At 33.1% G+C, this 110,195-nt stretch overlaps 9 protein-coding genes, 1 long non-coding RNA gene, 1 other non-coding gene and 1 pseudogene across 19 annotated transcripts; 7 read left to right on the forward strand and 5 right to left on the reverse strand.

The window, feature by feature from the left end:
• Positions 1-6,351: 6,351 nt before the first annotated feature.
• LOC129313578 (condensin complex subunit 2) lies at positions 6,352-11,598 on the forward strand. 2 transcript variants are annotated; one of them, XM_054956818.1, is made up of 14 exons: positions 6,352-6,877; positions 7,219-7,320; positions 7,700-7,817; positions 8,320-8,387; positions 8,474-8,534; positions 8,619-8,819; positions 8,919-9,202; positions 9,317-9,458; positions 9,543-9,799; positions 9,887-9,917; positions 10,034-10,179; positions 10,371-10,481; positions 10,763-10,981; positions 11,259-11,598. In XM_054956818.1, the coding sequence occupies exons 1-13, from the start codon at positions 6,599-6,601 to the stop codon at positions 10,973-10,975; spliced, it is 2,013 nt and encodes a 670-aa protein (XP_054812793.1). In that variant the 5' UTR covers positions 6,352-6,598; the 3' UTR covers positions 10,976-10,981; positions 11,259-11,598. The 2 variants fall into 2 exon arrangements, with proteins under 2 accessions (XP_054812793.1, XP_054812792.1); XM_054956817.1 differs by having other exon boundaries at positions 6,356-6,877; positions 10,757-10,981.
• A 937-nt stretch (positions 11,599-12,535) lies between these two features.
• Positions 12,536-19,154, reverse strand: LOC129313223 (perakine reductase-like; annotated as a pseudogene).
• Positions 19,155-23,137: 3,983 nt separating this feature from the next.
• LOC129314343 (fatty acid hydroperoxide lyase, chloroplastic) lies at positions 23,138-26,792 on the forward strand. 4 transcript variants are annotated; one of them, XR_008594078.1, is made up of 4 exons: positions 23,138-23,726; positions 24,813-25,194; positions 25,328-26,072; positions 26,451-26,792. XR_008594078.1 is itself a non-coding variant. In XM_054957764.1 (3 exons), exons 1-3 carry the CDS (start codon positions 23,283-23,285, stop codon positions 25,975-25,977), a joined length of 1,476 nt encoding a protein of 491 aa, XP_054813739.1. In that variant the 5' UTR covers positions 23,139-23,282; the 3' UTR covers positions 25,978-26,275. The 4 variants fall into 4 exon arrangements, 1 of the variants encoding a protein (XP_054813739.1); XR_008594079.1 differs by having other exon boundaries at positions 26,479-26,792; XR_008594080.1 differs by lacking the exon at positions 26,451-26,792 and adding an exon at positions 26,296-26,441.
• Positions 26,793-28,626: 1,834 nt separating this feature from the next.
• LOC129312329 (uncharacterized) lies at positions 28,627-31,326 on the reverse strand. Of its 2 annotated transcripts, XM_054954878.1 has the most exons (3): positions 30,850-31,320; positions 29,704-29,727; positions 28,627-29,239 (listed from the first exon to the last, which is right to left on the reverse strand). In XM_054954878.1, exons 1-3 carry the CDS (start codon positions 31,055-31,057, stop codon positions 28,893-28,895), a joined length of 579 nt encoding a protein of 192 aa, XP_054810853.1. In that variant the 5' UTR covers positions 31,058-31,320; the 3' UTR covers positions 28,627-28,892. The 2 variants fall into 2 exon arrangements, with proteins under 2 accessions (XP_054810853.1, XP_054810854.1); XM_054954879.1 differs by lacking the exon at positions 29,704-29,727 and having other exon boundaries at positions 30,850-31,326.
• A 6,332-nt stretch (positions 31,327-37,658) lies between these two features.
• Positions 37,659-39,990, forward strand: LOC129312577 (probable histone-arginine methyltransferase CARM1). The gene is made up of 5 exons (XM_054955237.1): positions 37,659-37,794; positions 37,866-38,032; positions 39,388-39,483; positions 39,598-39,698; positions 39,803-39,990. The coding sequence occupies exons 2-5, from the start codon at positions 37,904-37,906 to the stop codon at positions 39,927-39,929; spliced, it is 453 nt and encodes a 150-aa protein (XP_054811212.1). The 5' UTR covers positions 37,659-37,794; positions 37,866-37,903; the 3' UTR covers positions 39,930-39,990.
• Positions 39,991-46,964: 6,974 nt separating this feature from the next.
• Positions 46,965-50,988, reverse strand: LOC129313590 (cellulose synthase-like protein H1). Of its 3 annotated transcripts, none has more exons than XM_054956834.1 (9): positions 50,545-50,981; positions 50,138-50,459; positions 49,475-49,600; positions 49,141-49,257; positions 48,716-48,928; positions 48,478-48,595; positions 48,153-48,343; positions 47,679-48,029; positions 46,965-47,584 (listed from the first exon to the last, which is right to left on the reverse strand). In XM_054956834.1, the coding sequence occupies exons 1-9, from the start codon at positions 50,793-50,795 to the stop codon at positions 47,036-47,038; spliced, it is 2,238 nt and encodes a 745-aa protein (XP_054812809.1). In that variant the 5' UTR covers positions 50,796-50,981; the 3' UTR covers positions 46,965-47,035. The 3 variants fall into 3 exon arrangements, with proteins under 3 accessions (XP_054812809.1, XP_054812806.1, XP_054812808.1); XM_054956833.1 differs by having other exon boundaries at positions 47,325-47,523; positions 50,545-50,988; XM_054956831.1 differs by lacking the exon at positions 49,475-49,600 and having other exon boundaries at positions 50,545-50,982.
• Positions 50,989-57,492: 6,504 nt separating this feature from the next.
• On the reverse strand, positions 57,493-61,603 carry LOC129314624 (cellulose synthase-like protein H1). Its single transcript, XM_054958102.1, is given in 10 exon segments — positions 57,493-58,088; positions 58,182-58,420; positions 58,423-58,522; positions 59,550-59,737; positions 59,809-59,926; positions 60,074-60,286; positions 60,434-60,550; positions 60,638-60,763; positions 60,900-61,227; positions 61,312-61,603. Coding segments are annotated over 10 exon segments (2,190 nt in total). The 5' UTR covers positions 61,557-61,603; the 3' UTR covers positions 57,493-57,572.
• An 11,242-nt stretch (positions 61,604-72,845) lies between these two features.
• Positions 72,846-74,362, forward strand: LOC129312673 (uncharacterized). The gene is made up of 3 exons (XR_008593666.1): positions 72,846-72,960; positions 73,625-73,690; positions 74,237-74,362. It is a non-coding gene; the product is annotated as an uncharacterized LOC129312673 (long non-coding RNA).
• An 890-nt stretch (positions 74,363-75,252) lies between these two features.
• Positions 75,253-79,461, forward strand: LOC129312672 (uncharacterized). Its single transcript, XM_054955343.1, has 5 exons — positions 75,253-75,477; positions 76,416-76,558; positions 76,665-76,794; positions 77,584-77,775; positions 79,073-79,461. The coding sequence occupies exons 1-5, from the start codon at positions 75,298-75,300 to the stop codon at positions 79,280-79,282; spliced, it is 855 nt and encodes a 284-aa protein (XP_054811318.1). The 5' UTR covers positions 75,253-75,297; the 3' UTR covers positions 79,283-79,461.
• A 4,876-nt stretch (positions 79,462-84,337) lies between these two features.
• On the forward strand, positions 84,338-87,194 carry LOC129313060 (probable WRKY transcription factor 31). 2 transcript variants are annotated; one of them, XM_054955893.1, is made up of 5 exons: positions 84,338-84,689; positions 84,809-84,928; positions 85,029-85,547; positions 85,643-85,756; positions 86,284-87,194. In XM_054955893.1, the coding sequence occupies exons 1-5, from the start codon at positions 84,480-84,482 to the stop codon at positions 86,857-86,859; spliced, it is 1,539 nt and encodes a 512-aa protein (XP_054811868.1). In that variant the 5' UTR covers positions 84,338-84,479; the 3' UTR covers positions 86,860-87,194. The 2 variants fall into 2 exon arrangements, with proteins under 2 accessions (XP_054811868.1, XP_054811870.1); XM_054955895.1 differs by having other exon boundaries at positions 84,339-84,689; positions 84,809-84,922.
• A 1,789-nt stretch (positions 87,195-88,983) lies between these two features.
• LOC129313061 (aspartic proteinase A1-like) lies at positions 88,984-103,346 on the forward strand. Its single transcript, XM_054955896.1, has 14 exons — positions 88,984-89,176; positions 89,375-89,747; positions 89,852-89,912; positions 90,458-90,552; positions 90,632-90,744; positions 100,632-100,800; positions 100,898-100,937; positions 101,254-101,318; positions 101,573-101,686; positions 101,808-101,872; positions 102,227-102,383; positions 102,468-102,587; positions 102,667-102,755; positions 102,971-103,346. The coding sequence occupies exons 2-14, from the start codon at positions 89,385-89,387 to the stop codon at positions 103,053-103,055; spliced, it is 1,536 nt and encodes a 511-aa protein (XP_054811871.1). The 5' UTR covers positions 88,984-89,176; positions 89,375-89,384; the 3' UTR covers positions 103,056-103,346.
• On the reverse strand, positions 92,921-93,025 carry LOC129314736 (small nucleolar RNA R71). The gene has a single exon (XR_008594245.1). It is a non-coding gene; the product is annotated as a small nucleolar RNA R71 (small nucleolar RNA).
• Positions 103,347-110,195: the final 6,849 nt, after the last annotated feature.

Here is a 110,195-nt window from a genome sequence, read left to right on the forward strand (position 1 = left end):
CTAAATTGATTACCCAACCATAGTTGATAAAGTTGAAAGACTACAAAATAAAAAGGTAATTTCTTCAACATTTGGGATATCAAGCTCACATAAGTCAAAATCAGAGTAAAATCAAGCTCAAAAGCATGTGATACCATTTGTAAGTTAAAGCTTTCAAAAATCAGTTGACAACAAGAAAGACAAAAGTAACAAAGGATGTGCCATGGTGGATGCTGCACGTGCTACAACCTGTCTTCTATGTGCCTTGTGTCGTGGTGCACTGCACAGTTTTGACAGCAACTTATGCACCCTATTTCTCTGTCCGATGTTTAATCAAAGTGATCTAATTATCTACAAAAAACTCTTTACATAAACTAGCTAATAGTATGAGTTTCAACCTTAAATAATTTCACACGAGAAAATTGGACATTTAGACACTTTTAAACCACTTTTTCACACTTTTAACACAATGAGGATATCCAAAATCTCATCCATGTGCCAAAAGTCACAACCAACACCAAAACCGCAATCAATAAACTCAAAACTGCAACACATTACAGCCACAATACAATACTAATATCACATTTTCAATCCTTAACCCCTTTATATCAAAAATAAAAGGGGGAGGTCTACATTGCATATATGCAAAATGTTCAACATTTTGAAACATTATAATTATCCCTATACTTATATTAGTATTTTAGCCCTATAAAAAAATAATTCAATTACACACAATGACTCCAGGACCTAAAATACAAATTTTGTCATCCAGATTTCTGTAGTGCAAGTATAATACAAAATGCTTAACCTAGTTGGCAAATATCATTAAAATTACACATATTGCAAAACAAAGTAAGGAGGCTTTACAAAAGAAATAATAGATTCCTAAGCCTCTAGAATCTTTCCTTTATCCAAACCTGAGTTAGAGCCTGTAAAATATTAAGAGAGAGGAATGAGTATAACTAATCAGTAACTAAGGTACATCTATTATATGCAAATGCATGTCAATTGATATATCAACCATGTATGGGGTACAAAATTATACAAAGCACATCTTAGCCACATACAACTCATACCATAATAACACAAGTCATCAAAACTCCTAAAATCTTATTGCAGTGCTCATTGTCATAATAGAAACTACCACGTGACAATGGTAATAATAAACAATTAAAACTTTTTACAATCTTATCAACTATATGATAGTTATAATATGGTGCATGATCAATTCTATCCTTATATCCTTCTCTTACCTCTGACTAAAATCATGGCTACTAAATCAAACAGAGCCTCATCTGCATAAATGGACTATCCAAACTCATCAATTGTGAGGAGCAACTTGGTCAAGAGTCACTATACTCACTTTCAAACTATGGTTTCCCCCATTCTCGAATCCCTGAGTTGTCATGAACCCTATGCTAGTATCATCGACAAACAAGTGAAGACAAGTTAGATTTGAATCCCTCAAAAAATAGTAGGATAGTCTCTTGATAAATAGTAGTACAAGGGCTAGCCTTTAGTTATTGAAAGGCGACCATACCGTATGGATTTATCCAAAGGATGAGCCAAAAAAAATTATTAGGGGGCCAAGATAACAAAGCATATATGATAATTGAAAGAAAATTAGATCTATATACATAACTAATATAACATAAATATTTCAATGTATATATTTATATTCAACTTTACATATATATAACAAAACTAAATATATACATTCATTTTTTAAGTTTTGCTCATCAATTTTTCATAGTATAAGAACAACTAATTATCATGTATATGATAAATTTTTTAGCAATTTTCTTTTCACTATAAAATATCATTAAATTGGTGAAGATTTCATCTTTCCTATGAATATTGAATAATATAATAGAAATGCATCTTTGGAGTCTAAAGTTCTATTTAATCTAAAAAACCCTATTACTTATTGAACTTATTATTTAATTCTTTCAATTGATAATTGTAGTAAATAAATATATTAACATGACAATGGTGCTCAATTGTCACATATTTTTTATGTCAATGAGATCTAAGTATATTATAGTAAAAACTATTCATATAATAAAGTTCAATAGCTTGATTATTTCATAAAAAGTACTTTTTTTGGAAGAACATATATTAATTATAATATCTTAACTTATGAATAAGTGATTTTATAGTAGATATCATGTATATAGCATTCAATATATCTTATAATTTTTGTTGCATTACATGATAAAGTTTGTTAATAATAATTCTCATAATTTATTTTATCAAATATAAAATGAAAACAAAATTAAATGACATCAATACTTTAGGAGCAACCGTAACATTATTTTGTTGAAAATAAATAAATCTTATGACAGCTACATCTTCAAACTACTGAAACAGTTAAACTATACATGCTTAAAATACTATTATAAAATTGAAATGAAAATTTCTTTTAGTGTCTCAAAGCTTCTATCATATTCCAATTTAGAGGGTTAAAAATATATAACCCTTACATTTTACTAAAAAAACTAAGGGAGTCATAGCCCTGCTAGTCACCCTTGTCTTCGCCCTTGAGTTTTTCTATTCCTCTCCTTAAGGTAAATTCTCACCATTATGATCATGCAAATAATTCATGCTCATGCATTTTGCATGTTATGATTTTCTACCAAGCACTCAATTAGCATTTAGCATAACTCGTACCATAATAACAACCACATCGTATCATATACTTCAAATATCATCATCTCACCACATTTAGTCACATATCATTATTTCATACTCATTTTCACATATAACTCATTTTTCAAGAGGCAATCAATTATGCATATAGTTCTCACCAAGAATTAACATGTCATATAACTTCAAATCAGTAAAGCAATATTTGGAGACAAAAATCCCTATTATCATCACTTCATTAAATAATATTTTTATTTCCACTATCTCTATTACAACAATTGCTACAATCACTTTTGTTCTCTCTTGAATGTGTGACACATAATAACAATTAAGAAGTTCAACTACACATGTCAAAACATAGTTTTGCAAACTTAAATCAATTAGAAAACAATCACACAATTGCTTATCTTAAACCTTTAAGTAGTTAAAGATTTATCTCTCAACACAATTGCTTCCAAAGCTAGTTCCCAAGTCAAGTCAGTTCATTGAACAATTAATCTATAATTAATTATATCCATAACCATTAATATTCCCATTTGTACAATTTTAACTTTCTATTTCACTACTCCATATACTCAAAGCCTTGATCACTAGCATTTGAACTTATCTATTAGGTTTATTAACTTTATTTAACTCACGTTAACTCCAATAAATACTTAGCTCAACATTAATGGTCCTCAACAACCACCTACTCTCACATTTAATGCCAAATTTCAAATATAAATGCTCCTTAACCATAAAAAATGTGTGAACCCTTAATTCTTAGTTTAAATAACCTAAACAATTTTCATTAACTCTGTTTAAGTCAATGAATACAGACTTACCCCTATAGTCCAAAAATCACTCCTAACAACAAACCTTAACCTTCAAAACTTACCCCAAGTGATACTAAGTTTCAAAAAACTCCTAAACCTCCAACAATTCGAACCCTAACAAAGTTGTTGGCATGTTCCTTGTTCTCTCCCTTTTTCTCTTCTAATTTTTGAATTGATGCACGCTTAAATTTATCAAAAAAAATAGATCATACACTACGGCACATGCTACAACTGCTGCAATGTATGGCACAGAGAGCACCCTTCACACCTGTTTGGTCTATGTGCCGAGGTGGGAATGCACAGCATGTGGCACAAAGAGCTCTCCCTCTCTTATTTGGCACCTTATACTATGACGGCTACTTCCCATGCTGCGATGCGTGGCATAGAGTCACATTTATTTGTTTTTCTCCTTCTTTTAGGGGGTGAGTAGTCTAAACTATATTCAGATCAAAACCTAATGCCAAAGCCAAAGCCCAAAGGTTCATTAGCTTTCTCTCTCTCTCTCTCTAACTCTTTTCTAACCCAAATTCACTTAAATTTTACCTAATTACCCCTTGATTAGTTAGATTAATTATGGAGTTAAAATCCAGAATGTTACAAAGGCGAGAGGTTGAAAAGGCATTTTTGTCTTAAAAAAATAAATGCTAGGATTGAATTTACATTACTGAGAATGGTAGTATTTAGGTAATGCCATGTAAGGTAGGATTGGTATAAAAACTTAAATACTCATTATAGCATACTAAACAAAAAGTTGGGATTACTCCATCTAAATCCTAACCCTCTAATCCCGCATGCCCAATAGGGCATTAACCCTTAAACAACAGGAGAAGCTCCTTTTTTTAAAAAAAAATATTGGTATTATTATTATTATTTTGGTATAAGAGAAGCTTTTTATTTTGTTACCCCATGAATGTCAAAAATATACAGGATGATTTATTACCGTAAGATATTATCCTAATGAAAATTTATTACTCCATGCGCCATTGTATTAAGTGTTGTTTTTTGAAAAAAAGAATTGCTAACCTTTTCTATACAAAATTAAAAATATAAATACCTTATCTCATTTCAAGAATTTTTACCCTTGCAAAAATTTAAGAGTAATTATAAAAATATTTAACTAAAAGAAACATATTAATATAATTTTTTTAAAAATATAAATTATATTATTATTTCAAAAAAAGTTTGATCGCTTTGCACTCTGTGTGTGTGTGGTGTGTGTGGTGTGTGATGATATGATGATGTATGATCATCAATATATCATAATTATATAATGAGAAAAACTTACATATTTAGTTGTATATACTTATATACTTATTTTTAATTAAATTAAGATATATGAATCTTTTATAGATTTTTATTTTATATTAATTCTTGTTATTAATTTAATTAACATATTGATATCAATTAGTCATGATTTAATTGGACATAAGCATATTAAGTATATAAAGCTATATGTCTTATCCTTATACAATAACAACAAGCCATAAATTTACTCATCACCAAAAAAACCTTTAATGTCCTAAATTGTGTGTGTGACAATAAATAAAGTTTAATATATATTGATGTAATACTACTACTTTTGCAATTCAAAATGTAAGAACTTTTTAATAATAATTAGCATACCAATAAATTTTTTATTTTCATTAAAAATATATTATTTTTTATCCTTAATTTTAATTTATAATGAGTAAGAAGAAAGTTATAAAGTCATAAAGTCATAAATTGACAAGTACAAAAATCTAAGTTAATAAATAAAGCAAAATGATAATACTTTTTTATAAATACTAAAATGTTTATATTTTGGATCAATATTAATCAAGAAAAAATGCTTATATTTTAAATTGAAAAGAGTATATATTAAGGAGAATTGGTGAAAAGGATCAAGTTGAAAAAGAAATTGTGTCTAACGACCAAGTTGAACTCAAGAACCAAACTAAATATTTTATTTATTAAACAATCTAATCAAATGACTGAAATGCCCACATGTTTAAACTAACAAAATAGAAAAAAATGCACCCCAGGTTAAAAGCTTTGCACCTAAGCAAGATCCCTTATATCTCAAACCAGAAGACTTGCACCTTAAACCAAAATTTTTGTACTCTTTAATTGTTGAGTTTACATGTAATCCTTAATAATTACATATAATTAAGGGGTGTTGAATTTTTTTGGCGATACTTTTTGGTGACTCTTCACCTACTTACCTCAGCTCCTGCAAGTACGCCGCCAATTTTTGGAGAAGTGGACGAAGTTTCGATGACCAAATTTTGAACATTTTTCTTAACTTTTTTAGTTAACATAGAGGAGCATTTTGGTCATTTGACTTAACTTAGAGTATAAGGCTTCTAACTTAAGGTGTACATGTTGAACAGGAAGTCTTTTTATTTTTTCAATTTTGTTGGTTTAAATATAGGAGCATTTCGATCATTATTTACATTGTTTAATGCATAAAATATTTAGCTCAGTCTTTAAATTTAACTTGGTCTTTGGGCACAATTTCTTTTTCAACTTGATGCTTTTCACCAATTCTCCCCATATATTATTATTTGTTGATATGATGTAATGTATCTTTGTAATTTTAATAAACTTATGTTATTTTAAAATTGCAAGGATTAGGCTTTTATTTTTCAAATACAGGAAGTATATATTTTCAAGATGAATGTTGTGTTTCAAACGAAGTTTAATGTAAAATCAAACTAATTACTATTTAGGACTTAGGAATGATCCAATTTTCTGTAAATTTCATTATTATACATTTTTCTCGTCAACTCATTATTATTTGTTTTTTATAAAGTCAACTCATTATTATACGATGATGATAATGATGATGCTGTTACTCATACGGTACCAGCCACGGTCGTCATTATCTTCCACTCAGATATTGGGCTCCCTTCGGGGTTTATGCAGCCTGATACTCTTCCCCTCTTTCTGAATCTTTTTTTTTTTTTTACCCTGGGCTTTCGGCCAGAAGTCTTGATCCACCAATTCAAATTACGAATATGGGGGGAAAGAGTTTCCCTATGAACCTGAAATCGAACTTCCAGAACTAAACCGAACTTGAGAGCCTCAACCCAAAGTCCTGCTCAGAATTAAACTCCCCGAGATCCGCCACCGGAATCAATTTCCTCTCAACTGTTGCTGATTTGTTGTTTCCAACTTCCATGGCGGAAACCCTAAGCCCTAATCCTACGATTGGTCAGAAACAGCGGCTCCCCATGTCCGCTCGCATCCAATCTCCTACAAGTCCTTTTTTCTTGGGCTCCAACGACGACCAGCTGGAGCGCGCTCAGGCCCGCGCTGCCCGCGCTGCTGCCATCCGCCGCAAGGCCGTTGCTGCAAAATTTCAGTCACAATCTTTAGATGATTATTCTGATGCCTGTCTCAACAAGCAACAGATTCTCGATTTGCTCCAGAACTGCATTAAGCTTGCCAGTGAAAATGTAATTTTGTAGTAATTTATTTACAGTGATCTGAACTCTTCTCTTCTTACTGAGAACTTGCATTTTTGCTCTTCTTCGTATTCGCTAGACATGTAAAATAAAATTTTATTGTTTTATTCTTCTCGTGAAGCTTATAGTCGAGAACTCAACAGAGAAGTGGGAATTATTTTGATATATGATATCTAGTGCGTTCTTCAATCCATGCCCGTGGTAATCTATATGCACGCTGATGTTTTTCGGCCATTTTTGCCTTCGAAATAAAGCGTTTTGCCCCTTGAGCTTTTGATTCCACTCCAATCATGTTGAGATTTTTTTTTTAACGTTGGATTTTTTTGGTGCAGAAAATTAATCAGAAAAATACGTGGGAGCTGAATTTGATTGATCACCTTACTGATATCATTAAAGTTGAAGAAGAAAATGATGTGGAGACGAATTTCCAAAAGGTACGTTATGTTGATGAAGAATGTCACGCAGTGCGATTCTTTTTACTTGATTTGGGCATAATTTCCAGAAGTTCATCAAAATGTAAAATATTTAGTCCGATTCAGAGACTGATCGTTCTAATGACTCAGATCTTCATTGGAAAGTTATAATTATTTTTATGATTTTTGCAATTTGTTGTGAAGCATTTCTTCGGTGCTGAATGCTGATGTTACTAGGAATAGACAATAATTATACACATGCAACGGCGCACTCCACCTCCACTAGATTGTGCCGAATTGAATTCTTCATTTAAGATTGAATGGATGGGGACTCTCAAGCGTGAAAGGTTAGCAAAATTATGTATCAATGATGATATTGATTTAGTTTATTTTTCGGCAGGCAAGTTGCACCCTTGAAGCTGGAGTCAAGATTTATGCTTTAAGGGTAGATTCAGTGCATTCTGAAGCTTACAAAGTCCTTGGTGGAATGAATAGAGCTGGACAGGAAACTGAACAAGGTTACCATCGTTACCATGTCGAGCCTAATAATTTCTGTTCTGATAAATGCCCACCTTTAACATCTACATTCTACTTTTAGACAACTTTATCTCTTCAAAATTATTTTCCGCAAAAGAATTGATGCCCTATAGTATTACAGACAACTTGATAAGATAATGATGACCAATTATCATTGAATCTAAAACGCATTGATAAAACGCATTCGCACACTCCTATCATGGGATGTGCGTGTCAGGACTTTGATGATGGTTTATCACGTTTTTTTTTTCCCTCAAAATTTTCATGCAAACATCTGCTCAATGTCTTCTAGACAAAAATCCTATATAATGTCTTTTTTTTTTTTTGAGCAAACTATATGATGTCTTTAATAATATAACATTGGTCATATTGTAGATATGGTGTCTTGTGAATGTTTTGAATATCTGTTCTACATATACCTTTTGGTCATGCAATATTGTTGTTTGTTAACACAAAATTACAAATGCTTGTCGTAATTATCAGATACTGCTCTGGAGAACGATAATGTTGAAAAAGGACAGGAAGGTAGCAAGAAAGAGGTGGACACAAAGGTCAGTGGTCTTTGAATATCTGGACAGATCTGCTTGACTAAACTATATGCTTAGTTATAAGTCCTAACAGTAGTTTATTTATGCAGTTGTCACCTTTGTCAACACTGGAATCGTCTTTTGATGTTCTTAATGTGAAGAAGTTTGATGGTGATATCAAGTCTCGTTCTATCTCTTGTTACTAGTTTGCGTTTTGGAATTGATATTGTGCTGAAAATATAAATGTTTGTTCAGCTGCTTTTGCCGTGGATCCACTCTATCACCAGACATCAGCACAATTTGACGAAGGTGGAGCAAAGGGTCTTTTAATGAACAATCTTAGTGTATACGGTAAATGTAGGGTCCTCTTTGATTCACAGGAAGTGCCAGGAAAGTGCATGACTAGTAAGAATCAGGATGATATTTCTGATACAATTGATCTTTCTTTTGCCAAAGGTGGGTTGCTTTTGATTTGGCATATTGTTGTCATTTAATAAAGAATAGTAGCCATTCAATTCAAGTTGGACAATTGTGTTTGAGTTGTCTTTTTTATAGAATGTGTTGAACAGATGGTGTTGAACATGCGCATGAAGGATGAAATTTCCCCAACTCTCAGGACTATAGTAAATCAATTTGATGAAGATAATAGAAGGCCATCTGATTTTCAATTTTCTCATCAGAAGGCAGCAGAAGAGTTTGATGGAGCCAATGATTGTGAAATTGAGATTGAAAGAGAAGAATATGGAAATTGCATGCCCTGGATTGATGACCATGATGACCAAACAGTTGATGATCTAGGCTCAAATGATGTTAATGCAAGCTTCCCTAGTTATGCTCAGGTTTGGTTCTGTTAATTTTACAGAAAATTTATGGTTATCATGAATATGTTTAATAAAATAATGCTTTGTTAACATGATTGATGAGTTGTTTTAATAAAATGTTCATTTTTGTAGGAAAATGAATCATTTCCTCAAGATCCTGATATTGAGGACAAATTTGAAAATGTCGATGGCTATTTATTCTTAAGTCTGGGTTTCAGTTCAAAGCACAATGCATGGGCCGGCCCTGATCACTGGAAGTACCGGAAAGCCAAAGGTAGAATTTAGGGGGCAAGTTAGATATAATAATTATGTTTTTGGATGTTCAGAATGGTTGTAAGTCTATAATCTGTTTTTGTAGTTTCTGAAGTTAATCCTGCTTCAGAGGATAGGTCAACCCTAAAGCCTAAACAATCAAGAAGTAAGAGACAGGCAGAAATTGATTTAGATTTCACTAAGATTCTGGATCCAAAAGTGGAAGATATCTTTTCTCCTCCCAAGAATCCCAAATCATTATTGCTCCCTGAAAATAGACCACTTTGTAATACAAAACTTCCGGAGGACTGCCACTATCAGCCAGAGGATCTTGTCAAGTTATTTATTCTACCTAATGTGAAGGTATTTTTTCCAGTGCACGAATTTTTACCAAGTTCTCTCTGGAGTGATATTTGCTTGTTTCTCTAATGATATTTTTCTCTTCTTTAGTGCCTTGGAAGGAGAGTGAAAAAATCCTCAGGTAAATTATTGTGCCAATGCGATTCAAATATATATACCAGTATGATTTTTGTAATTCTTTTGGAAAATTAATATATAGAATACTTCATTGTGTTGTCGTCTGTATTTCAAACTTAGGTGTATGTGCTGAGGGAGCTGGTGAACAATGCAATGCATACGAGTCGTTCCCTTCATACGAAGATGGAAGTATTTGTGGCGGTGACTATGGGGATGTTCATAGCGACCCTGAGGACTCTACCACACTTGTCTCTCAGCCTCGTCAGGTTGGGTTGAGTTTTTAATTTTTATCCTATTATTCACGCACGCTGCTCTTGACATGCGACTTTTTTTGGCATTGATCAAGGGGAAGAAATAAACCATTTTTATCGATAATCTGTATCATTAAATTTCTATTCAGCTGACTATTGTGTTGGAAACTATCATGGTTTAAGCTTAAGTCTGCTCAAATATACAGGTCAATAAAATCGAAGTTGAGTATGACAAAACTTCGAAACAAGTTGATGTCCAGGCTCTGAAAAACACCCTTTGGGATCATATTCAAGGAAATGGTCAGCTGCCTCTTGAGGTATGCTAAAATTGCTTTTCCATTTTTTCGTAGCTTTGATCAACTATTCGTTTCTCTCTCTTTCCAGCATTCCCCCACTGCATGCTACCATAAGATGCTTGCTGCATTATGTTTCTTCATGAGCTACTGTGCTTATTTCAACATTCTTTTTCATTTTCTGTATAAATATCCTATGTAAATCTGTGACCTTGCTAGTTAATCAACATTTTTTCTGTTCGAGGATGAATCCTAATTCTGTGTTTGATTTGTTCATCGCCCCCTTCTTTATTCGAAAGGATCAGAAGGATGTGGTATCTTTCAGGGAAATACTGGCCAGCTTTCCTGACGATTGCAAAGCTGCATCGACTGTTAGCGATATCTCTCCTCATTTGTGTTTCATTTGTCTATTGCATTTAGCAAATGAGAATGGGCTAAGCATACAGAGCAGCCCGAACTTGGATGATCTTGGTATATGCCTTCCTCGTGTAGCTGTAGCTAGAAGTGGAACAGTTTAATATTTGGTGAGTAATCTCTGCTTCCTGCTTCCTGTATATTTGTGAAACTGAGACTTACGGCCGTGGATTTCATTTAAAATCGCTTGCCTCTTGAGTTTTAATTTCTCGTTATCTGAAAAGACAAGGTTCTTTTTCCTTTTTATTTCTATGGAGAACTTCGTGAGCCAATTGTATGATAACAGATCATAAGAGTCGTGACTATTCCACATTGTGGGCCATAGTTGAATGGTCATCTTGGTTGTATTTAGACAGAGACATCTTATACATATATTTCAATATTCAGGTGCCGATTATAATGATGAAACAAGGTCCTTGGAACCATCAAGTGTAGCTGGATGCATGAGTCGAGAGATTTTTTTTGGCCGAAAGTGTCAAGAGTTACTCGATGCATATTTTGCGCTTGAAGATGTATGAGATTATTTTGCCAAAGAAAAATAGATGTATGAGATTTAAACTAACCATCACTGATCGGTTTGCCCCAAAAAAGGACGTCATTGAGTGAAGGGAATATATTAACTCCCGATGTGTTCTATTGTATTAAATAAATGTACCATACTTGTGCTTTTTCTGTAGCATTTTGGCTGTAAATTATCTATGCCTCAATATTTGTCTCGCCTATGTTATACCCGATGTGAATCATGTTAAGGACCAATATCGTCTCATCTATTGTTTAGATTGCTCTGTGCATGCGCGATTCCTTGGACGTTCCTTTACATCGAACCATATAGTGTGAAGTTATTTTTTTTAATTTTGAAGGCGCATAACTGTAAATGTAAATGCTACTTCTGTAGTTATTTATAATTCATATTTAATTAATTTATATAAACTGATCAAGTCAACTAAAAATGGTAATTGTATTTAAAATTACCCAATCTTTCAAAAATTGCCTTTAATAAATAAATGAGCAAATTGTTTCTTCAATTTTAAGTTCAATAGCATCATAGGTTTTAAACTTATTTGTTATATAAATTATTTTTTTAATTTTTAAAAATAGTACAATTTAGTTTCTATTACTAATAAAAGTTAATTTTAATCTTTAGTTGATTAGAAAATAATAAAAAATGACTTCAAAAATTATAATAAAAGGACCAAATTTTGTCTTTTTTAGTAATTTTTTGTCATTTTATTATTTTTTGATTAATTAATGATCAGAATTAACTTTTATTAAAAGAATAATTTGCACAATAAATAAATTCAGGATTTATGGTCTTACTGGACCAAAAGTTTAAGAGATAATTTACTCATTTACCCTTAATTAAATGCAATAAATTATAATTAAATTTTTCTCATTTCTTCCAATTTCTTTCTAACCATAATCACTCAATGATATCCATACCAAGGGTACTATTGAAAAAATACTAATCCATAGACTTTACAAAATGATTTATGAATAAGAATGTAAAAAATTTTTATAATGTGATTTATAAATATGAGTGGAGTTAATATTACAATAAGCATATTACAGTATTGAAAATTTCAGTATGATTTTGGATAACAACCTAAGTTGTCTACAAAACATGGTTAAAAAAAAAAAACCAATGTCACATCACATGACTTCCATCATTTGAGAGGGAGAAGGGTATTGGCAAACTTCCAATAACAGCGGATAAAAGCATCGGTTGTCCAATCCCCTATAACCTCACTAATTGGAAATGTGTCTAAAATCTCCTTCAAATTATCCTTGCTCAACTTCACTTTAAACGAACCAAGAATTAGTGTCCAGATTTTTTGTTTTGGTCGTTCCTGCGCCAGATGAGAGATTTGGTACGAATGTCATTTTTTGGCATAAAAACGATTTTCTAGGCAGTATTGCATTTTACTTTGTCAGAAGAAACTTAGTGGGAAATACCCTTTATAGGGACAAATTTTAATAATATTTATTCATGATTAAGCCATAAAAATACAGTAAGTTATGCAGGTGCCAGAATGGCAAATCATCACTGACTAGGGATAGGTACCACGTCATCTCCTTGATGAAGAATCCATGCAAAAGCAAGTTGTAACGGTGTACATCCATGCTTTTGTGCCAACTTCTTTATCTTTAAATATATGATCTTCCTCTTCTCAAGGTTTTCCCCATTTAACCTTAGCTCCATTAACTGTCAGAAGGAAACATAAGCCAATATGAATCAGGCATGTCATAACAAAAAAACTGGAAAAACAATGAATTTGTAACAATCCTAGATATATGATGCTTTTTAGATGTTAGGTTTAATGAAAATAGAATAGAAAATGAAAGTTTTGGGCCACAATACCAGAATACTTTTAGCAGGTAAGCTTTTTATGATAGCCTTATCGCCAAAAAATCCACGCCCCAAGGAGTTGTATGGTACTATTCCTATCTCAAATTCCATGAACGAGATGTCATAAGAAAGATTCAAGAATGAAGAAAAATGATAAGTTAAAAAAAGAATAAACCAAATTTCACAAATATAATTCTCATGCTAAAATTGAAAGGGATCGAGTTCGAGAAAGTGACACATGAAAGGGGATGTGCTCGTTGGTAGTGGTAAACTATTTCAACCAAAAGTATATTTTGTGGGGTTGAAATTGTTAAAAGAGTGTAGTGGTTTGGGTATTTTAGATTTAAAATCAATGAATGAGGCTTGTTTGTTAAAACTTGCATGGGCTTTGAGATCTAGGCATGAGGGATTGTGGGTGGAAGTGCTTCAATACAAATATAATAGTGGAAGGGTGTTTGAGAATGACATAAGGATTAGAGATGTGGATTTTGCCTTTTGGAAGGATGTTGCATCCATTTGGCATCATCTTAGTGGTAATTGGTGTATTGACATTAGAAATGGTAGAAAAACAAGTTTTTGGAATGATACTTAGGTTTCTAGGAATTATGTTTTGCATAATGAAATCTTCTAGGACTTACCTCCTAAGTTGTTGAGCTAGAGAGTTTTTGATGCTATGGATGAGCAAGGGTATTGGAGATAGGATATTTTGAAACACTTTCTTTTTGAAGAGGCTTTATTGAGGATACAATTTGTAGTACCTCCTTTAGAGGATCAATCTAATGATGCTTTAAAATGGACTAAAGGAGGGAGTAGAGGCTATTCTGTAAGAGAAGGCTACCGTACGATAAAAGGTAAAAAAAGGTCCCAATAGGGAGAGTTCTAGAAATAGTTATGGAGGTGGCTTGGCATTGAATTAATCCACTTGTTTATATGGTTGGTAAGTCATGGAAAGTTGCTCATGAATAAAATTTATCATAAAGATGGGGTGCTTCTTCTCTTTGTGGTTTCTGTAGATAGGATGAGTTGTTGATGCATGTGTTGTGAGATTGTTCAGTTGTAGTTAAGATTTAGTAGAGGTTTGTGCCTCAAAATCTTTTTGCTCTTCCATTTTAATAAACAGGAGTGGGCGAGATTGAATTTGCTAGAGAAAGGTGCGAGGAGGGAGGTGATTCCTTAAAAGGTGATTCTTGGTATAGCATGTTGGCTGTAATGTGCTCCTTGAAGTTATCAAGACAACACTCTAACACATCATTGTGATAACCAGGATCAAATAAAATCTCAAATAAAAGTTATCACAACCCAAAAGTTTAAAAGTAAATAGTTCAAAATATTATGATCCTAGGAAAACCTTTTTTTAAAAATCGCTTGACCTCAAACTATAGCTTAAAAATTAGTTAAACAAGATAATGGAAACATGAAAACACAAATTAACACTCAACAGTAAACATGGAGTAAATCTGGAAAACTCAAAATTTGCACCATCTGCTACGACGCAGGCTACACCTACCATGATAAATGGCACAGGGGAATGAGTCCCTCAGCTATATTACATTGCAACACAACAAGCATGCGCCATAACTTGTGCCTACTGTCATGACAGCACTTTGAATATCTAAAGCGCGTTGTTTTGTCATCTAATGTCCAATTTGAATAGTTTAAGTATCCACAGGAAGCTCTTTAAGCCTTCTAACTAATGGCACTAGCATCACACTCAAATAATCTTCTATATAATAGATAGACATATGAATTCAAATGGTCTGTTTTATAACCATAACACATTAATGGTGTCCAAAACACACAACATAGTGCCATTAGCTCTGAAACCATCTTGATAAACTCAAATGAACCACACACATCATAGTAGACCAATCATATCACACAAACAACCACTTATACATAAAATGACTACCAAACCCTCAATTCTCAACAATGTAAAGGAATGGATAAAATTCAACATAAGCATCATTTTGGTCATTCCAATACATAGTTAATACAATAATATCACTTGCACTAGTATCCTAGCCATCCACACTCATTTAACCACAAGCACCATAATTTTAGGCTGAGATACACACATATTACATAGAGTTTTAAACAAGTGATAATAAAACAATAAAATGATCCTAAGTTGGCATAATATCATGATATATTTGTTACAAAAACCAAAATATGAAAGGAAAAGCTATACAAACAAGGCTCTTCATTCTTCGATCGTTCCTTCCTTTCCTTTGCCCCTATTGAAGCCCTTACCTGTAAAATATAACTACAGGATAAGAAACATTTTAATAACAAAATAATTCACTACTATCGATTAATATGCAAAACTATAAGGGAATAAAGTTAATATACACAAAAACAAGTATTAAGTATATTCCATAAAGTCATTTCAATCAGCATGATTCATTTTTATTTTAACATGATCATTCCACTATCCGAACCTTTATATCACCCTCACTAAAATCATAAGCTCTTAGACTAAGTACGCATTCACAATAATCTGAGCTTACCTTCAATGGTAAGATCACTCAGCCAAAGGTGTCCTATCTTACTGCCAGACTATGATTTCCCCTTATCATACATAAATTGGGGTGTTGTTACTCTAACATTGCATCACTAATACTAAAGAGAGTCAATTTCCAATACCGTATCCCACTTGAATACTAAAGAGATAATCTCTAACATCATACTTGACTAGGCATTAAGTAGATGCTTGCTATATGAACTTTCACTACTTCTTCTTATGAGTGTACTCCCACCCCCATAATGATCATGCTCACACTTATCATACATACCACATATTTATATCCAAACTACATTTAACTCATATAAAAGGTTTTCACAACTTTTATGATTCTAAAATCAATTGAAATGCATAAAAACATTATTTTGTAATATACAAGGCTTTCAAAACACATGTAAACAATTTACATATCTACTCTAGACTGTTAAGCACTTTAATTAAATAGTGTAAATTATTTCGTTACCTCAATCCTTTTATTACAAAAAGGGTTATTGTAGTTTAATATTTTCTCCACATGTTTTACATGCACGATAACACTCGAGCAACACTTAATCTACATAATTAAGTGATAATTATCAATTATCACTTCGATTAAACTCTGAATCACTAGATTTCTAGTACCCATTACGTATAAATTCCTTATTTAATAACACCAACTCTTCTAACATACTCTAACAATCCTATTTAACATCCAAACATATTAACACAACCTACAATCTATCCACATTGTCCTTAAAATTAACAATTTCCATATAGAATTCATCCAAATCTTAACAAAAAATTGTAAATTACTATAAAACCCATAAACCTAGAGTTAGAGGCTTGATTTAACTCTCTAAGACTTTAACTAAGTCAATGAGTTTGGTTTAAACATAAAAAATTGAAATCACAGCCTTTTTTACCCTAAAAGTTAGAAATTTATATAAAATGAAGAGGGAGAAGTGAAATAAGCTCACCCATGTACATCAAGCTTAATGTGCCTTCAAGAGGACGTTGGAAGCAAGCCCTAGCAACCCCAAGCCTTTTTTCATCACTGCTCTCATTTTCTTTCCTTCTTTTTCTCTAAAATCAAACACATTTCATGTCTAGTTTTTTTTTTAAAATTGGCTATGCATCGTGGCACATTGTGCGTGTATCACAGCTCTTTGTGTATACACCACAACACATGACATAAAAATTATCATATGCTATTTTGGCCATTTTCTCGAGCTCGGTCGATCTGTACACCATCTTGGCTTATTTTTAAAGCTATTTAAAGGTCATATAAATATATTCGTGTCTCAAAAACATTGTTAGATTGTAAATTACATGTTTTGACTAATTTTCCCTTTGAGAACACTTAAAGTCCCAATTTGAAAATTTAAAATGTTACATTAGCTGTTATGGAAGAGGAGAAACTACAAAGTGTTTAGGGGAAGTGATGGCTTATTACCTATTCAAAGTCTTTATAAGTATGTACTTTGTTGATAACATGATGATTATTAATCGTGAGTTTGTTTATCTCAACTCGAGATCTAGAATTTTTGGCTTGATTAATTAGAGACCTCATCGAGTTGGATGGGTCAAACTAAATTTTAATAGGGTTAATAAAGGTGTGCAGTGATTTGCTGGGTGTGCGGAAGTAATGTGTGATCGTCATGGGAGGTGGATCTTTAGTTATGGAAGGAAGATTTGGTTTGCTCATACTTTTGAAGCTAAAGTTTGGTGTGTTATAATAAGGTTGGAGTTATGTTGGAATGCTGGGTTTCACTTACTTGAGTTAGAATTGGACTCCTTAGCTTTAGTTAGGAGGCTTTCAAGACTCAAGGAAGGAGTTAGGGCTACTGATAGACTAATAAGTATTGTTTAGTATTATCTTTTCAAGTATTAGAGAGTCGATGTTATGCACATGCCTCACAAAAGGGAACTAGGTTGCTAATATGCTGGCAAATTATAGTCTGGAGCTAGATATGGATATTGTTATTTAGAATGATATGCTAAGTGGGGTCCAGTTAATGCGTTTGGTTAATGCGTGTGGGTTCCTATTTGAATAGGGTTAATTTTTGTTTGCTTGTTGCTATTAGGGCTTTGCCCTCCTTTTTTTTACGAAAAAAGTATATTTTGTAGGAATCAACATTCGTTCTTAAAAGGATCTTGGGAAACGTAAGTAAGCTTACTCAAGGATGAACAAGTGGACATATATTTAGTAGACATACATTTGATATAGGCATCAATTTTTAAAGCAGAAATGTAATCATTGACAAGTGTTATAATGAGCACAAAGTTTTACTTGCAAAGTGGAACAATTTCTTCTTCAATTTCACTAGTCTAGAGGGACCACTCTAATTGTACTGTTATGATGGGATGAACTATAGAGCCCTTCTAATGGTGTTAGGGCTAGCTTCAGACAATCCTATATACTTTATCTTTCCCTCTTCCACTAACTTCTTTAGTTCTCCCATCTAGTCATTCAAAATAAACCCAAACAACAAAATCCTTCATAAAGTACTAAGACATATCAAAGGACAACAAAGAAAGATTCAAATCTTATATGCTATTCATTGTGAGTTCAATAGGAATTGTTGTATCAACATGATGCTGATAATAAAGATCAATGTATTCCACATCAAGGCGCTAAAGGCTACCTTCACAATAGGATCGAACATATTCTGGGGTGCCTTTTACAATGGCATTTCTAGTTTTAATTTTGACAACCTCAACTTTTATGGCAATCTATACTTTTTCTCTAGGCAGTTCCTTCAACACATAAGATCAGTTTCATTAAAATAAAGTAATTATAATTTCATGACACAACAAGACATCAAAATCAACTAAGAAGTATTTTATTTATGCCATTATGTTATGAATGTAATTTGTTCCAAGTGCCACAGTTTCCTTCCCAAGTTCAAATTTGCTTATAGAGGAACTTTAGTAAGATATGAATAGTTTAATGTAAATGAAATGGTGGTGAATAGCCTTGTTTAACATTCATTCCTCATCGTGAAGATAGGTAACGTAGCAGGACAAAATATAAAGATAAGATAGAGCTTTATTACCTTTTCCACTAAACCTTCATTAGTATTGGGTCCGTAAATATCTAATGTATCAAAGAATATGATCCCTTGCCGGAAAGCATCCTTGATGATTGCTACTCTAACCTCTTCAAGGACAGGAGTGTTATATAGTCCACTAAGCCCCATACAGCCAAATCTTAGCTTGGAAACCTGAAACGAGAAGGGTCATGCTCATTCATTGTATATACACAAAGTCAAAATATTCACACAAGAACAAGATTGAACTATGGGAATGAAGGGATGGAAATACAAGAATTGAAGTGTAAGACCATGGATTAGGGTTTACACCTCAACTCCTAAAGGCCTTTGCCTTCAAGTTTGACTCGAGGAATTTCTATGCTATTTACTATGGGTGATTGCATATCTTAATTTGTGCCTATATAAAATGTAGTAATTCCTTGCAAGGTAATAGAGAAATGCAACAAGGTGATTTAGAGCTTTCTTCTTTAACTAGCAAGCAGTTTTCACTTCATAATTCATTCTATGTATTGCATCTAGATAGGCTTGGAGGGAATAACCAAGAAAGAGTCTTTGATGTAGGAGATCCAATCCAGTGTCCATGGTTACCCACACAATAATAAGTTCTGGCTTTTTCCTTAGCTAGTTTATATAATTCTAAACTTTATTTCTAGCGAAATAATTTAGGCATTATGTTTCAACTTTCAAGATTTATAAGTAGGTTAAACCAATCGACGTCTCAATGCTTGTAAAGATATGAGCAGTTGATAAAAGTCTCAATTAGTCTAGAAAAGTAACTTTTAAAAAAATTTTCTATCAATCAATTTAACACATTTTCAAGTGAAGCAATTGATTGTAGATTTAATTCCTAGCTCTTATTTATAGAGTAACTCTAGTTAGACATGATCTATTATTTACACTTTATACTTTGAAAAAGATTAGTTCATGCTATCAACGAAAAATATTCTTGATCATAAAAAATGATAATCATTGTTTTCCCATAAAATCTAGTTTTTTAGTGAAGATTTGACTTGTAATTTTTTTTGGTTGGTTTTGCAAATGAAATAAATTGAATTCATTGCCAATGCATTCATTCTTTAGTCAAAATAATTGACGTCAATTGATTTCTTCAACGATGTGTAATATAAATAGTAAATACTACATGTTAAAAGGTGCACGGGTTGAAATTTGTGTTATAAAGGCAATTGTCAAATGCAAAGACAAATTTTATGGTATTGCTTCACCTTTCTTTTCTTTTTTAATAGACTACTAGTACTTGTACGTATTACAAAAACAAAATAAGACTCCCCAAAAAGTTTTCTTTTGATTTATTTAAAAATTTCTTCATCCACAGAACAACAAATAAAAATGAAACAGAAGAGTCAAGTGATGTCATGTTATGAAATTTTTGGTAGGCCAAAAAATGTTTTTCAAAAAGTAAATGGCAAATGCACTTATCCCCCTTTTTTTTCTAGATACATTCTATATTTTTTTTTCTAGAAAACATTTTTTCATACAACAAACATGCACATAATTATTAAGGGAAGACACAGAAAAGGTAAGGAAATTAAGGCAAGTCCTGTGCACAATAACTAAGTGGTACATGTAGCTAATTTTGTGTCAAGGGTGGGGTATTAGCAAACTTCCATAAACAGCGAACAAAAGCATCGGTTGTTCTATCCTTTGATACCTCACTATTCGAAATCGCATCTGAAATCTCTTTCAAATCATTATGGCTCAACTTTACTTTTAACGAACTAATATTAATGTTTAGATTTTTGGTTTTGGTCGTTCCTATAATACATAAATATTCATTAAGAATGCTATTTCCTGGCACAAAACCATTTGTTCAAAACTTAAAAGCATATCATGCAGGAACAACATCTTGCACAAATACTAGTTTCCTGGCAAGTTTTAAGTTTTATTTTGCCATAAGAAAAGAGACTTAGACTAGGAAATGAAATACCCATATTCAGGACCATTTTATAAATGATATTCATAAATAAGCCATCAAAATATAGTAAGCCATGTAGGTGTCAGAATGGAAAATAATCACTAACTGGGGATTGGCACAACATTATCTCCTTGACGAAGAATCTATGCAAGAGCAACTTGTGATGGTGTTTATCCATGCTTTTGTGCCAACTTCTCTATTTGTGCCAATTCCTTTTAACTTGGGCTACATTGACTAACTCAAGAAAACACAGGCCATTAAAAAGGGCATGTCATGTCACAAAAAATTGAGAAAACAAAAATTCACAACAATTTTAGATAAATGAGCCTTTTTTTGTGCTTGGTTTGATGAAATCAGAAGAGAAAATGAAGCTTAAGACCATAATATTAAGTCTATACCAAAAAACTTTGTGCAAGTACACTTTCTATCACTGCCTTGCCATTAAAAAATCCACGACCAAGGGGACTATATGGTGCAATTCCAATTCCAGGTTCCTTGAAGGTGTTATCACCTTATAAGAAAGATTCATGAGTGATGTAGATAAATAGTGAATCATAAAAATAGTTAACCTTATTTCAAAATTACAAGTGATATAGAAGTAGCTAAGCAAATAATTTGTTGGTATTCGAGGGAACCACCATCATTCTTGGATAATAAATGGAAGAGTAAGATAATATTTTTAGCTGATAAGAAACTTTATATATATCATGTCTCTCTATTTCTCACAGAAGAGATAATTATCCCATTTTTTATAGTGAAATTACTCGCTTGCTATCTGTGTGTTTTTTGTCCCTCGCATTGGGAATTTTCACAAGTTAAATTTTCTGTGTCATCTTTTCTCACTTTTTCTAACTTTTTTATAATTTTCAGTTGCTTTATCTTGTTTACTTTTACCGATTATTTTGGCATTTCCTAACATTAACTATATTAATAAAATTTATTCTTATATTTATTTATTTAATAAATTTTATTTATATTGTATTTCTTGCTTTATTTTTAAAAAAGTAACTAACTTGGCATAGCTGGACTAAAAAAAGAAAAGAACAATAACTTAATGTTATGCCTAACTTATTTGTTGTTATTACTCTTATAATTTAGAGATTACTTGTAATTATTATCATAAAATGTTATATATTTATAGTTATAACTGATGTAATTTAATAATTAATTTTAAATTATTGTAATTTATATATTCGTATTGATTTGATTTTAAACTTAATAAATTATGTGATTTAAAAATTTAATAAATATTATTATCTAAATACTTTTTTTACATTGTCCGATTTATTAGGATGATCTGATGTCTTAATCTTGTCTTGATTCCATTCCAATATTTCTAATGTGATTAAATGATTTTTGAGATGGTATGGAATATAAGATAAAAATTCAATTTTAATTTTTTTTTTTTTTTTGAAATGGAATACAAGATGGGAGCGTTCCGATCGTGTCTTGCCGTGTGAACACCCCTAACCACAACAATGATTAATGAGTCACCGGTCTTGAGATGAATCACATGAGAATCGTCCAAGTCTAAGACCAGTTTAACAGCTGAGACTTGGGACCTCAGATATTCACGGGGTCACATATGGCCTTGCTTCCTCTTGCAGCCTGTACGGACGTGCCGACGGGGGTCCTGTAGACACGGCGCGGCCCCACTTAAATTTAACTCCATTTTCATTTATTTTCCTCTAACAAGTCTCACCCCTTGAAGCTTCGTTTCAAACAGCGTTGATTAGACCAGGATGAGCATCCATGTGCACTGGTCCCCGCTCGACTTGCTTAATTGACCCCTTTTTTTTCCTTCTAAATTTTTTTAATATTTTCTTAAAAGAATATAACATTAGAGTGGGGGATTAAATGTTAAAAAATATAAAATATGTTTAACATTTTAAAGTATAATTATTATATATTTTTTAAATGTTTTAATGAATGAATTATTTTATATTTATTTTAAGATAAAATATTTTATTAAATAGAGATAAATATAAAAAATAATATTAATTTGAAAATAAATAACTACTTATTAAAAGTATGATATAATATAATAGATAAGAGCAAACATATTTTTAAATTCTTATATTGCATTCGAATTTTGTTATAAATTTTTATATTTTTTAATATTTTAAATCTTATATTTTTATTTTTTAATATTTTAAATTTTTTTATAAAAAATAAAAATATAAAAATTTAATATGATAAAAAAATGTAGAGATATAAAATTATATTTTTTTCAATACATAATAAAAGACTGGCTGAATGGAGTTTTTCTGGTTGTTTGTTTCTTCACCGCTCTGCTTTCGGCGTTTTCCCATCGTATGGGCACGTAATATCTTGGATTTCCGTATGAAAAGCACTGTCACATTTACTTTTAGAATCACTTCAAATTTATAAAAGAGACAGCCCCACAAAAACTCATCCCATTTACGAACATCATTGAAATTTGGGATTGGAAAAATTCTAATTTTTTCTTTCTTTTGTTTTTTGTTTTTTTTGGGGATAGAACCCCCCGATTTCTCATATCGCATTCAATAGTCTCATTTTCCCCAACTCGACCTTGCAACACTACTACCAACGCAACATGCCTTCCTTCCTCATGGGCATGTCCCCGACCATGTCGTCACTCCCTTCATCTCCGTCGGTGGTCTCTCCGTCGCCGCCCTCTTCGATTGATTTGCCGGTGCGGCCCGTTCCCGGAACTTATGGCTTGCCGTTTCTCGGCCCATTCTCCGACCGTTTAGACTACTCCTGGTTCCAGAAGCCGGAGGCCTTCTTCAGGAAGCGGATCGACAAGTACAGGAGCACCGTGTTCCGTACCAATGTCCCTCCCTCCTTCCCTTTCTTCACCAACGTCAACCCAAACGTCGTCGCTTTGCTCGATTGCAAGTCCTTCGCTCACCTCTTTGACGTCGACCTCATCGACAAGAAGAACGTCCTCGTTGGAGATTTCATGCCCAGCGTCGCCTTCACCGGCAACATCAGGGTCGGCGTTTATCAGGACACTTCCGAGCCTCAACACTCCAAGGTTCGCCTCACCTCCCTCCCTCCCTCCCTCCCTCCTCTGTCCCCATTTTTCGTTGCAAACTACAATCTTTTCAGAGTTCAATCAACTAACTGCTTAGAAAAGGTTAATTTCCATCAACGTACAGAAATTTCCTAGTTTATTAGGCATGATTACTGACGGATCGATCACATTAAGAGTATGTGGTGCTGGTAAGGATCCGGGGAATATAGAGGAGTTGTGTGGAGTTTAGAATTTAGAAAGGGGCAAAATAGGTATTTTAGCTTGGAGTCTGATATCAGTACTCGTTGTCGTTAATCCAATGTAATTAATCGATTTTTAATGGAAGCAAGGAGCACTGGACCTGGGGTTCTAGTAAAGACAGAGCCGTGACAAGGGACCACAATTGAATGGAGAGGAGTCATATGTCAGATCAGGACCAACGTGTTTGGTTAGCGGGGGCCACGAAAACAATGATGCAAAACGGATTTCTCGTGTCAATTATACCCAGCCTAGCCTTGACTTTATTTTTACAACAAAAATGATTTTTGAATTGTAAAAAAAGTCGATATTGTTAATAAATCAACATAACTGAAGTGTGCAAGGAATCTGGCTCGAATAATGGATGGGTCGTCCGCTTTTGTTGGCGCTCGACATTTCCCATGAACAATGACATGCTTGTAACTTCTGGGAAACGGAAAATTTGAGAAATATTTGGGAGACCAAAATTGAAAGGGGAAAAAAGAAATCCGAGTGTCATTTGCTTGGACAGTGAGCTTTTTTTTTTTTTTTAATTGGGTTGTGGAAGATGAGCTATTAACCTCCTAATTTCTTTTCGTAGAGTCGCGCTAAAATAAATTTGATCGCAGACAAATTAAGGTAATTGTTTTAACAAATATCCTTTCCAAACCAAAAATATAAGATGTGGTTTAAAAGTATTGTTTAACCGAAAATATAAAATATTAAATAAGATATTTTGAACAAGTCAAAATCATTTTATTACTTCAAGGGCAATGCTAAAAAGATGTGAAGGTTTTTGGAAAATTCAGTTTTTCTCCCCAATCAGCCAATGATATGGTGCCACATATGATCTGAGATGTATTTGAACAGTTGAAAAAGTTCGCCATTGATATCCTGAGACGGAGCTCCGGCGTATGGGCAGCTGAACTCGTATCCAATCTTGACGTGATGTGGGACAACATTGAATCGACACTCTCCAAATCCAGTTCCGCCGGCTACATCTTCCCGCTGCAGAGATGCCTCTTCGCTTTCCTCTGCAAAGTGCTAGCCGGCGCCGATGTTTCCCGCAACCTCGATATAGCCAGTTCCGGTTACGCAATGCTCGACCGGTGGCTCGCCCTCCAGATACTTCCCACCACCCCTATCGGTGTTCTTCAACCTCTAGAGGAGATTTTCCTTCACTCTTTTGCCTATCCTTTCTTCCTGGTTAGCGGAGACTACAATAAACTTTACCAATTCGTTAAAAAAGAAGGTAAACTTCACATCAAATGTTCAAAACACTGCTTTCAACTTGACTTTTGTCAACTTTAATTCTGAACCAAACGAGAGTATGCGCTGATTGATTGTCCTATGCTGATAATGTGTTTATGGAACACGAGAGACAGGTAAGGAAGTCATAGAAAGGGGTGAAACCGAGTTTGGGCTGAGTCAAGAAGATGCGATTCACAACTTGCTGTTCGTGCTGGGTTTCAACGCGTTTGGCGGGTTTTCTGTTTTCCTACCCAGTTTGATAGACACCATAGCAACCGACGATACCGGATTACAAGAGAAGCTGAGGACAGAAGCGAGGGAAAAGGGCGGGCCTACCCTGAGCCTCGACTCCATCAAAGAGATGCATCTCATTCGATCTGTAGTGTACGAAACTCTCCGGTTAAACCCGCCGGTTCCGCTCCAATACGGCCGGGCCAGGAAGGATTTCCGGCTGTGCTCGCATGAGTCGGCGTTTGAGATCAAGAAGGGGGAGCTGCTCTGTGGGTACCAGAAGCTGGTGATGCGGGACCCGGTCGTGTTTGACGACCCGGAGAGTTTCAAACCGGATCGGTTCACGGAAGAGAAAGGCGGCGTACGGTTGTTAGGCTACTTGTATTGGTCCAACGGGCCTCAATCCGGGTCGCCGAGCGAGTTCAATAAACAGTGTCCTGGTAAGGATGTGGTCACCCTCACAGCGTCCTTGATTTTGGCCCACTTGTTTCGCAGATACGATTCCATCAAGGGAAATACAACTTCCATCACAGCCGTTGAAAAGGCCAAATAACGAAGGGCCAGGATTTGTTTGTTTGTGATGACGTACTGGATACTGATGGGGGAGACTGAGATGAGACGCTGCTTGTTCTCAATATCGCGGTTACTGTGAGTATTTATATATGTATGCATATTGTTCGTAATTTTTGTGTTAGCTATACTTGCAACTTCAAGTTATAAAAAATGAGACGATATTGTAAAAGGCCTTAGATCGAAGACATGCTTTAATGGAAGAGGAAGACTCGTCTGCTCAGCCTCATGCCTGTAAAATACCCACTGAATATGAATTAAAACTTTTGCTTGTTTATTAATTTTTCTTTTTTTTTTTAAGATGGAATGGATTACGTGTTCGATAAGGGATTGAGTGATTAGTATCATGAATATGAACTATGATTTGAGGCTTGGAAGCAAGCTCAACAGAGCCAGCTTCACTTATGAACGAAGACAAAACAACATCGCAATTTTAAAGCAATCCTCATATTTCAGTCGTAGATCTGAAGTGAGTCATTTTCAGCGTGTTGCCGCCTTGAAATGCATTGAGCATCCAGGACAGAGTTTTGGGCATTCAGATTTTGGATACGTAACCTTGAAAGTCGGATGCTTGAGTTGTGTAGTTGCATTTTCAACTCAAGAAGTCATACACCTTACTCATTCCCGTGTATAGAACTCAGTGTGAGGGCCGCATTTCTCCAACATAAGATCCAGTCTGGTTTAGAATGCAGGCGTTTCAGCCGCTCTACTTTCATTCTGTCCTATGTTTTCATTTGTTTGTTGTACGGAGAACAATTTCAGGAAGCTGGATAATGACATAAGATCTCTTTTGATAAATTTTTTTTTAAAGAAAAATTACATATAGGTCAAAGTAAATTTATTTATAAATAAATTTCATGAAATTGAAAAACCACAAGTAGGTCGTTTGGAACTTGAGTGTAATTTAAAATTGAGATATAAAACAATAATATTCCAATTAAACACATATATATACATTATATCAATCAATTAATTTATAACTAATTCATCAGTAATTTACAATTATAATTTTATTTTTACAATTATAATTTTATATATTCAATAATTAAATTAATCAATTTAATTATTGAATATGTGAAGTTACAATTGTACAAAATTAAAATTATAATTGTAAATTATTAATAAAGTAATTGTAAATAATTGATATTAAACTTTGTTAGTAATACATGTGAAGCTACAATTATAAAAAGTTAAAATTATAATTATAAATTACTAATCAAGAAGTTATAAATTAATTATTTGACTAATGAAATATATGTTTAACAGGAGTATTATTATCTTTGCAGCTTAATTTTAAATTACACTCAGATCTTAAGAAATCTAGTTGTGATTTCTGAATTTCACATGACTTATTGATAAATAAGTTTGTTTCATCAGACCTGTATGTAATTTTTCTTTTTTTTTTTAAAGAACTATTTTAAAACACTGAATAAAAGTCAAGTAAAAATATAACATAAACTGGAATAGAAGATTTGGCAACAACAAAAATAAGAACGTGTTCTATCCTATTAAATAAGGCCAATTAAATTGATCCTACAATAATTATTGAATATATAGAATTCTCTACTATATATTTAAAACAAATATTTAGATATTTATATGGAGCTTTCTAAAATCTATATTAAAATATTCATGTGGATTTCTCAATAATATCTTTGCACACTCTAGCTTTTTTAAGGGATTTTCAGAGGATTCTAGAACTTTCTAGATCAACTTAAACCCCTGAAAAATTATGATTTGTGACATTTTGCCTCCATTTATATAAACTGCTTTAATCGATAATGTCATGACAAAATTTTCTCATATATAATCATACAAATTGTCTTCATTTATATGCCACACGTCTATTAGAACATTTCCATATCTGCTATTTTTATATTTTTTTTCTTCTTATTGTCCATTTAACCCTTAATATTTTTTCTTTATAACTAATGTTCTCTTGTTAGAAGTAATCTTGTTTTGAAGTGTAATTGATTTCTTTTTCTAATGGCAATTTAAATATTAATTCACCATATTATGAGATACGAGCCTTTTCGGTTAGATCTAACTCTTGTTGATTTTAAATTTTTAACCGTCAATATTTACTACCATGTAACATTGCTAATCAATAACAATTTGATAAAATTTCCTTTTAAACTTAATATCTGTCATAAAATTCTGTCCATGGAGGTGGGATGAGATTCGAGTTCAAGTGCCAGTTCAAGTCAAAATCAACCCCAAGAAGTGATATATTGAAGAAGGAATCGTCGTTTAGATTTAGCAATCAAAGCAAATCTAATCAAAGCCCCTTGCTTTGATTGCAACAGCTTACCTCATAAAGCAACAAGATACATTTGCCCTAAAAGAAGCAATAGAAAAGGTATTGGAGTTGATTGAATACCTTCAGAAGAGCCAAGGGAGTATTCAGTATTGACGTTGAAATCTTAACTAATGATTCATGCTGCGCTTGCCGCATGGAACTGACACAATCACAGAACCGGGGAAAGCTTTCCGTGGAACACAACTGGAAAGTTAAAAATCACGAGAAATACACGTCATAATTTTCTATACTTTTTAATTTCCTATACTTGAATGAGTGAGTATTGAGTACACAGTAATTTGAACCAATATCCAGTAAGGTGGTCGCCAGAAATAAGAAATTTAACTTTTAGTGAACTTGAGACTTAACAAATTCCATCCCAACATTTTAACAAATGCCAGCTCACAACAATAAGAGGAGCAGAAGTAACCCAAAAATTGAAAGTAGAAAAACATCAGGACAAGCCTTTTACACTTGACATTCATAAGTACCTGGCTTGCATAGGGACCCTACTATGATTTGTAACTGTTAACGCTTGTAATCTATTAGCAAAAAAGCTAGCATGCAACAACCATTCCATTGAAGACCATGTTATGTTTCTAAGCAGTCTGTACTTTCCCCTGAGACTGGGTATTAGATTTGGAAACCCCTTCTTTCCATCCTTTCTGACGAGCCCTCAGTTCCCACAACACTGTCAACTTCTTTTGTGCCGCTAATGCTGCCTCAGCTTTCTCCCTGGCATCCTCGCATGTCTCCATCCCTGAATTACATTTGTCTGCTTCCTTTTGATACTGAGATGTAATTTTCTTAGCCTCAAGCAGAGCCATATCAGTACGTCGCTGATTTTCCAGAGCTTCAGTTTCTCGTAATTTTATCTCTTCTGACAACAACTCCGCGAAGTTCTTTTCAGTGTCTCCACTCACCTCTGGATCATGTTTTGCACAATCTGAACATTTCCAATCAAGGAAAAACAGGAAACAAGGTACTTGGTAAAGGGAGTTGGATCTAGAAAATACTAATAAAACCAAATTGGGGAATGCTTGATCTTTTGTGTCAAATTTCAGGAGAGAGTTTACTCAGTAAATTGCTAGTCTAAGATTTCCGTGTATAATGTTCATTAGTCGAAGCTCAACTGGGAGGCAATCTGTAATCTGAGCAAGTCTACTGCAAGTTCAAAATGATATAGAAATCTTTATGATGGGCTTGGGGATAGTTTTGAGCCTGAAATCCCAGCCCACGTTAATCAGTGATTTTGTCTCTGATATTCAGTTTAATCACAGCTGCGAATAATAAAGTAGCAAGGTTTCATCACTTTACTGGTCTGATCACTTCACTTTTTTCTTTCACATTAGATAATTTGCATCTTACAGAGAAACTTATTTGGACTTTATATAGGAAAAAGAAACCAACCTCCAAACGAACCATTGCTAAGCCCTGCACAATTAACATACAGTGAAAAAGAAATAAGTGCAAGTTTAATGGCACAAAAAAATGACTATAATTTAAGGAGTCTCATTGATTTGCAATTCTATTATTAAGAAGCAACGAATTGGTATTGAACAATGAGAGGTCGGGATTTTTAGGTTAATGAAAAATTGGGAAAGGAACTGATAATCATTCTGGACACTAAAATGTTTTTCAGCACTTCATCAAATATTCCTCTTTCAATATCATCATTCTAAATGGTGCCAACCAGTCTCCTCAAACTACTCGTGCAAAATATGAAACTTTGAACAGGTTAAATCCCACTGGAAAGGCCAGGCATATTTATGTGATCAATATAATATAGAGAAGAGAGTAATTAGCAGAGTCATCTGCATCTTTTTCAAATACCAAATAAGTATATTGCCCATAATGCGTAACCAAGCATTCAGAAGAAAAGGGTACATATAAGCAACAGATTTCCCCCAAAATTTATACATATTTTGTCAAGGATTATACGAGGGAACCTGTTGTGCAATGGGAATGAGCATTATGTTATCACTTAAAGAAGTGAGACAGACAGCAGAACTTTTTTCACCAAAAGAAAAGACAGTATAAGTTTAAGCTCCTAAAAGAGAGGCACGATGGTTCGGAAGACTCAAAACGATAATTGCAATTGTAGTCTCAAAGTGAAGAGTTTAAACTGCTTGAGCATCTAGATCTACCCAGGTCAAAGAAATTTCCATCAATTGAAGCACGACATCCGAATAAGGCGACTTTAAGTCCATAGTTTCAGAAGTCCCTTAACGCTAGATCTCAAAAAGTTTCTTCTTTAATACTTCTAAATTTGATCAAAACATTACAGAATTGAATTACCAAGGTGTGCGCTAATGTAAGACTATGAGATCTTCAATTCCGCCTCACATGGTTTACCAGCAGACGGGGAAGTTACAAGAGGAAATACGTAAGGAGGAAACCTATCCTCAAGTAAAATTCAACAGTCAAGGGATAGCAAACTAACAAGGCTAGGATTCAAAATTAACTACAAGGAGACACAGAATCCCATGTCCACAAGAGATCTGACCAGATCCAGAACCGAGAAAGCAAGGACAATAAATCATCGAATAAAATTACCTTGGGGTATAGAGAGGATGGGTTCAGAAGAGCAATCGCAGATGCAGGGTGCACAAGTAGAAGAGTGCTTGAGTGCAGCAACACCTTCCATGAAATGCCAGTACAGAGGAGGAGCCAGAATGTAGCCTGCGATGCACAGCGCCATCACACCCAAGCCCACCTTCAACAGAACTAGACTACAAGACACCCGTGATTGGTTCATAGCCATCTCGCTATTTCACACACTTCACTCTTTGAGATGGAAAAAAAGAAAGAAATGGTTTAGAGTGTGAAAATTGAAACGAAATGAATGCTATTACAGGAAGCTGCGTCAAGCTGTCAACACCCAGGAAGCTACTTGCCCCCCTCTTAGTTTTCTTCTTCCAGGATCTCGCTCAAGTTATTTCCATCTTCTCTACCCCACGAGTTAATTTATAATTTATAAGCAGAGAGACACGCAGTGGAGTTGACTCCGTCTCGGACTTGGGTCTCCGTCTAACCAAGCCTACATTTTCAATCTCCGGTACAAACGCAATTAAGAATACGGTGGCTTTTGCATTTATAATTTATCTCTTATACTTTTATTGGGAGTGGTAGGGAAAATTGACCTTCATGCTATTAAAAAAAATTATTTATCAACAATACCACACTTTTAATAACATTTACTTAGATGCTATAAATTTAAAATTTAGATTGATTAACACTGAGTTTTTAAAAAAAAATTGGTCAAAAGCATATCAAGCCAAATTTTATTTAATTTTAAAAAATAAATATCTGTCTTATTATCTCTTTCTTTAGCTAAAGTTTTTTTTTTCTTTTAGATATAGAACTTGATTTCTATCAAGTCAAGTTCTATTTAATTTTAAAAAAATTAAATATATATCTCATCCTCTCTCTCTTCAACCAAGTTCTAATTAATTATCTAGGTAAAATTTAAATAATACAATACTTATTCCAACATTATTAACTCTATTAAAGAATAAATAATCAATTAAAATCTCTAATCAATTGAAATTAAAATGTTAATGTCTGATATAACATTAGACATTTGGATTGACTAAATAAATCATCATGAATATCTAAAATCATCAAATAAAATGCTCTGAGTAGTCATTATAGATAAAATAATAAAATTGCTAGCATATTTTAGGTTATGCCATAAATTATACTAAATCACCGTGGATCCCTAAAATTATCAATCGGGATATTATGAATGACACTAATTCATTATAACATCTCTATTTTTACTCCTTAAATCTAAATAAAAAAAATTTATAATCCTGTAAATATTAAGGAATTGTGTTTAGCAAAATACACTATTAGAGTTTAATTTTTAAGATGTTAAGAAAGCACTATAAAGATTACATAATATGTGTGTGGGGGCGGTTTTATAGATTATTAATTATTGAAAAGAAAATAATGAAGAAGATTTAAAAAAAAGGAGGAAAGAGAAAATGGTTACCGAAATGTGTAGCCCACTGACTTATCTTATTATCTCCGATCCCATTTCTTCTTCTGCATGCATCATTGCCTCTTTCTTTCTTTCTATCTTTCTATGACGCGGTGCACAGTGAGAAACTGAGATAAAGAGTGAGCAAAATTTTAAAGATGGGGTGCCATAATAAAATATTTTGAGTATGATCTTAAGCTTTTTCAGACTATATAAGTGTTTTAAATATTTTTCTTAATCACATACTCTCTTTAATTTTTGATTTCTTGATAATAAAAAACTTAGGGTTTGATATAGTTTGAATTTTTAGGAATTTCAATTGATTATTTAGCCTTTAATGGAATTAATGATGTTGGAATAAAGATTGTTTGACTTAAATTTTACTCAAATAATTAATTAGAATTTGGCTAAAAAAAGAGAGGATGAGATATATATTTAATTTTTTTAAATTAAATATATCTGACCCAAAAAACTGATTGGAGAAAGAGATGATGGGACTGATATTTATTTATATTTAAATTATATAGCTATGCACATTTTTTACTAACAAATTTTGAAACTCAGTGTTAATCAGACCAAATTTTAAATTTGTAGTGTCTAGGTAAATATTATTGAAAGGATAATATTATGGTAAATAATTTTTTTTTATAACACGAAGGTCAATTTGCTGAGTGGTAGAGTGTACGGAACTTTTTTACCAATATATATACACACACAAACACCAAATAATGAATTGGTAACTACATTAATTATATTTAATTAGTTGATTGGTAGTTATTCATCAATTTTATTCTATAATAATTCCTTGAGATTTATCACACAATTAATTACAAAAAAATTGTGTAAATCATGAATGGAAAACAATATAAAATTTAAAAGGGAAAAATTAAATATTATAAATGAAACTAATGTGAGAAGGGAAAAAAATGTAAAGCTCTACTATCCATGACAACCAATGAGAGAGAAAAATAGCTAGGGTATATGTAAACCATTCCTTCAGGTATAAAATGAAAGTAATAAATGGTTAAAGATAAGGGAGAATGATAAAGAAGCTTAAAAAAATTAATTAATTTAAGATAGGTTACAATTGTCAAACTCCAAAAATTTATAACTCAATCTCTCAATTTTATAACTATATTGTGATGAATTTGTAACTTATTTTTTAAATTTTAATATAGTTAAAAAAATTATTTTTCCTGTTAAAATTTAAAATACAAATTGTAAATTCACCACAATAGAGTTGTAAAATTGAGAGATTATATTGTAAATTTTTAAAGTTTGGCACTTAAACCTAACTTAAATTAATTAATTTTTTTTAAGACCTCTATGTCGTTCTCCCCAAAGATAATGAGAGTGTGAAAAAGATCATACTCTTAAATAAGTCTTGTATATATATATATATATATATATATATATAACAGTTTATCTATCATATTCATTTGACCTGCATTAGTAATATGGGTTGATCCCGATATTAACCCATGAAAAAATACAGGTTGAGTTAAAAAAAATAAATTCATTTATATGCAAGTTAATTTGGAACCCAAGGCCACTTATTTTTTTTTTAAACAAGGACAAAAATTGCAAAATCACTTTCAATTCTCAAGTTTGCCAAAATTTTAAAATTGTACCATGTACAGCAATTCTAAATAGTTGATTCATAAAAATTCTAAAAACTTTTAATATTGAATTGGGCCATAAGATTAAATATATATTATCCTAATTGATAATAAAATAAATTTATTATTTTTTTATAATTTTTATTTTAATAGTTTTAAAATAAAAAATAAAATAAAATAAATTTTGTTAAGCTAGACCGTTCAAGACCAAAATTGGACTTGAGGTATTATGACATATCCTTAGCAACTAAATTAATTAACCTTCACTGAAGGGTAAGAAGCCTTCATTTAGACAACAAAGAAATGAAGAATAAATTTTCATTACTGAAATCAATATCAACATATAATATAAACAAAATTAATATACCAAGCTGCACTTTTTATTTTATATAAGAGAAAGCAATTTAGTTATGTCAATAAAAATAAAAGGAAAAACATTAAAATCTTTGTACCGTAATAGCTATATTTTCTCATTTACTTTCCAAACTTCTACATGTTGATTATATTTTTATGTTTAATTATGTTTAATTTTTTATTTTGTGGCAGATGAAATGTTGGAAAAATTTACTCAAATTAATGTTATTGTAGCTTTTAATAAAACTTCTAACATTATGATTGATTAGAAGAAATCTTCAAGCTTTGAATTGTAATTAAACATTTTATTATGTTTGTTTGTGATTGATACATACACACACATATATGTATGGATGTATGTATGTATGTATGTATTTATTTTGGATTGTATTAATATATTTTTAATTTGCATTTTTTTAATGATTTAGAAGGATTTTTATTATTATTTGGATATTAATTTTTAGGGAGAAAATATGATTTTTTTCACCACAAAAAAATGAAAGAAGGTGAATTTGTAATTTTCAGAATTTTAAAAAAATGCATATAAAAATATTTTTTTTATTGGTGAGTTAGTGAGTTGGTAAAATTATAACCCGCATAAGATGCGAGTTATGTCAACTCAATTCGCTAAGCTTGTAACCTACTGCGGGCTAGCTCATGAGTTGCGAGTTGACCCGTATAATTAACTCTACTTGTAGAATAGTGGATGAAGATAAAAGTTGAAATAGTTTATTTGAAAATGATAAACACATGAATCCCATATTGTGGTTTCACAAATAGCCCTCTCAGGAAGGGCAGGAAGGGCACCACCAAATACACACTGCATAACACGTCTCCAACCCCACTTTCATTCCCACTCTTCTCTGGTCTCTCCAACCTTGGGAATTTCATCACCATAGCAATGGGTTGAACCAGTAAAATAGTGGTCGCTGGCGTAAATATTGGATACTCGTGGAAGGTGAACTTTCTAGGACTTTCCTGCATATACATCAGAACAAGAAGTTGGTGGCTCCTTCTGTGTTACATCAAACATTGTGCTAGAATCCCCCAACATCTTCATGATGGCACTCAAAGAACCCACAAACCAGGCATTCATGGCCATTATTCTTCTCATTCTGTGATTGCTCCACCATGCTCGAATTGATAACCTGATTGCCAAATATTCTATTAGACTGTAGATATTGCATGTTACAAAAATTGAAACACGAATCCATAGCCAGGGTTCCTGAAAGTTTAATATTCACATGCACGACTTCATATAAATGTACATAATAGTGTATATATTAAACTTAAAATAGTAAAATGTTTGTTAGTCTGTGTTGTGTTGGAAAGCTGACCTTGGGTAAGAAGGTGGACTTGGTTGTGAGGCAATACGTAGGTAGAGCAGCATAGAATATTTCTGGAAAGGCGTGTGCAAGCCCCGATGGATGAGCCATAAATAGGCTAAGCATTGTCTGAGCTAGAGCTTACCAAATAGGAAGTACAAATAGGGACTTTGGGCCCCAACAGGACCATAAGTTGGCCGGAAGTCCATCTCTTTTGTTGGACCATTGTAGACGTGAAACTGTTAGGCGTGCAAACTCTGATCTCCAACCTTTTCTATGGATGCTCAATCCAAGTTGTTGATCCTCTGCTAGTGATCCATCCAACCTAAACTTCCAACCAAAAAAAAAAAAAAAAACCAACACCAACAAATTCAAGGTATAGGGTATGATTACTCTGAGATGGCAATGTTGTGCCAATTTTAGATGAAAATTTCAAATTTTTTCTTCATGTATGCTGAAAGATTTCTTGAATGACTTAATTGCATAATTTGATGCTGACCTGTTTGTCCCAAGCAGTGCCAGATTCATCATATCCACAGCTAGAAACCTGGATCGCAGTGTGGAAGAAAAAATCACATCACTGCTACAAAAATATGTGCTGTCTTGCCAGGCCTGAGCAGCTAGTTTGACAAATTCATTTGAAGTCCCAAATTTTTCCAGTTCCTTGTCGGACAATTTTTTTAAAAAGATGGAAAATGAGAGCATTTTAAAGTTTCTTGGTTTGACGCTCATACGGATTAAATAATTACAATGTGTGATATATATATATATATATATATATATAATGAACATGTAAATGATATGCATTAGAGTTCAAATCACGACCTTCACTTTCATGCCCAGTGTCATCAGGGTGATGCCCATAAATAACTTTGAAAGAATGGCATATAAGTCTTAGGGGATCAGTAATTCAAATTAAGTTTCAATCAATTTCAAAGTGTTAAATTTTAAAAATTTATAAATTTAATTTTTAATTTTACAACTTCATTACCCATAAATAACTTTGAAAGAATAACATATAGGTTTTAAGAAGATTAATTAATTCAAATTAAGTTTCAATCAATTTTGAAACGTTAGATTTGAAAAATTTACAGATTTGACTCTTAATTTTATAATTTTATTGTGATAAATTTATAATTTATATTTTAAATTTTATCAAAAAAATTCACTCATGCTAAAATTTATTTTAGAATTCAATCCGACAAAATTACAAAATTGAAAACTAAAACGTTTGATACTCTAAAATTTAATTTAAATTAATTAATTCTTTTAAAACTTATACATCATCCTCCCTATAACTTTTCTTCTATGGAAGCAACTGCTTCCGCAGAAAAACGGTCCTTGGAGCCCTGCATACCAACTAGCATGTACTGCACCTCACAAAACAAGAAACAATGAGCTTTTTATAAAACTCTTTAGTTCTTACACGTGCTCATTTCAATAGGAAACAATGGATGACTCTAAAAAGACACAAACTTCGGGTTTTTCTTTTTTGAAAAGACTGCTGTAGTTGCTGGTTTCAGAAAGGAACATCTTTCAAGCCACCAGTAAATTGCTGAAAACATTGAACAAATGCGACTTCTTTGTGGCTCTTGTGATCCAGGAATATGCACATGGCATGTTGAACAATCTTTGGACTGTTCACCATTATGTCAAATTCTACGTTCAGCATGTACGGAGCATCGCTCATCAACCCAGACACTCTCATCTGCACATTATAACAATACACATCATATTACACTTAGTCTTATATCAGGAGAAATGGGAATGGGGGTGTTTATGATTTTACATGACAAAACAAAAATGCCGAGGTATTAAAAGACCCAAAAAAGTGTTAAACCAAACATTTTTGGCACCAGCTTTGTGATGATGAGGATGTCGTGGTCTCTTCTCTCTTGATATTCCATATAACCTACCGATCGACTCATGAAAACCGAGTTCCGCTGATGATAATTTAATTAAATGGAAAGAGACGTAAAAATGATCCTCCTATGTATGCCACTCTCGAAAGTTCCTCTGAGGCTCATCACATTAGCATGCTAAGACAAGTAAATTAACCAAATCAAAAAAGGTCTTCGTTGTGCAGTTCCTCAATGTCGTCCTCTGTCATCACCATGGGTCTTCACTCTTTAGCTCATACCTCTCGCTGTGGGTTCTTCCGCAAACCTTTCAGAGTTGAATTTGAAAAATAACCTCGAGAGAAGCAGAGGCCAACAAGGTACATACTGGTCTGATCTCTTCTCTTGTTCTGCGAAATCGACCGACGATGATTTGTGTGGTGCTATATAGGAATTGAATGACAAGAAGAGGTTGGCGACGAGGGGGGCATGCTTTACATAGAACAGACTCTGATGAAACCTGCCTTACCGCTTTCGTGCTTCTTCCTCGTCCTCTCTGAGCTTCATTCTTCCACAGGCGTGAACCCTGTTGCCGGCATCGTCTTCTCAAGAACCCAGGTGCATTTTTCTGTTTTCCTCTGATCCTTCGTTCTCCTTGTAATTTGTTCGCTGGTTGCCTCTGGTTCAAAATCAATTCATATTTGATTTTGTTTCCGTCTGGTTCTTCTGTACGTATTTGTCTTCGGAATAGACACAATAGCGAAGCTTGTGTGGCACCAGCAGTAGCTTCGTACTTCCACAGTGACTTGACAAGCTAGAAGCCACCCAACCCACAAATTTGTTCCTGTGATTTTAGATGCACAATATTACGCTACACCATTTTCGAGAGTGAAGACCATTTGTTTTAACTTGGATTTTTTGGCTGTGCAATGTTCTTTTTTATGATTAATATCAAAAGAGGATTATATGCGTTGTGCACTTTTCAGTTGGTCTATTAAGAGCTGTTTATCCCTTTCTAATGCAAATTCTATTTTTATAATCCTTCCTTCTTCCAGCTAGCTGCGATATAGGGCTTTCTTTGTTTTCTTATAGATCTGTTCCTGTTGTGTGCTTTCTGTGTGCTTTCGTGTTTGTCAGTAATCTCTAATTGGCAAGTTATTTCATAAGATAGATGGAGATTTTCATTTTTGAAGTACGCATGTGCAGACTATATATTGAGTTTAGGCAGAGTCTTTCCTGTTTATAAACTTTTTATGGTGTGGTGATTTATCAAGGCAGACAAATCAGCACATGCTGATGCTAAATTTAGTTTTCCTTTGAATTAATTGTTTGGTTTAATAAGTTTTATGGAGATGCTCATCTGGAAATCAATTTGTAAACCCATTCCTGTTGACGCTCTTGGATCTAAAGTCCTTTACATGTGTTGTCATTGATGAGAGGGAAAAGGGCCTGTGGGAAGAAGAAAGTGAATTTATGACAGTTGTTGTACTCTACTAAGATATGGTACTTTTGCCTCCTATTGTATTTTTGAATTCTTCTAATTTTGTTGCATGTTCAACTTAAATGTCATCACTTGAAGGGTTCATAATGGGTTTAGAACTTACAAGCATGGGTGACACATGTTTCCTCTATTTCTCCAGGCAAAGTTTCTCATTGCAATGCCTATTGAGTATCTTAGCATTTTGGATATCTTTTGCTCTTTTTTTTCCCCAAAAATGCCCAAGGATATATTGTGAAATGTTGTCTGTTTGTTATTGGTGCCTTGTTTGGAGTATTGAAAGATTGATGAGCTTCAGAGAATGTGTGTCTTATATGACATTTGAAGATTAGTAACTGTCAATTTCCTCCGGCATCTAGATGCAACTTGTGGGTGCTTTTATCCCATTCTGATTATATATTTTATTATTTTGATTGCAGTAGAATTTGACATTGTTGCCAAAAATTGTTGTGTTTTCTCCATTTTTTCCATACAGCCTGTGGTGGATGCTTTTGATCCAAGATTGTTAATAGCTCCTCCTATGTTCCATGTGACAGACTTCACAAAAATAAAGATAATAGCTCCGCTTCAGGTTTATGAAGTATTTTCACGGTCAAAATTTTATTGTTTTTAATTGTAATGATACTTGAAATGAAGTTACCTTTGAAAAGCAGAGGATCACAACTTTCAAGCTGATTTTCTGTAGGAAGAGCTTTATGAAATAGATATACCTCTAAGATTCATGGCCGCTGTCGTTGCACGAGTGCATGGGTTGGCTTGCTGGTTTGATGTGCTGTTCAATGGAAGGTGAAGATTGCATTATAGACATTTTTATCATCCATGTTTATTCATCTATATTCATGTCTATTGATTTGCCAACATTTTTTCCAAATCCTTATTACTGGGCAAAGGTGGCTCACGACTGCTCCAGGGTCACGAACAACCTACCAGTGCCAATTGCACTGTGTTCTCTCCCAGCCAAATTATGTCAGGGCGGGACAAGAAATTACTGGCAGGTTGCACATGATTACTCTTTAATTTTTTCCCCCTATTTTCATTCATTCATTCATTTATTTTAACATTAGATGGAGACATTCAAGTTTTCCCCCTTGTATGCTTGATAATCTTTATAGTTATATATCTTAATATTTTCATGGTTAAATTTATGTTCTTGCTATGTTGTTTAAATGTATAGGTATTTTTTAGATGATAGATAATTTAAATATATTGTTGTGTAAATAGGGGTAAATCATCTCATATCCAAAAAAATGGCCCTGTTTTTTTTAAATATCATTTTTTAAACCGGTTAGTATATATGTGTATATTTATATCAGTTATGATGTCATAATCAATGTAGAAATTGGTTTTTTAAAAGAAAAAAACTTTTATTCTATTCCTAAACTCTTATCTAAACTGGTTACTCAACTGGTGTAGAATAATTAACTTTTACATCGGTTGTATAACCAATTTAAAAATTGATGAGTTTTCTACACCTGTTTTACCTACACCGGTTACAAAATTAGTTTTGATAATCAATTTTAAACGTTTTAAATAATTTTTTTTGTACTAATGAAAGAAAAATAAGGAGGGAGGAAGTTGGAAAGAAAATAATGTGTAGGTATCACCTATTTCTATCTTTCATATTTTTTTTCAAATATGAAGAGATTGTGAAGAGAAAATTTAATTTTCAAATTTATCTATAAATTCTTTCATTTCAACTTGTTGCCCCTTGTTTTATAAAATGTCTTCTGTATTTTATAAAAATAATAAAATAAAAAAATTGAAAAATTTCATAAAAATTTACAAATCTCAACTTTTAGAATATTTAAATTCAAGTTATAAACTATTTGCATTTTTGGGATTTCACACATCTATCCATATTCCCTTTAATCATGGTATAAAACATCAATAACTATTTCAAGGTTATTAAAAAAATATGAGATTGGCGACGGCGGCATTAGTGGAAAAGAGCAAGGCTAAATAGTTGCAAACTTAAAGCCATGGATCATGGGAATTCTCCTTTTCCAAATAGCCATGTTCATCAAAACAAAACGAGTCTTCATTTCGGGTTGTTAAGAAAGTCATGAAGTTTTGTGTTGCATTGGGCCATAAAATTAACAAGGATAAATCTAAAATGTTTTGCTTGAGAAACATTTACATTAATCGAAGGCTAGAGTTTAGTTAGGTTTTGGGTATTGGAGTTACAACTGATTTGGAAAAATATCTAGGAATCCTTTTTATACATTCACATGTCACAAACTTGACCTTTAGCTCGATTTCCTAGAAGACAAGACAGTGCCTCTCACCTTGGAAAAGCAAGTTCTTGAATGCAGTTGGTCGAACTATTCTTCTTAAGGTGGTCCTTTCAGCACTTCCTAGCTATCACATGCAATCAACTTTGCTCTCTAAGGGTATTATTTGTGCTCTCAAAAAGCTTAGTGGAAGTTTTTTATTGAGTCAAGATGACAAAATCAAGAATATGCACCATGTAGCTTGGGAACAAGTCACAAAGTCTAAAAAAGAGGGTCATCTTGGCATTAAAAATTTAAGACAATAGAATGTGGCTTTCATAATGAAACTCTATTGGGGTATGACAACAAAGCTTGAAACCCTATAGGTACAATGCTTAAAAGCAAAGTATAAGTGTAGGGAATCTCCTATCCCGATGGTTAGAAAATTTAGAAATGCTTTTCCTACGTGGTGGTCTATTTCTGAAGTATAGGATACTTTTGAGGATAGACTTGAGAAAAAGGTTTACAGCAGTCGATCATCAAAGTCTTGGTGGGATCGTTGGAGTCTTTTGGATAAGCCACTCATCAAGTATGCTACACAAACTAGTTTAATCAACCTTTAAAATAGTGTCTGAGATCATGTTTTATCTAGTGATCAACAGATTGTATAGGGATAGAGGAAGACCCTACCATACTGAGTGATTTTCCTCCTTTTAAAGACTTAATCACTTGCCTCTAATGAAGAAGATGCCATGTGCTGGTGTCACTTAGTGAATGGCTAGTTTATAATCAAGAGTGCTTATAATTCCCTCTTCAGACATGGAGATGGGAGGGAGTTCTCGATATGATGTAGGCTATAGAAGTGGCAAGTCCTTAGAAAAATTCAAATTCTTTATGTGGTAAGTTTCCCATAAAAGATTGACAATAAACTTACTCAGAGCTAAGAGAGAATTGTCAAACACTAGCCATTGCCCTTTTGAGTGTAACAGTGAGGAATCCATTTTGCATATCTTGAGAGATTGTGAGAGAGCTAAAGAGGTGTGTAATAATATTTTGAATACTAATGCCTTTTATAGTTTTTTTGCTAGCAATTTATAGGTATGGCTACAATGACTCACCACCTTAGCTAAGGATAATTTCAAAGCGTGGACGTAGACAAGAGTGTTCACAATTGTTTGTTGGAGTCTTTGGACGTCATACTATAAATTTGTGTTTGAAGAATCTACTTTCAATACGGCTGATATCATCTACTAGTGCAAATTTCTTTTCACGGAGTTGGTTGTTAACAATGAGCTCAAGCATCATATTTTCCATTCTACCCATCCTCTAAAACAATCTTAGATAGCACCTAAACCAATTGTATTCGTGTTGATGTTGATGGTTTAGCCTAACATAACTACCATGCAGCTTGTGGGGGCATTTTAGAAACCACAAGGGAGACAAATTATAAGCACTGGTAAAAGTACTGGTTCACGGTTTAAAGGTGAGACCGTTTGTAAGTAAATTAATGTATTTTAAATATTACATACTAAAAATTATAGTTAAATTAATAAACTTAAGGAAACTTGTTGCTAATAAAGTAATAATTCCCACGTACTTCAAGCTCTAAAGTTATACAAATACAACCATATTGACTTATAATTTCAAACTAATAGTCTAATGCAAAGTACAAACAACAATGAAGACATCCCCATTTAAAGTCATGCATGCATAACATAATATTAAAATACAATTTAGTAGTCCACTTCAACTTAAAAACAACAATTTTCAGTTGTCATATAGGTCTTTTAAATTAAATTCTTCAAAATCATGTTGAAGATTAGAAACATCTTATTCATCTCTTATACCATATAATGATTCCATAATAGGAGACATATCTTCAATAGCACCTAAACATATATTTGGGAAAAAAAATTTAGCAATGATATATAAATAATGTATGAATAAATTATAAATCAAACAACACTTTAATGTAAAAAGAAGAAGAGAAACCTTCATTTTGCCTTAATTTAAGTTCAGAACCAAATCCATATGGATATGTATTGTATTGCTACTGCAAAGAAAATCTTCATTTTGAATTTATTAGCGGTGAAGTCAAGAGTTGGAGTTAGAGTTGGAGCTTTTTCAACTATCAAATACTTAAGTTTAATTTATCAATTGATTCATAATCAATATAATCATAACTTACCTTCTTCAAATTTGACCTTATATAAAAAAGAATAAAATTACTATCAAATCAAGTTAAAGAGAATAATTGCATATTTGCATAATGCAATTGAATATTGAATAATGAATTAATGACCACTTGTTTAGCAAATGCGAATTGTAATTAACAAACACAAAATCATTTAATCTTTCATATTCTAGCCTTTTTCTTTTTTCTTTTTTTCTTTTTGTATAAATTCTTTCAAATAAACTCTAATTTCTTTGACATCCTAAAGAAGCAAAAGTTTGTCCTAAAATGAGAATTGCAAACTTTTGTAATATTAGATCTCTACACTCAAAACATTGTCACCAAACATCTACATCAAATTTGAATAAATTAGTAATAGTTAATATTGCAAATTATAGTAAAGTAATAAAGCAAGAAACTGACGAAGTTGTATTTCATGTACTACTTTATGAGCTTTTTCTTAGCCAAAAGAGCCTTGGCATATGCAGTACATATGCATATCAGAAATCATATCAAAACATTTATAGGTGGGCTTGTATATTGAAAAAAAACTCTAGCAGTAATTCTATAACTCTACCCTTCTCATAAAATCCTTGATCATACAAGAATGCAGGATTTAAAAAGTATGTTGTTGCATGAAGATCACACTTTAAGTGCTTATCTCATCAAGCTTGAATTATGTTTGTCTAAAGCTTTATTGTTCCTTCTTTATACTAAAGAAATTTTTGATTAAATTCTTTGCTTTCTTCTCCTAAGCTATGAGAAAAAAGTTATATGATTATACACAAAAATAGTAATTTTCAATGCCTTTGTTGCAAGGTTGGATACATAAGGCATGCTTGTAATGTCTTCAAAATAAGATTCAAATAATAAGCAACATATGGTGACCAACAAATGTGATTATATTTTTCATGAATCAACTTGTCAATAGTTACATAATTGGTTGCATTATCAATCACACCATGCATTATTTTTTCAAGACAACCCCACTCGATAACTTCACAAAACAAAAAAAAAATTCTTGGCATCCTTAACTATATGTGAAGTATAAATAGATTTTATAAAAACCAAACTAACAAGAAAATAAACAAGGAAATTTATAATCATTCATTGCCTTTTGTCTGTCTAACCATCATCTATTTGTGTGTAGCCACTTTCTTTTCAAGTGGCTCAAATTTTTTTTTTTTTGCAATCAATCAATAAACTAACCCTTAACTCTTAAAATGAAAGACCTTTGAAACTTAAGATAATAGCAAAAATTCATGCAAAGCTGGCTAAAAGTATGAACAATTAACATCATTAAATGAAATTTAATTCATATATAACCCCTCAGCAAGGGTCATTTTAGCTTTGTAATAGGATTCTTTAGATGACTATATACTCTTAAGGTCTGGTTGGGAACCAAGAGTTGTAATTAGGCAAAACAATTGTCATCTAATGGTTTTTTTTTCCTTTTCACAACAATAATGCTAGAACTTAACTTGTTCTTAGTTTACTTACTTAACTCTGGACTTAAAGCAATTACTTCAAAATTTGCTTATAGATCATCAACATACTTTTCAGGAGTGTCTGGATCATCAAGCTTCCTCTTATTTGCCAGTGACACTTCTTCTAAGGATTGTACTATCCTATGACAAACATCATGTAGAACCTTCTTGCAAGATGTTATATTTCTCAAAACAATTGCAAGATGTTGCTTCATCTTACTTATCCCACCTCCTATACATGATGACAAACAATAAAGGCAAGTATAGACACAAGTTATTCTATCTTTTTTGAATGCAAAATGCTCCTATGCATGATCACTCTTCTCCTTAAAGAGATGGTTTAAGTGATACTTGAAGGATAAATGCAACACTATTTTGGTTAAAACCAGTAATAGTTTATAAAGTTGAACTTGCAGTTGGAGTGTAAGCATAAGAATTATTTAGATTGGAAGGACCAGAATTACTGGGGTTGGGAGCAGGAGTAGGAGAAAGACCATCCAAATCTATCATTCAATACAAGATAAGACAACAAGTACAAAAAAAAAATCAAATCATTAACAACTAAGTTAATTCAAAATTCAAAATTTAATAAATAGAAGTCATCATTCAACAACATAACAATGCATTTAGCAAGACAATACTAAGTATGACTATGAAGGATTGAAGGTTGAAAGGAAAGGAGCTCTAGCTTGTTAATCGAAAGAAGCATATGAGACTGATGAAGATATACTTGTGACTAGCGACACTAATGAAGACAGAGATTGTCTTCCTTGTGATGAGTAACAAAGAGAGATTCAGCTGCAAGACAAAAAGGAAGATTGATGCAGAGAACAAGTCAGATGGTTGATGAGGAAGAATGAATTGAAGTAGACTCTATTATTAATGAAGAAGTTGCTCTAAGAAGATAAAGTTTGTGCTTGATTCTTGTGACTTAAGAGAGCTTCAGCCGCAAGAGATTTGGGTTTAGGCTTCGAGAGTTTGAGATTGAGACTAAGAGTTTGCTACTTTGCATTTTGCTTTTGCCTTTTTCCTTCTCCTATTATCTTAAAAAAAAGAAAAATTTAAAATAAGGTTCCAAAACAACATTGTACTTGTAAATTAAGGGAGAATGAAAAAAAAATTAGAGTGAACCGTCTAGTCCATCTAAACCATCAATTCTCTTGGTTCATGCTAGTTCATGGTAGGTTTAGGCAATTTGTAGGCAGTTCCTTTCTCTCTTAGTTATATAACAGTTCTAGACCAACTAACTGGCCGGTTTTTAGTTGAACTAGTTGAATTGGCTGGTCCAGTCTACCTCTAATAACCTTTAAAAAAATATGATAAATGTTTTTTGAAATTTATAATTTTGCTTATAAATACAAAGAGACATATGATAGTTTCTTTTACTTCTTTGGTCCTATTTATAAGGCAAAGAGAGAAAATTAATTTTGGTCCTCTTTACAGGGCACCTTACTAGTTTCTATGTTCATCTTTACATTTATGCCATTTGTGTTTTATCCAAAAAAATCTTAAAACTTATTAACTATAAGCCCATTTGTTTTAGATTATTTTTTGAGAAAATCACTTATTTTTTTAAAAAAATATATTTTGTGAGTTTTTATTATAGTTGTTTAAAATTTTAAAAATAATAAAAAAGTATATTTTTAATTATTTTAAGAATTATTTTAAGTAATTTTAAAAATAATTTAATACAGTAGATGAGAGAGAATGCTTTAAAGAGGCAGAATATGCAAAGCTATTATAAAATTTTAAAATAATATAGTAATAAATTATTTTTATAAAAAATAAAAATATTATAAAATTTAAAAAGAACTAATTAATAATCACTTTTTTATAATTGTAACGAAACAAAATAATGCTTACTTTTTGTAAAATCTCTATAAAATAAATATCTTTTTTATAAAATTTTTAAACTATCTGAAAATTACTTATTTTTTAATTTTAAACAAACGGACCCTATGTCTAAAATTGAATGAATTTTCAACTTTACTTTTATTAATTATGCTTATTTTAATAACATTTTTTCTTATTAATATTTAATAGAAGGTTAAAGGAGAAAGGTGTGATAAAAATGTAATGATGTAAGTTATAAATAAGATAAAAAGAAAAGAAAAGAAATCTTCTCTCATTGCTTATAAATAGAGAAGAGAGGGGAAAAGTATATATTCACGGCACAATTGAGTATGATAATTTCAACACACTTGTTATTCAAGAAAGAAGTTGAATAAAAGAGTCTTTCAATGGAGTAGGACATCAAACCATCGAAGCAGTAATACTGCTTCTAGAACAGTGGATAAAGAGAATGGCCAGAATAGCTGACTTGAAAATTGTAGACAGGGGAATCCCATGCGGTGCTTTCCCAAATAGCCCCTTTAAGAAGGGCAAGAAACACACCACCAAATACACACTACACAATACCTCCCCAGCCCCACTCCCGTTTCCACTCTTTTCTGCCGCCCCCAACCTTTGTAATTTCATCACCAAAGCCGTGACCTGGACAAATAACACGGTGGTTCCTGGCACGAACACTAGATTCTCATCAAACGTAAACCTTCCTTTATCTGTACCTGAACCAGAAGTTGGTGGCTCCTTCTGTGTCACCTCGAATGTCGCTTCAAAATTCCCTAACATGTTCAGTATGCCACTCAGAGAACCCACAAACCAGGCGTTCATGGCTGTTATTCTTCTCATTCTGTGATTGTTCCACCATGTTCGAATTGATAACCCGATTGCCACGTATTCTATCAAATTGTATATGTTGTGTATCACAAAAATTGACATATAAATCCACAGAAAATGGTCCTGAAAATTCAATATTTATTATTAAAGAACGTATATTTCTTGAATACAAAAATACTAAAATGTCTGGCAATTAGTGTCTTGTTAGAAAGCTAACCTCAGGTAAGAAAGTGGAGTTGGTTATGAGGCAATATGCAGGTAGAGCAGCATAGCATATCTCCGGGAAACCATGGAAGCCCCAATGGATGAGCCATAAATAGGCCAAGCACTGTCTGAATTCGATCTTACCAAAGAGGAGGCCCAGATAGGGACTTTGGGGGCCTAACAAGACAGTAGGCAGGCCACAAGCCCATCTCTTTTGTTGGACCATTGAGGATACAAGACCTCCGGGGGCGCAGCCTGTGAAAGCAATGGGGTCTGGAGTACAACACTCTGACCTCCAACCGCTTCTGTGAATGTTCAACCCAGTTTGTTGATCCTCTGCCAATGACCCATATAACCATCCCACCTAAACTTCCAATTAATGAAATAATAATTAATTAAGTTGCATTTTGATTATATTGTGCGAGGCTTGGATGAAAATTTAAACTTAAGCGTGTTTATTATATGCTTTTATTAATATTATGCTGACCTGTTTGCCCCATGCAGTGCCATATTCATAGTCACAACTAGAAACAAGGATTGAAGCCTCTAGAATTGTGGAGGGAGTAATAACATTGCTACTGCTAGAACATGTGTTGTCTTCCCAGGCTCGAGCTGCTTGTTTAACAAATTCCTTGGAACTTCCAAATTTTTGTTCTAGTTCCTTGTCCAACAATCTTTCTGCAAAAGAAAAAATATGCAAAACGATGGCGTTTTTATGTTTCTTACTTCCTAGTTGGAAGACTCGCGTCGTGACTATATATGGATTGGTGTCCAAATCATATGAAGATATATCCTAGAGTTGAAATACAGACCTTGATTTTGACGTTGGGTGTCACGAGGGTAGCAGCCGTATATAACTTGTCTTCTATGGAAGCAATTGGTTCCACAGTAAAAGGGTCCTTGAAGCCCTGCTACTCCAACCATTAGATACTGCATTTCACAAACACAAAACGAGACTGAGAATTAATATTTGATTCATCGGTTCAAAATAAAGAAAGAATTTATGTTTTTCGGCCGGGGCTTTTGAACGAATTTAAAGTTTAAACACACCATGAAAGCAGCGACGAACTGGTTGCCAAAGGGATCATCTTTGAAGCCGTCGTAAAATTGCTGAAAACATCGGACAAATGCAACTTCTCTGTGGGCCCTAGGATCCAGAAGAATACACATGGCATGCTGAACAATCTTTGGATTGTTCACCATCATGTCACAGTCTACGTTTAGCATATACGGAGCGTTGCTCATCAGCCCTGAAACTCTTGTCTGCACGTTAAAATGACAGTAATAAATATCAATGTTACGTTGTGCGTGCTCATGGGAGAGACGCGTGCCCCTCTTATTTAAATAGATTTTTTAAAAAAAAAATCTTTCTCTTTACTTTATAAATAGAATCAGGAAAGTGTATGATTTTATATATGAGATGGAACTAATAACAAAAATGCCAAGGAATTAAAAGCAGAAAAAATGTGTTATACCAAAACATTCATGGCACCAGCTTTGTGATGATGAGGATGAAGTGGTTTCTTCTCTCTTGATATGTAGATTAAGTTGGGCAGTCCATCTGATTGGCCTTCCTTGTTCTCCCATATAACCTACTTATGAAAAAGAGGTTCAACACACTGCTTGGGTTACTATTCAAGGATATGTTTTATAATATAAAACAACTTAAGATAGGAAAGAAAGAAAGACGTGAGCATGCAAACCGAAACTTGAATTTTAATTTGAATTATAACAAGGAGTAGAGAAAAAAATTGGAAATTAAAAAAATTAAGAAAGTGAAATAATGATGAACTATTAGGGTTTAGATACCATAATTATGGGTGGGTGATTTCTCCGCTCGGCGTTCATGAAAGCTACAAACCCTTCCCTAAGCTCAATTTGCTCTGATTTTGTGCTCGCATCTTCAATTTTACGGCTCAACTTTTCATACTCTTCCTGCAAGCCAAGACCCAACAAACCATTCCTCATTATTTTCCCAACACCTGACCATAAATATGGGAGTGTACGTTGCAGTGGGATAGATCCACAGTAGATAATTGTACTGTCATACACTACGGAGAGAGAGTCACGAGACTGGAGGTTCTCCGTTGCGTCTGCTCCCGTTTCGCACTGACTTCAGTGAAGATGAATATTATAGGAGGTATTTGAATTACTTATTTTTAACCTGGATACCGCCTTCAATCAATTTTATCATTTAAATTTATATTTTTTTAAAAAAATCATCCCATTGATTATACGTATTAAAAAAGTTTTCATTAATAGATATAATAATTCAATTATAAGTGATATTTTAAGAAAATCATTGCACATGTTTTTGGGGTAAACCACCAACGACTCTAACTAATCTGATCAAGCACGGTTATGAACTCTGCAGCAAAAACTCTATCATAAAATGATGCTGCAATTTTAAGCCTCTAGTTAAGCCGATGCAAGCATCTTGCGAGTTGAAGAATAATCGCTTCACAACCTTACCTTCATTCGCAGGGAATCTTGTGTGAATTCTGGGGAGTGCTGGCCGCCAGTGGGCTCATCAGAGAAGAACCTAAGAGGAGCTCTGAGTTGGACGTTGTACTTCCGACAGAAAGGCACCCACAGCTGAGCAAATCGAAAGGCTTCGACAAGGGCGTAGAAAGTAACAGGGGAACACCCATCATCGGACACATAACAAGCTAACTTCTGAGGAGGGTAATCCAGCGCTAACAGAGACAGCACCGTGTTCACGGTGATGATAGGTGGTTCCAGCACTGGATCCGCCGTGGTCACCAACAGGTCCACGGCCGGAAGCTCCGGTACCCTGTTCCCAAGAACAAGTAGACAAATAAGAAAACAAGAACGAAATCGGTTAAGCGAAGTAAGTGAGGTAATCTAGATCTGCATACTGTAGAGAAAGAGGATGGAGGAAGGTGTTGATTCGAGCAGGAGACCATTTGGTGCTGAGGATCATAAACCAGTTGAAGGTGAACCATGATTCGCATAGGAAGGCAAGAAAGCAAGGGAAGGTGAAGTGAGTGGAGAAGGAGATAAGCCTATGAGAAAGAAGCAATAGAAGGAGGAGGAAGATGGAGCCGTCCATGACCCTCTGGAACGTGCGTCTCAGCCTGATTTTTTCATACAGTTGGACTTCCTCCATTGAATCTTATTCTCCAGTGGTCGCACGACGACCAAATCCTGCAATGGTTATATATACCCAAAGGTCTCGTTTAACTCGAATACATTATTTTCGTTTTCTTGCCTTAATAAGAAAGCAAATATTTTTCACATCCAGTAATGGTCTATATGGTATTGGAGACGGACGAGTCAGTACTGTCCTGCAATAATTGCCAAATTTCAAGTTACTCCCTCCACTCCATCCAAGGGGCGCCGTGTAACACCACTGAGATAGAAATATATATATATATATATATATCAAGTAGGATTCCTCTTGAAATTTTTAAAAATTTTCATATATTCCTTTATATTTTACAAAATATTAAATATTTAATTTTCATGTTTAAATTTTTTAAAAAAATTGGTTACATATTTCAATCTAGTAAATTTATTTATTATAATTCTTTTTATAAATTACTATTATTTGTAATTTTAAACTTTAGCTTTTTTCTTTTGTTACTATTGTGGTAATAAAGTTTTGCTTGTTTTTCTTATAAGCAGGGCCACACATGTGAAAAGGAGATATGTGTCAAATCTTGGAGAGAAAAAACCAAAAAGAAAAAAGAAGAAAAGAAAGATGGAAGCTCGCGAAGAAAATGAGACAAGATATTAAATAATAAATAAATATAAGATGGAAATAAATTTGTATTGAAGAATTGCTTTTATTACCTAAATGAATGCATCAGTGGTGAATGTATAAAAAATTATAAACTACCTACCTCTCCAATGTTTTGAAATAAATAACCAGACAATCAATAAAGAAGGTAAAAAAAAATTTATCGAAAAAGAGTGAGACAAAATCTTTAAAAAAGAGACGTAGATAAAAAAAGGAAAAATATAATAAGATTTTTTTCGCCGTGCTAAACGGGTGAAGATGAAGGACATAAAAATAAAAAATAAAAATACATACTAATACCCTATCCACATGATAGGAGTTCTAACCATGAATTATGCTTATTATGATTTGTGTATGAGAAAAAGAGAGACTTGTATGAAAAAATTAAAGAAACAAAAAGAGGAAGAAAATGACATATAGTGATCCCCCGCGACAGGTGCGCGCGGAGGGAGGGGCGGAGGGTTTATCATATAATTATTCACTAGTTACTTGTATCTATTATTTTAGTTTTGAGTAATAATTATTTATTTACTCATTTAGTGTAATAAATTATATTTAATTATTTTTATAATTACTGTGTTATTAGTAATAATTATTTATTTATTGTTCTATATATTATGCATGAATTGTTTAAATTTATTTATATCAATTACTTCCTTAAAGAAATAATTAGTAATTATTTCACGCGCATGCATTAATATATTTTTGTAGTAGCAATAGTTACTTAAATCATGTATTGACTCTTTAAATTTATCTTAATTACTCAATTAATATTTATTTTTCCTTGTAATTATTTGACATGTGTGTGTATTCACTATTGTTAATATTTAGCTTAATGATAGTTGTTTAATTGCTGTGCTTGTGCTTGTGCTTATGTTTCTTTTAGTATTATGATTATTAGATTAAAATTACTATAGGGCGGGTGTGTGTGTATTCCCAAGGGAGTTCTTTTTGTGGAAGAAGATTCGGGATAAATTCAATGGAATTTCTAATTAGAAAGAAGATTTGAGTAAAAGAAATTATTTCGTCGATTCACTTTAAGGGACGCCCTAGTATATTTTTTTATGATAATATATTTTTGATTTAAAAATATTTATTTTTATTTATTTGACAATTGTTTTAGTATTGTTAGCTAATTTAATTAACTATTTATGATATACTTTTTAAAAATATAAAAGTTTTATGCACTTAAGACAACTGGACTATTATTAGTTCTTAAGTAAAGATCTTACTGAAAATTAAGATTCTCATTTGATTACCTTTGTAATGTGTATAGATGTCAACAAAGAGGTTTGCCATGGAGATAAATTAAATAGCAATCATAGTACTAGATTATGGACCAGCCCAAGTGATAGTAGACACTTGCATCAACTCTGAGACCATATGGGTCCCCCGCTTCCACCTATTATAGACCAAATAATTCTACCCTCACCCTCCCATTTATCACATCTTTTACTTTTCCCACCACTATTAGTACCTTCTCTAACATTGATTGTAGCCACCCCTTCACTTGTTATGCCGTCGCCTTCACTGCTCTTTATACCACCACCTCTATGATTTATGCAACTACCACTCTTTATGCAGCCGCCACCTCTATTTATTTATCTATTACCATCGCCTTTTTATATGCAGCCTGCCTCAATATAGATGATGCCTCCGAACTTGCCTAATGGACATAATTAGATATTTTAGAAATGTATATGCGCAATATTTTTTTTTTGGTATATTATATTAAGGAATACTCTAGTATATTTTTTGGGTGTAATTACAAAATTTTCTTCTCCCACACTTGTTAGAAATGCCTAAAAAACTATAAGTTAACCCAATATAACTTGATTATATGTAAATAAATATATACATATACTTATATAATCTTATCTTAATGTGTGTAGGAATAGTTAATAACTTAATTTATAGTACACTGTGATCAGAGTCTTTTTTTTTTTTTTGTTTTTTTTTGTTTAATATGCAAAACTACACTAGTACACTGTGATCTCCCTGCCTGCTCCAAAGGCCATATTCACCGATGCGAGACGGTTGTCTCTCCATAAAAGTCACTTCGGTTGGCATCATAACATGGATTACGGATGTACCGTGTCATATAAGGATTTATCATCGATTATTTTTCACAAAAGATTAAAAGAAAGTGAGGGTTGTTTGGACGTTGACCATTATTCTAATTTTAACACTTAATTTTATTGACGAAAAATATTGATTCTAAATTTTTTTAAATATTAATAAAGCATGCTTAAATACTGATTCTTTAATTCAATCATTTTTATATTTTCGAGTGAAAATGATCCTACTAATTAAAAACGCATCTCAAAAAATGAAAAATAAAAAGCCTAACGAAATTATTGGTTTTTTTTTTAAGAAAATTCAATATTTATAAGATATGATGATATATCACATGAATGTGATCGACTTTTTGTAAGGATAAATTTGATCATGCTTCTGTGTTTAATTATCTCAATGAAACCTTCGAATTTTTTAAAATCTTTTCCAAAAAAATTTTAAACAGATCATAATGATTTTCATAGGCTTATTTTATTCTATCAATGTTTAAGCTGTGATTTTATGAAGCTGCTTTAATTTTAGAATATAAAAATAATAAATTAAATAATCAGTGTATAAGAGCTCTTGGTTAGTATTTAAAAGTGTAGAGTCAGCACTTTTTGTCAATGAGATTGACAATGTTGGAATTAAATGATTGAAATAACATTTTATAAAATTTAAGCATCAAAATAAAATCTCATATAAAATTATAGGAGCAAAAATATACCATTTCACATATATGAATAATCAACTAAATTTGTCATGTTATCATCATTAATCTCTCATGTAATTTATAAATTGCAGAAATTAATATTCGACTAAATTTAAATTTAAATGTATCAAAATTAATTTTATATTTATTTTGATTGGTATCATAATTAATCTACATGAATAATCTTAAAGTGAAAGTTGGTCAATTGAAGGGATTTGATAATTCCAAAAATTTAGCGAGCCATTGCATTCTATTAGGTCTCGTTTGGTTTATTGGAAGCATTTTAAAGAATTAAAATTAGAAATAGAATCAAAAATGAAAATAGAATTGGAACTAGAAATAATTTTAAAATGTAACTTTGGTGTGATAGAAAATTTGAATGGAGGTGAGCATGTAAAAACAACCAAAAATATTTAAAAGACAAGAACACCCTTTTTAAAAAAAAAAAAAAATCTCATCATCTCCATTGCAAAGCAAATCAGTAACATCATAATCATAACTAGAACAACATTTGACCACCCAAACATAGTGAAATGGAAGAAGTCACTATTTTTGCAATCCAAAACAAAACACACCATTCGAGCATGTAACCACCACCATAGGAAACAAAATAAAAGGAAGAGAGTTTTAAAGTATCGCCGAGAGGGGATAGAGCTTTAGATTTTGGTTTGTATGTTATAGGCAAAGGGGGTGGTAGAGTTAGGATTCACTCAGTCAAGCTTCTTAGATGGCAAAGATAGACAAAGAAGAAGAGATAAGAGATCTTTGATTTGATGGTAAAGGGCATGATAGATAGCAACCTGGATGCACAGTGGAAGGTGGGGTTGGCAAAGATGGTGGCTCGGTGGAGGGTGAAAGCCAATGACGATGGGGTGAAGGTGAAGGTTTGATTATCAACAAAGGATAAAGTGGGGAGTGAAAATACTTTCCAAGAAATTTTCTTATGGGGTAAATGAAAAACTGATTTTCCAAGCTAAGGCAAAAATTGTAGATTCTAAGAATTTAAATTTATTCCTATCAAATCAAGGAAAATAAGCTTTTGCACTATCTTTCCTCTTCCTTATCCTAAATTTATGTGGACCAAAGTGGCCCTTAAAGCCTGTTTGGTTCACATGAATTTGAGATAAGGAAAAGGAAAGAGAGTAGAAAAGGTTATTTTTTTAAGTTTGGTTAAAATGAGTTTTAATTCTTGAGAATTAATTTTCAAGAGAGAGAGAGGAATTTAGATTCAAGAGCCAACATCATGGAAAATCTTTTTTTCTTTGGGAAATAGTTTTTGTTCCCACTTTGTCCAAACAAAGATAATATAAACCTAGAACTACCCTTCTTCCTTTAACCCTTCTCCGATCTCCATATTCCTTCTACTTCTTCTCTGGCTGTAGCAACCGACCTTCACCCTCCACCGCCATCTTTGTTGATCTATGCTCTCCACCACTATGGGAGGCACTATGGGAGGCAATTGAAGATGACTGAGATTATCATCAAGCCCATCTTTGAGGGCGAGAACATATACGACAATTAAGTGACTGAAGACGATGGCTTGTTGCATTTAGGGAGAGTGATGATCTCATGCTCCATTTTTCTAGCTTTGAGAAGTCTCATATTGAAGTTTAGATTGTCAAGCCTTCAATGAGTTTGTGGAATATGAGATGGAAGGCAATTGGAGATAAGGGTTTTTATCCAATCTCTCTTCATATGCCTACCATCTCTACTGTGTCTAAACACGTCTCTTATTCTTTGACTTATTAATCACCGCTCCTCTTCGAATCTTGAATTGGTAATTGAAGTGAGAACATCAGCAACCACCTCCATTAAGACCTTACCCTCAGCGCCTTTGATATTTTTGAATTTTGAAGCTTTTAGGTTTGATGGATCTGTGTTTGAACAATATGCATGATTTGGATTTTTGGAAACACAATTTTAATTCAAAATTAATGCATTATTTGTTGATTCTTGTTACATATTTTACATTGTTGATTGATTATGAGTCACATGATTCATTCTTGATTCTGGGTTGAGTGGTCGCCCGATGAAAAGGAGGGATTGAGTGGAAATGGTGTTGAAGTGAGTAGGGATAATATTGTCTTTTAAACTTTAAAATTAATTTAAATAACATGATTGACAAAAAAAAATTCTATCCATTTTTTCTATCATATCAAACATACTTTTAAATCTATTTCCATTTTCATTTTTGATTTCATTTCCTTTTATTTTTCTAATTTTATTTCCATCAAAATACTTCTGATGAACCAAACAAGACCTTAAAGTTAATGGAAATCCGTGGCTTTTCAGAGAACCCGTAATTAACAAGTTTCTTTCTGAAAGAAACAAGAGATTGATGTGGAAGGGAGACACCGAAACATTAAAAAGACAAGGTGGTGGTGCCAGTTAATGTAAAATGATCAAATCACAGAGACTCGAGGAGAGAGATGGAGTACGAGAATTAGTGAAATATTCCATTCCACTAATAATAATTAGTGGATAATTATTAAAAATTATCCACAGAGGCTTTCTATTGCTTGCTTCCAGCTCAGTCCATCAATTCCTTATCACATTTCCACGGATATATACTCTCTTTGAATTCCACGTGCAATGGCCAGTAAGGAACACGCGTCTCCATTCATTGGATGATTGGAATGACGATAATATATTAATAATTTTTAACTATTGATATCAGCCAATAATTATTGCCGAGACAATATTTATCAAATGAGTGGATTCAAGTTAATCAAATCCGGATTGATTGTCATGTTCGCGGGACATTGATCACTGCAAATAGTCTGACGGTTGCACACTGTGCCTCCGTGGTACACATCTCTTGCAGAAGACTATGCTTTCACTTTTCTTTTCTTTTCTTTTTTTGATTTTTTGGGTAGGAAAAACCAACAAATTAATTTATGGGACAATTATTTATTACTGTTTAATTAAAATATCAATTGATTGGGTAAACTAAATTTAAATTCGTCAAAATTGTTTTTCCTCGCAAAATAATTTCCCAGACTAATTATTAATCCGTATGAATCCTCAGTGAAAACATTTTCTATCTAAGCGAATTGCTATATATTTCCATCTCTTCATTTCTTCGGGGGTTATGCCGAAAATCTCTCACAGATCAGAGTGGCCATTGATTCTATCAAGGACTTGGAAATTCTTAGCAGTATTTTCGATGTAAATACGATGCCATGGGAAAAAAAAAAAAAGTGAAAAGAGGAAAGGAGGAGAAACTTGTGTGAAATTCGGAAAGGATAGCGACCCCGCGGCATTAATCACATAAAAGTATATGAAGAAAACATAGAATAAGTAAATTTTTTATTTTATTTTTTAAAAATACTTGACAGTTTATCAAATATTGTATATTGCATAATTAGTTCACTTTTCTACTTACTAGATGTTGTTGTATGATTGGTAACAGTAGGAAGGCACAAGAGCAGGAGGAGAAGGGCCAGAGTTGCAGACTTGAGGACAGTGGAGGAGGGAATCCCATGTTCTCTCTTTCCAAACAATCCTTTCAGAAATGGCCAATAACACACTACCAAGTACGCACAACAAAACAACTCCCCATTTCCACTCCCATTCTTCTGCGTTCCCAACATCCTCCATAATTTGATAATAGGAGCTGTGAGTTGAACCACCAAGATGGTGGTTCCCACCACGAACACCGGAGACCCGTCGAAGCTGAACGGAGCCACATTATCGGAATGGCAACCAGTACTACTCGGGGGTTCCTTTTGTGTTATCTCAAAGCCCAGAAACCAGGCCGTCATCGTCTTTATTCTTCCCATTCTTTGGTTGTTCCACCATGTTCGAACCGATTGTCCCATTGCCCTGTACTCTATCAGAGTGTATACGTTGTAAATCACGAACAGGGAAACTAGAATCCATGCCCAAGGCTCCTGAAAAAGCCATTGCACGTAAGTCATTTAAAAAAAAAAAAAAGCCACGAAATGCTTTGGCGAGACTAAAACATTTCAGTGCAGGAAGCTTACCTCTGGTAAGAAAGTGGAGTTGGTTATGAGGCAATATGGAGGTAAAAGAGCGTAACATAGTTCAGGTACAGAGCGTAGGGCCCAATTGGTGATCCACATGTAGGCCAACATCTCCCTGAATTGGATCTTGCCGAAGAGGAAGCCCAAAACTGGACTTTGGGGGCCCAACAAGACAACAAGCAAGCCCGAACCCCATCTCTTCTGCTGCGTCATTGTGGATATGAAATCTCCGGGAGCGAGGCAATGGGCTCAGGTGTGCGGCACTCTGACCTCCATCCTCTTCTATGGATGCTCAGCCCTGTTAGGACATCCTCTGACAATGATCCATACAACCACCCCACCTGAATTCTCCAAAGCAAACAACAATGTTCAAATTTCAAGAAAAGAAAAGAACTAATTAAAATTGATTTGAGTAGTAGAAGCTCTCATTACTCAATTAGTAGGGTTTTAAACCCAACTCCTATATATGTAATAATTTAATTGAGAGAAGTTTATCCATTAATCTTAGTACTTAAAGGGAGATATTATTTGCTATTGGTTGAACTTGCTCCTTATACTCACAAACAAATTTCTAAGAAAATAGGTCTTATGTGTTCACATTTTTCAATAAAATCAGAATATCAAAATAAGTTCCTCACACAAAGAAAAATTATATAATTTTATATAAAATATAAAAAGGCCAGGGAGCTGCGTTATTCATACCTGGACAAATGTACAGAGCTCCCTCTCTAACCTATCATGTCTAGTTGGTGTTACTTATTCCGTTTCATCGTGCTCAGGTTCAGCAAATGGCTTGGTTGGTAATAGCTAAAGTGTGAAGGTTATTGAGTGTTAAAAATCATCACAAATTTTTAAGCCCAAATTAATGAATAAAATAAATAAATTAGAAAAAGAAAATAAATTATTTGGAGTAGCCTTCCAACCAAGATCGATAGTTACTATTCATGGGTGATTGTTAGCCATAGATTTGCAGCTTGAAGAACGAGACAGAGAATCTTCTAAGCAAGAAAGGTGGCTTGTTAGCTCATTTTCATCTATAAATACTGCACTTGGCTAATCATTATGTGCATCAAGTGATGGGTGAGAAAATGAAAAACAGAGAAGGGTGTTGTGGGAGTGTGGGTAGTGAGCAGAGAGTGGAAGAGAGGAAAGAAAAAGAAAGGAGTAGCCTGTGAGAGAAAGAAGGGAAAAAGCCTATAGTTTAATGTATCTTGTTTAAGTTTGCAATAACATTTTTTCCTTCGTTTATGTTCTTTTTTCTCATTCTCTTGAAATATCTTAAGCCTTTTCAGTTGATAGACACTGCATTGAGGGCAACAATTTATTGAGGCATATTATATTAACTGCTTTAATTAATTTGGTGCCAACCTGTTTGCCCCAAGCAGTGCCATATTCATACCCACAACGGGCAACATGGCCTGCAGCCTCTAGTAATTTGGAAGGAGAAACAATATTCGGAGTAGAATATGTCTTCCCTTCCAAAGCTTGTACTGCCGAGTTGGCAAACTCCTTTGAACTTCCGAATTTTTGCTCTAATTCCTTCTCTGAAAATTTTTCTGCAAAATATACAAAAATGATTAAGAGTTTAGATCATGAAGAGACAAGAAACTTGTTCTATGTCCACGACCTTGATAGCCAGTTTCCATGTCTTCAGGAGAAAGGCCGTAAATAACTCCTCTTCTGTGGAAGCAGTTTGTTCCACCATAATAAGGCCCTTGAAGCCCTGCACATCCGACTACTATGTACTGCACTTCCACAAAACATGAAAGCAATTATGAGCTCCTCTGTTCTCACACTTGCTAATTTCAATTGGCGATAATGCATGCCTCTAAAAAGACAAGCTGAAGGGGATTTTTCTTTAGCGGAAAAGGTGTTGTTGAATTTAAAAGCACCTCATAAGCAGCAACCCACTGGTTTCCGAAAGGATCATCTTTTAAGCCATCATAAAATTGCTGAAAACATTGAACAAATGCCACTTCTTTGTGGCCCTTGGGGTCCAGGAATATGCACATTGCATGCTTAACCGTCTTCGAATTGTTCACCATCATGTCACAGTCTACGTTCAGCATGTAGGCAGCGTTGCTCAGCAACCCTGACACTCTAGTCTGCACATAACAATAACAGTCAGGAGAATTTAATTAATAGAGCATTTTTCGCAGAGAATTCTAGTTCTGATATGATTTATTATTTTCTAACTTGGAATTCGTGACAGAACAAAATTGGCAAGGAACTAGAGTAGAAGATGGTGTTACCAAAACATTCATGGCACCGGCTTTGTAATGATGTGAATGCTCTGGTTTTTTCTCTCTTGAGATGTAGACTAAGTTGGGCAACCCACCAGATTGGCCTTCTTTATTTTCCGATATAACCTACAACTCATGAAAAACATGTTTTCGAGGTGAACAGGCTATAAGACATCCATGAGCTTCACAGTGAAATGATATAGGTTTAGATACCTTAATTATGGCTCCATGATTTCTCCGTTCTGTGTTTGAGAAAACTACATATTCTCCCTCAAGCTTGCATTGGTGTGGTTTCCTGCTCGCATCTTCAATTTTTTGCCTAAATTTTTCATACTCTTCCTGAAAAACCCAACAAGCGAAACCATTAATTTCCTCTTATATGTATACAAATATGCATGTATATCATTGACCTAAGATTAACTGCTGAAAGAAAATAAAAGGAATGTAATTGAAATATCGTACGTTAGAACTTTACCTTCATTCGTAGACAATCTTGTGAAAATTCGGGGGAGGGTTGGCTATTGGCACCAGTGAGCTCATCAGAAAAGAAGCGAAGAGGAGCTCTGAGTTGGACGTTGTATTTCTTACAGAAAGGCACCCAAAGCTTAGCAAATTGACTGGCTTCAACTAGGGCATAGAAAGTAACAGAGGAACACCCATCATCGGAAACATAACAAGCTAGCTTGTGAGGCGGGTAATCCAGTGCTAACAGAGACAACACAGTGTTCGCCGTGATGATGGGTGGTTCAAGCACGGGGTCCGCCGTTGTCACCAACAGGTCCACCGCCGGAAGCTCTGGTACCCTGTTCTCCAAAAACATTGACGCATCATAAAACAACAATGCTTATTTATGCAACGTGCAATAAGGTGCAAGTACAGTAATATACCGTCGAGGGAGAGAATGGAGGTGGGTGATGACGCGTGCAGGAGTCCATTTGGTGCTGAGAATAACAAACCAAGTGTAGGTGAACCATGATTCGCATAGGAAGGCAAAAAAGCAAGGGAAAGTGAAGCGATTGGTGAGGGAGATGACCCTGTAGCTAAGAAGCAATAGAAGGAGTAAGATGAAGCTATCCATCACTTTCTGAAACGTTCGTTTCAGACTGATCTTTTCATACAGTCGGCCCTCCATTGAATATTCTAATGTTTTGCACCGTTCTACTATTCGATCGGCGCAGGCAATGGTGCAAGTACTTGTTATTATATATTGCAGACGAGACGGTGTCTTCTGATTAACAAGATAGACATTGAATCCCAGGTTGAGTGGTCCACCCGTCTATGTTATCCATAGGTTAAATGAATTCTAGAAACTTAGATTTTGTTCTCTTGAATTAACATATAATTACGTTGATAAAAAAAATTAACATATAATTACGGCTTTATTTAGAGAAAGGCTAAAAAAGCAGCGCATGTGTGTTTTCAAGAGGATACCTTATCTTTGGAAAGAGACGGAGACAGGGAGAGAGTTCGTTGTTAGTGTAAGTCGTGGAGTTTCGTACTCAACTGGTGCTTATCACTTTGATGTTTTAGATTTAAAATATTATTTTAAAAAAATTAATATTTTAATCCTTCAACTTTTATCTGTAACTCAATCCTTCAATTATGACTCGCTGCGACTCAGTCCTTTAATTATAACTTGCTGCAACTCAGTCTTTCAATTTTTAATTTACCTATAACTCGGTTCTTATTTTTTAATTTTTTTAAATTTTTTTATTAAATAAGAGGGGTAAAAAAATGCTCATATATCATTTTAAAATACTCTCTTCTTATTCATTAATGTGAGATAGAAGTTAACATGAAAAAAAAATTAACAAAAGTTAAGGGACTAATTTGTAAGTGATTCAAAAGTTGAGGGACTGAGTCATAAGTGATTTATAGTTGAGGGACTGAATCACAGCGAGTCATAGTTGAGGGACTGAGTTATAAGTGACTTAAAAATTATAGGACTAAAAGATTAATTTTGCCTATTATTTTATATTTATTAATATAAAAATTTATAAAATCATCAATTTGGTCTTGGTTTAATTTAAAAGTCCAATTTAATATTAAATTTTTTATAATTATTATAAAACCATATATTAAATTTAACCATTTAATTAAAATTGAAGTAGTCCAGATTTTATTACACGGAGAAACACGATAGTACTTATCAGTGTGAGGAGCAAGTCCAACCAGTTTCTTGTTTGGCTCATCAATGTCTTGGAGCTGCAATAGCCCATGAAAGTTGCGGACCAGAGAAAATGGCACCACAGTGTAGAATCACCTTGAGATTCTGTGACACGTGCGATGGACATTCATATGGATTCTTGTGATACAAGGGTAAGGGTGAGCATTGATTCAGTTTACTCAATTTGGTTCCAATTGTTTTAAAACTAATCAACCGCGTCACATAAAAAGTTTGATTGAATCGAATCAAAATGTTTAATTAAATTAAATTAAAATTAAACTAAATTATATTGGTTTGATTCGATCAATCTATTTAATTTATATGTTTTAATTTGGATTTATGAAATTTAATTGTATACATATTTTTTATACATTTTTTTTATATTGAAAGCCCAACAAAAAAATAATATTTTTATACTATAATTCATGAAAAAATTAATAAAGCCTAATACTATTACATTAAAAATTAAATTATAGAAATAAAAAATAGAACATTATATTAAACAAAAATAATAATAATACCATTGTAAGAGGTAGAAAGATATTTTCTATTTATTTAAATGAAAATTTATTCACTTTTTAAAAATATAAAAAGAAAAATATATATAATTCCATCGATTTAATTTATTTAATTCAATAATTATCAAACTGATTAATTAAAATTTTTATTAAAAAAATCAAATCAAATCATATAATTAAATAAACTAAATTAAATAAATCAAACTTAATTTGATTTGATTCAATCTTTGAATTTTCAAGACGATACCTTGGCTTTTGAAAGAGACAGAGATAGCAAGGAGAGCTGTTGTTTGCGTATATGGTTGGGTTTCTTGTGGGGTTCATGAAGTTTGTTGGCTGTCTCTGCTGCACATTTTCCACAGACCACAGCCTTCAATTCAGCATCTGAATAATTGAAGGCGTCCTGATATATCTCCAGGTTGCAATGGCCCATGAAGGATGGACCCACAGAAACATGGTATCATAATGGAACGGATAATTTAGGTTGAATTTGACAAATTAACCGGAACTTACTTAAAAAATTTAAAATCAAATTTTTTAAAAAATTATTTTTTAATATTCAGATCTACTCAAACTAGCTCGAATAGATATGAAAAAATTTGAGCCAAGCCTAAAAACAATAGAGTTTTTTATAAATATATAAAATATAATAAATATTAATTTATTTTTTAAGTTTTATATTATTTTATACTAAAATATTATATATTTGAGTGTATTTCTATAATTATTTTTAAAAAAATTAAAAATATTTATATTTTCATATTTTTTATTTTTAATTAATAAAATATCTCAAAATAACATTTGAAGTATATTTTATCATTTATTTTTATATTTCAAGATCCAATTTTCTTAAAAAAAGATTTTTGAGCCCTATACATTATTTATGTGTCCAAAAGATATATTTTATATTTTTTATAAAATAAGATAATTAAGTTTAAGGTAAAAATAAAATAAAAAATAATTTAAAAATAAAATTTGGGCATGTGTGCATTCTCGACTTTACTACAAGATAAACATAATAAATAAAATAATATTCTTGAATAATTATTTAGTTATTATCTATGCCATATTTGGTTAAAAATTGAGAGTAAATTAGAGTAAAAACTCTTGTATATAAAGGTTAAACAATATAAAAAGTTAATGAAAAATAATTATAAAAAATAATATTTTACTCATTATTAAATGATTTTATTTTATATAATACAATGATGGTTATTTTCTCATATTCTTAAAAACAAAAAATACAATTTACTTAAAAATTATTAAAAACTTTGAACTAATTAGAAAAAATGATTTAAAGTTAGTAGTATACCCATGATTGAATTGAAATTAACTTGATCATAATTAAAATAATATAATTTAATTAAAATATATAAAATATTTATATATGATCATGATAAGAGTAATATTTAAATAACTAAAATATTAATTTACAAGTGAAGGAAATATTTATGAATAAATTATACATAATACAACAAAACAGTAATAGAGCTATTTAAGTATAAAGTTGATAAGTTATTATTTTTAATTGTATTCTTTTAAAGTTAAAATAATATTTTATACTTAATAGAATTATTTAAAAATTAAATTTGGTTCAAAAATAAAAAAAATATTTTTAAAAATTTTTTGGTATTCGAGCCGCTTACACTAAGCCCAAATATATTAGGGTCGAACTTGATTATATGAGTTTTTTAGAAGGAATATGATACTTTAAATTCTATTCGAATTGAGCTCAATCTGAATAAGCTCAATCCGCTCAAACTTTTGACTCTGTATAATAGCATTGGTGCTTAATATTTGCTTGAGATTTCAAGCCTTTTTTATTTAATTTCATGTACTTGCGCTTTTTGCCTTTCCCTTTTACCTTAAAAAAAAAAATATTTTTGTCCTGCCCTCTCAATCATTTTATTACCCTTTCTCATGGGGGATCAACCCAGGAAGAATATTAAAGACCTAATGCAAAATTATTATAGAGGCTTAATGTGTTATAATTTATAAATGATATAATTTTTATTAAGATTAGGTTTTACATTCATTTTAATAGCGGTTTGTCAAAAAAAATCATTTCAACATTTTTTTTGAAATTTCAAAACATATGCAAAATAATTTTTTCTTATAACTTCCACATGAATGAGTAATAAGATTTTACTAATAGAAAAACAGAAAATATTATAACATATATTCTCAATATATCATACTACAATAAAGATTATTATATAATTAATTTATAAGAGGAAGATCAATAGGTTTTTTATATAAATAATTTTTTATAAGGCCTAAGGCAATTGCCTTAATGGCCTAAGGGCTTACATGGCCTTGAATTAACCGGCATCATCTTCTACACGAGCACAATTTTTTTATATCGATATAGTAACTATCTTACTTATATTAAGGGATTTTGTTTAAAAAAGGTTAATTTTTTTAAAACTTCAAAAATCATCATCACTGAAATTCATTAATTAAAAGAGATATTTAGTTGGTTGGGGAATATCACGGTGAAAAATATTTTAGAAAACAAAATCTTATATTGAAGATTATGAAAAAAATAAAGCACCACTGTAAAGGATGGAGTATTTTGTACTCTGTCTCAATTTAAAAGACACTTTTAAAAAAATTTTACATCTTAAAATATAAAAAATTTTAATACAACTAAGATTTTATTAATGATACTTTTTTAATATTATTCTTTTCATATATTCTCTTTATTTGTCAAAAAAAACAAATAAAATGTAAATGAAGAGTACTTTTAAATATGTATATTTTCATTTTCAAAAAATAAAATCATAAAATATATTTAATAAATTTTATTGTTATGTATAATTTTGTGTAAAAATATATTAATTCAATTTCGTCCAATATAACGTATCGATGTCAACGATAGCAAAGCTACTTGGTATCAAGATGGCACTGGAATTTTGCCGGTTCCATACACCCTATGGCCTATACAATTTTGGGAGCTTTTCTCTAACTGTGCTACAACAATAAATTTGATTATTAGGGATCGGACCTCCAGTCATCCTTAGGAAGTCATTAATTAGACAAGGAATTTACTTTACATAAATTGTAATGCATCGCTCGGCCATAGAGAAGCAAATATTGTTGCTAATTGTCAACCTGTGTATGTCATTGATGAAAAACCTCATTTCTTATCAGGGTTGTAGTTAACCAAAGATTTGCTGCTGTTGTGTTTTCTGGTTTAGTTTTTATCCGTTTCACGTTCCAAAGTGTATCAACATTCTCGTCATGGTTTTGCAAAGAATAAATAAGTAACTACTAAATACACTTTCAGATATTTAATTAATCTACAGCTGACTTAATTTGTGTGGCCGGAAAACAAGGTTTAGACCCCAAACTCAAAGAAACGGTTGAAAGAGACACGGACACATGACTGCAAGAACAAAGCATATTAAAAGAAAATTCAAGACTAAAAGCATCATGATTCATGAACCCTTAATGGCACTTCTACAAAGGTGCACGAAAAGGAAGGCCAGTCCTGCTGACTTGCTCACTCTGGATAAGGGAATCCCATATTTTCCTTTCTCAAATAGCCCTTTTAGAAACGGCCAATAACACAGTATGATGTATAACACACAGAAGAGTTCGCCTCCGCCTGACCCATTCCCACTCTGAGCCGGTGGCCGCAACCCTATCAGCTTTATGGCCACTGCTGTTAGCTGCAGAAGCAAAATGGTGGTGCCTGGTATGAACATCGGAGACTCATTGAACGTGAATCTACCGGCATTTTCATCATCACTAGAACTGGTTGGTCTTTCTGTGTCAATTCAAACACTGTGTCACATATCCCCAGGATCTTCAGTATCACGCTCAACACAGAAAAAGGCCAAGCCGTCATGGCCATTATTTGGTTATTCCACCATCCTCTTAGTGACAGTCCAGTCGCAGTGCACTCTGATAAAGTGTGTACCTTGTAAATAACAAACAGTGCAACATGAATCCACATGCCTTGCCCCTGATATTCATTAATTTCAACAAATTAACAAAAACATAAATTCATTTGAAGTATGAGGTTCACATACGATGATGTGCGCTCACTATGCAATAAACAGGAAGAATGGCATAGCACAATTCAGGAACACTGCGAGCAGCCCGGGCAGTGATCCACAAGTATGTCATGGCCTCCATGAAGCTTACCGAAAACTGTACCCAGAAAATGCATTGGGTCTGTCACACACATTTCGGATCTCCAACCCTTCGTATGGACTGTCAACCCAGTAAGCACATCGTCCACCGCTGCTCCATACATCCAACCCGCCTACAGGTTTCCAGATACGCTTCAAAACAGTCATGCATGCGAGGGGCAATCATAGATGATTAATACTTAAATTGAAAGTTTAGTTTTAGAAGGATGCATTTAGAGGAAATTAAAGAAATATTTCAGCTCAGGAACTGAACTCATTTATTTAGTTAAGTTGGGTAAAAGTTCACAATAGTTTAAGTTGCAGACCTGTTTCCCCCAGCCACTGTCATATTCATATTTACAAGAAGCAACTCGGCCGGCTTCCTCGAGAGATTTTGAAACATTTGGATTAGGAGAATATGTTTTGTCTTGTAAAGCGAGAGGGGTGATTTCACCAACTCCTTTGAACCTCCAAATATTTGAACCAACTCGTCATTATTATGTGAAGTGTTTCCTGCAAAAAGCCCTGTTAGAAAATGAATCTTTCCTTTAGTAGCTTTATTAGGGACGCTTCAAAGAACTTCTATTTATGTTGGCCAAATCATTGTTACAATAAAGCGTTTAAACTTCTCATATGAATCAATAATCATTAATGCAAATTATATACTATTACGCATGTTCTAAATATAAGGAATATGTCTTCTAACTATAATATTACCTTCGTCCTATATTATAAAATATTTTTAAAGAAATTATACATCTCAAAATATCAGACATTTAAAAAAAATTAAATTTTTGTTAATAATATTTTTTAATATTACTTTTCTTATTTTATTTTCTTTTTTTAATATTTTCATAATTAGAGTATTATATAAATGATATCTTAAAAAATTTATATTTTTATTTTAAAAAAATTATAAAATATATTTAATATATTTTATTAATATGTAAAATTTTATCTCATAATGCTTTATAATTTACAATAGGGATAATAATAAATGTTTGACCGGTACCATTTTCTATGTGGTCTGAAGAAAGACCATAAAGTATTTATCTTCTATGGAAAGCATTTGTTCCCGCACAGAAAATTCCCTGCATTCCTGCCAATCCAACCAGCCAACCATCACGTACTGCATAAAAGATAAAAGGTAGAAAATGAGAAAAATAAACACGTAAATGACAAGTAGTAATTAATTAAGAAAGTTGGAAGCCTATATTGTTGATAAACAAGACTAAATGTGTGTTTAGATTAAGAAAATTCACAATTAAAGTTAGAATAAACTGAAGTTAGTAAACTGAGGTTAGAAAAAAATATATAATTTTAACATAATTTATATTTGGATACTATTTTTTTTTTAAAGTTGGTTGGACAAACTGAAATTTATTTGAATAATTTAATTTAAAAATCAATTGAGATGTATAATGATAAAAATGAACATAAAGTTCCTTATAATGACAAAAATCAATTGGGAAATACAATCACTCAATAACTAGAGTATTTCACATTGCATACTAAGTGATAAAAACACGTACGATCACATATACATCAACAAACCATTTTACAGTGTATTCACCTCAATTCATGTTACTATCACACTTTCACTTTCACAAATCATTTTACGCTGCACATTGCCATAATACTAACAATCACGTGACAATAGCACAATTACATATCATAACTTGTTATAAACTGTACAATCATATGACACGTTAGATACTATGCATGATCGACTCCAACCTCATATTCTCCTTATAACTTTCAATTGAAACCATAGACTATAATTCAATTAGGGTTCTATTTATGTAAATGGACTATCCAAGCTCACCAATGGTAAGGAGTAATTCGATAAAAGGTTGCTACACTCACTTTTAGATTGTTGCTTCCTGATTCTCGAATCTCTTAGGTATCATAAACCTTAAACTAGTCTCCTTGACAAAATAAGTTGAGATAGCTATATTTGAGTCTCTTGACAAATAATGGGACAAGGCTCACTTTCGAATATTGAAAGATGACCATACTATGTGGATTTTATTTACTTTTCTCCTTAGGCAAACTTTCACCAATATGATCACGTAATAGTTTATGCTTGCATATTCTCATGCTTATAAATAATAATAGCAAGTTCATTGATTTCATTCACACGAGAGATATGTCATCCAAGCATTGCATATAACTCCACATCCCACCACAGTGAATATATACATCAATCAATCACCTTCCTTATTCACATCATACTATCACATCTCCACACGTATACCATTTACTTTTAAACCACAACTACACATTCACATATACATATTATCATCTATACTAAGTCACATTCATGAGTTTCACAAAATATGACAATGTATAAAGTCATAATCATTTTATCAAAATATACACATGTTACATCACTACCGATGTTTCAATCTATCCCTTTTTCAAAATAACATATATTAACAAATGTGAGGTTATTCTTAATATTCAATATAAATATTATTTGAAAACTTATATCAATTAACATGCAATTACAAAAAGATATGTTTCTCCTATTTACCCCAAACCTTTAAGTAGTTAAAGGTTTTAACCCTCAAACAAATGCTTGATTGACACATGGACAATTAATTTACAGTTAATCATGCCTACAACCATTAATGCCTCTATTTATACATACCTAGGTTCTTATTCCAATACTTCAAATGTTTAAAGCTCTCATTTTTAGCATTTAGGCTTACCTATTAGGTTTATTAACAGTTCTTAGCTCACATTGACTCTATTATATATTTAGCTCATTATTAATGGCATTCAAACCTTCTTAACCACCTCATTATTATCAACTTTTAGACATAATTGCTCCTCAATCACAAAAAACATGTACAGACTTGAATCATATGTTTAAATAACTCAAACAATTTTCATTAATTTTATTCAAGTCAATGAGTTCAGACCTATAATTTCTATGGACAGAAAATCACTATCAAAAGAGAAAGGAGAAGGAAGAGAGGAGCTTAGGGAACTTATCTTTAATATTTTCTAGCTCCAAATTGCTTCAAGTGCTCTAAGATTTTAAGTGCTAGCACAGCTTGTTAAGTGCTTTCCATTCTCTCCTCACGTCATATGCTTTGCAATATGTGGTACCAAGTGATTTTTTTGAGTTTTTTAGCCTAATGTGTCGTGGCACATGCTTTACGTGTTATAGCATCTAGCATAGAGCCACACTTCATTGTGTTTTTCTTTTTTCGAGCTTTAAGTGACCTGACCCTGTTCCAAACCAAAATCTAAGGCTAAAACTACAACCAATATATTCATTAGTCCTCTATGGCCACATACCATACTAATTTAATAAATTAGCCCAATTCAACTTAATTAATTTGGATTAAATTTTTTAGATGTTACTTTTCACCTTCAAGAATGATTTGAGGTCAAGTTTCACCTTGTTCTTAAGGTTTCATTCTATGGCAATGATGTCAAAAGTTGAGGGATATGTGAAAGAGACAGGTCTCTACCGTCTTTTATCTCTGCCAATATAGGGTCGGTGATTGTAAACAACCTCAAATCATGTTTTCCCTGTAGCTTGATTTTGTCAACAATGGTGTAAATGTGCTGAAGATAAGGATAGAGAACTCGACGTTTATTGACACAGACTTTTTCTTCTCCTTCATTGAGCCAAAAAGATCTTGCTCTAAGAAAATTATCCTTGATGATTTGCTTAGGTTCAAGGCAGAGAACAATATCATTCTTCTTCTTTCAGATGATCGAATTGGTAAAATTGAAATCTTTAAGGGAAGAAAAATAATGCAAATGTAGAGAGACCTTCCTATAAAGCGGATTCTTTAACATGTCTTCATAGAGTTCTGGGACTCTGAAGTACTGGTAAACACACGAACTTTTCAATGATTCTTGATTTACAGTGTACATCAATCTAATTTTAAATAGATTCAGTAAGTTATACCCAACAAAAACACTATAAGAATTAATAGGAAAAATAAGTTGTGGAGAATCACGATGATAGTCTAAGATGAGCTAGGCAGCTTTAAGGGAAATCCTAGTGATACATGGCTCATTAGGTTATCAGGGACAAAGAGGGTGTAGAGGGAGGAGAAAGAAGAGAGTGAGTGTTAACCTCTAGAATTTCATGTTATTTTATCACATCTTCCTCAAATTCTAATACATTTTAGCTCAATTGTATATGTTTTTATTATCCAAGTTAGGAAAATGTGCATTTTATTTTGGGTTTGTATTCTTAACTTTGATTTGATATTTTTTGGCATAATTTTGTGTTATTTTGATCGAAGACTTGATTAGAAGCACTTCTGGAGCTTTGTGAATGTTTTTGGAAGGAGTTTGGATGAAGAAATCAAGTACAAATTGAATAATTTTTGTCAGCTATAAAAATGCCAAAGTCATCAAAAAATTGCAACTTTTGTTTGTGACTTTTACTGCTGTCAGAAAAATATTGCATTTTATTTATCAAAAATTGGTTGGCAAGTCATATATATGTTGAGAGTTCAACTCAAAATGCATTCTTCAGACTTTGAACAACCATTTGAAGCTTGGTGTGCTAGGGTTTAGGTATTGAAAGAGTTAGGTCCAAGAGAACGAAGTTTTAAAAACATTTGGAGCTTGTTTTCTTCGATCTTTTTGTTCCTCTTCCCTTTTCTCTCTTATATTCTGATATAGGTCCATATATTTTATGTATTTGTATCTTTTAAATTATTATGGGTAGCTAAACACTTTATTCTAGGCTTATTTAAAACCCTTATATGGATTAACATTATGTTCCTTCTCTCTTTTTGTGATTAATAATATATATGTGTTTATTTTACTTTTTTCTTAATGCTTCTAAGTAATTGGCCATCATTTAAATGTTGGGTTCACTTGATTGATATTTAAGAGGGCTAGGTTAACTGTAAAACTTGGGTAAAATAGTACAAGAACTTGATGTTTGTATGTTGAATGGATGGTTTTGCTAGTAGGATAGAGATATACTTGCTAACCTTGCATAACCACATTAGGGTTGGAGTGAAAAATTGAGTTTTATTAATTATAACAAGAAATTTGGCAATTAATTTAACTAAATACTTGTTCATGACTTAAGAGAGCTTATTCATGTATTTTTAAAACTCTAAGTTAACACTTTTTTTTATTGAAAGCATTTAAGAGAGGACATGATTTTGGTGTTATGTGTAACATCCTGATTTTTTTTATATAATAAAGAAATTGTGGAATTTAGGTTTTGAGAAAAAAAACGATAATAATAGGAATTTATATTATTTGAAGTTATTTAGAAATAATATTATGGTTAGGTATTTAATTATGAATTTAAAAATTTAAATTTAAAATCACGTAAGCAATATTTAGTTAAAATATAATACATAAATAATTTTTTTTTATGTATGTGTTGAAAAAAAAAAAGAGAAGGTAGAAGGAACAAAAAAAAGGGGTGGAAGGTTGTTGTTTTTAAGTCCCACATTGGTTAGATGAGGGAAGAGAAGAGGTGCTTTCATGTATAAAAAGGAGGGGGTGTGTGCATTAGGAAGCATGAGAGGCTAAGATGCAATTTAGAGAAAATTACAACTTTTGGCCCAAAGGTTTGAATAATTAAATTCAAACCTATAGTTTTTTTTAATATAATTTTGGAACTCACAATCCCATTTTTATATTATTTTTCTCTCTTCCTCTCACGTTGCTCGGTGTTTTCTCGCAAGGGGAAATTATTTTCTTTTTCTTCAGGTATGTTCTAACTTTCCTATTTAGATTAGCATTTAAAAATTTATTTAATTACAAAATTAATTTTATAGTTATTTTCTAAATAATATTAGCTTTCTAGTGATATGATTATTTTGTAGGATAGAGTAAATATTTTGATTAGGATTTTTCTATAGGATAGTTAATCTGATGATATGATGGATTAAAAATATAGGTTAAAATTATTAGGGATATAAAAAATATTATAGAATATTTTTTTAAGGTTGAAACTCATGTTTAAAAATTTTTGAGTTAAAATCTAGATATATATGGTTGAATTTATGTGGAATCTGAGACGTAGGGATAAACCTATGATTATTAAATATTTATTTAAGTATGAATAGGTATTTTTGAGGTTATAGAAAGGTGATTTGAGGCTTCAGGATAATTCTAAAATTTTTTATTTATTTTTGAATGAATTTTTAGAATATAGAAGGATGAAATTATGATATTAGAAGTGAGTTGAGGATAAAAAAAATAGTTCATTAGGGTACGAGAATTTTAGAAAAGAATTTGGAAAGTTAAATGAGGTATAAATCTTAAATTAGTGTTAATATGGACTATAGATCTAAGACTTTCTAACTCTTTAAATTAGAGTTATTTATTTTAATGTAAAATTAATATATAGTATTGTGAAATAATTATGTAGATTATATTGACAAAGATAGTGGTGAAAAAGGAGTTGTGAAGGGGAACTTGTTATTCAAGACACAAGGTAACCATTATTAATGTGTTGTGATGAGTGTGTTTGTGAATGATTATGTGTTGTTTTGTTGTTTGAAAAAATTATGAATTATTGAAAATAAATACTATATACTTGTTTGAAATTATTGCCAAGTGGGTTAAAAATTTATTTTTGTTTATCATGATGAGATATTATTGTTTGGATATATTCCTGTTTGGATATTTGAATGATGCATGACTTGTCAGGGTATTTTAATGTATGGTGTTAATGGGAATTTCTGTTCGGTTAATTATTACCACGTGGTAAGCCCTCATTGGACCCAATGAGTGGCGTGTCGCTTGGTCCAACTCACCTTTGGCCGGGTGATTTGGCGTCCGAGCATGGTGAAAGGAGGATATAAGGTGCAGTCATGCAATTAAATACTTGTTTGGTTTGTTTGAAAATATTGTTCGGTTAAATGTTTTGTGTGCCCACTTAACAATCGCATGATTAGTTACATCCGCATGCATCATTACATATTAATTTTTGGTTACTGGGACTTTTAAGTCTCATTCCCCGTGGTTAATATTTTTACAGGAGTGAGTCCGGCTGAGAAAGCACCAGAGGTGTAATTATGGTGTATGAGACACCATCTTTTACGTTGCCTCTTATTTTAGATTATACAATGTATCTTGTGCCAACTTAGGACATATCTTCTTTGTGGAGCATGTAAACTCTAATCCTTTTTATTAAATGCATTTATATGTTCAAGAGGATTATGTCTGTCCCTTTTAATTTATGACCTGATTTGAATAATATGCTATGAGAATCATGTCTGTCCCTCATGGTTCTAATTACTTTTTGAGATATTTTAAAACCTGTGATATATTGTCTTGGATGTATCATGGTAGAAATTTTTCTACCATGATAAGGGTTCAATGAAAAAAAAAGTAAAAAAAAAAAGATTTGCTGAATTAATAACTTGCAAAAAATCGGTCTATAAATTTGAGGATGTTACATTATGAGACACAAGAGAATAAATAATCTTAGATCCAAATTGGTGCTTAAAGTCTGTGAGTCAATTTGTTTTCTTTATTTTTTAGTGTTAATTTAGTTTCAAAATCATTTTCACCTAATTATGTTTGACTCAACTTAATTGAACTCACTTTATCTTTTGCTTGATAATTGTTTTTAAACAAGTTCTTAAAGAAATGATGCTTAACTTTTATTATATTACTTGTTACGACTCGTGCATTTGCGGTAAGCAACAGTGAAACATCGAGGAGAGTGAAAGCTTGGAGAAGTAGAAAATGATAGGATCTATTTTAACTAAGGCAATGACTGTTAATTCTAAATTAACAATGAGGGCACGGATATTTTAAATTTAATTATTTAAAGTTTAAAATATATCAATTATAAATATAAGATTTAAATTGCCTGGAATTTATAATTAAGAATTTAAATTATATATTAATCTTTATATTTATCATTGTTTGTTACGGGCAATTTCCCGGCATATTATTATATTGACACTTGCCCCGCAACGCAAAAAACGACACCGTTGTGCAGCTTCGTCTCCTCCCCGCGATCATACCATTTTAATAGTCCCACACGGGCAAGAGAGTGAGGAATGCAGTGAAGTGAAAACCCAGCGAGGAATGTTCGCTGTTCTGGCATCCTCTGCTTCCAGATTCTTCAGAGCAATCCCTCGCAAGTCTCCTCCTCCTTTCTCCATTTCAAACTTCATTCCCCTCTCTGCTTCCCGCACCTCAGTCCGTTCCATGGCTGATTCTACATCATCTCCTTTCAAGAAAATTCAGATTCAGAGGGATGACACTGTGAGTACCCCTACCCTCCCTCCATGACTTATTTGCTGTTTTTAGTTAATAGATTTCGGAATTTTTGGTCTGGCAATTTTTCCGAATTTGTTATCCGACTTGCATCTCGGCCAATTTTTCGTTCTCAGGGTTTGACATATGCCTTTAGATGATTTTTTGATGTCACTTTCCTTTTCTTTTATATTGTTGAGTCTGGGTGCTGTTGGGAATTGATCTTATCAGTAGAAGTTTGAGTTGGTGACTCTGGGCTTTTAGAACTACACTGCACTGCTTTCTTTTAGCGGTCAAAATAGATTATTTTGCTTGCGGGTGTGCTTAGATGACGTACACAGTTTAATTTTATTGGAGGATTTTATGAATTTCTGCCGTAGATTTGTGACTGTCCATGACCTTTTGAAGGTGACGAATAAAACTCATTATCTTGGACCGTTGCCGACACCCTCTCTTTAGCATGCTTACATCCATTTAAAACGTTATTCAAATTCTGTCTACATTGTTTATGGAGCAACTTCGAATGAGAAACTACTATTATGAAGTTGTTCCTTCTGCTCTATTGAACAGCGAGGAAGTTGTTTCTAAACCTAATCAGAAGACTGAATGATGCCATTTATCTTGTGTCAAGTGTGTTCTCTACTTGGAAACTGTAATATTTATACCTAGAGATTCTGTTTAACAACTTGGGCAGATCAAGTAACAGAGTAGAAACTAATTGTTGTATCTTATAGCCTATACTAATGAGACCTGATGCCCAATATTTTTCCATGCTTTTTAGCTGTAATGCAGTGTGTTGTGCTTTAGATCAAACTCATTTTTAACCCTTGTCATCGTGATGTATCTAAATTTTTATTGTGGTATATGCTATCATAATTTTTCATGTTGTTTTACATGCAGTAGTTGTTCATCTTCTTTTTTTTTTTTTTTCTCTTTTCAATTATCAGACATTCGATGCTTATGTTGTTGGCAAAGAAAATGCACCTGGAATTGTTGTGCTCCAAGAATGGTGGGGGGTGGACTTTGAAATTAAGAACCATGCTGTGAAGATTTCTCAGCTTGGTCCTGGATTCAAAGCTCTTATTCCAGAGTAAGATTTTTGCTCTAACTAAAGTTCTAAAATTTTCATTATGCGTCACTTCATATTATAGGTTGCATTTGGATGTCTTATGGCAGATTTTTTCCTTCTTTTTCAGTCTTTACAGAGGGAAAGTTGGTCTGGATGTTGCAGAAGCACAGCATTTGATGGATGGTCTTGACTGGCAAGGTGCTGTAAAGGATATTCGTGCTTCAGTGAACTGGCTTAAAGCCAATGGTTCAACAAAGGTTTGCCAGTGTTCATGTGTTGTCCAGATAAAATTCATTTATTTAAGAATGTCCTCTCTTAGGCCATCTTTGACTCGTGGGTTTTTAAATATAATTTTTTATTTACCTTTTTATTTCCGGAAGTTAATTTTTTATTAACTTTTTAATAATTTTACTTTTATTTGGATTCCATAGTTTCAGAAGGTTCTTCTGGTTTTCATCTATCCATTCAGTAGCCATGCCATGCGATTCAAAAGCAGATTAATCTGGGTCTGACTTATGACTTAACTTGTGCAGTGGTGACTAGGTAGCTGCTGTAGGCTGTAAGTATTGCTTAAAAATGTCACGTGATTAATAATTAATCAGAATGCCTCTTCGGGCTGCTATGCATTTACCCCAAATCTATAGTTTCCTACATTTAAATCTGACAATGCAGCAATGCAGAACATCTAAACAGTCAACATTTGTGATCTTTCAAAGCCACATTCTTTTCTTAATTTAGAAAAACTGAGGATAGTGATCATAATAATGTATTGATAGCACTAGACGGAAATTGATTGAAAGCAATTTATAATTATTGGCTTAAAAAATTATGGGTGGGGAGCAAACCTGTCATAAGTTTAAAATCTGACGGTTGAGATCCTCAGATTTTCAAATAGTGAGCACAGCATTGGTTTGTCTTTTTACTTAAAATTTGTGATTTGATTAACACTGTTTTCTTTCATTTTTTTGAGTATAATTTCAAATTAACGTATTGCTCCAATTGAAGCTAGACCTTTTGATAAACTAAATGTAAAATTATTGCCACAGTCTGGTGTTACTGGATTTTGCATGGGTGGTGCTCTCTCTATTGCAAGTTCTGTCTTGGTTCCAGAGGTTGATGCTGTTGTAGCTTTCTATGGAGTCCCTTCTTCAGAACTTGCAGACCCTGCCCAAGCCAAGGCTCCTGTTCAGGCTCACTTTGGTGAACTGGATAATTTTGTTGGCTTTTCAGATGTCACGGTATGGGATTATCTTTGTCCTCTGTTAAACATGACTTCTGTTTTCAGGGAGTTTCATCGATTCTAGAGCTTAAAATCAATGTCCATTGGAGTTAGTAAGAGACAAATGGATGGTTGACAAATCAGAGCTTTGAATTAATATGCATTCTCTTCGTAAAAGAATCAAGATGGAATGAAAATGGAATGGCCAATAGATGTAGTCTGCATATTATTTCATTTATGTTCAGCAAGAAAATGACATGAACGTAGCTTGGCTTCCGTTTGCTTTTTAGCTTTTATTAATCTCAACCTACAATAATTGCAGCCTTAGTAAAAGGAACTAGATAGTTTTCAGTCATTATGATTCACCTCTTAAACATCAACTCCAATTCCTCCTTGAGGATCTTTTTGTGGGTTGAAATTGCAAATTCTTATGGTCATAAGTGAATCAAACCCTGTTCAGCCCAGACCTGTACCTTTTAACACAACCCAATCTCTATAGTGATGTTTCAACCTTTGGCATTTTGGTCACTCCAATGTTGCCAAAGTGTGACAGGAAACCCAACAAAAGAAAAAAAATCATGTTTTTAACCTGCATGGCCTTTCAAATGCTTCTAGACTGCCCATATGTGCACTTTGTTCGTAATTTCATAGCATCCAAGATGAGTTGGTGTCTTATTCTCAGATTCCTTTTCTTCTCTTGATGAGTATTTTGTTAAACAAGGTAAACTTTTATTTTCTTGGCATTAAATTGTTGTTAGTTTGGATCCATCATCCAACCTTAACAGTTTAAGTGGTTTTTTTTTTTTTCTTGCTAGCTGATAAAGGACTGCACAAGATGCAGTTGTTCAGTATCATCCATTGAATTGATCCAACCTTCAAATTAGTAACATGTGGCATTTATATAAAATAATTGCTAAAGCCCCCGCTGGTGAATTCCTTTTTTTTTCCCCCAAAAAAGAAAGACGATAAAAAGCCCTATGCTATCAAAGTACGGTTTTGAATGACAGAAGCATCATTTCTATCTTTCTGAACTCTATCTCTGCATTCCTGTTGCACGTTCAGGAAGGGCCTGTGTTTCCCTTGAAAGGAACACAATGCTTCTCCTGTGATGCTATTGTTCTAATTTCATCTTTGCAGGGGCAAAACCCAAATTTTGTGTTCCCATATCTGGTTTTTAATGTCTCTATCCTATCAATTATTCTTAGAGCTTCTCTGAAATAAGTTCAAGAAATGGTCCCTGCATCAGACAAGGCGAAATGCGTATTTTTTGAGTCTTATCTGTTTGTGGTGTCTTCTGACATCATTTGATGTTTCAGGCTGCTAAGGCCTTGGAGGAGAAACTGAAGGCATCTGGAGTTCCGTATGAGGTGCACTTGTATCCTGGCAATGCACATGCATTCATGAACAGATCTCCAGAAGGAATCCAGAGGAGGAAGGGCATGGGAATGCCAGATGAAGATGAAGCCGCAGTTCAGCTGGCTTGGTCTCGCTTCCAGTCCTGGATGACTCGTTATTTATCCAACTAAATTAGCTGAATATGGCTGTCATATCCTTTACTTAATCTCGAGTACTTTTCTTTTTTCCTGGATGCTTGTTTGTTACGCTTGCCTTGTTTCTCATGAAAGCGCCTCCGTCGAATTCGGCTTAAGAGTGTATCTAAACCGCACGCGGTTCAGATGATTATGTTAATATACATCTTTGGCTAGCTCCTGTGGCAATGTACTCGGTTCTTTTTCTCATCTCTGCATGGCTTGGCTGTTGTATGTTAAGATACATATAGCCAAAAAAGTAAACTGGCAAATAAAAAGTTAACCTACCATTTTGTTTTATTTCATGCACACACGTACGTAGTATTTGTCTAAATTATTGTAATGTATAATAAAAACAAGTTCTGAACCTTCTTCACGTGGTTTAGATTTGACATTTGATAGTTCTACTCGATGTGGATTGTGTTCGCTAATTTGGAACCCAAACGTTTGGCCTCCGGATAAGATGTGGCTGGAGGGAGAGAGCTGAATGGGGAATGGCATTTGAATTGATAGACTTAAATTTAAATTTTAAATTTTAAATTTTAAATAGCATATTTAAAATTCATGTATTTAAGTCATTTGTTTGGATTATGGAAAAAAAGTTAAGGAAAAAAGAAATGAATTGAGATTTAAAGTAAAAATGAAATATTAGAAGTGAGAAACTTATCTTTATTTTTTAATGAATTAGAGACAATAATGAGAATTGAGGGGAGGAGTGACAAAAATAGCATATACAGTGATAGTGAAAATGTGACGAAAATAACAAGGTTAAAATAGGTGAAATTTTAAATAATTAGGGTTTAGATAAAATTTGAAATTACAAAAAAGTTATCGTAAAATATAAATTTGAATTTGATTGAAATTCAAATATTTTAATGTATTCAAATAAAAAACTTGATTCAAATCTAAATTCAGATGTCCTTGCACACGAAAGCACCCTTAACTTTTTGTATTTGAATTTTGAAAATTCAAAATAAAAAATAAAATATTCATTCTAATTACTTAATTAGTTTTGAAAAGATTAGAAAATAAATAAATCACATAGATGACAATGAGCAGTTAAGTTCAAAAATTTGGAAGTAATAACATTGAAGTTCTACATAAAAAAATTAATTACTACAAAGTTCATTTATTTTTTATTTTTTTAAAAAACAGAAAAATTTTAAAACTTATTTGAATAAGTGTGTTTCATTTAATTGTTTTCAAAACTATTTTCGTATTTTTTGTTTTTAAAAACAAAAAAAAATAACTTCAAGTTATTTTTATTTTATTTTTCTTGTTTTTAAAATACATTACATTTTTTAATAAAAATTATAATTATCTTGACCACTTTCTATTATTAATAACCACCACTAGCTATCTATAATCATTATTATTAATTTTTTAAATTTTAAAATTATTTTTTAATTAACATAATCAAATTGATTTTCATTTTATTTTATTTTAAAAAATAATTTTAAAAACTGCATCACAAAACAGTTTTTAAAAATAAAAAATGAGAATAGAAACCAAACATGCCTTTATTATCCATGTAATATTTGTTTTTGTTTTTGGAGCGCGTGCGATCGTGCAATATTGCATGTAGCAGCGTGGCTTTCCCTAAATATTTGTCCCGGGGCAAAATGAGAAGAAATTTTATTTTACTTGGAAAATCCAGGTTTGCTGTCGGGCCATGCTGAATTGCTAATCAATATTATTTATGTTGACGTAGTCAGAAATATCTGCCAGGAGAAAGACCATGAGTCTCAAAAGTTAATTATCACGATGTCGCTCCCAAGAACACACACAATATGGAGCTCTGGTCCAACAACTTTAATCTGATAGCCAACCAACACCACAAAGACGCTGGTCTCTCTAATCCTTCTTGCTTTCAACGTTAGAAAGCGAAACCGACTAAAAAATGCTGCTTTTGAATCAGTTATTGCGGTTCTATGTACCAAACCTCCCGGATCAATTTTGAATAAGAATGAAAAGGAGCGTGCATGGCGGTCATAGGAGTTAGGCGGTGGGAATGGAAGCTGATGCCTTTGACGAGAACAAAAGGATCTTGCGGTGTAATTTCCATAAAGAACTGCTCCAAATTAAACTGGTGTGCTCATTGTTACATTCTGAGCAAACTTACAGGCCACTCCTTTTTCTGGAGATCGATATTCATGTTAATTTTATCAGTTCATAATTCATACGTCTCGGCAATTTCGTCCCTTCCCCACGACACACCGTACGCTGATGCCTATATTCACATGTCTATTTAAGAGTACATGGGATCCAACAAAATGTATAAGACACGTAGAAAATAAGCTAATTTTAACATCAATAAAGTTGTCTTAGAACACACACACACACACACACACAGAGACAGTTAAAAATGTTATATATTTTGAAGAAAAGAAATATGGTTTTCAATTAACTTATGGATGGGTGAGACCCACAGAAAATAAGATAGATAAAAGGAATGAAGCAAAGCTGATAACGAAGAAGAGAAGTGGAAGAAATTAAAATTTTTTGGAAGTTTCATGGCTTGGAAATTTTGCATCTTCTATGTACGTTAAGCTAAATTTTAGCTCCAAAGCAATGAAAAAAAATTAAAGCAGAAATGAAAATGAAGATCGGAGTCTGGCTGAAGTGGAAAGGATTTGGTCCCCAAAGAGAAAAATACATGATATAATAATATTGTTATATTTTTAATTTCAAGAAAGTATTGGGCGGGAAATTACAGGAATTTTATCACAGAATAGAAATACACAATAATACAACACTATTAGTTTCTGGCTGACCATTTCTGCTGCTGAGCCCTCCTTTACCGTTCCGGGCTCCACCCCTGACCGACCGCAAGAACAGGAAGCTAAACGGTTTTAAGGACCTGTACGTAATATTGGTGATTTATATTATACGCATTCCCAATACGCCGGCGTTGGTATGGTCCCGCGGAGTCGAAGACCCAGATCGCGAAATGGGGCCTATCACCATGAATGAAATGAAATGATGAAAATACCCATCATCGCCATGAATCCTAATTCCTTCACTCTTCGACCGGCGCACTGGAGGATCCGTCATAGCCGTGCCCGGAAGATGGTTTTCGGAATGAATGGAGTGCCTCGCAATTGAGCAACGAGAGCTGATGGGTGGCAGTATACGACAATGCGAGGGCGTACGCTGTGTGGTGTGGGGGCGATGACGTGGAGAGGTAAAGACCAGTGATGTGGCAATATTTTTGGTCAGAACGAAACTTTTTAACGTTAACTTTTGGACAACATTAACGCGTTTTCAAGTCAAGAGTAACCATTCTTGAAAGTTTAGGATATTCAGTGTTACGAGAGAATAGTTTGAGAGTAGAAAATGTCATTTATCCCTTTACAAATTATAAATAATATCTTTTTAAAAATTATCTGAAATATTATAATATACATCTCCAGGGATAATTAATTGTTTAGACGGTTGAAAGAAATGTTTAAATAAATATATTTACCTTAATATTACTATAATTTAACACTCCCTATAATATGTCGCAATTAATTGTAGTATGTGTACAACATGTATATTTACATAATTACTGTGCGTGGTATATTTGAAAGAAATCCATTGATTTTAAAAATTATGACCACGAAATCAAAATAGTTATCAAATTAGTTGCAACTAATAATAGCGTATAATGTTGAAATAATGCCAGCAATTGAAAGGGGGACTGACGAGGTAATTTGTGATGCAGCGTCAAGATATGTGTACGTGACTACCTTCGTGGACCCTTTGGTATAAATAATAATATTCATATTTTTTTTAATTTTAATAGTAAATGAGTTGTCCACGTGTGCTTCTCCTCTACCATTCCATCATCTTAATCACAGGAATCGGCCAAAAAACAATATTAGAGGACAGCAATAATCAACTTCCAATATACTATAATGAGAAAAATCATGCCAGCATGAACGAGTTTATGTGATACATTTATGGGAAAACTATATTTATTTTAATTTACTAGGAAAATATTGAACAAAATAAAAAAAAGAGAAAAAGAAGATTAATTGAAATATTGTTATGGATGGAGATAAAGATATGATATGGGAGACTAGATCTCAGGAAAAGGGGGGAGAGGAGTGAATAAGAAGAAGAAATGAAAGGCTCAGGAAACAAGATGGGGGAGAAGAAGAGGGAGGGTTGACTGTGGCGGGTGGTTACAGGGACTTAAAATACTTGGACAGATTGATTACAGCAAAGGAACGACCTTTAGTTTGGATGCGATTTTTATGTGATCGGGTCACCCCGAATCGAATCCATGATTCTTACGTGTCCAAAGTCAACATTACAGAGTGTCCTGGGCCCCACTCCCTTGGAGATCGTTGACTTGGACTCTGGCGCCCTCCCCTCCCCTTTCGCTTTCCCACTCTTATTTATTTATTTAACACTCTTATTTATTTATTTATTTATTTATTGGAGCGCGTCAATCTCCTCCTTCCTTCCTTCTCATTTTATTGTTCTCTATCAGTTGATACAGTCTAAGTATGCATCAGAAATTATGCGTTTGTTGTCAACAATGACCACACTGAAACAAGACGTAAATTTTTTATGAGATGTAAAAAATTGAACTTTTTTAACATGTGACACCTGTTGAAAGTATCACAATTGGGGTATATTTTCGTAAGATGCACGTGTGATATAAATATCAATTTTTTTTTCATTGGTTACTACTTCAGCTTATGCACTTTGATGTTGAACATTTCAATGTTTACAATTTTTTGAGTTGAAACACTTCAATTCCTATAATTCTTCATCTCAAATACATTATAAAAACTAAATTAATCTGATCAAACTTTGAGAAATTGATATAGTGGGGGAAAAATTTTGACAGTTATATTTTTCCTAATGAATCAATTTACAAAATTTAAATATGAAAAAAGAGATTTTATAGTTTAAAATCACTCAAATTTAAAAATATTATTTTGACTAAAAATGGAAGACTAGGTATTGAAATTGAAATGGAAATAAAAAAAAGGATGCAAGAGAGATATGGGGAAGGTTTGACAGTTCAACGCAAACACGAAGAGGATCACGATCAGGGGAGGCTCTTGGGAACACTTGATGAGTCTTGCTCCTCCATTTTTAATGCCGAGTCCATTGCATCACTTTTCAAGACTTCACTTCTCTCTCTAGTCTTCGTCGATCTGTTTCCTCTCTCTCTCTCGCTCTCTTATAGAAACTCATGGCCAGAGCGTGTGGACTCTACATTGATTCAGATCCAGCTGCGAGCGCCTTCTTCCTCAACTCTCTCCGTCCTCAAGACGCCCTTCAACCTCCCATGGACTCTTCCATCCCTTTCCACGAGATGGACTTCTTCTCCAACAACCCTTCCTCTGCCTCTGCCAACGCCGATTCCTCCACCCCTCCCCATCCCCTTCCCTTCCAAGTAAACGTGAGCTCTTTATTCTATTCCCGACTCGTCTTCTTTTATATACATATACATATACGTGTATATATATATATATATGTCCTCTGTTTGATATTCATTCTGGTTTTCTTTCTTGTCTCCAGACTGGCCTCAATCTCTTAACCACTAACAGCGACCAATCCGTGGCCGATGATGCGCTGGCCATATATTCTAATTTTAAGGAGAAACGAATCAAGACTGAGCTGAGAAATCTAGATGTAACAGTGTACTGAATGACTTTTTTGCGTTGGCTGGTTCTTGTTTTTGTTTTTCTGGAATCGAATCGTTTACGTGTGTGTTTGGGGCTGTTATTTGCTGATGCAGACTGAGATTGCTGTTCTTCGGGGTGAGTTAGAGAAGATAGTGGAAGAGAATCATAAGCTGAAAGACATGATAAATGAGACTAACGCCAATTACAACGCGCTCAAGATGCGAATTATAGAACCTCGCAAGGGAGGTGAGGACGCTGAGAAACCTGCACACCAAGTGCTTGGTGCGAGTCCAGAGGAAAAGAAACAAGCTGAGAATAGCAGAGGAACCTTGGTGCCGAGGCAATTTATAGACCTTGGATTAGCTTCAATCGATGATGGCGAGGCCAACAGTGATGAGCACTCGCTTTCTCCGTCCGTAAGGAGAAGCAACGGCAGATCAAGATCACCCATGGAAGTGGAATGCAGCACCAGGATTGGGTCCGACGCGAAGGAATTGAACAAAGAAGCTGAAATTGAAGAGGAAGCTGAAAGGATTCAAAAGTATAGTCCTCCGAAAAACGTTGATGATCAAGTGGAAGCCACTATGAGGAGGGCAAGAGTTTCAGTTAGAGCTCGATCAGAAGCCCCTATGGTGCGTGTCATACGGTGTTATAGCTGGATTTTACGATGAACTTGCTAAGTTTTTCTTGCGAATTTAATGAACTGATTAGATAATGTGATGAGCAGATCACTGATGGATGTCAATGGAGAAAATATGGACAGAAGATGGCGAAAGGGAATCCATGCCCTCGAGCTTATTATCGTTGTACCATGGCTGCAGGTTGTCCCGTTAGGAAACAGGTAACTTTTATAACCCATCCAGTTCAATTTCTTTCAATTCTACAAGGGCTCAACTCATCGATTTTTTGAAAAATCCAGGCACGGATTCAGAAATGAATGAATAGGGGCTTAAATTTACTTAAATAAACTAAATGGGGAAAATTGGATTTCAATATTTTTTTAAAAAAAAATATAAACCAATCAGAACAAAACAAGTGTAGTTGACCAATCAAAATTTAATCATAAATGAATTTCCCCCATTACTTAAGTTGTAACTAACTCTTGTTATTAGTACTTTGAATACATTTTTGATGTTAAAATCCACTTGTTTTGACTCATCAATTAGCCAGGAAAAAAATATATTGATTATATAAGTTCAAGTACTTTGGTTTTCTTTAAAAACTCCTATTGTATTAGAGTGATCTAAATATTATGCATGAAAACAAAAAGCGTGTATCTTTAATAGTGCAGTCCAAAAATTAATGTAAGTGAATTAAAATTTAATATATAATAAATTGGTTATTTATGCGTTGTGGACAAAATCATAGGTGCAAAGGTGTGCAGAGGACCGAACAATCTTGGTGACAACGTACGAAGGAAATCATAACCACGCCCTGCCTCCAGCAGCAATGGCGATGGCACAAACAACATCATCAGCGGCAAAGATGTTGCTTTCAGGATCAATGTCGAGCAATGATGGTCTGATGAATGCGAGCTTCTTGACGAGGACGACATTGCTTCCTTGTTCTTCAAGTAACATGGCGACTCTCTCAGCCTCAGCTCCATTTCCGACTGTAACATTGGACTTGACTCACCCACCAACAACACAGCCATCCACCCAATTTCAAATGCCTTTCTCAAATCATGCCTCTCATGGTTTCACTCAGGTTTTGGCTCAAGCACTTTGTAACAGCCAGTCAAATTTCTCAGGGCTTCAAGTGAATAACAAAGACCCTCTGCAACTAAGTGCTGCTATAGCAGCTGACCCTAACTTCACGGCAGCGTTAACGGCCGCTATTACGTCGATCATGGGTTCTGCGCTGCCCAGTAACGTTAATGGTGACAATAATAATGGCAATGTTACGAGTAGCAATAACAATGATTCCAAATTTTCAGGCAACTAGGCAGATGACTAGACTAGCTAGACTAGATTGATTTAATTTCTTTTTCTTGAGTCAAGCTCTAAAACTTGACGAATTTATTCTTTTTCTGTTAGTATTATTTATTTTGGTATTATCAGCATAGATTCAATTTTTTAGTTATTTATAGTGTGACCAGAAAATGTAACTAAGATTTGAATGTAATTAAGGCTGGCAAAGTGTTGCTTAATAACTCTGCATGTATTTTTCAATTCAGCACATGAAACTCGGCGGAAGATTGGCGGCTTGGTAATCCGCAGGATGTTTGTAAGCTTTTCATGAGGAAAAGGTTAATAAAATAATGGAAACAAGGACAAGGAAAAAAGGGGTCAAAGAAATCGTCCAAGACGGTGTCATTGCTTTTGGGGAAAAAAAAAAAAAATTAGGTTGCCTCTGCTGGCTCTTTCTAACCCATATGATCGGCAATTAAATTCCTGAACTTAATTGACATGTGTTTCATTTGACTGATCGAGACAGTTAAATTAATTTAGTCTAGCAGTTTAAGTTCGGGTCTTAAAATATAATCATATTAAATAAATATGTAAAAAGCATTCATAGGGTATCGATGAGGTAGCTTTTGATAATCAATGGTTACGTACAATGAGGGTCCAAATTAGTCTAGGTTATATGTAATAATAACTTAGGTTTCATGAGATATGAAGTGATGGAATTAAAAAATTCTTGAACTCACCAATTCCATTTACTTTTCATTTAAAATTATAACTATAATAATTAAATTGATCAAATGTAAGTAGATTTAAGTTAATGTAAGAAGTTCAACATTGAATTAAGTTAGATTTAATAATTAATTTATAATAAACAAAAAATACTTATAAACTTTAGCTTTAATGTTTTGATTTAAGATGTAGTTTTTTGTCCTTTCTTCCCATTTCCTATTCAAATAAGTGATATCAAAGCCTAATTTTCATGAATAATAAGAAAGATAAATATAATTAAAAAATAAATCAAAATCCATGAGTTTCAAACCAAGGAATAGAAAATGATTTTTTAGCTGGGCTATATCCCAACTCCAATTGAATAATTTAAAAATAAAAAAAATAAAATACTATTCTGAAAGCTCAATCATAAATATAAATCCCATAGAAATTTAAAGAGTAAAATAAAAATGGGATAAATTAGCCCACTAACAGAAAAAAAATCTTGTGCCAACAGAATATAGACTAAATTTTTGAAAATTTAGGAGTATAATCAATTTACAATAGTATATTATTAACAAATATAATAAATTGATCATAACATAAAACATAATAAACATTAAGCTATTTGCTTCGTTTGGTCTTATAACACAGGTTACATTTGCAAAAACCCCCCCAATAAAATAATAAAGATGAGACTGCTAATAATCTCTTTCCCGGCTTTCATGAAAACTCTTGAGCTACTCCAATATTTACATATTTATTGCTAATCTTTATTTTTGTTATTTTTTTACTTAATTCTCAATTCAAATAGTTTTCTCAATCCTTTTTATTTAAAATTAATTGAAATAACAAAATCTTCACCTCCTTGTGGGTTCAGCACTTCAACATTTGAAATACTTCAATAATTATTACTGTAATTTTATACAATTGCGGAGCAATCAAGTGTTTGGTTTAAACAAATAGTATTAAAGTTTGATTTCATGAGACTTGAGAAATTGACACTTTAGACTACTTAAACAAACTTAAGCTATTAGTTGGACATAAAAACTTGTTATTACAAACACAGTTGAGTCCCACAATAGATTGTACTATCTTTGACATAGATAAGTAAATGAGTACTTTTTATTTATTATATATTAGTTTGGTTTATAATTATTTTTCATAAAATAATAGTTACGTAAAAGATAAAAATAAAGAAACCTTAGTCAGAAACCTTGTAAGACTAAAAAATAGTTCTACGAACAATTTTTGTTTGTATAATCTAATTACTATTAGTTAATAATTAATATAATAAAATATTTCTTAGTCACATAATCTTTCTATCCGCTTCCGGTCTGATCTCTTCACACAAATTAAACAGACCCTGGTCACACCCTACGGGGCTAGGAACAAAGCCCAAACACATTTTTAACTCACATTATGCTATTACGGCAAAAAGCCCAAAGACACCCAAAACAAAAAGTAGAGCAATAACGATTCTGAATTTGCATTTGGCGGTAGAATGCCTTGTGCAAACAAGAAGGGTGGGTAAGCGCAGGACTGGCAGCTGATATCGTTGGTAATGGTAAGAGGGATTGGCAAGCAAGTTTCTTGTTACTCTCTTTTCACGTCTTCCGGTTCAACTCTCTCTTTCTGATTCTCAGGTGGGTGACTCAAAAACTTCGTATTTCTTTTGTTTTCTTCCCTTTTCATTCTCCATGGTTTCTTCCTTGGGGCCAATCCATTCTCGATGTTTTCATCCCTCTGTGCTGGTGAAGTTCTATTTTATGTCAGTGTTTAAAGTTCTGTTCTTTTGCTGAGATTGTGTCCTGACATATTCAAGTGCATTTTCATTTCTACAGAAATTTAAAAATGGCTTCAAAATACAGTTCTTTGGTTGCTCTTCTCTTTTTACTTCTTCACCCAGTGGTCCCCTCTGCACCAAGTCATGGGTTAATCAGAATTGGATTAAAAAAGAATAAATTGGATAAAAGCAATCTGCACACCGGACAAGCTGAATCTAAGGAAGGAGACTTATTTAAAGTAACCAAAATATATCATTCTAGTGGAAGATATAGGAGTTCTGGTGACACAAGTATTATTGGATTAAGGAACTACATAAATGCTCAGTATTTTGGTGAGATTGGCATTGGAACTCCTTCTCAAAAGTTTACTGTGATATTCGACACTGGAAGTTCTAATCTTTGGGTGCCTTCCTCTAAATGCTACTTTTCCGTATGTCTTCTCAATCTTTCTTTCATTATTTTCATTTGTCATATTGAAATGTTTGTTTTAATTGGATAGGAATAAGAAAAGCATGTGATACTGTCCAAGTGCAGGTTGCTTGTTATTTGCACTCAAGATACAAGTCAAGCCTGTCCATCTCTTACGCCAAAAACGGTACAAGCTTATTGCTCATTTCTCCCGAATTACCAACTAAAAATTGCTTTGTGGTTCCTGCATCGCTTCCCCCTCGTCATTATGGTTTATTTCTAACTAGAACACAAATTGAAATTTATTTCTTGGATATTCATCATTTGAGGTGTGCTTGAATGCAATTGAAGGAGTCCATTAACTAAGCCCTCTTACCACCAGATTCGTGAAGAAAAGAAAAGAATTTTTAGACAATGCAGATGATAAAAGTTGATTATATATCCATTTTCTTTGGGATTTACCTCATACTATAATACTTCTATGCATCGACTTTGGAAAAAGAAGAAGAAGCTTAAACAGTCAGTTTTGCGGGAAACAAGCCAAGTTCTAATCCAAAAGGTTAGCTCAATTGGCAAAAGAAAATAGTTCTCTTAGCAACCCGAGCTTTATTCCTCCATGAAGAATTCCAAGATTCTAAATGCCTCATGGAGTTCGTTGACCTATTTAGTTGATTCAACCGGACGACAATATATTAAAAGATGTCCTTTTTTAAAACAAAAATTTTGGTGCAGGGACATCTGCTGAGATCCATTATGGCACCGGAGCTATATCAGGTTTCTTTAGCCAGGATAATGTTAGACTTGGTGATTTGGTTGTTGAAAACCAGGTAAAATTTTACTGAATGGGAACTTTTTTGTCGTCATCAATTTCACTACTTGAGTCTTTCTTTGCAACATTTTATTTAGGATTTTATTGAGGCAACCAAAGAGCCTAGCATCACATTCTTGGCTGCCAAGTTTGATGGCATTCTAGGCCTCGGATTTCAAGAGATATCTGTTGGTAATGCTGTTCCTGTGTGGTAAGTAGGAAGGTGGAGAAATTCTTAGGTAGATTTTGTTTTTTTAAAAAAATAAAATTATAGACAAAATTAATGATAAATAAAAACATGAGTATGTGAAACAAATCACATCGTTCATAACTTACGTGTCTTGGCATCGACTTATTTTTTATGCTGACTGATAAATGATAATTTTATATATTTTTATTCTTTTAATTTAGACTTTTAATTATTTATTTAAGGCTAATTGAGTTTAATTAGATATTATTTGATTTTATTAGCTAATATTCAGTTTTGGAATTTTAACTAACTAAATCTTTGATTTTAAAATATAAATAATATCTTTAATATTTTTGCACAGGTGCTATTTAATTTTATTTTATTTGTGCAGATTTTCTAGATTCAATTTGAAAGATATTGATGAAGAATATTTTGGATAAGAAGAATATGGGCATGCTTGGAGATCAAATCAAGAATCAAATCTTTAAAATTTTATTTGAATTTATTTTGGATTATTTAGTGTAATTTTTAATTAGGGTCCACTTTTCATATATATATATATATATGAATAGATGGGGGACGGAGAGGAAGCACGATCTGGGAAAAAAAAAACGAAAGAAGGGAAACAGAGCAGCGATCGCCATTCGTCTTTCCTTCTTCCAATTTCTTGGGTGATGGCTTCTCAATTTTTCATTTCATGTTGTTTGATTTTTAATTCTATGGAGAGCTAATTTTTTTTTGGTGTGATCAATCACAAACCATGATCCTAAATTTTAATCAGAGTCTTTAATATTCAGGAAAGATTTTATTTTAGTTTTATTCCAATTTTCTCTTCTTCTCTCTACCTCTAAATTTTATGCTTTAATTACTATTACTGATTAGAGTAGCTTTATTGCATAATTTTTGAGTTATAAATTTTATCTGAGGTTTTAATTGCTATAATCGATTGATATAGCATTGTAAGAGTAATTTGGCTTGGCTTGGGTGATTATCCATGTTTTGTTTTTGGTGTGGCTATAAAACAATTGTTAGGTTGTGGGTTAAAGGAGATTTCAATTAATCTATAACTTAACTTCTTGTTTAATTCTTGAATGATAATTTGAGAAATATTATAATGAAACCAGAATAATAAAGTTGAATAAAATTAATTTATTTTGTAGACGAGGAAGGTTAAATTTAGGTGATTGGGTTGTGATTGATTGCGCTGCTTGTTGTCGGTAATTTTCTTAATTGAATTTCCTCTATTTATTTATTTATAATTTAGTTTTTAATTTCATCATAAAAAACCCCCCCATTATTTACCTTTTCATAATCATAATTTAAATAGTTACTCTATTGACTCTTAGGGAGACGACCTAGGTTGCACTTTACTGCAAAATCTAGTTTTTATTAATTTTGGTGCTATTCGACAGTAGTGTCAAAATTTTGGCGCCGTTGCCGGGGAGTCAAAGGTGTTAACTTTTTGAGTTTGGTTATTAGTTTTTTTTTCTTCTTTCTCATTATTTTTATTTTTTTTTATTTTTTTTCTCTAGTATTTTTTATTTTTTTCAAGATTTATTATTATTTTTTGTCTTTACTTGTTTTAGGTGTTTTTCATTGTTTTTCCAGTTTATTAGTGCATGACAAGATCTTTACAAGATAAATTAATTGATTTGAACTCTGAGATTGAGAGAACTTGTCGTACTAACCGTAAAAATCAAAAGCACCGTAAAATTAGGGATAGTGTGATCTCTGAAATTTTGTCTGAATTGATTGATAGCATTATTAGTGATTCTAAATCTGACTTAGACTCTACAGTTAAGTTGGAAAATATGGCTGAAAATAATAATGGTAATAGAACAATTAAAGAATTGGCTGCTCCTAATGCACACTATCAAAATTTATGCATTCAATATCCTAATTTAGATGCAAATGCTAGTTTTGAATTGAAATCTGGTTTAGTACATTTGCTACCTAAATTTCATGGTCTTACAGGAGAGGACCCGAATAGGCACTTGAAGGAATTTCATATTGTGTGCTCCACCATGAAGCCTCAAGGAGTTTCAGAAGAGCAAATCAAATTGAGGGCTTTTCCTTTTTCATTGGATGGAGTGGCAAAAGATTGGTTGTATTACTTGCAACCAGGTGCCATTACATCTTGGGATCAAATGACACAGTTATTCTTAGAAAAATTCTTCCCTGCCTCTCGCACAGCTGCAATTAAAAAGGATATTTGTGGGATTCGTCAGATGACTGGGGAGACATTTCATGAATATTGGGAGAGATTTAAGAAATTATGTGCCAGCTGCCCTCACCATCAAATACCTGATCAGCAGCTGGTTCAACATTTTTATGAAGGTCTCTTACCAACAGATAGGTGGTTTGTTGATGCCGCAGCTGGTGGTGCTTTGGTAGAACTTACTCCAACTGATGCCATGAATCTCATTTCTAAGATGGCACAAAATTCTCAACAATTTGGGACACGAGCTAACCAAGCAGTTAAGGGGGTGAATGAGATTCCAACACCACAATATGATCCTAAATTTGAGAACAAGATGGAGGAGCTCTCTAGCATGGTTCGGCACATTGCCTTAACACAACAAAAATTAATGAATTCACCAGCAGTGCCAACTTTTCCACAGGCGTATCCCTCACAGACGTGTGCACAACCTCAATTTTATAATCCTCAGCAAGCTACCACATCTTCTGCCTTAGTTGGGCCTCTATGTGGCATCTGTTTTTTAGCCACACACACTACTGATCAATGCCCACAGTTGGATGATAGAGTTGAGAATTGTGCTGGGATTTTTCCAACTAGACCTATGCAACAGGGCCAAAAATATGATCCTTTCTCTAACACTTATAATCCAGGGTGGAGAGATCACCCTAATTTCAGATATGGAGGAAGCCAACAACAACAATATAATGCTACAGGTCAAAATTCACAGCCTATGCAACCAATGAGGCAATCTACTCCTATTTCAGGGTCTAAAAATGATGGACCAAGTCTAGAAGAGTTAATGAAGCAAATGGCAACTAATAACATTCAATTTCAACAACGCACTGAGACAGTAATCCAAAAATTGGAGAATCAAATTGGGCAGTTGTCCACCTCCGTTAATGAATTGAAGAGTCAAGGTTCTGGAAAGTTGCCTTCTCAAACAGTTGTAAATCCTAATTGTAGTAATGTTAGTGCTATCACTCTTAGAAGTGGAAAGGAGCTTCCAGAGCCCTCCACAACATCTATCAAGAATAAGTCGGCTGCAGCAACACAAGTCACACTTGAGGAGGCTAATGAAGAAAAGGAACCAAGGAAGATCCTTCCATTTCCAAATAGGGAGACTCAAAGCAAGAAGTTAAAGGAAGCTGAATTGGAGAAAGAAGTGCTTGATGTTTTCAAGAAGGTTGAAGTCAATATTCCCCTTTTGGAGGCAGTAAAGCAAATTCCTAAATATGCAAAGTTCTTGAAAGACCTATGCACGAACAAGAGAAGATTCAAAGCTAACGAGAAGGTCAATCTAGGAAGAAGTGTATCAGCTTTATTTCATGAAGGAATGCAGTGCCAACCCCCTATGCCCTTAAAATGCAAAGATCCAGGGAGTTTCACTATACCCTGTACTATAGGAAATTTAGAATTTTCTAACGCTTTGATTGATCTTGGTGCAGCGATAAATGTTATGCCCAAGTCTCTATTTTCTTCTTTGCAGGGTTGTGAGATGAAGCCAGCCGGGATTATTGTCCAATTAGCAGACAGGAGACTTGCCTATCCTAGTGGTATGCTTGAAGACATTCTAGTTAAGGTAAAAGATTTAGTCTTTCCTGCTGATTTTTATATTTTGGATATGGGTAAAAATGATAGTCATGGGCCACCACCACTGATTTTGGGTAGGCCATTTCTTAAGACAGCTAATACTATCATTAATGTTAAAGATAGTACTCTTTCCATGGAATTTGCAGGACGTGTTGTTCAATTTAATCTTTTAGAGGCTATGAAACATCCTATAGAGGATCATTCTGTTATTAATGTGAGCATGCTTGATATGTTAATTGATGATACATATGATGAGCTTTACAATGAGATGGTTTCTAGTTCTCTTGAGATTGTTGATTTAGATAGCAATACACATTGTTCTGACTCTATTATTTATGAAGATTCTTCTGACTGTTCTGGTTCTGATGATATTGTTGAGTTATTCAAATCCATGCATGATATTGGCATTGAAACTTCTAGTGACTCTGATATGATTGCTTCTGACTCTGAAAGAACTATAGACTTTGCTATCAACTCTATGTCATGTAATTCTATTAATAATGATAATTCTAGTATTCTAGAACAAGATACTGCTGCTTCTTTTGATGGAATGCAGGTTTGTGGAGTTGATGAGCTAACTATCGACAAGCTAGTTCCCTCTATTCAGCAGCCACCTATACTTGAATTGAAAGATCTACCAGAACATTTGAAATATGCATTCTTAGATGAAGGTAAGAAATTACCGATTATTATAGCAAAGGATTCTGATCCTTGCCAAGAGGTAAAATTGTTAGAGGTACTGAGAAAGCACAAGAAAGCTATAGGATGGACACTAGCTGACATTCCAGGCATCAGTCCAGATATATGCATGCATAGGATCTTAATGGAAGACGGTGCAAAGCCATGTAGGCAACCTCAAAGGAGGCTTAACCCACTTATCATTGATGTGGTCAAAAAGGAGGTAACAAAACTTCTTTCTGCAGGTATCATTTACCCTATTTCTGATAGCCAGTGGGTGAGTCCAGTACAGGTAGTGCCAAAGAAGAGCGGGATCACAGTTGTAAAGAATGAAAAGAACGAGTTGATTCCTATGAGAGTGCAAAATAGCTGGAGGATGTGCATCGACTACAGGAAGCTAAATGATGCAACCAGGAAGGATCACTTCCCTTTACCTTTTATTGATCAAATGCTAGAGAAATTAGCAGGCAAATCTCACTACTGTTTTCTAGATGGTTTTTCAGGTTATTTTCAGATTTGCATAGCTCCAGAGGACCAAGAGAAGACAACATTCACATGTCCATTTGGCACATTTGCTTATAGGAGGATGCCATTTGGATTATGCAATGCCCCAGCCACATTCCAGAGATGCATGATGAGTATTTTTGCAGATTTGCTAGACTATTGCATAGAGGTTTTTATGGATGATTTTACTGTATATGGAGATTCATTTGATGAGTGTCTAGTAAATTTAGATAAAGTACTTGAGCGATGTATTGAGAAAAATCTTGTATTAAACTTTGAAAAGTGTCATTTCATGGTTAGACAAGGTATTGTATTGGGTCATGTTGTTTCTGAGAGGGGGATAGAAGTTGATAAGGCTAAGGTAGATGTGATTACTTCTTTACCTTATCCTACTAGTGTTAGAGAGGTCCGTTCTTTCCTTGGACATGCAGGATTTTACAGGAGGTTTATACAGGATTTTAGCAAGATAGCCTTACCACTCTCAAGATTGCTGCAGAAAGATGTGGATTTCAAATTTGATAAAGCTTGTGAGCAAGCATTTGATGAGTTAAAGAAGAGATTGACCACTCCACCAATCATTCAACCGCCAAATTGGGATTTACCTTTTGAATTATTATGTGATGCTTCTAATTATGCTCTTGGCGCAGTACTTTCACAAAAAGTTGATAAGAAATCACATGTCATAGCTTATGCTTCCAGAACTTTAGATGCAGCCCAAGCCAATTATACTACCACTGAAAAGGAGCTTTTAGCTATTGTTTTTGCATTAGATAAGTTTAGATCATATCTTTTGAATGCAAAAGTTGTTGTGTTTTCTGATCATGCAGCATTAAAGTATCTCTTAAGGAAGCCAAATGCAAAGCCACGATTAGTCAGATGGATGCTCTTGCTACAGGAGTTTAACTTAGAGATAAAGGATAAGAGTGGAGCTGAGAATTTTGTCGCAGACCATTTGAGTCGCATTGAATCTCCTATGGTTCCTTCTATTCCTATTGATGATAATTTTCCTGATGAATGCTTATATGCTATGCATGATGTTACTCCTTGGTATGCTGACTTAGTTAATTACTTAGCTGCCTCTGCATTGCCTGTGCATTTAAAGAAACATCAATTAGATAAGTTCAAGAGGGAAGCTAGATATTACATATGGGATGATCCATACCTTTGGCGCATATGTAGTGACCAGATTATTAGGAGATGTATTCCTGACATTGAGTTTGAATCCATATTGCATTTTTGTCACACACTTGCTTGTGGAGGACACTTTGGTCCACAACGCACTGCTAGAAAGGTTCTTGATTCTGGATTGTACTGGCCTACTCTATTTCGTGATGCATATACATTTTGTAAACATTGTGCTAGATGTCAGCATACAGGAAATATCTCCCGTAGAAATGAGATGCCTCAACAACCTTTACTTTTCTGTGAAATATTTGATGTATGGGGTATTGATTTCATGGGACCTTTTCCTGTTTCATTTGGATTTGCTTACATTTTACTAGCTGTGGATTATGTTTCTAAGTGGGTGGAAGCTAAAGCCACCAGAACTGATGACTCTATTGCTGTTGTAGATTTTGTTAGATCACATATCTTTTGCAGGTTTGGTATTCCAAAGGCCATTATCAGTGACCAAGGCACCCATTTTCGTAATCGGAGCATGCAGAGTTTATTGGGTAAGTATGGGGTCGTGCATAAGATGGCTACCCCTTATCACCCCCAAACTAATGGGCAAGCTGAAGTCTCGAATCGAGAGATAAAGCAGATTCTTGAAAAAACAGTGCAACCTAATAGGAAAGACTGGAGTAAGAGACTTGATGATGCATTGTGGGCATACAGAACTGCCTACAAGACTCCAATCGGAATGTCTCCTTATCGGCTTGTTTTTGGGAAAGCTTGTCACTTACCTGTGGAGATTGAGCATAAAGCTTATTGGGCAGTAAAGCAGTGCAATATGGATTTAACTAAAGCAGGAGCCCAAAGAAAATATCAATTGCAAGAGCTTGAAGAATTTCGCTTGGAAGCATATGAAAATTCAAGAATCTACAAGGAAAAGACCAAGTTAATACATGATAAGCTGATAGTTAGAAAAGAGTTCAAGGTGGGACAAAAAGTGTTACTCTATAATGCCAGATTGAAACTTATGCCAGGAAAACTTCGTTCTAGATGGGAAGGTCCTTTTATAGTTACTAAAGTGTTTTCTTATGGTGGAGTAGAGATTATGGCAGAATCTACTGGAGCAAAGTTTAAAGTTAACGGGCATCGGTTAAAGCATTTTTATGATGGATTTGAGACACACATTGTGGAGGAGTCTTCCCTCCAAGATAATACTTAATCGATCAGGTTGTATCATTTCTCTTCACTTTTAATTTACATTTTCCTATACATCTTTCGAACTATGTTCTACATTGAGGACATTGTAGATTTTAAGTGTGGGGGGAGGTTTTTTGCTGTTTCTAATTTTTTTTCTTGTTTTCATTTTTTTTTTATTTTTGTGTTCTTGTTTTCAAAATAAAAAAATAAAAAAAAATAATTTGTGCGAAGTTGCAAATTTAAGACAATTTTAGTTTGAATGCATTTGAGCATGATAAGTAATTGATCTTATGTTTAGAATTTAAGTTAAGTGGCATGAGTTTGGTTTCAATGAATTAATGTGATAGCCTTTAGCTTGTAAAGATTTGAGCCTAATATTATTCTCTTTTTGTGTGTATTCTGCTATCACTACTCCCACTCTAGAACTTGTCTTGATTCTTAGTTGAGACTATAATTGCATATGCTTTGCATGAAGATGATTTAGGCATTCTTTTAGCCTACTTAGCCAAATAGCCATCCCATGCAATTTATCCCTTGTTAGCCCCTTTGAGCCTAAACCTTTTCTTTAAAATTTTAGCCAATTGAAAACATAACCTATAAAAATATTTTCCTTTCATTCTTCTCACCCCACTTTAGGTGATGAAAAGTGTATTATAATATTTGTTGGAATGAAAGAATATGCTTGAAGAGAGATTTGGGTTATTTTGAAAAAAAAAAAACGAGAGAAAAAAAAAGCAAAGAAAGAAAGGAAGAAAAGAAAAGAAAAGAAAAGAAAGAGCATAAAAGTCATAACACAACAAAAAAAAAAAAGGTGCATGAAGCAAAGGAAAGGAAAACAAAATAAAGAGAGAAAAATAAACCCAAATCAATTTATTTTGTTTCTTTCATTCTATATATTTCGTTTCAAATATACTTTTCATTATCCTAAAGTTTATTAACCTTCATTTTCCTATATCATACCTTTACCTAAGCCCCATTACAACCTAAACTAAAGTCCTATTGATTCTTACATTGCATATGACATAAATAGTGGAGACCTAGATGATAAACAAGCCTATGGTAGTGAGGTTTTAATAGGGGAACTTGAGTGAAACACTTACCTATATACATTTGAGAGTTGAGAGTTAAACACTTGACCTTTGTGAGGGGTTATTGCTTAATTTATTCTTACCAAATGAAATTGCCATGATACTTGTTATTCTCAATATAAGAGATATTGATTAAAGTGTTAAAATGTTGAAGAGCTATAATTATTTCTTATTCTTTGTTGCTTCCACAGTTCTTTTCTTAAATTTGAGATTTAAGTTTTGCCCAGGAGTGCAAAAGTCTAAGTGTGGGGGAATTGATAAATGATAATTTTATATATTTTTATTCTTTTAATTTAGACTTTTAATTATTTATTTAAGGCTAATTGAGTTTAATTAGATATTATTTGATTTTATTAGCTAATATTCAGTTTTGGAATTTTAACTAACTAAATCTTTGATTTTAAAATATAAATAATATCTTTAATATTTTTGCACAGGTGCTATTTAATTTTATTTTATTTGTGCAGATTTTCTAGATTCAATTTGAAAGATATTGATGAAGAATATTTTGGATAAGAAGAATATGGGCATGCTTGGAGATCAAATCAAGAATCAAATCTTTAAAATTTTATTTGAATTTATTTTGGATTATTTAGTGTAATTTTTAATTAGGGTCCACTTTTCATATATATATATATATATGAATAGATGGGGGACGGAGAGGAAGCACGATCTGGGAAAAAAAAACGAAAGAAGGGAAACAGAGCAGCGATCGCCATTCGTCTTTCCTTCTTCCAATTTCTTGGGTGATGGCTTCTCAATTTTTCATTTCATGTTGTTTGATTTTTAATTCTATGGAGAGCTAATTTTTTTTTGGTGTGATCAATCACAAACCATGATCCTAAATTTTAATCAGAGTCTTTAATATTCAGGAAAGATTTTATTTTAGTTTTATTCCAATTTTCTCTTCTTCTCTCTACCTCTAAATTTTATGCTTTAATTACTATTACTGATTAGAGTAGCTTTATTGCATAATTTTTGAGTTATAAATTTTATCTGAGGTTTTAATTGCTATAATCGATTGATATAGCATTGTAAGAGTAATTTGGCTTGGCTTGGGTGATTATCCATGTTTTGTTTTTGGTGTGGCTATAAAACAATTGTTAGGTTGTGGGTTAAAGGAGATTTCAATTAATCTATAACTTAACTTCTTGTTTAATTCTTGAATGATAATTTGAGAAATATTATAATGAAACCAGAATAATAAAGTTGAATAAAATTAATTTATTTTGTAGACGAGGAAGGTTAAATTTAGGTGATTGGGTTGTGATTGATTGCGCTGCTTGTTGTCGGTAATTTTCTTAATTGAATTTCCTCTATTTATTTATTTATAATTTAGTTTTTAATTTCATCATAAAAAACCCCCCCATTATTTACCTTTTCATAATCATAATTTAAATAGTTACTCTATTGACTCTTAGGGAGACGACCTAGGTTGCACTTTACTGCAAAATCTAGTTTTTATTAATTTTGGTGCTATTCGACAGTAGTGTCACTGACTGAAACTGTGTTTTTTTTCCGATACCTGATAATCATAGGTACAACATGCTTGATCAACAACTTTTGAAAGAACCGGTTTTTTCATTCTGGCTGAACCGCAATATTGATGGGAAAGAAGGAGGTGAGATCGTATTTGGAGGGGTTGATTCAGATCATTACAAGGGCGAGCACACCTATGTTCCAGTCACCCAGAAAGGCTATTGGCAGGTTCTTCCTTTTGAAACTTTAACTCTTTTTTTTAAATAAATCACATATTTCAGGTTTCATCTTTTCTTCCCCCTTACTGTTTCCCCTACCAATGCAGTTTGAAATGGGAGATGTCTTAATCGGTGGTGAAACAACTGGTATTTATGACTCTGAACATTATTTTATATTCTTGAAAATTTTCTCATGTAAATTTGTTCCATGAAACATCAATGAACCAAACCAATAGTAATATATATAAAGAATGTCAGACCTCAGTCGTGCTTTTTTGCAACTCACTTATAATGGATTTATCTATCCATTCATAATTGATTTACTCCACCTATCTTTGATAAACTGAATCTTCTCATTAATCTCTTGTATTCTTGAGAATAGAGACTATACAATTTTTACTAATTTGGCCTTTGGCGGTAGTCATTGATAAATCATATAAGATGCACATTTCACGCTTTTCAGGAGTATGTGCAGCTGGTTGCTCAGCAATTGCAGATTCTGGAACCTCTTTGTTGGCAGGCCCAACGGTATGAAATGATTGCCTTTCATCGTTTTGAAACAGAACAAAATCAAATATATCATAGCATTCCTGATTCCATATTCTAATGTATGTGGCTATGTTAGTCTCATTTAAAGCTCCTGTAGAAGCTCATTTGTTTCTTACAGTGTGCAGTTTTCAATCAATTTTAGGGAATAAATAGTGGTTCTATAGAATTAGAAGTTTTTGGTCATAGCATCAGTTATTGTTTGTACATAATCTCAATGTCTTTTGCATTTGCAGACAGTAATTGCTCAGATCAATCATGCAATTGGGGCAGCTGGATTAGTTAGCCAAGAATGCAAGGCATTGGTTAACCAGTATGGAAAAACCATACTTGATATGCTAATAAATGAGGTATCGTGATCTGTCTCTATTTCTTATGTTTGCTGATAAAAATCACTCACAAGATATGTTTTTCCGATACTGGAAGTGAATCTCGCTAATACATCAATACACGTGTTTTCTTCCTTTACAGACTCTCCCACAACTGATTTGCTCTCAAATTGGTTTCTGTACTTTTGATGGGACTCGTGGTGTAAGGTCAGAATTACCATGTTCTGATGACAAATGGCTGCATTAACATTACTAACTTACAAAGATTATAATAGAAGTTCACTAAAAGTTTAAGATTTTGAATTTGAAGCATTCATTAATATGAAGTTACTAAGTGATCAGGAAGGAATTTGATCCTTGATACCCATGTTTTTAGTAATTAAGTGAAATTTTCCAAAGAAGGTAGGTTGGCCTCTGTTCTGCCTGTAGTGCAATAGAAGGAAATGCATTAGAGATCAGAATAAAAAACTATTGATGAGCCTTCACTTGAAGCTTAACCTTATGAGGATACCTCAGGCTCTTCCTCTGTAACTTTGAATCACTTTGATCATCTTTGTGCAGTATGGGCATAAAGAGCGTGGTAGAGAATATCAAAGAGAAGGCATCTGAAAGCGTTGGGGATACTGGATGCACTTTCTGTGAGATGGCAGTGGCATGGATGAAGAATAGGATGAAACTAAACGGGACAGGAGACCAGATCCTAGACTATGTTAATGAGGTTAAGTAAAACATCCTTAATCTCATGTCTCCCAGAAAAAAGTTTCCTTTCAGCCAAAGCTCAAACCCTTAACCTCATGTGCAGCTCTGTGATCGGCTTCCCAATCCAAATGGAGAATCAGCAGTTGAATGTGGAAGCTTAGCTTCCATGCCGAACATTGCATTCACCATTGGTGGGAAAGCTTTTGACCTCTCACCAGACCAGGTATCTTGACTTCCAGACCCAAACATTTTGCATATAGCATAGCTTCTGCTGTGACTAATGACGCGTTTTCATGAATCAGTATGTCCTTAAAGTGGGAGATGGAGAGGCAGCACAATGCATAAGTGGATTTATAGCCCTGGATATAGCTCCTCCTCGAGGGCCTCTATGGTACTGTCGTCACTTATTAATTATATAGCTTTTAGCTTCTTTTTTGACATTCTGTTCGGTTAAGTCTCACTGAATCGAGATTTTCAAAACATTCTCAAGAAAACGAACGACTTTGAAAATAGAGAAGTGCTCATGGATTCTGTCTTTTCTCCTGACTAAACAATAAGATACATAGATCAAGCCTTTAACCCAGTGATGTTGATTGTGAAATGCAGGATTCTTGGGGATATTTTCATGGGTCGCTACCACACGGTGTTTGACTATGGGAATAACAGAGTTGGATTTGCTGAATCAGCGTAGTAGACTCGTGATATGCAGCGTAAAAATGTGGAATAGATAATACCTCAGGCAGTGTGAAATATAAGCTTCAATATGATGCTACTTGAAAGCACAATAAGGACTTCTAAGAAATAGTATCTTGTTCTCTTTGTGCTGATTCTTAAATTAGATGCACAACATATCGGCACTTGATATTTATTGGCACACTCGAATGTTGTCTTCGGCTGTAGACTCGTATTCTCAATGGCTGCACGAAGAGATTATACCTTTTTGTCAGCATTATAAGTTTAAAACAAGTGTTTTTGCGGACCACATGAATATATATTGGGGGAATAGGGTGAGGGCACCATTGAGAATTTGTCAGGTTAGGCATTGCAAATAATTTATGAGCGTGGTGGACAAAGATGATGTTGTTTGGAAGATGCAGAATCATGTTTAACAAACTATTGGAGGGATTAGTTGGCATGCAAATATGTTTTTTTTTTTTTTTAAAGGAACAGGATCACAGAGATCACAATGCCAAAAGGTGTATATCATAGTATCAAACTCACTCAGTCTTTTTGTCTATTTCATTCAATTTTTATGGTGAACCACGCACCTCACACGATTCACCTTTAGTGCTATGGACACCACTACTCATATTATACTGCTCCTATAAAGTCGAATTGTTATTTTAGTTTTTGGGTCTGACGTTAAGATTTTAAAGTTGTTGCCGTTATTCGAAACGTACCAAATTAGATCGAACAGACGGAGGATTAAACTTAGAATGTATGAAAGGACTGAGTGTGATAATTGATATAGATAAAGATAGGAGTGTGATTATGAGATTGAAGATGTGGAAAGACTGGAGAGAAAGGTCGAGCTTGGAAACAGCGATAAAAATGGCATGAGCTTTGGGTTGGATTCACTTTCACGTGGGCGAGTAAGAGCGGGCCTAAGAGTTACTAGATTTACGCAAATTTAAGGAGCATCCAACAAGTTGCAGTATATTTGCTGACATGAAAATTGTACCAGCATTAGTTTATGACCTTGCTGTCGACATATTTGCATTAAAATGTTATAAAATATTAAAATCATTTTCTTTTAGTTGTTATGCATAGGTGTTTTTCTATTAGAGGCGCACTAAATATGAGTACTTCTTTTATAAAAAATTTAAATTTAAATTTTATTTTACTACATTACGAAGGATTAATCTATTTTACTAAACACAATTCTCATTAATATTGAAATCATTTTAATAAATTATTTTGATATGAAATTTTCAAAATCTTAACACATGTTATTATTATACATAAAATGAAAAAAATGTGATTGTATAACATAGAAATTTGAAAGGAGTAAAAGAGAGATAACGGAACGTCTAAGGAAGAATGAAAGGCAAGGAAAGGAAAAGGTGCACTTTTTGAATATGCCGCCAAGCATGCCCTTCCAATTAAACTTGCTTCTTCTGCCCTTTCGGCCTTTTCCCTCGTGAAACCCAACTTCATCTCTCTCTGTCCCTCTCACACCAATATATATTTAGAAGCCTTTATTTCATGTTTTCGTTTCAAAATCATCATCATAACTAGTTTTCTTTTTCCTCTTTAATCACCATCGCCATCACAGACCGCCCCTTCTTTAATTACTCAATTTCCTACCACTTCATTAAACATTTACTCTTCGTTGTCCCACCCCCCCCCCAAAACTATTTACAATGTTACGATAATATATCTAATATGATCATAAAAGAGAGCGTAACATTTAAATTTATTTTTTTACCAACGTTTATCTACTCCATTTTGTTTTATAACATCTTATTGGCTACCTTTTGATCCGAGCTACCATTTTCAATCGTGATGTTGATTAAGGAAAATGAGTGCACCGAATTAAAAACATGTCTGATTAGTTTACTTTTAAAATAATTAGATTGCGATTTCTTGAAAACATATGCAAATTCACTGTTCTTGCCCCACATTAATAATGTGCTAAAAGGGAGAAGGGGCAACTATCGCAATGTAACTTAAATAACGGCACATTAACCATTTTTTTTTTGGGGGTGGGGGGAATTAAAAAAGAAGAAGAAGGTAATATTGAGAGACCGAGGGAACAATTGTACTTGTAGCAAGAACTAGTCAATAACCTGAACAAGAGCAAAAGTTCAATTAGATTAATAACACCTACTTAGTTGACCAAACAAGAAAAAAATAATGAAGACAAGATACATACAAATGAATTGACATTAGGTGACTTTTCCAATGAATTAATATATTCGAGATGCGTTTACCCTGTTCTAATGCATGGGATCGATGGTGCATTCTATCAAATACAGCTAAAATATGATTAAAAAAAACAAATATGAGAAATTAAAGGAGGAAAAGGGCAGGAAGGGCGGTTCATGAGAATTAAGAAAATAAAATATGGTACAGAGGGCTACGTTGTTATATTTAAGTTTGATGAGGAGGACACCAACCACATGGAAATGTGGTGACTTTGACGACGGCGCGAGTAAAAACGTGCTGTTTATGCTCTCAGTTCACACGTGTTGCCTCCCGGACCCCACACTTTTCCCCATGGAAACCAGAACTTACTTTTATTCTGCGGGTCGAGAAGGAAAGAGGACCGCGTGAGTGGCGTGTGACCCAAGCCACCGGCATCAATAACCATACATCATACCTTCCCCTCTAAGCCAAGCCCCAACTATTCTGGGCTGTGGATTAAGTAGGTGGTAACTGCACTAATTGGAGGGGGATCAACAGTACGGGGACAGTTAGGGAGTAACCGCACACGATTTCATTGGACGAATGGTGTTGTGACGTGTAACTTAACCCTCTCATTCTCAACCTCCCGCACTCATCACACCTTCCTCCGCATCAACTCTGCTCTTATTTGTCCCTTTTTTTGGAGATCACGAGTTACTTACGACGTCTGTTAGCTTCTATTTCACACCACCCCAACCTTTTTTGTTTTTTATTTAATTAGGTGCAAATGTGTGATTGGTTAATAAATAATAATATAATAAAATTGTAGATGAGAGTATTATGTGATTATTGAGATGGACGAGGGAGAGAGGAGTTGGTTAACGTTTATTTCACGCCTAAGATTGGACACTCATGTTTCCAAACCATCAAAGCTAACGCACGCAATCATAGATTTCGTTAAGTTCAAGAGTGTGGTCTTTGTCATCCCGCTTCTTCACTCCTCACTCTCATTTTATCCATTAATCAATTAACCTTTCATTTTTTCATTCAGTTTTATCTATTTATTTTTTTTAACTCTTCCTTCCTTCCCCATCACTGTTAATTCACGCTGACCTCATTCACTCCCAATAATCCTAAAGTATCAAACTAATTGCAAAGAAGTGTGTTGTACTTTGTGTTGGCACGCCCCTTCTTTCTAGTTGAGTTTGGTTTTTTTTTTTTTTTTGAGCAACAATCCTCATCTTCTTTTTAGTTGCTATTAAGAACTGAAGCTCATTGTCCTCTAATAAATTGAAACGTTTATAGATTAGATGATTGTGTTCAAATAATAAAATCAAGGAATGACGATACACTCATTTCGATTCAAAATATAAGCATTTTCTCTCAATTAATCTTGATTTACACAACCTAGTCTGTGTAAAAAAAAAATTATCATTCTACCACTTATATTTATTAATATAAATATTTATGTAAATATATCTCCCACTCATCATAAAGTATATTGGTAATGGAGATTATAAGTAAAAATAGAATACAATATATATTTTTATAGAAATGAGAACTTTATTAGTATGTAAATTTAAGGGTAAACATCATTTTTATCCTATAATTTACTCGCATTTTATTTTTGATCTCTATATTTTTTTATATTTTAAGTCCCTATATTTTTTTTATTTTAAATTTTTTAAAGTCTTTATACTTTACTCATAGAGAAACAAAAACTAATGAAAAATGAAATTTTATGAACCTAAAACAAAAAAAAAATATAAGGACTAAAAATAAAATATGAGTAAAATACTGGGATCAAAATTTATGTTTATTTTAAATTAAAAAAAATACTTGTGTTTCATGCTGAAGGGATGTGATAAAACGAGATTTGCTTCCGTTGTTGCCTTTTACTTGATGATGACGATAATCAAATGAAAGGCAGGGAAAGAAATGATGATTAAATATGCGAGCGTTACATTTGTGGTGACGAAAGAGCTCTCGATCGGAATCATGAGGCATTGTTGTGGAATTGATGAAATGATGCACTGTGTGAAATGCGAGGTTGATTTTGATTGGGGAAGAGCGATATGGGAAAGGAATTATCAGGAATGGTCCGATGATCTCGCGCGGCACACATGACGTGACAGCAAGTAAAATTTAAAACAAAAAGAAACACTTTTAATTGAAACACCCCCAAAAAGAAAAAAAAATAAAGAAAGAAAACAATAAAAAAGAGGTCGGTCCCTGATTGTCACAGACTATTATTATTATGATATGATTTATGATTACTTCGCTTGAGGGCATCAAATGGCCTTGTTTCTAGAAGTGGCCATGGAAATGGGATGAAAAAGTGGCATATCCTGATTGACGTTTGGTACTTTTCGCCCTCCCATTTTCACCCGCTCCAACGTGGCCCATTCATCATCTACACAATCCGCCCACCTTTTCATCCCTGTTAACGAACTTGGTTTAATAGTAAATTCGTATTTTTTATTTCAAACAATTTGCGTCACCTGTGATTTTTCCTTCCATCGCTTCTAATTTAATATTCAATGCCATCAATTATTTTAAATTTAAACAATTATTGCCTCCAAATTTTAAAGAGTTGATTGTTAATAGGATACAATCATATAATATAATTCATGTAATACCTTGTATATATTATAAAATAAGACGTGTTGTTGCTGTTGATTATTGTAGTGTTTAATACTCTACTCAATTTTAAATTAAAAACTAATTGAGAGACTTGCTTTGATACTAAATATAAGACCTCAATTCATGTAGTTGCCTAAAATCATCCTAATCCTCATTAATAACACATATTAAAGGGGTTTTTGTAAATAAGTGTAGTTTTCAATGCAAATGATCGGGATATGCTGGCAATTTTTTTTTTATAAAAAAAGGCAACTGATCGGATATATTCTAGGGCATTGCTTTTTAATACAATGGTGGAAATATTATTTGTCGTCCCACTCTTTATACTTACAAAAAAAACTAACCCAATTAATTTTTTAATCTCTGTAAATTAATTATCTAGCTCCTAGATGTAGGAAGGGGGAGAGGGATGCTCTTCCCATTTTACCCTCATTTAATCTAACAACTTAACTAATTTATTTAATATAATTAATTATTGCTTTTATATTACACCTATTGCAACAAGACAAATGGTGTACTTAATATAATATATTTAATATAGTCTTATCTAAGTAAATAATAAGAAATATATTTTTATGTGCTGAAAACATTAATAAGAAGAGTTTGTTATGAAATAAATAATATATAAAAAATTAAAACGTTTTGATTTAATTGAAACCAAGTATATTAAGTATATAAAGTTAAATATATAAATTTGTTTTCCCATCCAATGCAATTAAACAAGGGAAAAATGTAATAAAATTTATCGTATTTTTATATATTTATTGCATTTCTTAATCACTAATAATTTTAAAATTCATTTACAATGAAATGTGAGCAATGTTCTTTCGTTAAAAACTATAAGGTATTTTGAATTTTTTAAGGTTCAATTAATAATATTTTTTCAAACGTACTATTGATTATGAGTATAATTAATAAAAAAATTTAAATTAAGGTGTCCTATTAAATAAGGTAACTATGAAAAGTGTTTAATCTTAAAAAAATTTGCTAATTCATTTAGTGGTATGATTTAGTTAAAAATATTTTATAATGCTTCTTTCATATTAAATAATAAGATATTTTTGAAAAAAATTTGATATCTCAAAATACTAAAAATGAGGCTTTATTAATAATATTTTTTCAATATGATCATTCCAGTCACATTTTCTCCTTCTAATATTCCTTCATAAAAAGAGTTTTAAATAAAATATATTTTTAAAAATTTATATTTTTTAAAAAATAAAGATGTAAAATATATTTAATAAATTTTATTGATATGTATAATTTTATTATGTTTAAAAATATTTTATAATTTAAAATGTAAGAGGATTAAAACAGAGAGACTATATATTAAAATGACGGGTTGCAACGTGAAAAAAGTTGAAAGAATATTGTATTGATGGCAGAGTCAACGTCAACGAAAAGAAGGTGACGGTGCGTGATTCAAATTGGAATGAGGGGAAATGAATGGAAGCATCGATGGATGGCCAAACGGAACAACGGGCTTTGAAGTTCTCTCACCACAGTGTATCTGCACCCATTGACCTTTCCCATTTCTCATGCGAACTCGTGTGACTTGTAATTCGTCAAAGTTGGGCGTTCACATTACCCATTACAAACTTGGAGTCTCATAATTACATTCCATTAAATTAAAAAGGAAGTAATTAAGATGCTAAATTTCAACCGTTGTATTGTACTATATATGAACTATGAGTGGTTCAACCCACCCTCATCCACACGAGGGTCTATTTTCAAAGTTGGAGCCAACTGCGAAACAAACCCTGGAATTTTTTTCTAATTTGATTGTCCATTTCAGCTACCTCATCCTACACTCTAACCTCCACGTGTCACAATCTTAGACTTCAATCTTCAAATGCTCATATGTGTCTGATCAAATCGTTCAACCAAGCGTGAACACGTTAGTTAATCTTCAAATTATCTATACGTAAGGCTACACCTTGACATGTAATATTTATAACCGCTGGATTTCTCTACTTGAACTCTCAGAATCTAGATTAAATCTTTTAAATTTAAAATTTTAATAAATTATTTAACTTAGTTAATATTATTTCATAGGTATTTAGTGGAGCTAACAGGGGTGTATATCTGATCAGATAATATATCTTGTCTTTTTTTTTTTTAATACCAGATTCTATATCACTTTGATGCGAAAACTGATTTTTTTTTTTTCAAAGGAAAAGAAACTCGAGCAGCCTATGATTCTAATTTCCATGAATAAGAGGTTTGATTTACAGATCAGAGCTCACTTGAGAAATACAGAGTCGCTCAGAATGCGAGTGAGAATTCAGGCGATCCGTTGTGGAGGTTCCAGAGTGTTGGTTCACACAGCTGCTGAGCTCGT

Source organism: Prosopis cineraria, unplaced genomic scaffold (genome assembly GCF_029017545.1).
Source record: "Prosopis cineraria cultivar Desert tree isolate PC_DT_omini unplaced genomic scaffold, ASM2901754v1 PC6, whole genome shotgun sequence".
Taxonomy (NCBI): Eukaryota; Viridiplantae; Streptophyta; class Magnoliopsida; order Fabales; family Fabaceae; genus Prosopis; species Prosopis cineraria.

Excerpts from the sequence above, each read along its gene's own strand:
- LOC129313578 (XM_054956817.1), top strand. The coding sequence starts at position 6,599 with ATGGCGGAAACCCTAAGCCCTAATCCTACGATTGGTCAGAAACAGCGG. Across the intron at positions 6,878-7,218 it reads TTAAGCTTGCCAGTGAAAAT|AAAATTAATCAGAAAAATAC; the intron begins GTAATTTTGTAG and ends TTTTTGGTGCAG. Across the intron at positions 10,482-10,756 it reads ATGGTCAGCTGCCTCTTGAG|GATCAGAAGGATGTGGTATC; the intron begins GTATGCTAAAAT and ends TTTATTCGAAAG.
- LOC129314343 (XM_054957764.1), top strand. The coding sequence starts at position 23,283 with ATGCCTTCCTTCCTCATGGGCATGTCCCCGACCATGTCGTCACTCCCT. Across the intron at positions 23,727-24,812 it reads CCGAGCCTCAACACTCCAAG|TTGAAAAAGTTCGCCATTGA; the intron begins GTTCGCCTCACC and ends GTATTTGAACAG. Across the intron at positions 25,195-25,327 it reads CCAATTCGTTAAAAAAGAAG|GTAAGGAAGTCATAGAAAGG; the intron begins GTAAACTTCACA and ends CACGAGAGACAG.
- LOC129312329 (XM_054954878.1), bottom strand. The coding sequence starts at position 31,057 with ATGGCTATGAACCAATCACGGGTGTCTTGTAGTCTAGTTCTGTTGAAG. Across the intron at positions 29,728-30,849 it reads CATCCTCTCTATACCCCAAG|GGCTTAGCAATGGTTCGTTT; the intron begins GTAATTTTATTC and ends TTAATTGTGCAG. Across the intron at positions 29,240-29,703 it reads TAGCAATGGTTCGTTTGGAG|ATTGTGCAAAACATGATCCA; the intron begins GTTGGTTTCTTT and ends GGAAATGTTCAG.
- LOC129312577 (XM_054955237.1), top strand. The coding sequence starts at position 37,904 with ATGCTTTACATAGAACAGACTCTGATGAAACCTGCCTTACCGCTTTCG. Across the intron at positions 38,033-39,387 it reads TCGTCTTCTCAAGAACCCAG|CCTGTGGTGGATGCTTTTGA; the intron begins GTGCATTTTTCT and ends TTTTCCATACAG. Across the intron at positions 39,484-39,597 it reads AGATAATAGCTCCGCTTCAG|GAAGAGCTTTATGAAATAGA; the intron begins GTTTATGAAGTA and ends GATTTTCTGTAG.
- LOC129313590 (XM_054956834.1), bottom strand. The coding sequence starts at position 50,795 with ATGGAGGAAGTCCAACTGTATGAAAAAATCAGGCTGAGACGCACGTTC. Across the intron at positions 49,601-50,137 it reads AAGATTCCCTGCGAATGAAG|GAAGAGTATGAAAAGTTGAG; the intron begins GTAAGGTTGTGA and ends CTTGGCTTGCAG. Across the intron at positions 47,585-47,678 it reads ACTCCACTTTCTTACCTGAG|GACCATTTTCTGTGGATTTA; the intron begins GTTAGCTTTCTA and ends TTGAATTTTCAG.
- LOC129312672 (XM_054955343.1), top strand. The coding sequence starts at position 75,298 with ATGTTCGCTGTTCTGGCATCCTCTGCTTCCAGATTCTTCAGAGCAATC. Across the intron at positions 76,559-76,664 it reads TTCAAAGCTCTTATTCCAGA|TCTTTACAGAGGGAAAGTTG; the intron begins GTAAGATTTTTG and ends CTTCTTTTTCAG. Across the intron at positions 77,776-79,072 it reads TTGGCTTTTCAGATGTCACG|GCTGCTAAGGCCTTGGAGGA; the intron begins GTATGGGATTAT and ends TTGATGTTTCAG.
- LOC129313060 (XM_054955893.1), top strand. The coding sequence starts at position 84,480 with ATGGCCAGAGCGTGTGGACTCTACATTGATTCAGATCCAGCTGCGAGC. Across the intron at positions 85,548-85,642 it reads CTCGATCAGAAGCCCCTATG|ATCACTGATGGATGTCAATG; the intron begins GTGCGTGTCATA and ends TGTGATGAGCAG. Across the intron at positions 85,757-86,283 it reads GTTGTCCCGTTAGGAAACAG|GTGCAAAGGTGTGCAGAGGA; the intron begins GTAACTTTTATA and ends ACAAAATCATAG.
- LOC129313061 (XM_054955896.1), top strand. The coding sequence starts at position 89,385 with ATGGCTTCAAAATACAGTTCTTTGGTTGCTCTTCTCTTTTTACTTCTT. Across the intron at positions 101,873-102,226 it reads GATGGGACTCGTGGTGTAAG|TATGGGCATAAAGAGCGTGG; the intron begins GTCAGAATTACC and ends ATCTTTGTGCAG. Across the intron at positions 102,384-102,467 it reads TCCTAGACTATGTTAATGAG|CTCTGTGATCGGCTTCCCAA; the intron begins GTTAAGTAAAAC and ends CCTCATGTGCAG.